The following is a 144,179-nucleotide window of genomic DNA, read 5'->3' as shown; positions in this document are numbered from 1 at the left end:
ATGGCCTCTGTGCCACTCAGAGAGACTCTCCTGAACCCATGGCCTACCTGGCAGCAAGTCAGTATGCCAAGTCCAAAGTTCAAAGGTCAATCCACACAAGCAAATTCCTAGTATGCTTTGAAAAATATATTATTTTTTAAAAGTTATTCCAGCTATTTGTATCCACTATGTCTTATCAAAGATAACAAGTAGATTATGAAAAGAAGCAAATACTGAGTGTGTTATAATAACACAAGTAATAATAGTGGCTAGATGGTGGAGTAGAGTCTACATTTTACAACAAAAAACATATATAAGTGATAGGAGCAAAATCCTCACTTTTTGCAGCCTTATTCTCTTGAACTAATTTTTCCCTTGCTCGGTTTTGATATTGGAAATAAACGGGTTGGTGGGGAAAGTGTCTGATGAACCAAGTGTTGGTTTCATCTCCTCTGTCCATTCATGTTGCATATCCATTTCAAACAACATCTCTGTGATTTGAGAAGGGTGATGCTGAAAGACCGCACCATGCTCAGGTATATTTCAGAATTCCAACGGAAGGCTTGCTTGCGTCTGAAGTCAATGGCAATCTGCAAGATTTCGCTGTTTAGGATTAACACTTGGTTATTGCTCTTGTTCTTCACTCTCTCATCACTTTTCTATCTTTCACTCAGTGGGTGTGAAATTGAAACCCTGACTTACAAGCACATCACTTTCATGTTCAAGATAACTGTGTGTGTGAGCACTGGGTTGCAACCTAAGATTTTCTTGCAATGTTACTCCACACTCTTGCTTGATGATGGGATTAACAATCTAATCCTCTCCTCTCCTTTGCTTGTAAACTTCCCAGACTATAAAGGTTGCTGACACACTTCCCATTTTAGGGGCATGCGAAATGAACAAATGAAAAATCCTTAAAATTACATATGGCGAATTTTGCAGTGTGTAGGGTATTTCAGATGTTGCAGTGAGGATAATAAGATGTTTTCAATAAAATTTTACTCAGAGTAGATTCATTAACATTAATAAATCTAAGTATGCTGATGACACCCAACTCTATCTGTTGATGGACGGCCATCCTGACTCGGCCCCAGACGCGCTGATCAGATGTTTGGAAGCTGTGGCTGGATGGTTACATGGGAGCTGGTTGAAGTTAAATCCTTCAAAGACAGAGGTCCTTTGGCTGTTCCGCCAGGCCTTTGGCCAAGGTACAGTCTGACCCCCTCTCTCTTTCTGTAATTCTCATAGAACTCTAACCCAATGGTTGCCATTAATTTGATTCTGAATTGATTTTAGAATGTTTTTTAATTAATTGACTGTGTGATTTTATGTACACTGTGCTATTTTTACTTGTTGTTAGCTGCTCTGAGCCTGGCTTTGGCCGGAGAGAGGGGGATACAAATAAAAAAAATATTATTATTATTATTATTATTATTATTATTATTATTATTATTATTATTAAGTTGACATTTCTATTAATTTCAGTGGGTGTACTCTGAGTAGGATCTAGTTGGATACAACCCAATAAGTATGACCCCACTTTGTACATTTATTGTATAGTGTCTTACAGTAAGCAATTTATCTGGTTTTTTTCTGATTGTTACAATGAAGCGTGGCCTTAATGGAAGACTATCCTCTATTTGAAGAGCTGTCTATTCCAAGGCTTAAAGGTAAAGAACCATCGGGAACAGACTGAGGAGACACACAAATCCCCAGGTCAGTCTTCTCCAGTATGGTAATATCTATTGTATTTCTGCTTTAGTTACAACAATTATTTCTAAATTTGCGTTTATACATATAAATTAGCAACTTACACAAACCTGTCCTCTTTTGCCTCTTATTTTATTTGCTACCATAGTTGCACCCGTACTCTATTCCTTTACCAAAAATCTCAGAACAGTTGGGTATGTGATACTCAACATGGGGCCATTTGAGGTCTCATTGAGAAGCAAATTGATTTTACTGAGACTGGAAAGATTCACAGCACTATACCAAAGGCACGAGGAAAGATTAAACTGTTGCTCCAGAACAGGTTCCCAGGCAGTTTCTTCACCCCAACTCAACTCAGTATCAGCAGATGATCCGTCCTGTTTCTCCAGGTCACACCATTCTCTCAAAGTAGGAGCACAATGTTAGATAACTGGGTCCCCAAATCAATAAACTATCTGAAGTAAACGTTGGAAGGGAAAGGAGACTGTTAGTTTTGAAACAATTTTTAGAATATGGCAATGCCTGAGGAAAGTCTTTAGTCCATCGTTTCTTTTCAAAAAAGGATTCTTAAAACTGATAATTTGTTTTGTAAAAGGTGTTTGAAGTCCTTGAATTTACCCCTCAGGCATCTTTCTGACTTCTCTCTAAGCTCCTAATAACCTAAAATTAAGCCCTCTCTGTAGCTGCAATTGTTGTGAAACAACATTTGGGAGTTTATAACTTTTGTATTATAGGATTAGATATAGGATTATGAACACATCAAATAGACTTCATATAATTGTGATGCAAATTTATAATCTCCAAAAAACGTGTTCATAAGAGATTTTACAACCTGGACTTAAGCATGGCTGCAAGACAGTTTTTAAGGATGACCATAGAAGAACACTTTAAGATTTTGTTTTCGTATTCCTAAACCATAAATACAAGACCAGTGCTGAAGATTACACTGCATGCCCCATAAGGAATATTGGAGCAATTCAAAGAAAATTAGATGGCCTTAGATCTCACTGAGATATAACTTCAAGTTCAATTTTGACATTTCTACCACCAAGTAAATGCACTCTAATGTTCAAGTCTTCTTGAAGTGTCATGGGCCAGGAGTCAGCTTCACCTGCTGAACTGTAGCCTGAACGGGGAAACGGCAGAGTGACTACACCTGCAGCTGATCAGCTTTCAAAGACACAGAGGAGGAGGCACTGATGAGAACTAGCTGGCTTCAGCCTTTTTAAGCAGAGCTTTCAGGAGCAGTCAGGTGCTGATAACAACACCTGTAGTTCCTGTCCCTACCCTTGCTGCTTGTCCTGACCCCTGACCCAATGATCATTTCATTCCCTGATCCCTGGACTGTCTGACCACATGGATTGCTGTTTGCTTACCCTAGGACTGGACCTGACTTCAGATGCTGCTTCTGCCTCCAGGCAGGTACATCTCAGAGGCTCTTCTGGTTGGCTGGTCTTCCACTCCACTGAGCTCTGTATGCTTTTGCTCAGTGATGAGGCTACAACAGTAAGTGCTGATGTGAATCAACCCACAGAACCCAACTTCCATAGGTATTATCATAGGCCTTGTTGTCTAAATAACTCCAAACAACATATGCACAAGCCTCCCAAATCTCTCTTAGTCTCCAGGGGCAGTTTCTCCACGCACAAGGGTTGCTTCTGGAGAAATGCTCAAACTTTATGCAACAAGTACAGTTGTACCTTGGATCCTGAATGCCTTGGTCCTTGGACGTTTTGGCTTCCAAACCTCACAAACCCGGAAGTGAGTGTTCTGGTTTGCAAACCATTTTTGGAACCCGAACGTCCTACGGGGCTTCTGTGGCTTCCGATTGGCTGCAGGAGCTTCCTGAAGCCAATCGGAAGCCGTGCTTTGGTTTCCGAATGTTTTGGAAGTTGAACAGACCTCTGGAATGGATTCCGTTCAAATTCCAAGGTACATCTGTAATTTAAAAGATTTTCACCCCCAAGGTCTTCAGGGCTGTTTACAGTTTGAGGTAAAACGATTAGAAGATCAACAGAAAAAACAACTATATAAGAATTCTCAATCTAAAACCCATACAATTTAAAGAAATACTACTAGTAGCAATACAGTACTCAGTAATAGCTTGCCGGGGGGCAGGTGGGGGGGAGCATAGTTTTCACATTATGGCCAAAGAATAAAAGGTGCCGAATTAACATTTGTAGGGAGGATGCTTCCCACTGAGATGCCATTTTAGCAAAGGCCACCCGCCTCGCATCTGTATTCTGCAGTACCCAGATATTTATGTGTGGCCTGTGGGCTGCTGTGACCTACCATACAACTGTGAGGCCAGGTGTGAACTGGCTGTTTGCCTTTCAGATAACTTTTTATTTATTAAAAAAAGCCAGTTGAAAAGAAATGAACTTGGGATAGACTAAGATTACTGATAGCAGACATTAATGCCATATAGAACAAATTTAGATAGCCCCTTGCCAGCCCTTCCTTGGGCTGACACTTTGCAAGTTTTATTGATCTAAAGCTTAGCTTATTTAACTTAAAGCCTTGTATTTACATTTCACCAAGGCAAGTTATGAATCACAAGTAATCCTTTTGATCCTGGGGGTTGCCATGGGTCACTAGAATATAATATTCTAGTGAGTTAACTGGCTACAAAGAATAAATTAAATAAACTCCCCTTTAAGAAAGTCTGAACTATGATCAACTCAGTTTCTTTTTGACCAGAAAACATTGTTGTTGGCTCCCCCCCCTTTTTTGTTACTGAAACTGAGGGCTTCTATTATAATTCCTGCTGTTACTATTACAATTTATTACCTACCCTTCATCCTAAGGTCCCAGGGCAGGTTATAACAATTAAAACACAATATTAATATTAAAAGACAACATTAACCAGTTTCAAACAACTTAATTTCAGAAATAAGGTGGACCCTAAAAAATAGACATCTTAAGTGTCAGAAGCTAGGGTTGTAAACATTTAGTTGTTTAGGAAACAGTCAAGGTTGCAAGTTCAAGCCCTGTATGGGACAGTTACATATTTGGGTTGGACTAGATGATCCTCCGAGTCCCTTCCAATCGTATAATAATAATGATAATAATTAATAATAATAATAATACCCCGCCCATCTGGCTGGTTTTCCCCAGCCACTCTGGGTGACTCACACCATATATCAGAACATACTAAATCATCAACCATTTAAAATTTCCTGATACAAGGCTGGCTTCAAATGTATTCTGAAAGTCAAATAGTTGCTTATTTCCTTGATCTGAAGGGAGGGTGTTCAACAGGGAGGGTGCCACTACCGAGAAGGCCCTCTGCCTCGTTCCCTGTAACCTCGCTTTTCTCAGTGAGGGAACCAGCAGAAGACCCTTGGAGGAGGACCTCCAAACAATGGGGGAGCAGATATACTAGGCCGAGGCCATTTCATGACTCTATGATTTACAAGGAGTAGGGAAAGGTAGGTTCAGGTGCTTTGCATTTGCACGAGAATAATACTTAGCATAAACTTGAACCAACACAATGACCCCTGGCATCTTCTTACTCTGTTTCAGTTTTAATTTGATTTAAATTAAATTGTCACCGCTTTTTCCAGAACCGTTTCTATCAGCATCTCCTGGCTTAATCACAAGGAGAGGTTAGATAGCCAAACCAACTGTCAATTGGCTCCTCCTCTCCCAAAACTGTCTCCATCAGATGCCGTTCTAACCAGGTCATCATAACATTCCTGTAACTTTATGAGCATCTGCTTGCTTCCCTCTTCCCTCCTTGTTCCCTTTTCTGTAGTGACTATTAGATTGCAAATGTGCTGGGAGGTCCTGTGCTTTAATTTTTTTGGTAAAGCTCTTAGAAAATACTAGGTGCTTTCTAAATAAATCTAATAATGATGATTATATAATGTCTTTAAAAAAATAAATTTGCCACAGCTTTGCAGCCCCTTGCTCCTTGCAAGAGATCTCTGCTTGCATCATTGGAAAAGAACACAGGTCTTATACGGCTTCCCTTGTGCATTTGGCACAACATAGAAGTCTACTGGGTTCACTGAGCTTTACTAGCTTCCTTCAATATCTTAGATTCAGAACGGCCATCAGAAACATATGATGCGTCCCAGATGTTCAACTCTAGGGGATTACTAAGGAAAGCAAATACAAAGAAAATTCTTTTAAAGGGGCTTTAAGAAGTCTGGACTGTTTTAGGTTGTTAACTTGCTAAGAGCTGAGTAAGGGCCTCTATTCATATATGGATACACATAGAAGCCCTGAGGACATCAACCCATGAACATTGAAAAAGCCCCTCTTTTTGTAGATGGCAGGCTGAACAAGTATCGTTCCAGGCTCTTGGTGGAATGATCACACTAATTCTATAATAAAATATTGAAGCTACTGAAGTTTATGGTTGTTAATTTCATCTGGTTTGTTTTTTCCCATTTGCAAACATTTACGTTCCATAGCGTAACCACATAAATGTAGTATGCAAACCAATTCAATTAAAAGAAAAAACTAGTGATGTCTAGTTAAACAGTCAGATGAGCATGAGCATGATGGTGTGTAAAAGGGAGAAGGAATGTTTTTGGCAATTCCCCCTTCACCCCACAGTCCTATACATCCAGTCTAATGGGCATCTCCAGAGAAGATTTAGGGATACTTGAGGGGCTGCTGGCAGAGAGAGACTGCCAAGCATAGCTGTCAAGTGTCCCTTATTTGGCGGGACAGTCCCTTATCCCAGCGCCATGTCCCGCTGCTGTCCCTTATTGATGAGGCTTCATTTGGCTGCTGGCTGGGCTTTCTGCCTTTGGCTCAGAGGGGCTCAGAATTTGAACATACCTTTGCCCGGAAAATCCCTTATTTTGGCTGCTGATCTCTTATTTTCAAGGCTGCTCGTCCCTTATTTTCAAATCTGTAAATTGACAGCTATGCTGCCAAGTGCCAGGGTGGTCCGGCCATTAGACAAAGTGAGGTGCCCACAACAGGTGGCATGTGTTGGGGGTGGTAGCCCTCTGGATGTTTCTCTGGCCATATGGCAGAGGCTACAATGACATGTCCTTGTCCCTCTTTAAGCAGCCTGCTGTTTCAGTTGTTGCTGAAGACACTCTCACCACAAGTGCTAAGTTAAAGCTGCTATTCTTCTCGGTTGCTCTATGTGGAGTGGGGAGGGGGGGCACCATCTTGTCCTATGTTGAAGGCAATACAATATGTTGGGTCATCCCTGCATTAGAGGCTCAAGAGACCTCAATGGCACAGAACACATTTCACTAGCTTAGGCTGATAATTCAGCCACAAATTTATCTGGAGGTGCATAATTTGCTGCTGTGATCCAGTCTTTGGATTACTGTAACGCACTGTACATGGGCTGCCTTCAAAAACAGCTTAGAAGTTTCAGTTACTGCAAAATAAGAGTGTGAGACTGTGGTTTTCCTCCCAGTTTTGTTAATGTGTTTATTTTGGGTCTGATCTGAATGTGTTTATTTTGGGTCTGATCTGTGCCTAGATGGGAAATTACCTGGGAGCACCAGGTATGGTGCCTTGTCTTTACTTACATAACTTTTATAGCACTTCATACAGGAGTAGGAAACTTTATTTCATATCTCCTTCTGCGCAATGTTCCAAGGGCCATGTGCCCATGGAAGACCAGAAACAAAACAGGATGGAGCAAAGGATGTAAATTTTACCTTTGTACTGTGGGTTAGTTTCTTCTACACACACTCACACCCACCTCTCCATTCTCCATCCAGACATGCAAGAGGCATTATCCGAGTTTAAGGATGCATTCCGACCAAGCAGAAACACTTGGAGTGAGGGTTAGGGTTAGGCTTTGGCTTTATATGAGCAATATCTAAGCAGCTCACACAAGGTGGCACATAACTAAAAACCCCAGTAAACAATGCAGTAAACATGGCGTCCACTCCCATGATCTTTGATGAGAGATCTGTGTGGTTTCCACCCCATAGGGGTTCAAGGCAAAGCACTCCTGCCCTCCCCCTTCCCAATGGTGTATAGTGGGGAAGGTACAGAACTGAACCTCTATATTTACCGGCAGGCCTGTCTTTAGTCCAAGCAGCAGGTACATGAAAACAATTAAACATTTTCTTTAAAACCCTTCTAGCCTATAGAAATACAGTGGTACATCTGGTTACAAACACCTCAGGTTACAAACACTTTGGGCTACAAACTCCACTAACCTGGAAGTAGTACCTCGGGTTAAGAACTTTACCTCAGGATGAGAACAGAAATCGCGTGCCGGCAGTGGGAGGCCCCATTAGCTGTGGTACCTCAGGTTAAGAGCGGTTTCACATTAAGAACAGACCTCCAGAACGAATTAGGTTCGTAACCAGAGGTACCACTCTAATAGTCTTTATCTCCTGAGAGTAGAACACTCTCTCTGTCTGTACGGAAAAGCTGCCAAAGCACAGAAATTATTATAATAGCCCTGCTAAAGAGATGTGCGCCAGTTGTTGAGTAACAAGGAAATTAAAAACTGTGACAAATTCTCCCCATGTTGTCCTGCAGAAGATTCTTTGTGTCAAGCTATACTTTGGCATTCTGGAGGAGTTTGTCTGTCTTGACAGAGGAGGGGATGAGGAGGTCTGAAGTGCACCTGCTGTAATCAGTAGTTTCTTTCCAGGGTTAACATAAGATTAAAATTTGTTTTGCCATACAAACCACTGATGCCGTAAACTGCAGTTAATTCCTCCGTTTGTAGCTTCTACGCAAAGTGGAGGGAATAGCAGCATATGGATAGCATTGATGGGGACATTGTACGAGAAGTGAAGTCCTAGACTTTGGTTTTGAGTTACCCGGGAGGGTTTCATTGCCCATTCTGGACTATTACATGGATGTATATGAGTCAAGATGGGGGAAATAAAAAGTAGAAAATCCCATCAAGATTAATTATTACAAAGGATGCTTGGTGAATAATGGAGAATATAATATTATTGTCATATGATGGTTAATTCATTATTAACATGAGATCATTTAAATCATGGAGATATTTGAGAAAGGGGGGAAAGGGTTAAGGAGCAGCCACCACAGTCGGGATGCAAAGGGCCTGGCTTGATCTACAACAGCTGATGAAATAATCATATGTACTTTCAAAATAAATCTTGGCTTTTGAAGAAGCTGTGGAAAATTGATTTCTCGCAGCTTCTATAGTCTTACAGGAGGATTCCACTGGATAAAAACTGGAAATATTGTTCATCTAGTCGTGCTATTAAGCAAAGTTTCTGTCCAGAAAGATAAATGTATATAAGTTGCAGGCAGCTGGTTGTCCAACATATGCTATTATCTCTCAACCCATTTTTTAAAAATCCCCGTTCAGTGAAATACTGAAAAAGAAATGAGGAGCAACCTAAAAACAAACAGCCCCCAACTTAGATCAGAATCAGGAACAAGGTCAGAATCTTGTGGTAGATATTATAGAAGTGCATGGATCTGTGATGGATGTAACAGTCTTGCTACACTTGATGCAATTTTTGTTTAAGTTTGAACTCAGAATTTGCTCTGGCTGCCTCCATGTTGGTTGTCAGGGAATGATGCTGGGACACAAAAGGGTAGGCAGTGGACAGCTGCAGAGGAGAGGAAGGAAGACATGGGATTGTGCAACTTCCCCCCCACTCCTTTTCCAGAGGAACTTCATGGGTTTTTTTTAATCACTGGTTTGGGATCAGTCTGCCTGGTTCTCACAGTCTCTCTTCTGCTGCCTGGACATTGTAACATTTTGTGAACTGCTCCTGTAGATAATATGTGGCTAAAACTGGAACAAACATCTGAAATCCTCACTGAGACGGACAGCTCAGTCTGGAACCTGATTTTGGGTGTCATGAAAGGACAGCAAATTGTTAGTCACTGAATTGGTCATTATTGTAGTTTTAACGCCAGGAAAGGGCAGAAATCTTGCATGACTTTCTGCATCAGGTGCCAAAATAAGTGAAATTGGACAAAGCAGAAGCCAGCAGTGGGTGGGGGTGGAGCCAAAAATAAGTGGGAGCACCCCTTTCTCTCTTTCTGACACACCATAATCCTTCCCTTCTCCCCCCCTTCTTTTTCTCCAACTAATAGACTGCCAAGGGAGGGACAGATCATAGAAATATAGAATTGTAGAGTTGGAAGGGACCTTGCAGGTCATCTAGGATCACAGGTTGCCTGCCAGTGCTTCTAGTCAAGACTGGATAATTGCTTGAAATTACTAAATGAGTTCTGAAGAATTATTATTGGAGTAATCAATTAGCCTGTGTTTATCAGAAGGCTGGCTGATTGTAACCAAACTTCAGTCACTGGCAGGCTACTAATTCAGAATATGTGTTTGCATGCTAAGAGTCTCACCAACATCTGCCTTCTTCAGTTTTAACGTTTTGCTCTGTCATCATAAAGCTATGCAGCCACGATAACATATTCTTGTTTGGTTTGCACAGAAGTTGATCCTTGCCTTTTACTTACGTTCTGGGATTGCCAAGGCAGCATTATTTAATGACCACGAAACAGCTTTCCTGGGTCATTTTCAATTTTCAAGATTTTTATTACATTGTACAGATGTTCTGTGTTACACTTTGTACGAGTCTCTAAACCTGTGAGAGAACGAGAAAGAGCCTGCTTATTGTTGTCCTCTGCACTGAGTCGTACCATTAACGCATGGCTCAGCTGTAATGTGGATTGTATGATATGCAAAGAATATGACCCAACAGATTTATTGCACAATTGGCAACAATATTGGGCAATGAAGCACCAGCGAAAAAAAACTGTATGTGAGCTGGAAGGAAAAGAGGACAGAGGTTTCCATTGCAAATTCAGTATTGCATAGTCCTTTTGGTTCGTTTGGATACTGTTAAGTGAATTAGGCTGTGGAACATAAATCCTATCTTTCCATCTGTTCTGGTTTACTATATAGCATGAATATGCTCTGTATATATGCATGTATAATCTCCTGTCACCATGAAACATTTTTCATGTGCGGAGCCAGCTTTTGGTGGGTGATCTGCTCTTTGAACCTTTACAGATTTAAAAGACAAGTTTACAGAAAATAGTTTATCTCCATTCCGGCTCCCCCTTCCCCTTGTTCTCTCCCCCTATCCTGCACCCCCTGCCAAGCATACTATTGTTCTTGTAAGGAAACATTTTTTGTTTTTTTTAAAGGCTGTTTTCTGCTAGACAGGAATAAATGAAGTGACAGAGCAGGTGCTGCCCTAATGTTGCATTTACAGAGATGACGTTCTGGCTTTAAGCAGCAGTCCTGCACAACACAGTTAAACACACACATTTCACTGTACATACCAGATTGCAGTCTGGGTAAAAACTCTGTCCACTATTTTTTTGGTGCTTCATCCTACTGTTTTATGACCAGGACTGACCCATGTGATTTGACAAAGCTGTTGGAGCTGGCACTAACACCACGGGCTGGATTTTCAAAGACAAACATGGCATTTAGGAGCCCAGCTCCAACTGAAGGTCAATGGGATTTAGATGCCAGCTGCTGTAGTTGTTGAGTGCTCCCTCAGGAACCTTCCCTAATGATTGTGTCATTTTGGTTTCTCTTTATAACCGGTCTCTGGAATAGTTTCCTTGGCTGTATGTAATCCTCTCAAGAAACAAGATCTCTGCAACTATAATATGTATAGGATCTCAAAGCTCAATGCAATGGGTGGGTGGGGGAAACTGGGGGAGTACACAGTGATGACACTTGGGGGGCATATTTTCAAGCTCTAGTCACCATGCTATGAGTTTAATCCAATGGAAAAAGCTATCATTCTGGGGAAATGGAAGGTTAGGGTGACCCACCTCCATCTCTAGCATGGATATAGTGCTCAGCCTTAAAGGCAAATCAACCTAATGCTCACCTTGGGAACATCCCAAGGAAAAGAAAACAGAAGTTCTATTTTTGTCCCTCTGAAATTTCCATCCAACCATCATGCAACTATAATTGATAGGGCACCTCCCTTTCAGCAGTTTTTCAGGGATTTCTGTGAAAGGGTTGTGTTCATTTTGTGATCCCTGATGGCCTAGGATCACCATATGGAAAACTCTGGAGTGGCTCCATTCTTTTTCCTTCAAGACTTGCAGGGAAGCGGTCAGAATGGCTGTAATGGGTGGGAGCAGGGCTGGATTTAGGTTTGATGAAGCCCTAAGCTACTGAAGATAATGGGCCCTTTATATGTCCAGCTGTCCTTTGTCAACAACAAATTGTCGCTGTTTTTTCTGTTGCATATATGCTACATGGTAATTTATGGACCTAATAGGCATCTAAAGCCATTTGCACATAACAAAAATATGTATTTTATCAAAGTAATTGTTGAACTGAAATACAGTTAAAGTATATTAATTGTGAGATACAATTAAGAAGAAGTATATTAATAGTGAAATAATTAAAGGGGCCTTGGAAAGATATCAAAGGGGCCTTGGAAAGGTATCTTGACAGCTGGTCAGATTGTATCACTAAGGCTCAGGTCGCTAATACTGTGCTATTTAAATGCGTGTTTTAAAAGTTGGCCTTGACAAATTTGACACAATTGGTCACTTCATGGGCTTAACTGAGTGTAACAGTGCCAGTTTGTTTTCTGCCCTTCTGTTGTCATGACCCCGCTTCACAAAGAGGATTCTCAGGCTTCTAAAAATGCCTACTTTCCACGTTGGTTTTGACGTGATGTTAGGCCATTTCAGGTGAAAAATGAAGTGCTTGTTTTGAAAACAAGAAATGCACAGCAGCAAGGGGAGGTAAGCAATTCATACCTTACTTTGCTTATTATAGAGACCCTTACTATGTGGCCTGTGATTGTCTCACCCATATTAAGGGTTTCCATGCTAGCGGACAGAATGAGGGAGGAGCTCATGGTTCATTCGTAATAATGTGCATACTTGGCATGCAGAAAGTCCCAGGTTAACTCTGGCTTCTCCATTAAAGGATCAGTTAGCAGGTGATGGGAAGAATCTCTGCTCAACATGCTGGACAGCCATTGCTAGTCAGAGTTGACAATATTGAGCTAGGTGGATCAAAGCAGTTTTACATTTCTGATTGTCTCAGGAGTGAGAGTGATCTAGGAGCGCCTGACAGTTGTTGTCAATCAGCAGTTTAGTTTGCATGTGGAGGCAGTGGAAATTGAGCTGTTGCAGGAAGTGAATTGTCACCAGCGGGGCAGCTTTGGTGAGGACAGCCCAAAAGGAATGACGGGCTTAGCTCTTTGTGGCTTCTGCTTCAGGGTTGTCTCAAGGTCCTCTGACTTTGGGTTCTTGTCGTGGTATAGATGTGATACTTCTCTGGTGAGAGGAGAGGAGGAAGAGGCCAAGGTGAGAACTGGAAATTTGGTTTTTCAGTGAAGTAAAATTTCCCATCTTTATTATGTCAGTGCTGCTAGTAAGTATAGAGCATACAGTGGTACCTCGGGTTAAGTACTTAATTCGTTCCAGAGGTCCGTTCTTAACCTGAAACTGTTCTTAACCTGAAGCACCACTTTAGTTAATGGGGCCTCTTGCTGCCGCCTCACCACCGGAGCACGATTTCTGTTCTCATCCTGAAGCAAAGTTCTTAACCTGTAGCACTATTTCTGGGTTAGCGGAGTCTGTAACCTGAAGCGTATGTAACCCGAGGTACCACATTTTGACATTTGAAATAGTGTGGCCACTTGTGCATCTTTCTGACTGTCACTTGACACCTATCTTTCTGTCTGTCTATTTATCTCGATGATACATATTTAGAATGTATATATTTTCATTGTTTTTGTGAAATATTTGTTACCCTTCACATGCAGACCACCCTAAGGAGAAATGGTAACCAGAACTGGTGCACTGAAAACCCCCAGAGGCAGCAAAGAAATATGTAACAGACAGTGCTAGGGAGAGGAATGGAAAAGGAAGGGGCCCACATGTTCAGCAGGCTAGATTTTGGAGGCCTGAACTGGACTGCATTGTGTCACCGAGGAGTATGAGGAGTAAAATAATGATGATGATGATTTCATTATTTATATGTCACCCATCTGACTGGGTTGCCCCAACCACTCGGGGGCCTCCCAACAAAATACTAAAAACACAAGAAAACATGTACTTGTGTATCATAAAAAAAAGTAGTAGTATGGGAAAATCCAAGGAAGCCAGGTAGTGAGTGATGAAGACAGAACAGTTTGTTGAATACAGAATAATATCATTTTTGCCTATGCTGTCTCCTACACTGCATTAATGCAACCACATCAAAGAGTGCAAAATAGTCTGACTTGTATTACAGTACAATCCCTTTATAAGGCCAGTATTTGCCTATGATATGCAGAGCATGGAACTTATTTTCTTCTTATACTGTCTTAAAGGACTTAGCGCCCCTTTCCTAGCAGTAATCTTCTATGCCTTTGCTATGTGCCGTGGTCCTCCTAATAAAACAAAATATTCAGACTCACATTTTTACAAGCTTTGGAAAGAACTCCAGACCCCAATGACTTTTTACATCTTTCCCCCCACTACCAAAGCTCTGAAACAGTAGATAACTTGGGAATGCATGGCATGCTTATATGCTTGAAAAAGACTTTGATTTAATTCATCAGTATTTGCAGCAAGGGTCCTTAAACGGTTGTTCACGATAAGGCATGCCTAACTAGTAAACATCTTTGCATACAGATGTATTTCTTTAGGTAAGCGCCACTACTTTGTTGGTTGCAGATTGCAGTCACTGAGGCTAAGTGTCTCATTTCATAGTAACAGAGGGAATGGGCAGGGCCGCCTTACCCATAGGCGCTAGGGGTGCAGGGCACCCAGGCGCCGGACTCTCAGGGGCACCAGGCCGAGAATTCGGGCCTGAGAGTTGAGTCCGGGGAAGGGCCCGCCCATCGGTCAGATCTTTGTAGTGGGCTCTTCTGCTGTGGGCAGCTCTGCACCATGAGTTCGGGGGCGACTGAGCCAGCAAGACGCTGAGGCGGCTGGTCAGCCATCTCTCCTGCATGCCTGGGACTGGGCAACCTGGGGCGGGGGGGGGTGTGTGCCAGGCAGATCTTTGCACCCCGGTGCCACATATGCTTAAGACAGCCCTGGGAATGGGAATATTTTGATTTTATTTGCCAGCCTTTCCATGTCATTGATTTAGTGGGAGAGACATGTGCATGCTTAACTCTAGTTAGACACATAGGAAGGTGCCTTATACCAAGTCAGATCATTGACTGTCTGATCACTGATCTCAGGGGTTTGGACAAAACCCTAGAAAGCTGCTGTCAGTTTTTGTAAACAACACTGAGCTAGATAGACCAATGGTCTAATTCTCTATATGGCAGCTTTGTGTGTTCCTCAGTGAATATTTGCAATTTTGTTGTTGTTGTTGTTGTTGTTTAGTTGTTTAGTCGTGTCCGACTCCTCATGACCCCATGGACCAGAGCACGCCAGGCACTCCTGTCTTCCACTGCCTCCCGCAGTTTGGTCAGACTCATGTTTGTAGCTTCGAGAACACTGTCCAACCATCTCATCCTCTGTCGTCCCCTTCTCCTTGTGCCCTCAATCTATCCCAACAACAGGGTCTTTTCCAGGGAGTCTTCTCTTCTCATGAGGTGGCCAAAGTCTTGGAGCCTTAGCTTCACAATCTGTCCTTCCAGTGAGCACTCAGGGCTGATTTCCTTAAGAATGGATCGGTTTGATCTTCTTGCAGTCCATGGGACTCTCAAGAGTCTCCTCCAGCACCATAATTCAAAAGCATCAATTCTTCGGCGATCAGCCTTCTTTATGGTCCAGCTCTCACTTCCATACATCACTACTGGGAAAACCATGGCTTTAACTATACGGACCTTTGTTGGCAAGGTGATTTGCAATGAGAAAGAACAAAAGGCAGAAGTAAAGCAGGCTGACTGTTTACAGTACTATTACTGAACTCTGATTTGGTTCATCAGTGCTGGGAAGAAGGAGCTAAAATGAACGGTTCACCTGCAATTTTCTTTACCAGAAGGTAGGGCAAGGCCATGAAGGTAGAATGATGAGAAAATAGAAACCAAGGAAATACTATTCATTAAGTACATTTGTATGCCACCCTTCATCCAAAGATCACAGGGTGATTCACAACAGAAAAATGCAGAATAAAAACACAAAATACAAAATAAACCAAACAAACCAATAACCTCCCTCCCACAGATGCATTTTAAAGGCCATAGAATGTTAGATTCAGTACCAGGAGTTTGCAAGGAAAACCAAAAATGGTTTTCTGTCCTACATTACAAGACTATTGTAAAGAATACTGCGATAATGCATGTGGCAGACTTTGAACACTTGAAATGTGCATTATTATTCTTCTTTAAAACCCCAAATCTAAAACCAACTATTTAAAAATAACAACCAGCAGTCTTTCTAAACAGTTTTGAAAAATGAGGAGTAGCACCACATTACTCCACACCTTTTATTAAGCCTACATTTCTATAACTTCTATTATTTTTTGAGTTCTCAACCAAACAGTAGTACAATATTTTAAAAACTGAAATGAAGAGCCATTTGCTGCTCCCTCTATAAATAGCTTCATAGAACCAATTTCCTAGAATAATATTTAAAAGCTAACCTAGCATAGAAAAGACTTGGCTCAGCTGACTATGTGAGAGTTTTGTAAGTCTAACCATTTAATCAAGTGTATGTGATTCTGTTTAAGAAAAGACATTTCAGTGCATTGTGGGGAAATAACAGATGGAGAAACAAAGTTAAAAGCTGGTAGTAGATCATAAAATCTTCCCTTTTGCGCAGCTGAATAGTCTGCATGTGGCTTGCCAGCTCGTATGCTTTTATTGAAAAATGCCTATTGAGTAAAACATAATTCTTACTGCTTTTCACCCTTGAAACAGGAAATAATATACCCATTTAAACTTAATCACAATTTATATTACATGTGCATATTTTTAAACAAGAGCCGAAGATGGAGAGTTTGGTAGCAATAATATTTATGAATTACACTTTTAGTTAGCAAAGGAAAATGTGTGACCTCTTACATTTTGTTTGACATTTGAATTTGGTGTCCAGTATATGTGACACAAGTGATGGATGCTTATTAACAGACTGTATAAACAGGAAATGCTTCTAAGCTGACCATTTATTAACACAGTATGTATTACTATTTGAAAATTTAAGTTTGCTTTATCTTTCCCCGAAGGCTGCAAAGCTGGAATAGAGGGCAGGCTTCCTTTCTCTCGTTTGTTTCAGTGCAGATACTCTTGTGTATTAGACAACTACATCAAAGGAAATATTAATCAGGAATCACTCTGCTGCAATAAAGATGTGTGTCTGTGTGTAAATGCTTCGGCACACACCAGCCAATATTAGCTTGGTGCATCTTCAGTTAATTGTGAATGAGGCCAGCACTCCATGCAAAGTCAGGCAGGAAAAGCATGCAAAAGGGTCAGGACGGAGACCCTTAGGAAAGAGAAGGATATTGTTTTCCCCTCTTAAGTGGGGGGAGGAGTTTGTGTGTTGACAGTCTATCCACCAATACATTGACTTCAGGTGCCATAGTCTATTTATTTAAGGGGCAAACTAGATGTTAACAACTACAGAGAAATGCTTCCTTTGCCATGTAGTAAAAGGAGCATACAGGGGAGAGGTCCTCATCCCTTTCCCCAATGACTGCAAAAAGGAAAGAAGGGGGGGATACCCCAGACATCTCTCTCTCCCCCACACCCAACTCTCTTCTCTCTCACACAAACCTTTTCCGTGTTTTCTTTGAGCAAAAGTCTAGAAATTATTTCAAGCACAACCTTAACTTTTGAAGCTGGCAGGACATCTCAGGAAGGGATGCAGCACTTCATAGATCTTTGCCAAACAACTACCAGTGAATAAGTCATCAGTATCTATGAATACCAAGGACATAGCTAGGCACACAAATTTCAGAACTCAATTAATAGAAAGGTTAGAAACCTGGAAATTGAAAATGGCATATCTTTAATGTTCTGCTTTTCAGAGGGGGGAAAAATCCAATATCTTTATAGCCGCAGGTCGAAGGTTAAATTTAGTTTGTATCAAATTACAAAAATATGCTTCTGGTGAGGTTACATTCTCATGCTCAGAGCTATTCAAACTGTAATGAAAGCAAACATTGAAAGAGATAATCCCATTAAAGATGAACTATTCACTCTAACCTCAAATATTTGGTAACTAAAATAAAACAATTGTATTATAAGAAGGATGAAGTCCAACCCTCAAGGAAAGCAGGAACTAAATACTAGGGCTTGGACTACTCAAAGAAGAAGTTTAAAATCCTGTTTTTCTAAAATAATTCTCAATGGAAGAACAAGCCACTTGATGTTCTGCTACTGTTTGTAACATAATAATTAAAATCACTCGATACAGAATGCTTTGATTTTCTTATACTTAATAACTTGCAGTAAAATCCTAACCATGTCTACATAGAAGTTATTCCCATTGAATTCAGTAGGGCTTACTCCTAGGTAAATGGGGTTTGGATTGCAATCCAGAAAAGACTGAGGCACTGTTGTGGGTTGTTCCCTAGACCAGATGAGTGGGAGATCGCCTGCTCTTGATGGGGTTCCACTTCCTCTGAAGGAACAGGTTCATAGCTTGGGGGTACTGCTGTTGCTTGAGGCTCAGGTGTCCTCAGTGGCCCAGAGTGCCTTCCATAAGCTTTGGCTGGTGGCCCAGCTTACACCCCTATTTGGACAGGAATAGCCTATGTGCTCTGGTAACCTCAAGGTTAGATTACTGCAATGTGTTATACATAGGGCTGCTTCTGAAGATGGTTTGGAAACTTCAGCTGGTGCAGAATTCAGCAGCCAGGCTACTCACGGGGGACGGCGGTTTGAGCATATTACACCAATCCTAGTCCGACTGCACTGGCGCCCAATTAGTTCCTGGCACAATTCAAAGTGCTAGTTTTGACCTATAAAGCCTTAAAAGGCTCAGTACCACAATACCTCAAGAACCGCCTCTCTCCATATGAACCTACCCAGACCCTGAGATTATGCAACACCAGATGGAGCCAGAGAGCAGGAAATTTTTATATGCGATTTTCCATAGGTTTTTTTTAATTCTTTAGTTATAACAACCTGATTTCTGACTTATTTATAGCGCCCCCCCCCCATGTGTAGATCCACCCTAGGTTCCCACAAGGTGTAGTAATGGCCAATAACTTGTTGTTGTTTAGTTGTTTAGTCGTGTCCGACTCTTCATGACCCCATGGATCTGAGCACGCCAGGCACCCTGTCTTCCACTGCCTCCCACAGTTTAGTCAAACTCATGTTCATAGCTTTGAGAACACTGTCCAACCATCTCATCCTCTGTCATCCCCTTCTCCTTGTGCCCTCCATCTTTCCCAACATCAGGGTCTTTTCCAGGGAGTCTTCTCTTCTCATGAGGTGGCCAAAGTACTGGAGCCTCAGCTTCAGGATCTGTCCTTCCAGTGAGCACTCAGGGCTGATTTCCTTCAGAATGGACATGTTTGATCTTCTTGCAGTCCGTGGGACTCTCAAGAGTCTCCTCCAGCACCATAATTCAAAAGCATCAACTCTTCGGCGGTCAGCCTTCTTTATGGTCCAGCTCTCACTTCCGTACATCACTATATTCCGGCCAATAACTTAGATTACTTTAAAAGAGGATTAAAGAAATTAATGGAGAGGAAGGATATCAATGATTACTAGTCATGATGGCTGTGATCTGCAAATGAGTTGCTGGGAATCACAAGTGGGAAGGGTGCAGTTATACTCAGGGTCTGTTTGCAGGCTTCTCATAAGCATCTGTCTGGCTTCTGTGAGAATGGGATGGTGGGCTAGACGGCTTTTGGTCTGATCCAACAAGGTTCTTTTATGTCTTTATGTTCATGTTATCAAAAACCCATACATGGTTCTGTGAAGAAATGTAACCACGTGAACAGGTCCTTTGCAAAGCAAAACACTCTAAAATCTATTAATGCCAAATTGCTCCTATCTTACTCAAAATGGAGCCATGAATGCAGTGGTAGTAACATTGCATTTTGGAACTGGCTGTTAAACTGAAGCATTTGGGAACAGACAGAGATTTTTTTTGGCTCTTCTGTACCTAAAAATAGATTAAGCTGTTCACCCCACCCCAGTCCAAATGAAAGAAAAATCAATTGAGGGTTGAGAATTTATTTTGAATGCCAAGTTTCAGCTGGTATGCCAAGTTTCAGTACTTGCAGCAAATTTTTATGACTGGTTTATAATCCTTTCCCAAACCCTGGTTTATAACAGAAATACCGACACAGTGATAGCCATAGCAGTACTGATGGTGCTGTAATATTTATGATTCCCCGATGCCCACAAGGGTCAATCCTTCAGAAACACAGTTGCTCACTGGTCTCAGAGAAATCTGATAATTTAGTGATCACATGAAGCCTTTTGCTGAGTTCCTAGTGGCGTGAGCAGAAAATCTTGCACTGAGATATAGCAGCAACCCAGCTTTCTTTGAGCGGAGCTACTGTAGGTAATTCAAAGGATTAACCATTTTATGAGATCTGAGTTCAAATTCAGAAGTTATTATTTTTGTGCAACTGTGTTTGCGGAGAGTAGAGCCACTCATTGCAGCAAGTGTCTTCTCAACTGCCAAGGAAGCTGTGCAATGCTATGATGATGTACTTACAAAATAGCTGCTAATCTGTTCAGTTTCACTTTTGTTAGATGCTAAACAATATGTGGAAAGCTTAAACACTTTGCTGAACCAGATTAGTGGTGCTTAGCAGTTGGTGGGATTGAGGATGCCAGCTGTAAATCTGAAAAGTGTGCATACAACAGGGTCTCACAGAAGAGGAACGACTTGCAAAAGGCAAAGAATCAATAGAAAACAACGAGAAAGCCCTAGCTGTAGTGTTGGTTCACATTTGCTTATTCATGCCAAAATCTTAAATCAGTTCGAGTGTATTGTTTAAAAGGAACATTTTCCAAGATCCACTGTCAGCCAGCTAGGCTCTGCAAAGCACTTCTTTTAGTGATGATCAGTAGTCATCATTCGTGTTGCCTTCATCCTCCTTGTTTAAACAACAACAGCCTACGTCCCTTTACTTAACTTCAGTGCATCCTGCCCCCTAATTTTAGCAGATGATATACTGAAGGCACCAGTACCTTGTATATGGACTTGTGCTGTTAGTGTGATCTCCTGGGACTCTCTTTATCAGGCTGTGAGCAAACCTGTCAAAAGAAAGAGAACTGCTTGCAGACGGGGTCATGAAAAGGGATGGTGCAGTATCTCACTTATATGTGTCTCAATGTTTCTTTTGGGAGAAATAAAGAGAGTGAGACAAAATGCTCACTTAAGGCCTAAGTGAGCTTTTTGGCAAGGTGCAAATACCCATGAAGACAAGCTGGCTGCTGCAGCATTTATTAGATCACCTTGATAAAATTCCTGACATCAAGAACTTTCTTCAGTGACTGACTTTTGTCAGAGTAATTGGGACAAAGTAAATGTGACAGAGTGAGGTTCTTTCTTTCTTTTTCTGCTTTCTCTTTCTCTCTCTTTTTGAATACACGTGAGACCTTCGTATTAAGGGCTAAAAGGGGAGAGCATTAAAACCTGGTATCTAAAGCAGTTTGATGTGACCCTGGAGAAAAGAGCTGTTATCACCACTTACAAGTGGAGCGGCCATCGCGATGATGTAAAAGTCGCCGAAAAATGTGTCGCAGAAGTCAAGCAGCAAATGGTTCACACAAACCTCTTATTCTACATCAGTCATTATTAATATGAAGAATAAAATGAAAGGGATTTCAGGAGGTGAAAGTGATGTCCGCAAAAGGGCTGTCTCATCTAACAGATTCTACTAAAGCAAGCAATAGTATGAACATCAACATTATAAAAGTAGATTGCCTTAATGGCACAAAAACAACTAGTTCTGCTCCTTGAGAGATTCCTACCGGAATTTTTCAGGAATATCTGGATTTGCAGATATTGTACCCTTGGCTGCTTTCTATATGCACAGTCACACACCTTTCTGTATCCTCCATCCCGTCAAGCAAGTGGCATTATCAGAGTTCAAATAAACATCGTCAAGCAACAACCTTCAAGAAGGATGCAAAACAGAGCCAGTTAGTGGTTTGGCTGGGGAAGGAGTGTGGCCTGAAAGAGTCCTGAGGGTCAGATAGAGAGGCTTGAAGAGCCCCATTCATTCCCAAGGCCTGAGGTTTCCAGTAGGTAAACTGGAGACTTCCTTCTAGTAAGCAGCCTCCATAAGCAGCCAATCCCTAACAATCTCAAGGCATACCTAGTCAATTTCACTTTCTGTCTGTTATTTCTCATACTCCCCAACATAAAAGTCAGGTCTCCACATTTGTGCAGCAGTTTTCATTAAAAACAAGCAAAACAAAAACAAGCCATGAAGTATTTCAGCATTGGTTTATTCTAATGAGAAAAAAAATATGTATTCAAGTTTGACTAATGGGCACATTTTTTTCAAGATTTGTTTCATGGTTTTTGTAAGTTATTTTCAAGAATGCATTCATTTTTACACACAATTTCTCCTAATATATGCAATATATCCATTTTTGTAAGCACTGTTTGGTTCAAAAACGGCATCACAAAATCCAGATTAGTGCAAATTTCAAAACGTATTTTGGTTGGTGTATTGTCTCAAGAACGGCAAATAAGCTAGTTTCTCATTAGGTTGCCAGCCCGCTGGTGCTTTGTATCAGTTCAGGTCTGTGATATAACTAAGAATTTCAAAATGCAGCAATTTAACTGTAGGAATAACAAAAGGTGAAAAATCTAAAGTTTGGCTTTATGGGGCCACTGACTGAATCTTCACCATCTCGGGGCAAGAGGTGTTCTTTTTAAAATTAAAAACAAGCCAACAACCCTTGGTCCTGGCATTAAAATGAAAACTCAAGAATGATCCACTGAAAAATATTGTTTCCAATGAGCCATTTGCACAGCTTCAGGCAGTCTTCAATCTGTCAAACATTACAGAGGATATTGCTTCTCTCCTGTGTTATGTACATGGATAAGTAATAATCAGTGCTACAGCAGCGGAGAAATGAGAAATAAGGCAATACGCCGTTCCATGGTTTATTGGATTGCAATATGGAATGCTTAATACTTTGTAGGAAGAAAATTCTAGTGCAATTAATATACTGAAAGACTTTATTTCAGATACTAATTTTTTAATAAACCTACTCCTGGAAACTAAACAATTAAAGCAAGCCTGCACTTACTTGCTTTTTAAGTTACTGGATGACGTTTGTTCATTTCCAAACAATGTTGTTTTTGCTACTTTAATCACCCTTAGCTCTCTTGTTCTGGCTTTTCGAATCAGCACTCTTTGCTTGGGGGATGTCTACAGTGAAATCTTTGGCTTAAGGGAGATATGCATTTCTGCATCTCTTCTAGTTTAGAAACTGTCAGTTGAAATATCTAAGATGCTGTAATACTGCCCTACAGCATGACTGTTATTTTAAACCCTGGGGCCAGTATATTAGCTGGCTACCCAAATTATCTCTGGGCACTGGTGCAGATTTCCACAGGCTGTATAAACACACACTCTCCGTTAAATCCTGCCTTGATTAACACCTCACAAAAGTTCAGCGGAGTTGGACAGCATGTCAATAGAGGCTGGAATTTACTCCATGAGAGGCAGACCTATATGCAAAATATTGTCATGTCATACTAATTCCCAGGGTACTCAACACATTATAGAGAAATAAATTAAAATACCATCAATGCAATCCATTTCTATGTTAAATGATCTTAATGATAACATTTAGAATGGATTCATACCATTTTCTTTCTCTGTCAGTCAGAAAACAGAAATTACATATCTTTCTGAGCAGGATAATAAGTCTTGGTCTCTCTCTCATCTATTTTATCTAATCTAATCTAATCTAATCTAATCTAATCCAAACCAATCTATCTATCATCTATATATCACCTATCTATATAATGTTAAATCTATTTGGAAAGTGGTTTGTCTGTCAGCTTGTCTGTTCTCTGTGTTGGGATCCATCTTGAGATATTGTAACCCAATTTGATGTGGTAGTTCCGGAGACTGCGGAATGGGTTTTAGTCTGCATTTAGATACCGCCAGACTGCATTTTGACCTACATGTGGATGCTGTCAGCTGCCACTTTGAATCAAGATAGTGGACTGAACCATTCGAAATTTCACTGCTTTAACCAAATTTGCCAGGAAAGTAACAGGACACTTTGGGCGACAGACAAAAAGACAAACCCATAAATGGATGAAAAGTGCCAGTGGAGTAATGGAAAGAACCACAGAAAGGAAAACTACCTAGCAAAAGATTCTAGCTTGAATTCTACCGGGCACCCAACCATCTTGATTTCTGCCATCCATATTGTCATTGGGGCAGGTGTGATTGGCTGTATTTGGACTGCATTCAAGACAGAGCCTTCTAGGGTCAGATAAGAACATGAAGGGACCATCAGGTCACGGGTGAACATTTAGCAACTTTGGGAAGGTTCAAAGCAACCCTTTGCTGTAATGACAAAGAAATCATAGAAGTGATTTATATTGGTGAAGGGGTCAGAACAATCCATGTTAGGACTTAGAGCAAGTGATAGTCTGGAGCTGATTAAATGCGTGGGACAAGTCACATTAAATATTGTTAGCAGTCATCCCACAGACAGGGTACCTCATGCTCCTCTGAGCAAAATGGGAACTCCATGTGAGATTACACTTAAATGAGATGCCAAAGCATTCTTTATCAATGTTACCAGAGGAGTGTCAATCCCACTCTTTCACCAAGTAAAGGAAAAGGTAGAATAAATCTTTGAAATGGAGATCATTGAAACCATTGATGAGCCAACAAACTGGTGCATTCCAGTGGTTTTCACTGGTAAGCCAAATAGAGGTAAAGACATAGGTGTTGATTTGATGCAACTGAATAGTGTTGAAAGAGAACTGCATCCCATGCCAGTAGTGGAACACATGCTGGAGTAGCTAGGCAAAGCCAAATTGTTTTCTAAATTGGATGCCAGGAGTGAATTCTGGCAGGTTCCATTGACAAATAGCTCAGTTAAGCTAACAACATTAATTAGTCCCTGTAGGTGCTACTGTTTCAAAAGACTGTCCTTTGGTATCACCTCCACTCCTAAATACTTTGAGGCAGAGAGATGGTTCCTGAAAGGTCACTTAATAAAGAGTTAGTTGCCTTGATAAATCTTGCTAATCTCCCAATAAAGGACTCTTAATAGCATGTCAGCCAGCCTTGCCCGTGTTCAGGAATGACGGGAGTTCAGTTGAACAGAATTGTGAGGTCCACAGGTTCACCAGCCCTGCTGTAGAAAGTGTATTCTGGCAGGTAACTAGAATTAGGATTTTGACAAACTAGTGAAATCTATAGCCAGCATGACAAAGATGATGGTAATTGACTGACTGACTGACTGACTGACTGACTGATTGATTGATTGATTGATTGATTGAATGATTGATTGTGCTTTTGACCCTACACTTGAACCTGCCCCAGTTCCATCTTGACTCAACATGTTCTGTCCTGGCTCCACTCCTTCCCTCTCTGGTTAGATGCAGTCTCTGATCTTTCTCAGATGGACAATATATTTCCAATCAAAACTTGGCATCCCTAAACTAGAGTCTGTATTCCATGTATATTGTAGCAGTGCAAATGTATAGTCTGGAGAAAGTATAACATACAGCATGTGTTGACTATGGAAGAATCCAACTCTGAGATGTGTGAACAAATGAGATTTTAAGGCACACAAAATTGCATCTCATTGTTTAAGTTAGATCTCTGGGAACTGGTTTAGTTGAGGCTCCATGCTGATGTCATCAATGCAGGGTCTTCTCCAAGGTACTTATAAGAAAAGTAACACAGATGCCTTCTTGTTTAATAACTTACCCAGAAAAGGGAGGAAACCCTTCTTCATGTTCTTAGTAGTAGCTCTTCTGGGTGAGTTTTTGGCTTCTTACAGTTTTATTGCATTTGCTCAAACTACCTGTACATTAATGAAATGTACACTCTAAGCAAGCGTCTCTGCAGAATTTGCAATCATGGATAGAATTTCACCTGCAGAAATAACAGAAAGGGTCCAACTCAAGTGCGCAAAGTACTGTATTCAGGAGCAGATGAAGGCTAGCAGGTTGTACCGTGGGAATAGACAGCAGCTGGTGCCTGAAATGGTGGTATGGTAATATGCTGAAGAAACCACAAAAAATTCTTCCTAAGGGTATTTAAAGAGCAAACCTCTTGGCCACTGGGCAGAAAAATCTGGGTTCTTCACAAACTGAAACTTCTCTCCATTTTCAGTCCCACAGTCCCAGGCAGATGTTGCTGGAAGCATCATTAGTCAATCTCCAATGAGTCACGTAAGCCAAGGGAAAAAAGTCAGGTTGCCAAAATAGAAAGGGACTGGAAACTTTTGCCAGAAGGAAGGCTGGGAAAGGGGATAATCTGGAGCCTTTGGAGACCTCCCATATAGGAATACATACTGCAGTATATTGAGGAAAGTTAAAGAACCTGTACATTTCCAAAAGTCCTAGGAAAGGGTAGTGACATTAGCCAAATGTGGAGAAGGCTGGAGAGCATGCCTTGATCCAAAGCTCAGCCTACTGAGTTAGGGGTTTGTTCACTTTTTAAAAGTATGTCCCAGGTTCTCACTTCTGGAGGCACATCTGGGAAACCAATTCAACAATCTACCCCAAGATTCTTTGTGCTGTTCTGGAAAAGAGCTTCAATGCTGTGTCTTTCACCTATATTTCAAAATATATTTGTGTAGAAATAAGAACAGCCCTGCTGCATCAGTCCACAGGTGTACTTAGCACAGCAATCTGTTTCAAACTGTGGCCAACCTTTTGCCTGTGGGAATCCCATAAGCAGGACATGAGCGCATACCATGGTTCTCCAGTGACTGATATTCAGAAGTGGGGTGTGTCTCATCTAGTATAAAGCTATCATAGCTAATAGCTGATAATTTTTTTGTCCAAGAATTTGTCTCGTCACAAAGTGATGGCTATCAACAGAACTGTTGAGTTCCATAAACATGTGTATCATCAGTAATGAAGTTCTGTAGTTTCCTCCTTACTTAGTGAGTGTGATCTGTTTCATACAGGGATGTTTCCTTGCTAATAGGATTTCCCCTTTAGCCCTCAGGGAGACACCCTGAACACAATTTCTTATGCGCAGATGGAAAAGGGATTCTTCTTACAGCCTCCATGAAATCACAATGTTGTGTTTTTCATGAAATGTAAAACAAAGTCAACATCCCCTTTGAGCCTCTTATCCATGTTATAATAAAACCAGGCACTTCCCTTGGAAACAGGTTTTAAAATGCTTAAATCCAGTTCAATCCCATTTACTAGAGCAGAGTTGTAACTGAAGGCTAGGCCTTCATGCCTTGAAGTTTAAGTTCCAGATCTTCCAATTTTCTGGATCTTTGAAATCACAGAGAGCTGGTTAGAAATTGATCCCCTCCCATCCTGTTCAGACTGTGTCAGGCTTTGTTTGTCCCTATACCACTATGCTATGTAACTAGTAATGCAATTTCACCTGGTCCGTGAAAACCTAATGCTCAGATGATATGCGATGAGAGCATTGTTGCCTATGAAATTATTTTCTTGCTTCAAATGTTAAGTTAACTTCTGCGGATGTGAGCTCAGCAAACCAGGGTGGGTTGCTCCTAAATTACACGGGATATATAGGTCTGAGTTAGGGGCCACCAACCAACCTTTTCTTCAGACCTGGGAGCATATTTGTAATTTTGAGCCCCACCCCACTGTTCAATACCTCCCCGCCCACATATGTTTTGCTTTTCCAAGTGATCTGGGTAAAAGCCATATCCAACAGAATAAGCAGGTGTCTTGAAAAGCACGTTGAGTTGAAAGAGGAAGGAACATCACTCTTCCCACTTCCTCTATGTATTTCTCAAGGTAGAGAAAGGTAACCACACTCACCACTTCATAACAAGGGGGGGGGGAGGTGCACAGGCTTCAGAGGCTTTGTGGATACTAGGGGAAGATCCCAAGGGTGTCACTGTGCCCATTGGCACTATGTTGGCCACCCCTGTTCTAAATGCTTCTTGGTCTAATGACTGGGAACAATTTCAAGCTTCATTTCCCAGTGGAAATGGATGCCCAGGTCATGGTGCTCAGAAGTATCCATTCCTGCTGGGACACGTGGGATGTGTATTTAAATAGGTTCAGTTCTCCTGTGTTTTTGCTCCCATCAAAGGCCAGGAAAACAAACAGGTTTCTTTGGAGGAGGCTGGGTGGACCTCCGGCTGTGACATGTTCTAGTTGGATCTGATTTGAAAGCTCACACCATAGGAAGAACAACAATTTTGTCTTACGAGATGCTTCCCATTACAGGTCCTGGGAGCTTACTGTCTCTGAAGACTCTGGCAGAGGCCTTAGGACATGCACACCACACAAACAGATCAAAATAGGGGTCCCAGATCTCACACTGAGGCAGAAGAAGCTTTTCCAGACGGTGTAAAAGAAAGGCAAGGCTCTCTGACTAGCGAGCTGTTGGAGGAGCTGTCCAGTCCTACCAATGCGTAGCTACAAATAAAGCATACAGCACAGAGTTAAACTATGGGATTCACTGCCACCAGAGACAGTGATGGCTCCCAACTTGGGTGGAATATAAGGTTATCAGTAGCCAATAGCCATGATGACGGTGTTCTGCCACCACTGTCGGAGGCGGTGTGCTTCTGAATACCTGTTGCTGGAAACCACAGGAGAGAGTGCTGTGGCACACCGGTCCTGCTTGCACAGATACCATAGTTGGCCACTGTGGGGACAGGATGCTGGGCTAGATAGGCCATTGGCCTGATCCGGATGGCTCTTCTTGTGTTCTTAAGATTGAGAAGCGATAATGAGAGAGAGCTCTTCCTGAGATCCTGGAGAGCCGCTGTAGGATAGATAGACAAATATTCTGACAGGTTCGCATTGGAATGCTTGGCCCCTTTCTAGTTTTGATCTGCACTCATCATTAGTTCTGCATCTGCAAGGACATTTCTATCAATACATTACACATTTGTTTATTATCCTTAAAGGTTTCCCTATAAGAATAGTTCACTGGGTTGCTTCTATCTCAGGACCATTGGCCGTGATAGCTGGGGCTGATGGGAGTTGTAGTCTAGCAACACCTGGAAGGCAGCATGTTGGCTATCTCTGATTTACCTTTTCCACTCTGAGGATAAAGTAATCTAGAAACGGGCACCTGGTGGCACCTAGCTTCATTACACAACCCTCCTCATACTGGATATTATTAAATTTAATGCTATCCGTTTTACATAATTCTTCAATAGTTTTAGGATTTGTTGTCATCTCAAATGAAGCTCACTGATGTTTTGCTTTGCTTAACTGGAATGTATATGATGGCAACATAAAGTGCCCAAGAAATTATTGTGATTATATCGTGATCCCCTTTCACATACCCTCATATTGCCACCAGGTTGGCAATTACAGGTAATAGGATACTTGCCACTATCTTTTTGTATGGGATTTTGCATTTACCCTGAGAACCTGGATTACTAGGACTTCCGGGTTAGCGCCTCCGGCAATGGCGGATTTCCTCTGATCGGGAGGAATCCGCTCCGTGGAAATTAGGGTCTGGACCGCCACGGCGAGGCGGAGACCCACCAAAAACCACAGGCGGGAGAAGCCTGTGGATGTGGGATTCGGCTGGCACCTTTTGCACCTCCCCTACTTGCGGGGAAACCCGGTTTCGGGGATCCGGAGCAACGTGGGGTGAGCGACGCGGTGCTTCGAATCGACTGCTTCTTTCACGGAGTGAAGCCGCATTGCTGTTGCTGGAGAGTGCTGACTTTTTCCTGTGGACAATTGGACTCTAAACAACTACCCGTGAGTAGAACGGAAAATTGGATCTCTAAACTTCTTAATTTGGCATCGAAACGGGAAGGCTTCAAACAGGAAGTCCGCCTTCCTCTTTTGTAAATAGATTGAAGCAAAGACGTTGCAAGCTAAAGCCTGGAAAATCTTTTGTAAAGGATTAAATCTCCATCGGTTAAAATTACTAAACCCCCCTTGGAAGCAGGAGAAGGGGGGGCGGAATTCTAGATCGTTTAAGCCTGCAGGAGAGAGAGTGAAGAAAGATAAATCACCACCGTTCCGAACCTGGGAACGGGCTGCCAGTAAGATTGACGTTTTGGGAAAGTTCATTGACTGTGAATAAAACGTATGTTGACAGATAGTTAAATAAGTGAAATATATTGTTTCCATTGTTTCCTTTTGCACTTAAAAAGGAGCAAAAAAAGTAACTGAAAATCGAAACTAACTCTGTCGCTGGATCTGCGTTTAAAAGGATGGATACAAATAGAAATTGTTTCCCCTAGAGGGAGCTTTTGAAACTGTTGCAGGAGAGGAGCTGGGGAATTTTCCAGCTGCAGAGATTAAAGAGCGTGAGAATCAGAGTCTGACCTTGGACAAGAATGTTGACAGAAGAAGCCTTAGTGATTGCATTTTGCAAGACAAGTGCTTTATTGGAACAGCTTCATGAGAAGATGGATGTGATGATTATTAAAATTGACAATTTGGGACAAAAAAATGACTGAGTTGGGACAAAAAGGCAATACCTATAGAGAAATTACTCAGGAATTGACCCAGGAATCTGTTTTGACATGGCAAGCTGTGGAGAAGACGAAGGAGAAAGTTGTTGTTGAACCTCAAGTAATTCAAGTGGAGAGAGCCCCGGCCTCACAGAGGCAATTTGATGAACATAAGCTGTTGCCATTTATGATCGAATCTAGAGAAAGCCAGACTTGGTGGGATGGAGCCCTGCTTGGATTGGAGAAGGAAAGTTGGATAGATCCTCCTATGCAGGGATGTTCTGGCCTTTGGGATCTGGATTTGGGTCAGGGGGAGAGTGGCGCTCTGAAATATCTTTTGGACTTTAGTTCTGACTATGGAGAATGGACTCACCTGTCGAGAAGGAATAAAGACATTGTTAGGTTGGAGTTTCCCCGAGATCTACTCCTCAGTGCCAAAGGAAGGAAATTAAGAACAAGATCAGGAGAAGATAAAGTAAAGTGCATGTATAAATATGAAAAAGATCTGCAGAAGGAACATGGAAGAGAGTTAAGAGCCTCGGACAGAAGGTCACCAGGTTGATGGACTATATGGTATTGATAGAAAGGACTGACAGAATCCGAGACCAGGGAGAAGAGACGGTGGAGGAAGATTGGAAAAAAAGTTTTGAAAAAAATTATTTAGAGAAATGTTGCAAAATTAATGAGTGTTAGAAAAATGTTGGAATGAAATTATATGGCTTTAGTAGAAATGTTATAAGGAGTTAAGTATAAATAAGTTTTAGGGTTGTAATGGTAAGATAAGGTTAAAATAAATTAAGATAATTAAATGACAGAAAACAGTGAAAGATGGAAAGGATTTGCTGAAATAATTAATAACTAGAACACAAAAAGGGAGGTGTGAGGAGGTCGATGAAACAAGTTAATGAAAGATAAAGATATGGAAATAATGGATGTGTTTTTAACTGTTTTTGCTTTTGTTTTTGTTTTGATGTATTGTGTCTTTTGCTTTTTTATATGTATTGTAATGTATTGATTTGTACTGTTTATTTTTTCTCTTTATTTTTTACTTTTTTCTTTAAATCTTAAACTTTTAACAATTTTTTTTTTTAAAAAAAGAGAACCTGGATTACTGAGACATTTGGGTGAGAAAACCCTGCAGTTGTTTTGATGATATGTAATCCCACTGGATTATAGCTTTTCCACTGCCACTGAAATCGCTGCTAATGCAATGAAAACAAAAGCCTTTACACTCACACCATGCTGGGTCACTGCATACCAGGGGATACAGTAGAGGCTTGAAAGACCCAAGTATATCAGATTGCAGAATTTCTTGAGATGGAACTTGATAACCCGGTGAAGGTGAAGATGGGTGGGTGGGGAGGGAGATAGCATGCCGAGAGAGACCACAGCAGACAGTTACTTTTTATCAGGAACATCTCTAGAAGATTGCTCGATTCTACACTTGCTTTGAGATCTAATTTTAGGCACTCATTCATTGTTACTTTAGTTAATTAGAGCAACAGTGCCACACTTCCATCTATTGCTATTTGTCAGATATTCAGGGTATCAGTCTAAACCACTGATAATCAGGAATTAGGAATGAATATCAAGTGAGAGAAGTGAGTTGCCCAGATCAAATCCAAACTCATGCAGACGTCAGCAGAAGCTGTGGTATGAATGTGCCCCCTTTTCTCTCCTGAAAGGTTGTTGCTATTTAAACTTAGTAGTTGCTTGCCGCTTAAAAGTTCTCAATGCAACTTACATTTAAAAAACATGAGCACAAATACATTATGTGTGAAAAGAGAAAGGAAGATTCATATAAAACATTAACATTTTCACACAACATGCACCCCCTGTTTCCTAAGAGCTTACGAAATTTTGGCAGCACTCTAACAACAGAACAGTATAATCTCAGAGCATCAATGATCTGGGGGGAAACGTAAGTGTTCACTTGTTTCCCAAAAGTTGTTGGCGAAGGTGCTAGGCAAACCTTACTGCAGAGAGCATTTCACAGATAGGCAACAACAACTGAAATAGCCCTCTCTCCTGTCCCCATCCTCCAAGCCTCCTTCAGAGCGTGAACCTGCAGAACAGTCTCAAAACAAGAGTCATAAATTACCTCTTTTCCCTGCCAGAGTCCGCAGGTATATAGAGCCTACTCTATATGCCAATGTTATACAGCAGAACAAGAGCAGTGGTAGAAACTTCAAATGAGCATATGGTGTATGCTGTCTGCCTGACAGCAACTATGCTGCCCTTGAAGAAGAAAAAACCTGGAGAAGGGAAAAAATTTCATTTTGACTATTGCCCATTTATCCTTTTTCTCAGTCCACATTGCTAAGCTGCCTCCTTTTAGGGTGTGTCACTACTTTTACTATGATAGCTCACTTTGCAATAAAGTATTTATAGACATCTCTCTGTGTGTGCCCACACTCAAAGACATCTATATGAACGTTGGTTTCTGAGACACATATAGATCATGTTAAAAACCAGAAGTCCATTGTTCAATCAATCAACTTAATCCTACCTCTCCCTGATAACTATGGCTATCACATTTCAGAGTGATTTTACTGGATATTACTGGGATTATGTGGGGTAGCCATTCAGTCTAGACAGGAGTTTCTATTACAGTGAACACAGACAAAAGGGTAATAAGAAATATTAATTCCCATGCATAAACGGCATATCAGAAGATTAATTCTATTCACCAAGATCCACTTTTCCCTCTTTTGACTTATCTCATGTTAGGGCACCGGCTCGTTCTTTTTAACAGATTAGGACATGGAAGGAAGTCGTTTGAAACGCTGCCACTAGGACCTGAGGATGACTTAGTTACTTTCTGATCTGCTGCCAAAATGCAGGGATTTCATATTTCAAGGGGAAACAGCAGAGTTGCAACCATTTAAAAAGGCACCTGCTAGGTTGTGCTCACTTGCCCAACATTCCATATTGTTCCTGAAAAAATCAGGATTAATGTTCATGCTGCTGAAATCTTCAGCAATTGCTATTCTTCCAAGAGCCTGCCAGGTGAGCTTCTGAAGAATACCAGTGCGGCATTCTACAAGGCTGTTTTTACATTTTAAAAAATGACCTAGGCGAAATTCTAGCACACCGTCACCACGTCCATCAATGCTGGTGGACACGTTGTAACAGCATGTGCCTTTCTTTCCAGAACTCTTCTGGTCGGCCATATATTGGTGAGGTAATAACGGGAAGTTCAAAAATTCACAATGAAATGGGATGGGGTTTCATGGCAACTCTAAAGCTTCTTTTCCGCTTTGGATTGATGTTTGAACAAAGATGTGGCTTGAGTCACAGCACAGCCTTGCAATTAACAACTTGCCTGGTTGCCATAGGTGACAAGGAATCGCAAGCAGAATCCAGCATACAGATGCCTTGCTGATGTCACCCTGACTTGCAGAGGCGGGACAAATTGCTCCACACCTCCTCTCTCAGCTCATTTGGTAGAAGGCTTTGTTTTGTTTTGTTTAACTTATCTACATGCTGGCCAAGCAGGAGGCTGCTTCTGCCTGGCATTTGTGGTTGAATGTTTGAAAACCCTTCAAAAAAATTTGTGGGAGATCCTGCATTTGCATAAGAATGCAACATAGATTAGAATTATTTCCCCTGATGTCCCAGTTTCCTAAGCGCAGGATTAGATAGAAAATAGATAAAATATGGGTAGCAGGGAGCATTTGATTATGCATTCCACTCCCCATCTGCATTACTTTTACATAATCAAAACATCCATAATTAAATCCATGGTGGTTGAAATTGTCTTAGGAACTTGCATCAATGAGCTGCCCTCAACTCTCCTCCTCCTCCATTCTATTTTCCAATATGCCACTTGTTTTTTCCTTTACTGCTGCTGAGCTGCATTCAACGTTGTTTTCCTGGCATGATGCCTTGAGTTAGTCTGAGGTGCCACTGCAACTCATCATGTTGTCTTGGCATAGTAGGGATTTTTGCATCTCATCCTCACTACATCTTAATCTGCTGGTCCAGCTGCTCATATTGATTACGTGGCTTACATTGTGTGGCGATATACTAAAATATTTTGCTGCTGAAATTCTTTAGTAAGGGCTACTGCGCTTTTAAAAGAATGTGGAACTGGTTGCCATCACAGATGGCTCCTCCGCCTCGGTCAAGTGATCAGTCTCAGATCTTTCTTTTATTCTTTCACACAACCTCTGTTCCAAAGGTGTCTCACAATAATTCCCTGTAAACTGAGTGTATGGAAAGAAGATCTGAACACCTCACAGTATGAGAACATTTGCTATTCTCTGTAAGTGCTGCCAGGCTTCATAAATGGAACCTCCTTTTCAACTATGAATTACTGTATAAACACGAGAGCAACCCATACATGTAATTTGGGGCAATTTTTTAATAAAAAGTTTCTCTAGCCTATAGTTCCCACCAGTTTAAATGTCTTCTTGGCTTTCTGGTCAAATAAAAAAACAGCCCAGAACAATATTTTTAAGTAGAACCTGAGCTTGGAATTAAAGCAGCTAACTTGGCACTTGGCGCGATGGCTGGGGACTCCGTGGCTTTCACCACCCTTCAGAGAGATTTGACTCAAATGTGTGTGCGTTTCAAGTAAATGAAAAATGAGGCAACAAGGAGGAAAACTTTCACTGAAACTCCATCCAAGTCATACTTTCTGAGAATCACAGCTAACACTTCCTCTGGGTGCCTGAGCTGACACAAAGGGATTTTCCTTCAGGGGGCTGGATTTTCTCAATCCCACTTTTTCGTTTAATTTTAAACCACCCCTATTTTTTTCCCCTTCTCCTCCTCCTCTCAGGATTACTTAACTTCTTTTTTCCCCTTCCTGCTATTTCTCACTTCTGCTTCTGAGCAGAATCAGCCACAGTGCCTTAGCACCTCTGTGCCTGGAACCTATCCCCTTGTTTCCTTCCTTTGCTTTGTTCCCCCTCATTTGGGTGTCAAGATGTGTTGCCTTGAACCATCCTGCCAATTTTCCGGTCAGAATAAGCCCTAGACCGTCTTGTTTCATTTCTCTCTCTGAGTGCTTTCGCACACTTTTAGGGCAAATAGTTGAAATGTTATCACCTACATTTAATGTTACTGTATACATCTTGCTCTGTAATGCAACAACAACAATGCTTTATCATTAGAACATTTTTAAGTGTTCAAAGCACACAAGTTATTTAGCTGTAATCCTTACGACACTGTGAGGCAAGGGTGGACAAGATATGGCCTGAGGCCGTTTGCCTAATTTCATAGAGGTGGCAAGGAGAGAGGAAAATTGGAAGACAGGAGGAGCCTGAAAGAGAGGAGAGAAAAACATGGTGCCACACTCACTTTTGTCTCTGAGCTTGCCTGTCACTAGCATGAGGGGCCCGACAGATTAGACTCAAGGAAATATAGAGCCCCAAAGGAAAATCCTTGCTGTAAATTGGGAGAGGGGAGAAATTTAATTCAGTTTACATTTAAAGGCAAACCTATGTAATTTTCACTTTCTAGAGCAAGACAAGAACTGAAGCACAGCCATCCTGTGCTTCTTCAGCCAAGTAATATGTACAAAAATGCGTCTCCCAGGGAAAACTGTGTATTAAAATGCATATATTACCAACATACTTTTTTTTTTTAATTTGGGAAAATCACTTTGCAGAAAAGAAGGGATTTGGCAAATGTGCATACATAAATGTGGTATTAGACAAATTCACACTAAAATGCTAGTGAATTTTCATGAGGACTTTATATCACAAATTGTTATGGAAATGTGGAGAACTGAACTTATGATTAGAAAAATAAGAAACTGAGGGAAACTGAAATTTACAGATTTGCCCACCCCTAGCTACAAGGCTGTATTATTATTTCTCATATTGAAAATGGAGGAATTGAGACCACTAAGCTAAGAGTTTTCTTTTATTCTCACAGAACCTCTGATCCAAGGTCACCGGGTGCCTTGTCTAGGATGCAAAAATTGAGCTAGGACTGTTGATGCGTAGCTCATCTCCTAACCACGACAGTATTATTATTATTATTATTATTATTATTATTATTATTATTATTATTATTATTATTATTACTATTTTATTACATTTATCAGTTGCTTTCTATTTTTTAAAAAGCTTCAAAGTAACATGAAAGGGTAAAATACAACAAACAGATGTCATATAAAACCAGACAAATGTAAAAGAATGAACAATACAAAAATATATAAAATGTTCACCCAGTAAAATATAAATAAGGATAAATCATTATTCTCTTGGTCTGGAAGGTAGAATTTACTATAATGCTGAGAATTTACTACGATGTTACATGCTTATGCTAGATCAAGGATTGGATCATGTTGAATAACACGGATGTTCTAGATCTTGAGGGCTGGAACAAATCATTATTCTCTTGGTCTGGAGGATAGGACTTGAACCAATGGCTTCAAGCTACAAGAAAGGAGATTCAGACTAAGCATCAGGAAGAACTTTCTGACAGCAAGAGCTGTTCGACTGTGGAACAGACTCCCATGAGAGGTGGTGGACTCTGCTTCTCCGGGAGGTTTTTAAGCACTGTTTGGATGGGCATCTGTCATGGATGCTTTAGTTGACATTCCTGCATTGCAGGGGGTTGGTGAGATGACCTTGGGGGTCCCTTCCAACTCTAGGATTCTGTTATTCTTACCCCCCCCTGCTAAAAGCTGACCACCACTATAGGAGGCAACTGAACTACCAAATGCTTGCATAACCGCCCCCCCCCAAAGTCTTAGCCCAGTACCTAAACATTAACACCAGGATGGCACCAGGCTCATCTCCCTGAGGACAGAATCACCAACCAAAGCAGATAGAAGGCATTCCATGTTGCTACTTGTGCCTCTAGCGTCAGAAGTGGTTCCAGAAGTATCCCCAAGTTTTGCACCTGCTTCTTTAGGGCAGTGAAACCCATTCTAGAAAAGGTGGAGCTCCGTTCCACTACCCCTCCTCTCCTACAGTTCATATGCGGCCTTCAGCATAGTTCCAAGTATCTCACATATACATGCATCCTTTTTGGCAGGGCACTTCGATTTTCCAGATACTCCTTTTCCACAACTATCAACACCTTTTTTAAAAACACACTTAGGGAACCTTAATATTGAAAACAGACTCTAAAGACATTTCTTTCTGGGCAAGTATGACAAGTGAGATAATTTGTCACTGCAGGTTTTTCCCCCTCCTTGTTTACATTTATCTTTTGTTGTTTCAGTCTCTTCTGCAGTGTCTGTTTCTATGTTTATTTCAGTATACAATGTATACTGACCTAACTCTGTTAGTTGCTCTGAAATTGATATATTAGTAAACTGTTGTTCTGAAGCCCTATCCACATTGAGTGTGAATGGTCCAGAAAGATGGTTTACAAATGTTTAAAAGAAATAACAACACAGATGAAACTAACATATCCTATTTCAGTAACCTTTTTCTGGTTCAGTTATTTTGCTTATTGTAACCTACAGAAATAATTGGGGGGGGATGTAATTGTCTGAATCCTTATTTGTACTCCTTCATGTCATGATGTCACTTCTTCTCTTTCAAAGCTCTTGATTAGCTAGACATGAAAATTGAAGCTCTGGCCTAACTTCTTTTTTACTTGTATTAATAAAGTGCAAACCCGTTAGAAGTTCGCTTTCTAGCTTACACAAGTCTATAAAAAAGCTCTGAAACTGGAGGTTATATGGGTATCGGAGAGACAAATGAGCCTTTGCGGATGGATTAGCCACCTAGGTGGTAGAAATCCTAAAATGCTAATTCAGTTAAGAGAAGTCACTCAGCCTTCAGGCCTCCAGCCATAAATAATGCCAAGGTATCTCGATGCCTCCAGTCATGAAGGAGCAGGCTGCTCGGAGGCATTAACAGGTATTATTAATTCCTGGATGCTTGACTCTCTGTGCGGTTAATTTTTCCAAAAGCCTAAGGTCGCAAGTGGTGCTGTTCAATTACGACAATGATCTAATCAAACCTGCTTGCCAAATCATGTCTGAAATAACTATTTTAAAGCAGCAATCAAAATATGGCATTTGAAAATAATTCCTAAGTAAAAACAAAACAAACCCAACCCTTCAGTGCATTATTGTTATCAATTACCATATTTTTCGCCTCATAGGACGCACCAGCCCATAGGACGCACCTAGTTTTTTGGGGGGGAAATAAAGAAAAATTATTTTTCCCCCCTCAGGTGCCGGGCTGGGGCGGGGAAAGCCTGAGCTTTGCGAAGCGTAGAGCTGCGCGAAGTCCAAAGCTTGGGGCGTGCTGAGCTCAGCGCGCCCCAAGCTTCTGGGTGCCGGCAAGCTCTCCGCTAGCCGTGGGAGAGCTGCGTCTCCCACGGCTAGCGGATAGCTTCCTGAAGCCTGGAGAGGGAGAGGGGTCGGTACACACCATCCCCCCCTCACTCTCCAGGCTTCAGCGAAAGCCTGCATTTGCCCCATAGGATGCACACACATTTCCCCTTCATTTTTGGAGGGGAAAAAGTGCGTCCTATAGGGCGAAAAATACAGTAAATAATGAATTATCATGGGTTGTGTCCAGTGGTTTTCATGCACAAGCAAAAGGTAAAGGTAAAGGGACCCCTGGCCATTAGGTCAAGTCGTGGACGACTCTGGGGTTGTGGTGCTCATCTCACTTTACTGGCCGAGGGAGCTGACATTTGTCCGCAGACAGTTTTTCTGGGTCATGTGGTCAGTATGACTAAGCCGCTTCTGGCGAGAGCAGCGCACGGAAACAGCGTTTACCTTTCTGCCAGAGCGGTACCTATTTATCTACTTGCACTTTGATGTGCTTTCGAACTGCTAGGTTGGCAGGAGCAAAATATACTATCCACTAATTGCATTGTTAATGTGATGTGTAATCAGGCTCTAACTTATGCAGTCCCACTTACCCAAATGAGAGTCTTTCTGATATGAGGGATCACAAATTACTAGGCTGACCCCCATGGACAAGGCTGGTTCTAAAGGCTCCAAATCTAGTAGAAGAGCAAGTGGATAGCCTGGCCACTCCAACTTCTGTGTTGGTTGTCATTTTAATCATCACAGGGCAACTGGGCAGGACGTGTGGATGATCTATCTACAACCACACTGTCTGGCATTTTAGCAACCAAAACTCAATGACCACCTAATGGGTGGTGGTACCAACTTCTATACAACAATAGCCTGGGGCACATCAATGCCTCCAGTCATGAAGGTAGTAAGGCAGGATAGAAACACAGAATCATCAAATCATAGAATTAACATGTTGGAAGGGACCCCCATGGTCCTCTAGTCCAATCCCCTGCAATGCAGGAATCTCAACTAGATCATACATGACAGATGGCCATCAAACCTCTGCTTTAAAACCTCCAAGGAAGGAGAGTCTACTACCTCCTGAGAAAGTCTGTTCCGCTGTCAAACAGCTCTTACTGTCATGAAGTTCTTCCTGACGTTTAGTCAGAATCTCCTCTCTTCTGGTAAATATAAGATAGTCTGAAACCATTAATTGAAAATGCTTTATGAGGAACGGCTAAGGGAGCTGGGCATGTTTAGCCTGGAGAAGAGGAGGTTAAGGGGTGATATGATAGCCATGTTCAAATATATAAAAGGATGTCACATAGAGGAGGGAGAAAGGTTGTTTTCTGCTGCTCCAGAGAAGCGGACATGGAGCAATGGATCCAAACTACAAGAAAGAAGATTCCACCTAAACATTAGGAAGAACTTTCTGACAGTAAGAGCTGTTTGACAGTGGAATTTGCTGCCAAGGAGTGTGGTGGAGTCTCCTACTTTGGAGGTCTTTAAGCAGAGGCTTGACAACCATATGTCAGGAGTGCTCTGATGGTGTTTCCTGCTTGGCAGGGGGTTGGACTCGATGGCCCTTGTGGTCTCTTCCAACTCTATGATTCTATGATTCTATTCTATGATTCTATGATGGTGCAAGTTGAAAGATGTGGTTCGTAGTGATGTGGGTTTTCTAGAAAATTTTGAATCGGGTTTTATTTTCCTAGACAGTTTCTTCACTACCTTGAAAAAAAATGGGTCTTGGATTTAGCATTTTATTTATTCAATAGACAAAAATTCCATTTTAAAAGATGACAGGCTCCTTTTGTGTGCCATTGAGAAGTGTTTTCTCAACATTTCATCATCAATAGTTGATTAGGGGTTGGGGAAAATCAATAAAGCGCACCAAAGCGGAGATCCTAAGATCTCTGGGAGGATGTTCCTGGGGCCTTAGAAGCTTGAAGATCTCCCTTCCTGTAGGCAGAGAGAAAAGTTCATGGGCAGAGAGCAGAAGGCCTGAGCCCCGGAGGCTGCTTCTTCTGCCATCAGTGCTCTGAAGGCAGAGAGGGCAAAAAGGAGGCATTCCGGTCGGTGGAGTAAGGAAGGCATGAAAGACTTTGGATCAAATGGGATCAATGCACTTCTTTCTCCTACCAGCTTGGGTGAAAACAGAAGTCAGAAACAAAGGTAAAATGCTTCCCCCCCCCACATGCCACCTGACCAGCACAAATCGGCCTGCCTTCAATTCTCTCTCTCTCTCCCCCACCCCAACAGTAATTAGCAGCGATGATGGTGGCCAGGAGATCAGGTCTGCAGTGCCATCCATCTCCACCAGCCACTCTTGAATCCACCCCAATTCAAGAGCCCCATGAGTTGGGAAAAGTAAAGGGTGGCAGCTCATTTATCTCCCACACCTCATCTAGTTTAGCCTTTGGGAATGAATGAATGAATGAATGACTGACTGAATAAGTATGTATTAGTATTTTCATTTTTAGCCACAATGACAATATCTTGAAAAGCAAAATAAACAAACAAACAAACAAATAAATAAATGAAATAAGTTGTCAGCAATAGTAAATTAAAAGCTTCCCTGTTTCGGGAAGCTTTTAATGTTTGATGTATTATAGTATTTTAATATTCTTTTGGAAGCCGCCCAGAGTGGCTGGGGAAGCCCAGCCAGATGGGCGGGGTATAAATAATAAATTATTATTATTATTATTATTATTATTATTATTATTATTATTATTATTATTATTATTATTATTATTATTATACCCAAATCCACGATGCTACACCCCCCACAGCAACAGACAGCATTTATACTTGTAACAGTTGGCCTAATTTTAGCAACCACTGATAGTTTAAGCCTATGGGTATGAGAAAATAGTATCAGCTTATGGGTAAGAACCTTGAACTGCCACTTAACAGATAAACAAATTCCCTGTGCCCCCCCCCCCCGGACATAGAATGCTTTGGCTTGTTGCAGCAGAAACCATAGTGCTTTTCCGGCTAAAACACCTGTATAGAATCAGGCTATAAGCAATGCCTGCTTGATGCTCAAGCAATTTCTTTAAATCTTCCGAGGAAGACGATTCTACAAATATGCCAGACAATTGTGTTCCATTGTCCAACTGCTTTTATGGTTACAAAACCTTTCCCAATATCTCATCTAAATCAAACTTCCTATACTGTATACCCTTTCGTAATAGCATTGCTTCTTGCTATATGAATGATTTGGAAATATCCCCACCGCCAAAGATAAATTTGGTTGCCATGGTATGTATTTAGAATATAGATTTTAAAAACAAAAACAAAAAAACACCTCTTATGATATTTTGAGCATTTGAAGGCATATAATATACAACCTTGTTAAATAATTTGGTGGGTTTTTTAAGACCTAGCTCCATTTCGTGATCCAAGATATGAGCCAAGGATGGAAAGGAAGGATTTCCCTTGATTGCAGCAAAGGGAGGAAAGAGTTAAGCTCCTCCCCACCCCCCTGCTGAGATCACAGTAATTATCAGCTGATATTATTTGCATTTTGGAAAACCCAGTGAAATGCAAAGGCATAATTAACCTTTTTTGGGTCTAGTTCGCCCCTTACAAAAAGCAGGTTATGCAGGTGCGATTGGGCAGGGGAAGTGAAAGGAGGAGTAAGAAAAAGTATGCTAGAAAAAGGAAAGGAATGAAGAAGAAGGAAAAAAGGGAAAAAGGGAAGGGTTAAGTGAAGGGGGAAGCTTGCCATTGGCTCCTTTTCAGATTCCAAAAATTATGCTGATGAGCCGGATATAGCACAATTTGCAATGAAGAAACGGAATCTGTAATTCACACGGAGATTCTTAAATTAGTATTCTCATCTAGCAATGTATCCCACAACAATATTACAATAGATTTTAACGTATCAGTAACAGAACCATTGCTACAAATGAATGCTATTTAGCCTTGAAGCAAAATGCATACAAAGTTCTGGGTCGTATCATGTTTGTGTTTCGATGGCAAATTAAGTGAAACCAGTAAGCACGTGAATTTCTAGATTGGGTCTCAAGACTCTCCGTGATTAGAAGCAGCAGCTGCAATGTTTGTCTTTCAGTTATGGAAATAATTCCAATATTGTATTCTATATGTTGCATAGATTATATATTTTGTAGAAAACGTAAATTTAAAAAATAATTACCAGGAGAATTACCAGGATCTTTGGGGCAAAAGGTTAAAAGGGTACAGGCAGTAATAATAATAATAATAATAATAATAATAATAATAATAATAATAATAATAATAATAATAATAAAAATAAAAAAAAGGTCAAGGGAGTCTTGGGACCTAACTGCACATTCTGTGAAATGCCTAGCATGCTGTTTTGTCAGGGATATTGTAAATTAGTACAGTGGTACCTCGGGTTAAGAACTTAATTCGTTCTGGAGGTCCGTTCTTAACCTGAATCTGTTCTTAACCTGAGGTACCACTTTAGCTAATGGGGCCTCCAGCTGCCACTGCGCCGCCAGAGCACAATTTCTGTTCTCATCCTGAAGCAAAGTTCTTAATCTGAGGTACTATGTCTGGGTTAGTGGAGTCTGTAACCTGAAGTGTCTGTAACCCGAGGTACCACTGTACAGAGAAAAAGGATTTTCAGTAGGACCACAGTGTTTGAGGAAGGGAGGTTTAACTCTTCCTTCCTCAGCTGTGAACTCACAAAAATTGCTCCTGTTTGAGAATTAAATTTAGGAGGCAAAGATCTCATTGGTGCCAATGGCATCCTTCTGCCCAACCCCTCCCCCAATGGTGATTGCTGTGTGTGTTTGTGCGCGTGTGTCTCTGTGTGTGTTTCATGAGGATCATGACTGGAAGGAGAGAGGTTAAACCTCCTCTACTGTGGTCTTAATTAAAATCAGCCCCCACTCAACATTCAGTATTAACTAAAAATAATAATAAATAGTGATGACACTACACATTTAAGATCACATGTAATTAGGCACTAAAAACGATAATTTGCAACGACTTGCCACAGTTTGCTGAAAGTTTGTCGCACATTGTGTTTCTGTTTGCACCATTTCTCTCAGGCTCCATGGTGTTATTCCTCATCTGTTGCGAGAGAAATGAGCTCACGTCTGGAGGTTCATTAAGAAAAGGGGGCAAATAAACCTTTGGAAGCGAGTGCCAAAGTCAGACACGGCCCGGTCATTTTGTACTTATGGAGCCGTTAGGGGTAATGTTATCACAATATACATTCAGCAGATTTATGGAGGACATGTGCATATGTAGGGCTTAGACAAGCTGCTAGACTGAACAAACATCAAGCAGAGGCGGGAAGGAGGGAGAGCGCAGTTTCATGTGCGCTGGGGAAGACTAATTGCCTGTGGAACAGCTGTGCTGTGCTTGAAACTCAAGATGAACAGTCTGCTCCCCACAGCCGCGCTCTGACAACAAAAGGGCACCACTGAAAAAATCACCTGCTTCCACTCGATCTGGGAGGCTACTTAAGAGGAAGCAAACCAGGAAGAAAGGCAGAGCCTGGCGCTGAAACCTTGACTTAATGTGGCCCTATTTGTAAGGTGCTTAGGAAAGGCAGAGATCACTTGGCCTCAGTCTGCCTTTCTCTGGGAGAAGAATGACACAGAAGCACATCCGAGATGACGATTTACCTAGAAAAGGGGGGGAGCACCCCGCTTTTAGGGTAGTTTTCACCACACAGTCTTCTGAAAGAGCATGTCGAAGCCACGCAGCCTGTTTATACTTCTGAGGACTGCAATCATTCAAACGTCTTCCTTATTAAATAACTGTCACATTTATTGCCTTATAACCTGCACCTCAGCAATTTCCTGCTTTGGTGTCAGAAGCATTCCGTTTCTACTCCATTCCCTCATTTAGTTAATTGAGGCTAAATGGAAGGTGAAATTTGTACATGGACAGGAAAGACATATTTCCTTTCCACGCTACAGAGGATGATGCTTGGATTAAAATATGGCCATTTCAGATCATACTAGCAGGGCCAGCCCTACTATTAGACAAAAGCAAGGAGATGCTGAGGGGCAGGGAAGGGCCATTGATGTGTTGAAGGTTTGCGTATACCACACAGCTTTCCCTAGGCCTTATATGCTGGCCTCAAGGTGTTGTCCCATTGCCAGTGTGGAAATAAGTTTCATCTTCCTGTTCTTTGTCTCAGGCAGCCAAATTCCTTGTGCAGGCCCTGCATGCTAGGCCAATATCAGCCATGTTTTAGAGACAAAATTCAGGAAGCTAGTTGTATTAACTTCTGAGTGTTCTGTTTCTTCCCTGTCCCTGGCATAATGTGGGCCCTCTGCTCTACATATTTTGGTTGCACACTACTGTGTTACATCAAAGGTAGGGTTGCCATATGTCTGGAATTTTCGGGACATAGCCAGGATTCGGCTGTCAGAAACAGTGTCTGGGTGTAAATGGCTACAATGTCTGGGAACCCATGTCAAAAGTGTAGATTTTGGTGAATTTCTATAAAAATGTTCAAATAGCCTAATAAAGCTCAACAACCTTTGTGTCTGGATTTTCACTTTTTGAAATGTTGTTGTTTAGTCGTGTCCGACTCTTCGTGACCCCATGGGCCAGAGCACACCAGGCACTCCTGTCTTCCTGCAGTTTGGTCAAACTCATGTTCATAGCTTCAAGAACACTGCCCAACCATCTCGTCCTCTGTCGTCCCCTTCTCTTTGTCTTTCCCAACATCAGGGTCTTTTCCAGGGAGACTTTTCTTCTCATGAGGTGGCCAAAGTGTTGGAGCCTCAGCTTCGCGATCTGTCCTTCCAGTGAGCACTCAGGGCTGACTTCCTTCAGAATGGATAGGTTTGATCTTCTTGCAGTCCATGGGACTCTCAAGAGTCTCCTCCAGCACCATAATTCAAAAGCATCAATTCTTCGGCGATCAGCCTTCTTTATGGTCCAGCTCTCACTTCCATACATCACTACTGGGAAAACCATAGCTTTAACTATACGGGCCTTTGTCGGCAAGCTGATGTCTCTGCTTTTTAAGATGCTGTCTATTTTTGAAATATGGCAATGCTAATCAAAGGTCATGATCCTTTGGAAGCTTCCATCCAGACACATCCTAAGCTGTCATCTGCAAAGTGGTCCAAAGGAATTTGTTTAGTGTTTCTAGACTCAATCTGTGCTTCTCCATGCCTTTGTGTTTCATTTTGGTATTCCTCACTCTGTTTTCCCTCTGCTTAAATCTGAACTGTTCCATTCTAGAAATGTTGTGAAAGATGCTCTGTGGATTTTTATTTCTTTTTCTTTTCTTTTTCTGTAGAACACAAAACCTGCTCAAATTTATTAAAGTACACTACTTTTAAAAAATTGTTTGCTTTTGGGGGCATTTTATACAATGTCACCTTGTTGAAACAATCCCCTCCTCTGTTTCTTTCTGTATATATATATATATATATAGAGAGAGAGAGAGAGAGAGAGAGAGAGAAAATTAAAATGCATATACTACTCTTTGTCACAAGACCACAGGGAGGTTTTACAATATAGAAAATGATGAAGAACACAACATAAATATATAACATAATATCTAGACAGTTCAAAAACTAAAACAGTTCAATTCAGATAATAAGCAATACATACTAATAGATAACGGCAGTGCTTTTTATCTGGGGGGATGCAGGGGTACGCATACCCCTAACATTTTGTGAATCTTTGTACTTTTGTCCATTTACTGTATTTTCCCTATTTGAACTATAAAATGGTGGTTTTCTTGAGTCAAAATTTATTATTATTATTAGAAAAAAAGCACTGGACAATGGTACTAAGCAGTATATCAAATTACATACAATGTCAACCCAGCAATAAGCTCCACAACTCAAACCTTGTGAAGCACATTACCAACTCATCTAAGGTGCAACTATAAAATATAATTCCACAACAGCCCTCTGAACACTGGAGGAGGGGTAAATCAGAAGCAGCACACCTAAAATTCAGACACAGTGGACAAATGGCATGTCCCAAGGTGCATATCTTTGGACAAAATACCTCTTAAGCCCGCCCACCCCCAAGCAGCTCTCACCTGGGTGCTTTCCTTTCCTCATCTTGCACCCTGAGAGCTCCCTACTTACCTGCGTCTCAGTCGGGAACCTTCCACCAACTCTGCCACTGTGTGTGTCCGTGTGTGTGTGCGCGCACTCCTTTCTGCCTAATGACCCCCTCCCCCAGTTTTGAAATGGCATTGCCTTTTCTGTAATATTACTGTGTTTTTATGTAACCCACTGCAGGATCCTTGGGGGGAAGATTAGGTAGTAAGCACCACAAATTACCTAAACATATTTGGATCTGCAGTACCACAAGCACAACTTGGGCGGGATTCACCTCATGCGTCCTGTCAGTGCAAGCTCTGACTGTGGTGCCCTTGCTGCTTACCAGGATGGGGGGCGAGGTAGAGCAAAAATAAGGTTGAGGCTGTGTATGTGCACCAGCAGGAGCGCTGGATTGGCTTTGCCAGTCTAAAGCTCTTTGCAACATTTAGCCCTAGTCCATTTGGCCCATAGCATCTCTGATTAGATAACACCCTGCCCCTGTACCACCAGCCAGGTAAGTGGAAATGACATCAAGGCTGGTTGACCAGGCCTGCAGTGGTGGCCTTCCCTTCCACTTGCTTTTGTCCCCTGGACAATGTGAAAGCCCAATATATCAGGGTTTAACATCATTTAGGTTACCTCCATGAGTGCAGAAGGCTCCTTGCTGCAAAGAGTCAAACTCCAATTTCATACCCGCCAATAGTTCTCCGATGAAAGTAGGGAGGGTCTGACACTTGGAGGGTCTGAAATTTGTGGACAGCTAATTGTGTGCATGGCGACAGCACTCTCATCTTAGTTCTCCCTGCTTTGTTTCCAGATTGCTGTAATGGCTGAATAGGGCAAATGTTTGCCCAGAAATTACAAGAATGTCCATGGCTGATGAGAACAGCAGCCCTTTATGTGTTAGACAACTTGAGGGATTCAATAGGCTGAAGAAGACCAATTAAGACGTAGCCCTGACGATCGATCCCTGTTTTCATTGCTTGGGCTTTGCTTTGGCGCAAGGAAAACATCAAGAATACATTTATGTGAGTGACCAATGCCACTTTTGGTATATCTCAGCTTGGGAGGGAGACTTCCAAATCAAATGATGTTCAGGCTTGATCTCTGAAACCTTTTGTTATAGAAATTGAATGGTACCTTTTTTGAAACCCCAAACTCTCACATATTACCTACATCACACCCCGAAGCAATGAGTTCTACCATGAGCACTTTTTTTTTTAATCAACAGTTTGTTTTATTTCAAGGAAGTTAACCTCAAGCAATGCACTTGACATACGCTGGCATTTTCTAAACAATGGAACACATTAGACAGTATGATTTTTGCCTCGTTTCCTAAGCGTGGAGAAGAAGGTTTTTATGCCTGCTGAATGCCTCTGGGATGTAACTGAGTAGAAGGCTTGGCATTTCCTTCTCGTGGTGTGAGTGTGCTTGTAGTTAGCGCCTGGTGGAGCTGTCAATGCCTGTTGACAAATATATTACAACAAAGTTAGGTTAAGTGAAAGTTGCTTAACATTAATCCACACCATGCCCAGAATTCTTCTTCTTTTGCATGGGAAGAATGTGCCAGCAGGGATAAGTACAATTTTTGACAACATTCTGAGAACCACCTCAAGGTGGAAATTTGCAAATAGAGCTACTGTAGTAAGTAATGAGAAGCTGCAGGGCTTTCAATTATCCCACCTAGTCTGTCTCTTTGCAACTTGACTGACAGCTAATTATGCTGGTGCCATTTTTTGGCAGTAGAATTTAATCTCCCAGATGGAAAGCAAATCAATCTGCCCATCCACTGCAGCTGAGGCATACTTTGGCTCAACTTTAATTTATTCTCCTAAGCCTAAGAAGCCTAGTTATTTCAAGGTACAGAAATATCAAATTTCCTGCATTAACCAGGCTGGTGCAAAAAAACCCACATGTGGCAGAGTTGGGATTTCATAGGCTACATTCTGAAATGTTGTCACTATTTGTTTGCTATTAGAAAACAGCAAATATCATCTCCCCTTGATTCCTATTTGTGAGATCCGGCCAGGAGCAAAGGCATTTATGAACCGGTTCCTAGTGATAATGGTTAAACATGAGTTGTGGAGGCATTAAGTTGGATTCTATGGAGGAATGAGCTAAATCTCTGAAGAATGGAACACAGAGAGGAACTGGTGGCAATTTTCAAGTCTTTTAGCCAATGTGCACTAGGCTAGTTCCCTGTGGGTTTCAGACCAGGGATGTAAATGCAATCCTTCTACTTACCTGTATCCTTCAGGCCTATCAATTATGCTGCTGCCTTTGAGTTGCAGTTACAACTTTAGGTATTATGGCCTTCTCTCTGCAAAGGACATGTAGAGCAAAGTATAAGGCTAGTTAGCGGTGATCCCAGGCCTGATTCTTGAATGTTGCTAACAGGGCTACAATCCAAAACAATGATCAGCTTAATATTTCAGAAGTAAAGGGTGCTCTGGAGTTTGGGTGTCTGAAAGGGGGCATATACTGTGCCCTTTAGAGATATGATGGTCTGGGGGAAATTGCATCCTTGTGTTATATGGAATTTGTTGTATGAGCCATCCCCACTCAAACAACACAAGATATGCCAATTCAGCATGTAATCAAGATAATGAACTAAGGGTTTATCTTCAGAATGGCCAGATCCCAGAATTCACCCAACTGGAAAATCTAGCATACTTCCCTGAGCTGCCTGATGTTTATCACCTGCAATATTTACTTAATTTATGCCTGTTTCCATCTGGCTTTCCCTTCCTAATGGAAACACTCACATTGGCTAACAACAAGGTGCACCAAAAATAAAACTAATATTAATCTCTTCCAGTAGAAATTAACAAACAACAGCACATCACCAGATTAAAAGCTACATGAAAAACCCCTCCGAGAATCAACTGATAATAACTTGAGCGCTTGCAAAATACAAGTAAAGAAGAAGAAAATCTAAACTCTTGGAGCAGGGAGTACAAAAAAAGGATGTTTGTGTATCAACATCAACTATGCTTCCAGCAGCAGGCAGTGCTGTTGGGTGGCTGCGCTTACCTGACCTCCTGACCATGGGTAGGCAAACTAAATCTGGGGGCCGGATCCAGCCCAATCGCCTTCTAAATCCGGTGCGCGGACAGTCCGGGAATCAGCGTGTTTTTACATGAATAGAATGTCTTTGTAATATTTTATTAAGTTTTATCAATAGAAAAGTTCAGAAAAATACAAAAACAGAAAAATACAAAATTACAAAATACAAAAATACAAACATTAAACACAAAAAAGAAGAAGAAAAAACACATATAAAAGAAAACAAAGCTCCCTCTTTTTTTTGATTTCTCATCTTTAGTTAACTTATTTTCCTGACTTCCTCACGCCTCCCTTTTTTGTATTCCTTTTAAAAATTGGTTCAGCAAATTCATATCCAATTTAGCTTATCTATTATCAATCCCATCTTACATTTTACCTTGTTGCTAGAACCCCTTCAGTTCATTTCAACGTCATCAGCATTCAAAAATTTTACAATGTTTCTGTAAATAAATTTTAAATTTCCTCCAATCTTCTTCCACAAGCTCTTCTCCCTGGTCTCGGATTCTGCCAGTCATCTTTTACACGAGTAGAATGTGTCCTTTTATTTAAAATGCATCTCTGGGTTATTTGTGGGGCATAGGAATTCATTTATTCCCCCCTCCAATATAGTCCACCCCCAAGGTCTAAGGGACAGTAGACCGGCCCCCTGCTGAAAAAGTTTGCTGACCCCTGCTCCTGACTGTTGAGTCACTGCTGCTTATCTTGGAGAGAAGGGAGAAGGGTTTAGGCAGGGAGGTCAGTGTAGTTCAAAGATATTGGCAGAGCCAATCCACTACTCCTGCTAGTATGTTTGCACCACATGGACCTCCTCGCCACCTTGCTCCTCCCCCTCCTGGTAAGCAGCAGCAATTTAGCTGACAGGAGGTCAGGCAAGTACTACTGCCCCACCATGCCATTTGCACAAGATCCTTGGAGAAAAGGCGAGATATAAACGTAGCGGCAACAAAACGGCCCCTCCAAGTATAAACGGTCCACAAGCTTTTTCCTTAAAGGAAATTGAATAAGATGAAGTATCGTAGTTTGATAGAATCCCATGAGCCATACCAAGGGAGCAACGGGATCACAAAAATGAAAGAGGTGCTCCACCAGATTGCTCCACTGTATTCAACACAGGGGGAAGGAGGCCAGTCCACACACCAAATGTTGCTTTGCATTGGGTAGCTGAATTTACTAGCCATGGCAACCACCCAAATATTTGACAGGAGGAGCTCATGCCTTTAAAAGGAGCAGTTCATGTCTCCACAGGTTAGCCGGCCTTACAATGAAAAATATGAAGACAGCTGTTCTTTCTGATAAACCAACCATATTGGATGACTCCAAGTTGTTAGGCCTTTGGAGATAAACCAGATTAAAGGTAAAGCCAAGTAGCAGAGAGGAAGACTTATTATCAGAACCTCTGAGCCAAACACAGGAAGAAATGTTACTAATGAGTTAACTAAAAAGGCATTTTTAAAACATTGTGTTTTCCAAGATTTATTGGTAGGTATCTTAAGTAAGACATTATTCATATCTTATTAATATTGGTAGATATCTTATTTTGCATTTGGAGGCTGCAATTTTCAATGCCTGGACCTTGTTTTATTATAATATATAAGGCTTGAAACAGTGAAATAACATGCAAAAGTCTGCCAATAGTTCCAAAAGCAACATTTAAGATGGCCAGAAAATACACTAGTTACATTTCCCGTCCTTTTTTTATAGGATTGTAGCTTGATACATTGCTATTTATACTCTCTAGTGTATACCTATACAATAAACCATGGAGTATGCACCATAAATAAGTTAAACCTGCTGATGGAGCCTAACATCTGTGTTCTTTGCTGACAGTGTGTAGAAGATGTCATGAAAATTATCCTCCCACATTTCTCCAGTATGAACTTTAGCTAGCACAGGAAAACTAAGGCTAGTAGAAAAATGAGTTGAAACACAACTGTAAAGAATTTCCAGTCATTTGATGCTTGTGCCATTGGCCCCATCAGAGGGTCTCCAGTAGTTTCCTTGGGGTGTGTATATCTAGGATCACCTTTTACCAGAGTTGGTTGGTTTACCAGCTGTGACAATCTCTACTCTTTTAGGTGGGCTATTGCCAGGGCAATCTTATGTGTCCATTCAGCAGTAAGCCTCATTGAGTTATTATTAATAAATTCTTTTATGAATCACTTCCCATGAAGCATCCCAGTGATTTACAATATCATGAAACAATTACACATATAAAAGCAATTAAAACAATGGAATAATAAAACAATTATGAAAACAGTTTAAAGCAACAACAGTAAAGTGGTACCTCGGGTTAAGTACTTAATTTGTTTCGAAGGTCTGTTCTTAACCTGAAACTGTTCTTAACCTGAAGCACCACTTTAGCTAATGGGGCCTCCTGCTGCTGCTACGCCACTGGAGCACGATTTCTGTTCTCATCCTGAAGCAAAGTTCTTAACCCGAGGTAATATTTCTGGGTTAGCGGAGTCTGTAACCTGAAGTGTATGTAACCTGAAGTGTATGTAACCCGAGGTACCACTGTACATACATAAAGTCAATTCAAACCCAAGACAGATACCAACTGGAATAAAGATTTTGGAAGGTTTGAACAAGGAAGGTATTTGGCAAGCACCCCCCAAAAACACATATACAACAACAACCACAATAAACAACAGAGAAGGTGCCTGGCTGATAATGCTACTTCTGTGTCAACATGTGTAGGATTGGACTGCAGTGCCTGGCATTACTGTTTTGATTCTGCCTTTCAGTGCTTGTTTTATTGATTATGGTTTAAATTGATTTGTCATATTGCTTTTAATCATATACTGCTTTTAGTGCATCTGTGCACAAAAGTGACCTATAGTTAATGTGATAACAAATAAAAGAAAGGTTAATATTAAGGTGGTTGATATCTGTCAGTAAAACCCAACAATATTAAAATGAGCAAATCTGTTTTCTGTACTTGCATTAGGCAACATTGTTTAATGCTTGTAAAAAATAATTTGGAATAATAATGATTAGGCAAAACTGATTGGTGCAGGGAAGATTTATTAACCATAGGGATTCCAAATTTCCCAGAGCATTTCATACTTAAGTGATCTTCCTCAGGGGAAATTATTTGACAAATAATAATAATAATAATAATAATAATAATAATAATAAATATTATATTCAGATTGAATTACCCCTCCAGAATCAATAGAGCTATTCAGTAGTTGTAAGAAAAGAAAACATTCCATTCAGGTTTACTGGCCATAGAGAAGTTGCTCTCTCTATATTTGGCTACTACACTGATGTGAACACACAGGAAAATTTGAAAACCAGCTTGCTAATAAATCTTTCCTGCGCCCACTGGTTTTGCACCATTCAAAACACCCATCTTTCCAATCATATGTGCTGGAAATTAGCTTTGTAAAAAGAAACATGAGATGCTCAGTAGCAAATTCTGTGCTTCAACTATGCTTGTGTGCAATCATGGAATATATAGATCTGATTTAAATCATGTCTGTTTTAAGCAGATATACTCTGCTGAAATCTAGAATGTTAACCTCAAAACATCAAATTAGGTTGATGGTCCTTGGTCTATCGTAATCTTCATGGCAACTTTGGTTCAGGAGGTTATCTGTGCTTTGCTTCTAACCCATGGGTAGGCAAACTAAGGTCCGGGGGCCAGATCTAGCCCAGTTGCCTTCTAAATCCGGCCCACAGACAGTCCGGGAATCAGCATGTTTTTACATGAGTAGAATGTGTCCTTTTCTTTAAAATGCATCTCTGGGTTATTTGTGGGGCATAGGAATTCGTTCATTATTTTTTCCAAAATATAGTCCGGCCCTCCACAAGGTCTGAGGGATAGTGGACCAGCCCCCTGCTGAAAAAGTTTGCTGACCCCTGTTCTAACCCATAGTCGCTCTCCACAAGAAGAGTAGCAAAATCTCCACAACTGTATGCCTTTAGTGCTTCTCCTCCATCTTTATAAAAGGACAAGGTTTCTGATGCATGTAGTGATGTATCAGACAAGTGAACCCATGGCAACTAGACACCTATACACTATTATAAGATACAAGAGGTGCCAGCTACCTGCGCTTTCCAGGAACAATTGAAGAGTTTTCTTTGTTTCAACAAGCTTTCCCCACTAAATGACAAAGTCTCCACCAAAATGTTTGTTGTGGGCCCAGTCATAGTGGAGATAGTGGCGGGGTGACAGCACATACAAAAGAGACAGGACAAGAGCTTTGGAATGAAATAAGGCCACAACTTTCATTGATAAGAGATGTCAGATGGATGGATGTAGGCATTGGTTGTGTCTGTTGGTTGATGGATAAAAGGAGTTGACCAAGGTCAGCTCCATCATGAGGAGCTTCAAATGCCCGCAGCCACAGCAACTGTGCCATGGCTCAGAAGCATAGAATCTTAGAGTTGGAATGGGACCAATGGTCATCTAGTCCAACCCCCTGCAATGTAGGAATCTCAGCTAAAGCATCCATGACTGATGGCCTTCCAACCTCTGCTTGAAAACCTCCAATGAGGCTTGTGTGGATGGAACATAGAGGGTACGCATAGAAAAAAAACGCAACATTCCCCCAAGTGTGAAAGGTCAGTTGCAATTCTACTCGTGGCTTAAAATGAAAACATCATTGATTAAGTAGTGCTAGACTAGGAACACCGTTCACTGTAAAAGAGGCACATCTAAGCGCCTTGAATTAAGTTACCGTCAAAGAAAGCAACCTGTAAAAGGAGTGTGTAAGTTGTGGGTGTGTGAACTTTGTCAGCTACTGGATCATTGCTCAGACTCATCATCATCATCATCATGATTAAATTAGTATACCACCAGCATTCACCCAAGTATCACAACATAAAAATGCAAAGTACATAATAAACACAAAATACATAATAAAGCAAAAGCAAAACAAACCAGTAAACCCCCCCCCCCGAGACATTTAAAAGGACATAGAATGTTATCAGTCAAATGCTTGGTTGCAGAAAAACATTTTACATGGTGCTAAAACATACCATACTGGCCTGAATATAAGTCTCACTTTCCCCCCAAATTCTGATCATGAAAAGTTAAAGTGTGGCTTATATTCTCGACCTTATGGTATGCAGCCAGGAGCGTGGGGCAAACAGCACCAGCAGCATGGCAAAGTGGCGCCCGCCCCATCCGTAGTCCCCTGTCCTCTCCCCTAAGGCTGGGAAGGGAGAGAGCGAGGAAGGGGAAAGGCTGCTGGCAACGCAGCGAGGCTCCCCACCCAGTATGCAGCCAGGAGCAGCAAGGAATGGAGCGGCTTATATTTGGGTATTTTTTCTTACCCCTCCCTCCAATTTTAAAGGTGTGGCTTATATTCGGGTACAGCTTATATTTGGGCCAATACGGTATGTAATGAAGGTGATAGGTGAGCCTCCTTGGAAGGGAATTCCACAAACAGGGAGCCACCACAGAAAAGGCCTGTTCTTGTATTGCCACACTCTAGACCTCTCATGGAGGGGGCACCCAAAGCGGGGTCTTAATTGATGATTGCAAGGTCCGGGTCAGTTCACATGGTGAGAAGAGGTCCTTGAGGTATTGCGCTCCTCAGGCGTTTAAGGCTTTATAGACCAAAACCAGCATTTTGAGTTCGGTCTAGAAACTAATTGGCAGCCAAGTACAGTTGGGCTAGGATCGGTGTAAGCCTGTTTGAAAGGGAGTTTGAATATTAGATGCAGTCATAATGTACCATTTCAGGAATGTTTGCGAGTCCTCCTAGATATTTTGGCTGCTTTAGCGTCAGTTATTTTGTATCGTTTCACAGTATATTGTTTTCCTGTTTTACTGGAAGAGCAGGATAGAGGTTATTTCATATAGACAGAGGAAACAAATTTGCAGATTATGAGGCTAGCTGCCCTGAAGGTTGTGACTGCAATAGTAGGGTGTAAGTATAAATTCAATAAATAATCCATCTCTGGCTGGGAATGGTGAGAGCAGTATGTGAGCCCCAATTCAAGTAAGTGCCACAGAACCCACAAGAGGCACTGGGGCATCTTCTGTACAGGTGGGTGTCATTTGCAGTTCAGGATGGTCTGGCCTGGAAATAGGAGAGGCTGCAAAATCTCTGCTGGCAAAATCTCACTGGTTGACTTGGGTTGGACAGACCTGGCTGTCATTTGCTGCTGAAGACTGGGGCGAAGAAACCCTGGAATCTCAGGCTGTGAATAAACTCAGAACAAATGTACTACATACCTCTCTCTCTCTCTCTCTCTCTCTCTCTGTGTGTGTGTGTGTGTGTGTGTGTGTGTGTGTGTGAGAGAGAGAGAGAGAGAGAGAGAACACATGGGTACTTGTGTTTTGGATGGAAATAAGCAGAAACAGTGTCCTAGCATGTGAATACTCTTGACATGATTCCATCAATGGTGTCTCCAAAAAAAAAAAATTACACATCATTTGTGAAGACAGGCAAACTAATACCAGTGTACTGTATTGGAAGAAGCAAAGATCACCAGTGTTGAAGCAATGATTCTTCAACTTCAACTTTGTTGGACTGGTCATGTTGTGTGGATGCCTGATGATCGTCTTCCAAAGCCACTACTCTATTCCAAACTTAAAAATGGAAAGTGTAATGCTGGTGGTCAACAAAAGAGGTTCAAAGACTCTCTCAAGGCAAATCTTTTAAAATGTAGTATAAACACCAACAATTGGGAAACACTTGCCTGTGAGCACTCCAATTGGAGAACAGCCTTTACCAAAGATGTCATGGGCTTTGAAGACACCCGAATTCAGGATGCAAGGGAGAAACGTGCTAAGAGGAAGGCACGCTTGGCAAGCCCTCACCATGATCAACTCCCGCCTGGAAACCTACGTCCCCACTGTGGAAGGACGTGTGGATCCAGAACTGGCCTCAACAGTCACTTACGGACTTACTGTTAAAACTGTGTTTATGGAAGACAATCTTACTCAGCTACGAGTGATCGCCAAAGAAGACTCTTGACATGGTCCACAGGCCAACTTAAAGTGTTTAATGTCTAAAGAGCAGCCCCAGGTACACCAAAGGAGAGTAGCTCAGTAGTAGAGCATCTGCTTTGCATGCAAAAGGTCTGAAACCCTGGAGAGCCCTTGCCTATCATTGCAGACAACACTTAGCTTCAGGGACAAATGCCAGGTTCCTATCCCACTATAAAAAAATAGAAAGGCATATATTTGTCAATTACCTTTTTCAGCATGAGAGATAATGTAAACTATATGTTCTACCCACTATTTGAATTACACTTGCAGAACACTGTGCGGGATGAGAACATTTGCTTTCCATTTGCCGCCTAAAAATGATGCAAGATGGTATGCAGTCATTTCACAATCCTGACATCCAATATCATGGTGTAGTTTCAAATTCTCACACCCACAGCATTTTCCTTGCAAATAACATAGGGCATCTAATTCTCCATTTGTGTTAGGGAGATCACAGATACCATGGCACTTTGAAAAGTGCTGACAAACTAAACTTGGGTGTTTTACAAGGAAAGTTCCAAAGCAATTCTCCAGGTTCTTGCAATCCCTTTACTGACATCTAGTGGCATTTATACAAAATGCACTTTCAGGAATGTATGCAAGCCTAGAAAAATCCTTTTTTTTACTTTTTACACTAACTTTCAGCTAATGTTTAATAATGCAAGTATTGATGGAGCAAAGTCAGTTGGAGTTTGGGATCTGTTTCAAGGAAGTATTCATTAATAAAATCTTCAGCCACACTTTTTGTTTTAATGCAATCTTTCTGTTCAGTAATGCTATGACCAAAGCTAAAATCCATCAAGGAAGAACTTTGCAGGAAGTAATAGGATGAATCTGAGACACTCTGAAAGAAAATTTGTTTCTCAAGGGTTCTTACGTTACGGTTCATGGGAGATATCCTATTGGTGTGCATCCACTTACTTTTATTCCTCTCTTCCCTGTGTCTCCTAATCCACTCTGGAAAATTGGGAGAGCAGATTTGGAGTCTGGGTGGGGACTGGAGGGTGGGCTCCAGAGTAGAATCGGAATAAAAAGAAATGGTCTCACTCCCTCTTCTGCTTCCATCACTGGAGGAACACCAACTGGATAAAACACTGTGAAATGATTTCTACTGCTCTGAGTTTCCAAACCAGGCATTTTTTTAAAAAAAGCAGCAATTGAGCTGATAATATATCTTCTGGAATTAGAAGCAATACATGCGAGCCTCACAAATAGTTTCCAGTAAGTGTCAGATAACAAGTTAAAAAAACAGAAACCAGGATGCAGCTTCACATCATATTTTTATTCTTTACGACTCTGATTACCAGGTGCCGGGGGTGGGAGGGGACAACAGAGCCTTGCTTGAGAGTTTCTGTGATGTAACTGGCTGCTGCTGGAAACGGAGGGTGAATGCTGGACTAGATTAAGGGCATTTGGTTTGATCCTGCAGGTCAGTTATTTCATGCTTACCTGTTCCCTACAGCCAGTTCAACAGCTCTGTTGTAGGTTTCCTAGTAGCATCTGGCTGGCCATTGACTGAGGCAGGATGTTGGGCTAGTCAGGGATGGGTAACCTATGGCCCTCCAGATGTTGTGGGACTCCAACTCCCATCAGCACCAGCCAGGGTGTCCAGTGGTCAGGAAGTCCAACAAACTGTGGAGGGCTACACGTTCTCCATCTCATGATTACACGAACCCCTTTAGGTCCATCAGGGATTTCTTTATGTTCTTAACTCTTAAATTACATTCTGTGGTTGTTCTTGAAGTTTTCCAAAATGCCCAACATTGTACCACACTTTTTGCTAAATTTTGGGTGTGCAAAAACCAAGTTGCCACCGGCTAGCTGCCTGGGTGGCTCCAGCAAAGCTTTCTGTATGTGTAACTGAGGTCAAGGATGCAGCAAGGCAAACATGGAAGCCAGACCTGAAACGAAAATGCCTCACAGCCCAAAAGGAAGTGAATCCTCTTGGAACAAGGGCCATAGAATATTGAAAACTAATGCAGAATAACCCTGTGGATGTTTTTGCACATTTACATAATAAGAGCTAAATCAATTAGTACTTGATTAGTAATTATTTATACTGAAAGACAAGTGCATTGTTTGCTCATTCAAGTTCACAACCGACAGCTGTTGGTGCAAATTTGTCAGAGGCTTGCAACCCATTAACTCAGAACACACCAACGAGAACATTTTAAACATTTTACTAAATCAATTCACACAAATCCCAAATTGCAATTATAATTAAGGGCAACAGGGTTCTTTTCTCATCAGATCCATCATTGGGACAAGACGTAAACACAAATAAGATGTGTAGCATCTTTTCTTCTTCTTTTAAAAAAACGAGAAAGGAACGCCACTTGATAAAAGCACCACAACACAGTTACAAAATAGGGTCTGCCGGTTTCTTCCACGATTAACAGACTATGTACTGCTAACAACTTCTGCATCAATCTTTACTTCATTAAAATAAAACTATAAAATCTCCTAGATTACACTAAATTCAGACAATGCCTGGAATACAGTGCATCAACAGCAGTAATGCCAACTATCAGTGCCAACATAAAAACATTTTAGAAAGTCAAAAAAGCCCTACCTCTATTCCCCTAGATGAGCAAAATTTTAAAATAAGGGTCGCTCTGTCTCACAATGAGGAATAAAGAATTGGAGGGGGAGGGGCAAGGAGGCAGGGACTCTTTGCTTTCACGACTTAGTTGGCATCTAACTTGGCCATTTCTTGCACATAAATCCCTATACTCTCACTGTCAAAGAGCACAAAATAGACGGTCTTGATTGAAGAAGACATTGTTGACACAAAATAGCTGGAAATGGCTTTCAGGATCAGCTGGGCAGCAGTCTGTTTTGGGAAACCATTCCTATTAGGAGAAAATAGGGAGAAAGAAAAAGATAATGTTGCCTCAATAAGCTTGCCGTTTGCAACACCATACTTTCCAAAGAACACTTATTTGCCATATATATTACCAAATTGTAACCAGGCTTCTATAGCAGGATGCCTAGATTGCAAGTTCCAGGGGAAAGTCTGAGGGATAAAAGACATGGGTCTTTTATGGGTTAAGATTCACTGAGTGCCAAACTAGATGAGATGCTATTCATACAATTAGCAAAGACAAAAAATGGGCATTTTGAGGTGCAAGATGCCCCAACAGGGATCAGATCCCTAGTGTGGCAGATTGGTTTGTTTTTTAAATCATTGACATCTCTGGATTCCTCCCCATTAGCATGCTTAATATTTACATTGGTGTATTGATCAGGACCACAGTGGGAGGAGGGAAAGCAAAGGGTTAAAGCTCACAGCGTGGTGCCAGGGTCCTACCATTAATAATAATAATAATAATAATAATAATAATAATAATAATAATTTATTTATTTATACCCCACCCATCTGGCTGGGCTTCCCCAGCTACTCTGGGCGACTTCCAAAAAATATTAAAATACTGTAATACATCAAACATTAAAAGCTTCCTGAAACAGGGCTGCCTTCAGATGTCTTCTAAAAGCCTGGTAGTTGTTCTCTTTGACATCTGGTGGGAGGGCGTTCCACAGGGCGGGCGCCACTACCGAGAAGGCCCTCTGCCTGGTTCCCTGTAACTTGGCTTCTTGCAGTGAGGGAACCGCCAGAAGGCCCTCGGTGCTGGACCTCAGTGTCCGGGTAGAACGATGGGGGTGGAGACGCTCCTTCAGATATACTGCTTCTAATAAGCCACTCATGCAATTGCAAGCTGCACAAATGGCACTGCATCTAGTGTGCCCCACAGAAACTTGCAGAAGTATATACGGTATATATTGTTTATGCAGATGCGATGTTAATTTTAACTCAAGCTTCGTTAGATTACCTCTGAACCATTTCAACCTGTATTTGCATATTCTAGGAGAAAAATGAATTCTTGGTTGTCCTAATAGGGGTATCTCAATAAGGCAGGCTCATGTTACAGTTTTACAGAGGTGCTTCTCATTCGTACAGAGATGTGTGTATGTGGTTATGGGCGAACAGCCATAGTTGTGTCAATGTATGATTGGGATAGGGTATTGCAGGGTTTTGGGGTGGTGGTTTGGGGGAGACAGACACTAAAATGGAAACCAGATATTATTTAATGCTGAAATTTTGCACTAAAAGAAGGTCTGATGTTGAAATCTGAACTACCCATAGTAATTATTTTTTAGTTCTGGTATACAGAACTTTACAACTATTTTTTCCAGAGATCTCTTACACATTTGGTCTAGATAAGTTAGCTCTAGTATATTACAGCATCTGGCAGACTGACTGCTATAAATGGTCTAATCCTCCCACTATCCTGTTGAAAAGGGAATATCGATCTATCTCATGCCCATGTAAACCCATTTTCCAGTCATAAACATGAATGGGGCTGTTTATGAAGGTTTAATGAGGAGTGTCTGCTTGACAGATGCCTGTCCCAGAACGTGTGCTGGCTCAGAGAGAAAATGCTAGCCTTAGAAACTGTTCCTGTTTACAAATAGGTTTGTTACTTCCTAAAACTTGTAAACTGAAATAGCAAGATGGGCATGCCATGCTTTGAAGGAACGCACTTGTCATTGAAAGTGACCTCTCTCATTTAAATATTAAACTTCTCTTCCATCACACACAATGTAGTTCTACTAAACATTGTCTCCTTTTCCTATTGTTTTAAAGTCGAGACCTTCATGCCCCTCTGCACTTGATAGAATTTGGTCAAAACAGCTCTGTGAAGGAGCCAATGACAGGAAGGGCCGTAATTCAATGGGAGAGCATCTGCTTTCTATGTAGATCCCTGGTTCAAACCTTGGCATCTCTAGGTAGGGTTTGGCATGTCCCGACTGAAACCCTAAACAGCTGCATTGCTGAGCTAATGGGCTAATGGTCTGACTCAGTATAAGACAACATCCTACGCTAAGATGAGCCAACCTTTGAAAAGTAGCCTATTCCCTTGAAAAAACACTAGTGTTGGCACCACCCATCAAGCAAACAGTATGCCATTTTTCAGATTGCAGTGCCTCTTCAAATGTGTTTTGTGTAATATTTGCCATCTACTTTCAATATTGTTATTTTGGCTCCTGCCTAAAGTGAAAAAGCTCTTTCAGCCTGCACTTCCAAGACGGACCAGCCAGTCTTGAAAGTGGGCAGGAACAGAGTGTTTGGAAAATGCTTTCACAGTTCTGGAGTGGATGAATGCAAAACTAGCTTTCTTCCACTGCTGCTTACTGGGAGGGAGACTGGAGGGAAGGGAAAGAAGCACTCTCCTGAAAAACCAGCTTTCCCCCAAGCTAGTTATTTTTGATTGCCACTTCTACTATCCCCAACCAGCACAGATAGTGGCCAGGGGTGACGAGAGAGGTATCCCAAAAGATCCAGAGCTCAGCATGTTGTGGAAAGTTGACATCTATCATTCACACATTACTTTTTAACAAGGAGCACGCAGCAAAACATACCTGCCACCTGCCTTCAACTCTGGAAGAAGTCACCAGTAGCAGAGATGGTCCAACAAGTATTTTCCCTCATGGAATCTATCTGGACTCAGGATTCTCAAGACACACGCCCTCCCCAGCCACACCCACATCTCTCACAGTCCCTGCTTTGCACCCATCTTAAATGTTTTTGCCTGGCTAGATTAAGAGGATGGCAGAACATAAAGGTGCATAAAGCCCAAAGCAAAACAAAACCACCCCAAATCTGATAGGGTTTTGTTTGATAGGCCAGCCTTACCTGCCACTTCCAATAGAAGGAAACGCAATTGACTTCAGCTTCTTCTCATCTGCCAGAGCCAAGCAGTTCTTCACTGTCTTCTCCAATAGCTCCTCGCATTTGTCTGCACCCCAACTGGGGCTATTGCAATGGATCACAAACTTAGCAGGCAACCCATGGCCTGCACTGACGACAGCTGGTTGGGGAAAAAAAGTAAGTATGGCTTACTTCAATCTTCTCAATGTTTTGAAAAATGCAAATGTGACTGAACTAGTGAAGTATGTATATAGTTACTACTTTAACCCTTAAATTCCAGTGGACTGAATGGAACTACGTGAATGGCAGTTCTCCATGGTCATCTCCCATCTGAGCACATTGGTTGTGAAACACATGAACTAATTACCTCCCCCAACTTTAAAATTGGGCACAACACAACATCCTCTGTAAGTTCAATTGCTGATAATCAGCCTCCCTCAATCTGGTGCCCTCCCAAGGTTTGGGCCTACAACTCCCATCAGCCCCATCCAATGTTGGATGGGACCAGTGGGAGTTACTGTCCAAAACACCAGTTTGGAAAAAGCTGTTCTAGACAATGTCTAAGTGCCCATGTGTTTCTAATATCTTTAAACCCTGATTCCCACATGTGAGCATAAAATCCTGAATAAATGCACATACTATGGATAGGTTAAAACTATGTACACAGGTATAGGTAAAGGGTCCCCTGACCATTAGGTCCTGTTGTGACCGACTCTGGAGTTGCGGTGCTCATCTTGCTCTATAGGCCGAGGGAGCCAGCATTTGTCCGCAGACAGCTTTCAGGTCATGTGGCCAGCATGACTAAGCTGCTTCTGGCAAACCAGAGCAGCGCACTGAAACACCATTTACCTTCCCGCCGGAGCGGTACCTATTTATCTACTTGTACTTAGACGTGCTTTCGAACTGCTAGGTTGGCAGGAGCAGGGACTGAGCAACAGGAGCTCGCCGCGTCATGGGGATTTGAACCGCTGACCTTCTGATCAGCAAGTCCTAGGCTCTGTGGTTTAACCCAACTCTTCCATAATTAATTTCTGCAAAGGCCAACTGGGAGTCTATGATACACACATAGAGAGAGACATTTCACTCACATTCCCCCCACCCCAATATCTCAGGGATTTAAACTGCACCTCCAGCTGTGTCCAATGGCCCGTTCTTTTTGCGAAGTTCGACCACGGCCTCCAGGAATTCTTTTCCGCCTTTCTTCTCCAAAGTGTTCCCTGCACAAGGATAGAGTTGTGACTATTCCGCATCCAAGAGAGAGCATTCATCACTTCAGGCAATTACATGGCATCATTTCTCTGAGCAAAAAGATTTTGGGGACTGCAAAGTAAGATCTAAACCTTTGGGGACGAGTCCAGAATAACTATTCTCTCCCTCACTTTCTCTCTGTTGTTTTTTTTTTTTTAAGATCACCCTCCCACACATTTTCATCCTGTCTGAAAGTATTTTCTGATGCAATTCTCAATGTCGGCCAGCAGGGCGGTGACATCCCTAGCGCCTTCGTCTGCACCAGGCAACAGACAACGTTCCAGAGAACATGCTCATTCAGTGCCACTCGATCGATGCACCAACTTTTTCCCTTAGAGGGCGAGATCCCCTTTCTGTCACAGATTGCTTTAAAGACAAGTTTGCCATAAGAAGAACTTGAAACTCACCTCATCTTCATCCCTGACCCCAACAGATGGCCCCCGGGAGTGAAACAGTCTTGTGAGTGCAGCGGGCTGCTTTACTTGACAACTGCCCAGCTTGTTGAACCACCTTTAACCAAGAGGAAGAGCCTCAGTAATAAGGAGATTCTCTAGGGAACACATCCCTCTGCTGAATCGCTTAACTGCAGCTAAAGAAGCTTGACAAAAGCTGCTCTTGTGTAGGAAGGGAGCTGCACAATTTCAATTACAGCCCGAGGTTTGCACAAAGGCAGTCCACCACTAAATGGTTTAGATCTTATTTTGCAGCTTTTACTTTAACACAGAAGAAATATAAAGTAGCTCAAAAAAATGTTTTTTTTCCTAATTATAAGCACCCAAACCACAGTGCATTTTGCTTAAAGGTCGTACAAGTAGCAAGGCAAGGAAACAATGACACTGGGTTCTGGATTGAGAAAGATGCTTGGCAAATTGATTCCTGCAGCCTAATTGTAAACATATTTACTTGGGAAGTAAAATGCTTCTTTCAGTGGAACTTTCATGTGCTCAGGGTCACAGGCTGTGGTATGAAGGCTGCAACCCTACACACACTTACTACTGAACTCTGCAAGGCTTACACCCAAGTAAACATGCATAGGATTGGGCTGTTAGTATTAAAAGCCACAATGCTGCCATACTTTGTGAAATGAATTAACTTTAGTCATACAGACAAGGGGACTGCAGTTTCTGATGGAAGTGCACATATTGTATGCTCAGTGAAATACGTTCGGATTTGGGATTGTGCCTCAAAAGAAGACTTCTGCATACGCTACTGAAGATGTGTTATGTTTTGCTTGACAACACAGACTAATCTTAGCAGACTTCTAACAAGGTATTAATTCATTTTATTCTACTTTGTAAAGAATATGGAACGAGTTTCAGCTCAGAGGTTTATGGTATTCTCTTAAGAGATAATTAAAGGTAAAGGGACCCCTGACTGTTAGGTCCAGTCGCGAACGACTCTGGGGTCGTGGCGCTCATCTCGCTTTATTGGCCGAGGGAGCCGGTGTACAGCTTCCGGGTCATGTGGCCAGCATGACTAAGCCTCTTCTGGCGAACCAGAGCAGTGCACGGAAATGCCGTTTACCTTCCCGCCGGAGCGGTACCTATTTACCTACTTGCACTCTGACGTGCTTTCGAACTGTTAGGTTGGCAGGAGCAGGGACCGAGCTATGGGAGCTCACCCCGTCGCGGGGATTCGAACCGCTGACCTTCTGATCGGCAAGTCCTAGGCTCTTTGGTTTAACCCACAGCGCCACCCGTGTCCCTTAATGTATTCATTGTTGTAATCATGAATGGTCCAAAGAACATTCTGAGGGCATTTTTAAACTTCAGGTGACCTCAGCTTGGTTAGTGCCTGGACAGCAGCAGCAGAACTAAATTCTTTGGAGGAAGGAAAGGGTGAAAGTCCAAGTAATTCTTTTAAATATGTTCACATGGGCAAGATGCAGACAACTTCTGCAGCTACTGAAGATGACACCTGTAGCTCACAGCAAGCAAAGGGTGCCAGGTTCAATCCCTGGCACCTCCAAGTAGGGCTGGGAAACATTTGTGTCTGAAACCCTGGACTCCACTGCCAGTCAGGGTAGATTATACTGAGCTTGATGGACCAGTGGTTTAACATAGTATAAAGGAACCTCCTAGCACAAACTTAATGGAAATGTTTCTAGGAATGGTAACCAACAGAGAATTTGTAAAATATACAATTCCAAGGCAAGCAGAAGAGATGAACAACATCCCTTTAGCAAGCATGTTGGGATATATTCCTGTAAAAAGAATACTAAATTGGCCAGAAATGACTGCCCAGTAGACATTGATTCTGTGCAGCTCTTCCCCAAGTGCAAAGTGATTACTAGGAATATATATGTTCACTTCACCTTGAATTACCCTCAAATGGGCAGCTAGACAATTCTAGTAAAGTATGACCTTATTTTGAATGGTTTTGCCTTATAAGAAGGCTCTAATCTAAGTTTCATTAAATGGTTTTTGTCAAGTTTGGGTTTGATTATTGAATATTGCATTTATTGAGCTCCATCTATGGGTTGTTTAAACCAGTGTTTCCCAACCTTGGGCCTCCAGCTGTTTTTGAACTACAATTCCCATCATCCCTGACCACTGGTCTTGCTAGCTAGGGATGATGGGAGTTGTAGTCCAAAAACAGCTGGAGGCCCAAGGTTGGGAAACACTGGACTTTAAACACTGATTAATAGCATTCAGGAGAACAGATATTTGTTCTTCCATTAAATTGCTTGTACCTTTGGCTGTGTGCATACGTATATCAATTATATGTATTAGCATTAGAGATGTAAAAGTCAAATGGCACTGCCACAGTGGTTAAAAGCAGTGCTTTTTCAGGGGATACACAGTACTGGAATCTCTTTGGGGGGGCTTAAAAAGTGTGGCACTTACTGGGACAACGTCAAGGTGAGTACGAGCGCCTGTTTTTCTAGGGGGGGGAAGCACTAGTTGAAAGTATTATAATAAATAATTGGAAATTGGCTACCTTTTAATGATTTATTCAGATCTGCTAACCCTGATAAACATTTTTGTTTATGGTGTTACTTAAAAATGGACAAGGAACATTTAAACTGGAGAGGCATGTCCTACCTGTATTGTACCACTGCTGGTTAGTTGCACTTAAGAAATGGGAATAGTGTATTAACTCTTTACACTACATTAGCTTCGCACCTTGCAGCTAAATGGTTCCTTGCTCATCACAGGCATAAATATATGTGTTACTTCCACAGAATAAAGTCATTATTTCATGCTGACAAAGCAGGCATTGGCAAAATGGTGACTACAGGCTATGCAGAAATTCAAGTCTGCAAAATTGTTGCGATATTCCCCCAAAATATAATGTGGTTAGAAGGCCTTTATGGATAAAAGTTAATCATTTGAAGCTAAGCATGTGTGCACTTCTGTTCTTCCTTCCAGCAGTCAAAGGGAATTAGAAGATTGTGTGCTACTGAATGAAACAACCCAGGTTCCCCACCCACAACTAGAGACTTGACAGGAAGGCATATCTACATTATAGGTTGTCATATTTCAAAAACCAAAATTCCTGACACCCGCAAAGTTGAGTTTTTTGTTTTTTTTAGGAAACCACCAAAAATTGTTGAACTTTTCCTCTTTTTTTTTTAAGAAGGCCACCTAACCCCAAAATAGCGATTTTCAGTTTTTTGGGCTGCTTCTGCTGCTTTTTCCATCACGTTTCCATACACCTGGGTTTTCCATTACGAAATTCCCCCTCACGCCATTTTTACACCTGAAAACCAGGACATGTCAGGAAATTTCCTGATGTACGGCAAGCTAGGTTAACACAAACTTGCAGTTCTTAGAAAAGAAGGGCTTGGCTAGACTAACTAAGTCTCATTTGGATCCCAATGAAATAACAACTAACTATTCGCATTGATTTCAGTGGGAATAGGCGTTACTAACTTAGCCGAGCTACAACCTATTATTTAGGATGCATTTTTGCCTATGCTGTTCCATGTGCAATTTTGTGTAAGCCAGTTAGGATCACATGTCACATGGCCTTTGGAGCGTGTGGGAAGAGAAATATCAGAACTAGGCCCCGGCAGGCTAATGAAAAATTGCAGGGTTTCTAAAGCTGCAAGCTTGCCAGTTAAGTGAGGATGGCTTCCTAAAAAAATGTGTAAAGGTGTACTTTTTGTACCTTCTGAAAAATCAGACATCTACCTAATGAGACAAGAAACAGAAATCTTTTGAGTATTTTGTGGACCCCCTCTACATACCTGTTTTAAAAAGCATGTGGGAAATGTATTGAGTTTAAATGGGCCTTCAAGAATGCTTTAAATTGACTACACCAGTGGAACTGTACACCCCCCCCCCAATAATTATGGGTAGTTGTGATGAATGTGTCTTAAAGATCTTCAATTCTGTTATTAAAAAGGTAAAGGGACCCCTGACCATTAGGTCCAGTCGTGGCCGACTCTGGGGTTGCGACGCTCATCTCGCTTTATTGGCCGAGGGAGCCAGCGTACAGTTTCTGGGTCATGTGGTCAGCATGACTAAGCCGCTTCTGGCGAACCAGAGCAGTGCACTGAAACGCCATTTACCTTCCCGCCAGAGTGGTACCTATTTATCTACTTGCACTGGCATGCTTTCAAACTGCTAGGTTGGCAGGGGCAGGGACCGAGCAACGGGAGCTCACCCCGTTGCGGGGATTCAAACCGCTAACCTTCTGATCGGCAAGTCCTAGGCTCTGTGGTTTAAACCACAGCGCCACCCGCGTCCCTCAATTCTGTTATTAGTGAGAGCCTATTTCCTCCCTCTTCCATAATATTAACCTCAATGTGCTTTGCACAGGAAAACAAAGCCAGTGAGGCGAAGTGATGGTCCAGGTCTTGATTGGACAGACATCTTGCATTTAACCAATTTGGCCCTGACTTTACTCAGTACAGGGCAGGACTGCTGGAAGTGAGAAAAGAATGCCGACCCGCAGGGGGCAAGCTTGTTGCTGCTGATTGGTTCATGCATACACATACAAACTCTGCAGCACCGAACTCTCCATTACCTACTTCACCACCGGTGTAGAAGTCAGAGTTTGTCGGGTGAACGACAGCATCACTGTCGATCGTGGCAATGTCAGCCTGAACAACTTGCAACTACAACAGGTAAACAAATGTGCATCAACCATGTTGGTCAAAGACCCAAAACAGGATCTACATTTCCTCGTTATCCTACCTTTGGGCTTCAAAATGTGTGCCATTAACAATAACAACCAAACCCAAAAAATCTTTGTACAGGTGTATGCGAAGAAAAGGGCGGAATGTAAGGAGGACGCAGAGAAGTATCAAATACATCAACTTTAGCAGCTGACCGACAGGACAAGGACAAGGCAAGCGTTTCAGCATGTGTCAACAGCAGCTACAACTTTCTTGACCCTGCCGAAACCTGTGAAACTGGAATCTTACGGAATGTGGTAACAACATCCAATACCTGGATAATCCAGCCCAACAAAACAACTAGCTTCTCCAGTTTGATGATTATTTTCATTTTTCTGTACACAACTACCTAGACATATTGGGGGTAAGCCATGATCCAGTCGACTTATGCGGGTCTCTTGAAAATATTGAGTTGCTGAATTTTCCCAAAGTCCCCCAATGGGACTAAGGCTACAATCCTATATACACTTACCTGGGCGTAAGCCCCACTGAATTCAATGGGAATTACTTCCAAGTAGACATGTATAGGATTGTGTTATGAAAGTGCTTAACTTTGGTTGGATGGTGCCTGTTGTAAAACATGCCTGAAATTAGAAACGTGTGTGTGTGCTAATTTACAGCCTAAGACCACGTTATTTGAAGTTATGATAAAGTTTATTCATTAATATTTTATAAACAGTTCATCACTTTCACTTTGATAGTTTGTTTAAATTTCAAAGATAAGGAAAAACCACAAAATATTTTAGGTGAAGACTGGTCTAAGTAAAACTTTCTTGTGCCCTCTGTCTACTGATGCACATACTAGCATTGAGAAAAATCACCAGGTTGTCAAAATCAAATTCACTGTTTCATTAAGAAACTATTAAAAACTTGTGGAATCATTAAAAACAGTAGTCTCCTCCTCTGCACACAGCAAAATAAGGCATGTGCCAACTCTGCAGTGTTTCCTGGAGATATATTTATTCACACAGGCCTTTACTGGTCATTGACATCAACTCGTTTTTAAATGTAGTCTGTGCTGTATTTATTGGCATTTTTATTTTTTAAAAAAAGTATTAGTATTTATGTGTTGTTAACTGTCTGGGTTTTTTTTTTTTAAAAAAAAGAACAAAGTGTTGTATACTGACCTAAAAGCAATTAAGGTAAATATAAGCTATTGCACCCTTCCCCAATGTAGTACCCTGCAGATGTTCTGGATTACATGTCTCTGCTTGTTGGGAGTTGTAGTTTAAAACACCTACACCAGGTTAGGGAAGATTGAGCTACTCCACAAAACCACGAGATTATTATTATTAAATGTATGTCCTTTGAACGACAAGACAACTTTCTTTTTGAGCAAAGCATTTTTTAAAAATACAGGTAGTGTCGACAATGTATGATTAAAATAATCTTTGTTTATAACTGAACAAGAAGCTGATTGAATTAAAAGCAGGGAAGGAAGCAGGGGAGCATATTGGTCATTATCTCTCACTATCAGTTTCTATCCCTACCTACTTCAATGAAAAGAATCATCAGAATGGAGAAACTACTTATTTTGATGACGGATATTTAACCATTTTAGCTCTCAAAGAATCCATATACGAAACATCCCCAAAAGAACCAACAGTCACATTCGATTATTATGGAACAATAAGTTAATGAGGTAATAGTCACATATAATAATCCACCCTTTTATGTATTTTGAGGCTTTCAAAACCTTGCATTTATTACATGAGAGTAGTGTGAGCATTCCATAATTTCCATGTGACTGTTAGTTATGGCAGCCCATTCCCCATTTACCTAGATCATCTTTAAGGTCAATGTCAGCATTGGTGGGATTGATAATGGCCTCCACTTCGAAGCCGGCTAAATTACTGATTTCACTGTGAATAAGGTTCAGCTGAAAAGAAAAGCATGAGGTGGGAAATAACGACAGGACAGTTGGGAAATCACAGAGAAGCTGCAGAAAAGTAAGACTTGCAACGCAGGTGGGGGTAGCATCACTGCAAAACAAAGGTGCAGAAATAAATGGCAGGTTAACTGGTAAACAAACAAAATGGAATATGCTTCAAACTCAAGACTCGGACATGACTCTGTACATGGGAAGGAAGCACTTGTGTCAGGTCAGAGTTTTAACTTGACAAGCTTTGATGCCTGATGGGGATGAGCTGGCAAGAGGCTGGGATGTCCGGTCCCTAGCTAGCACCTCTGCTGGCTTCCTAGCAGGCAGTAGTGGATGTTGGGGCACTAGCGCTGACTTCAATTCTGACTGGTCATGTCACGACTGCCTACCAGGAGTTAGAGGGATAAAGCAACAGAGAGGTTGGTGTGGTGCAAACCCGCTGGCAGGACTGCTGGATTCTCTCTGCTGGCGTGTTTGCACCACCCTGGTTTCGCCTCTCCCCCTCTGCCCCCAAATAAGTAGCAGCAACCAACCTGAGCAGTGGCATCCCACCCCACCACCTGCTACTGCAATTACAGGAAGTGACCAGCAATCATTTTACACGACATGTATCTGATCTGCTTACAATGACGTGCAACCAACGGACATTTTGGTTCACTGTTGCATATGGTGGGTAGGGAAGAGAAGGGATGGTTTTGCATGTGTGTGTAATTTCAATAAGGATATACCTTAAGGCTGCAGTGCTTTCTTATCTGGGAATCAAGCCCCCAATGAACCCAGTATGCAATGTGCACGGTAAACTTTCTATAAATGGGTAACCAAAATAGGACAATGTCCCCTTTCTACTTTGCAGGATGCTGCAGGAAACCAAGTATAAGAGCTTTCACATGAGTCACTTTGGTAGGGAAGCCCCCACCAAGTAAAGTGAGGTGGGTGGCTGCTAGGGAGAGGGCCTTGTCAGTGGTGGCACCCCCCAGTTATGGAATGTCCTCCCTACCAGAGTCTTTCCTGGTGCCTTCTTGATGGTATTTTCAGAATATTCTTTCAGGTGAAGCCTTTTTAAAAAAATCTTCCCAGGATTAAATCTTCAAATGGGAATGTTTATGTGGCATAGGCTCCCAATTTTGTACTTTTAAAAATCCCTACCTGATTTGTACCTTACATTCTTTGGAGCAGGGAACCCTTTTGGCTCCATGGGCCAGATCCATATCAGGAACTGCCTTGTGGGCCAAATTTGACACAAAGCCATTGTGAGTCACATGATTGACAGATGGGGAGGGCCACCCACCTGTCAAAGTCCCCTCTTGTATTAGTACTTATTCCAATTTATTTTTTTGTCAATGCGAAGTGAGAAAAATAAAATAGCCGTTTTTCAAATGCAAACAAAATACGAAGTGCCAAAAAGCATTGACATGCTGTGGGGAGCAGCCCAGCCTTCAAAGTGGAAGTAAGGAGTCAATTGAAATGAAGGGACTGGTGCAGATGGAGAATCAGAATACAGGCTTGGGAGTCAGAGATGTGTGTGCAATAATTATTCCTGCAGTTTTCGAATGTAAAATATGTATTTATTCTGAATTGGAATGAATTATGCTGAGGCCTGTTTTTAAACAGAATCTATGGGAATTACTTTATGCACTTATAATAATTTCTATGTTTTCTCATACTCTACTGTTTGAGCCTTGCATTGGCACAACTGGTGTTGGCAGAGAGAGAGCAAAAATCAGACATTGAATAAAGATACTTCATGTTGCTAACTTGTGAGAATTCCCAAGGGACTCAATTTCTTAATATATTCATAAACCAGCCTGTTGTAACCAGAATTAGAACTAAATGTAGTTTTTAATGTGTGGCGGATGAAGCTTGACAAAATACTAAAATAATATTTTCTTCAGTAGAACAAAAAAACACGCAGGTAATAGACATACAAAATATCAACAAATACAAAATGTTAGCATTTCTCAGTGCAAATCCCTAAACCTTCTCCATTTCCAAATGAAAAACATGACTTTGGAGGTTAGATGCACATATAAACATGCCTTCCAAGCTACTTTCTTCACTGGGGAAAGGGACTATTATTCAATATGAAATAATAATTAGCTAGAAGAAAGCGCACCCCTGGTAAGACAGCAAAAGGAACATATCATTTTGTGATTTAGGTAACTGAACATGTAACACCCCACTTTAAAGCATTTTCTCACTGTAACACAGGCATACAATCAAGTTTCTGAAACCTTTCCAGAGTGTTTTGGTTCATGCAATAAGAACGGATCTACACGATATTACAAGGCAATTGCAGAGTTTCCAATTCTGCATTTGCCTCTTAACTTTAAACGCAGGAGGGATAGGCCTTTGTGGAGGAGGCTGGGAAGGGGAGCTGCTTAACCCTTCTCGCACCACTGATTTTTCCTTTCAATCACTATCCAAAAATTTTTCCTCCTCTGGACAGGCATTTCCAGTATTAGGAGTTAGCTCGAATGTGTGTGAAATACTTTGGAGGATGCTTGCAGGAGACTCAGCAGATGGAAGAAGGGTTAAGCGATCTCACTGCAAATGCCTCCAACCCTGCAAAAATCTCTAAATTATCATTAACTGGCAACTATGCTTGGAAAACACATATTGCATGCCAGCTAAATTGTAAGGCATGTTGGAATGAAAGACCGCAAACGTATTTACTGAATTAATTAGTGCAATGCCACCTGGCATTTTTCTCCAAAATTTAATTTACTGGGGCCGTATCAACAGGGCCTTATAGACATAGATGACTATATAGCAAAGCCATTTCTTTTCAGCACAAGTTCACTAAAACAAGTACGCTGTCATGTGCAGATGCTTTTTAAATCACAGAACATGCTGTTGCCTTCAACTAGGAGGCTAAGTGTGCTCCTCTGGTGACCACCTGCATCCAGGGATGTCGGCATCAGTCATTATCACAATTAACCTTTTTAGCTAGGCACATAGCTTTGTTTATTTATTCCTCCCTCTCCTTCGCTAGTCAGTCTTTTCACATCTATCCAAAACTCCACCACCAGAATTCTTTACTTTGCTGATTCCACGATGCCCCTTTTAAAGCTCTCTATAGCATCTGTCCACAATACATTTCTCCTTTTCTTTCCCATTACACCTTTCCCCCCTGTCCTCAACTCCTTCCCCTCTACTACTACCAACCACTCAGGGCTTTCTTGCTGGGCACCATGGAGGGGATTCAATGTAGTGCTAAGGTGAATAGATTTCCATCTTGCCTGGTAGCTCTCCCTTCCCTTCCCCTCACACACTCTTCTGGGGGTTTTCCTGATCCTCCAGAGCAGATTTTGGGAAGGAGCAGGGAAGCCTCATTGCACGAGTGGGAATATTTATGACTCTACCCATTTCCCCTTCCTGCCTCCCTAGCATGGCTCCCTGAACTTTTATGTGTTACCACTTCTTCCTCCCCTTTCATATTGCTACTGAAACCCCATATTTTCTGTGAGGCCTTTGGCTTAACCCCTGAATGTAACTACATTTTTAATTACGTGCAGCTGCATTTGCCCATAGTCATCCATTCCTACCTTCATTTCTCCTTCTCCTTCTCCTGTTTGTTTATATTTAGACAGCAATCTTTTTTGGACTTTCCCTCCCTTTTCTCTCCCTCGCCCCATAACACTTGGTGCTATGTGTACTGTAGAATTAATGAGTGCAATCTTCAAAAATATATATAAAAGATTCCATTGTTTCCAAGAGGATAGTTGGCCAGATGTGTTAATCACAGCAGGTGGGGGAGAATGGGGAAGTTGGGTGTCTGCCAAGCCATTGAAGAGGCAAGGAAGTCCCTCCTAAGTAATACTGTGTGTTGCACCCAACTAACTTCTACACAGAGTAAACCCAATTAAATTGATAAGCCTAAGTGTGCCAGCTTACTAGCTTCAGTGGGTCTGCTCTGGGCAGGACAAGCACTGGATGCAATCCTGTATATCTATTTAGCTATGTACTATTAAAAACTGAACATATTGCACAAACCTACCTTCTGCCCAAGGAATAGGCTTTTTGTAGAAAGGACGGTGAAGCCATCTGTCGGGGTGCCTTCTGTTGTGCTGTCAGCACTTGCTGATTTGCTGACTTCTCCCTGTTTCTTCTCAGTCAAAATCAACCAAGCAATCAGTTAGTAAAATCCACAATTAAACAGGCCAACGCAGCACAACTAATCATATGCTCATGAAGTGCATGCATACTACTCTATTGCAGCTACTCCACAGAGGGGACAAGTTTGCAAAGCCCCCACTGCTAGACTAGACACATGCTAGATGTATTCACAAATTTTAGATACAAATAAAACTTCTCACTGTGTTGGTAATCCATACGCTTTAGTATATGGAATGTGTTTTACCATCCATATAGCAATGCGAGTGGGAATCTGTCTCCGACACATCTCAGCTGAGTGACTCTTGTATAGCTAAAACAATACTCTTGATTGGATTCCTCTAAATGTTTGTTTCTTCCCCAAAGGTATAAGCAACAAAGGATATTTTTATTTGCGTAAATTTCCTTTGCATGAAGAAGGTCCCAGGTTCAGTCCCAGGCAGGGCTGGGAAAAGATTCCTATCTGAAAGAGTGGTGAGCCACTGCCAGTGAAGCTAGATAGCTCAAGAAGGCAACATCTTATGTTTCCATGTAAAGCTGTTGAAGAATTCTGCTTTTGTAATCATGGTATAAAGCAGGAGTGGATAACCTTTTGGGCCCAGTGGGCCAGGTCTTTATATGCTGTCCTGTATGTCAACTCTGGCAGGCCGGTGGAACTACCCACCTCTCAGTCACCTGATGTCATAATGATGTCAGCTGACTGACAAGTGGATTGTCCTGCTCACCAGTCAACATTGGCCTGTCGGGTTGCGGGGGGGGGGGGGGAGGGGAGGGAGAGAGGGAGGGAGAGAGCAACCAAGCAGATTGAACTCCCTGTGCTGACGTGTGTGAAGATCAGTGCTGCTTTCTGCAGGGTTTGGGTGCACCAGCAAGTTCTCTGTGGGAAACTTGCTCGCATACCTGAATGAAGCAGGGCTGACCTCCTCACCCATCAGCTGAGGCGAAGGGAGTTCAAGCCAGACTTCTGCAGCGATCGGCTGCATGAGAAACCAATCCAGCCACATCTCTACCTGCCCTGCCCCTGATATTGCATAAGACGTCAGGTGTGGGGCAGGTAGGCATGGCTTGGAGGAAACAGCTTGGCGGACCAAATGCAGCCTGCAGCCAGAGGTTCCCCATCCCTGTTAGAAAGGGTACATTAGGAAACTAAATGTTCTAGAATCTATAATGTGCTCACCTTCACCTCCACAGAATGACCAAGCGGTATATGGCCCACTGCTCTCTATAGCATGTCGTCTGTAACATTTATAAGGCAGAAGTGGCTTGCCAGGAGGGGAGATAGCGCTACTCTATCAGGTGGGTTGTGGCTGCTTACCAGGAAAGAGAGAGGGAGAGAAGAGGTGCAGGGGAGGTCAGCATGGGGCAAATAGGTCAGTAGGCACATAGGGTTGGCTCCACCAGCACATTTGCATGATGCCAACCTCTCCACCGCCTCTCCCTCCCACCCAGTAAGCAACAGGGACCCACCTGCCACAGCAACTCCACCTCACCTGGCAGGCTGCTTCTGCGACTAGCTAGGGTCGGATCAAGTGTCATCCAGACAGCTAGAAATAATCCATGTTATACACAAGCACTAACTTTGTCTCATGAAGCACAATGAGGTTTGCTTCCAGGTAAACAAACGTAGAACTGGGCTGTAGAAGAAATGGAAGCATACCTTAGACTTTCTTGCGCCTTTCTTGCCGCCCGTTTTCTTTGTTGTGGTTTTCTTCTGTGATGGGGATTTTGCCTTTTTCGCCGGCGGCGGAGTGATGATCGCTTCCAGTTTTCCTTTCGAACCCCGTTTCTTCGCCAACAATTCTGGGTGAATATTTGGTAATACACCGCCACTGGCTATGGTGACGCCTTTCAACAGCTTAAATGGAAACGGAACAAACAGGCAATGCTGAATGGCTTTGAAACGGGGAGAAAGCAGGCGCCAAAGGCAAGGGAAAGGCCCAGATGAAAAACTCAACAGCAGGGAGATTATGTGACAATTTCAACCTGAAGAGTTGCTGATACATTTCCCATTCATGTAAACTACTCCTTATATTCTGAATTACGACTTTGGGTGAAGAAGAGAAAGGAAAGACTCAAAAGCGAAATCTTTTTACCTGATTTAATTCTTCGTCGTTTGCTACAGCCAACAGGATATGTCTAGGTGTGACACGACCCTTCTTGTTGTCCCGTGCGGCATTTCCAGCCAATTCAAGAATTTCCGCTGTCAAGGAAGAGAAGACTTTCTCAATTCAAAACAAAAGAAAAACACCTGGCCTTTGTTTGGTGAATAAGGGGACAAAGTAGCATATAGTTGATTTTCTAGCAGCTGACAAAAGGTATACAGCCACCTGACTCTCCAAGTACCTCGTGGTCACAAACCACAGTATTATTTGCCCGATAGTAGATTGTAATCATAGATACGCAACCCTGGCTCTGTTATTAATCCTCCAGATTTATAAAAAGACCATAGGAATTTATGTACAAAACTTAACCTGTCTCACAACAGGATCAAGACAGCACTTCTTCTTTGCCTTTGCAAGATTTCAGAGGGTTTTCCTGGGTTTTGTCATCATTTTGGGGTCAAAATTTCATGGCCAGGCATGCATTAGAAATTTCCCAGTAGGAATCAATTAAAATTGTCAACTCATTATGCAAACGCTCACCTAACAAACGATTTCCTGAGAATGCATTGGATGGATGTGGAAAACATGGATGTGGAATTGGCCAGCCTATATGACAGCCTATTTATTCTGATGACAAAACTAAAAGATAACAAACCAATATAAGAGAAATTATTTATTGGGAACTAAGGAAAGACCTAATACATAACTGTATTTGTCTGGTGTGTGTTGTTGTTGTTTTTTAATCTATCTTTTGGTCCAGATAATTTTTGCACAATGTTCCAGATTTTCAAACCAGAAGTACTAATGTTTTTTAACCTTACTGAAATACACAAACAACTGTGGATATTTTCATGTTTTAATACATATTCTGTACATCTTGGGTAGTCCGTTTTGCCTAACTATTAGGAGTCTTCCATGCATTCATACATAAAAAATATCAAGTGGCATGAGTGTTATTTAATCATTTATTCTTTAACAGATAAAAACAGATTACATGTGTAACATGCACCCGCTTTGGGGAATATGTAGGGAAGGCAATAATTTCTAGTGAAAAAAAGAAAACCATTAAACTATAGTTTGCATGATATAAAGGATTAGCTTCAGTACATATACTAGCTAAGCTGCCCTTTATAATATTCCTGTGATAAGCCTGTTATGACACTTACTGGAAAACCTTTGACTACAGCAACAGATGTATTTTTATCAATGATATTAAGAATTGTTCAGTGTCATATTTCTAAAAGATGTGGTACTGAGAGAGTATTTTGTTTGTCTAGGTTGATGACTTAACACGATTCCACACACGTGTGGCTAAATTTTTTTTATGACAGACCAACTTTTAATTTAAAAACCTGCAAAGTTAATTCAATATTGAATGTCATTTCTGTAAGGCGCTATTAATGCTCACAGCATCCCTGCGCGTTGAATATTCAGGGTCAAGTCACTTGTCATAATTCCAGACAAGGCAGCGAAATTGTTTTGCTATTATCACCTCCTGCCTGGAATTGTAACACATGAATCAGCCCTAAGGCCATGTATTATAGGAGCTAAACACCTGCAGTGGTACAGATGCTGTAATACCCCAAGGAACCCACTTCTGCTCCTTTTCTCACCTGCGTCCAATAGGACTCTGCTACCGTAAGCCAAGTGGTCTCCAAGATCAAGGAGGAACGAAAACACAATCCTTTATGTTTGATAGCATATTAACAACAGGGCAGATCTTAGGGCTTGGGAGTACCCTGCTAGGTCAGCATGTGCTGATGAGGTCTTGTGTACTAGTTTGTGAATTGATGCACGCCCATCATTCACTGGCTGTAGCTTCAAGTGACAACTTGCCTATGCAAATGGTGAGCAGCAAATCAGCCTTTCAGTTCATTGGCTTGCGCCAACTCAAACACAATATTTTTCAAGAGAGGCAGTTCAAACATTTAACCGTGAGTCATCAAGCACCCTCTTGGGGAGGAAGGAATAATAATTATTCAGCGTTGCTGTAAGGATTTCAATGGGGGAGACCTTGGACCAGTCACTGTCTCTCAGCCTAATGTACAGCGGTACCTCAGGTTACATACGCTTCAGGTTACATACGCTTCAGGTTACAGACTCTGCTAACCCAGAAATAGTGCTTCAGGTTAAGAACTTTGCTTCAGGATGAGAACAGAAATTGGGCTCCAGCGGCGCGGCAGCAGCAGGAGGCCCCATTAGCTAAAGTGGTGCTTCAGGTTAAGAACAGTTTCAGGTTAAGTAAGGACCTCCGGAACGAATTAAGTACTTAACCCGAGGTACCACTGTACCTTACAGCGTTGCTGCAAGGAGAAAATGGAGGGAGGACGGACCATGTACACCCCAAGATCAGGTGCTGAGGGCCTGGGTTTTTACTGGGACAACAGCAAATGGGTGGAGTTTCAATATCTAATACCCCAGTCATGGAGCTGTTAACCCCAGAGGAAAAGCTCTCATGGTGCCAATCGTCTAGTAATATTACAGTACATTTCTTCCTTGGAAGGAGACTTCTCTCCAAGTTCATCTTGAGCACAGCAAGGTGACTGTGGGTAAATAACTTATTCCTGAGCATCCAATCCTATTCCTCTCATATACAGAAAAACTGAAGCTAAACTCAGAAGTTCTTACTCAGGATTCATCATGCCCCCCTCCTCTGGAGGACAGAGCTATAATATAATAAACTATGTGTACAGGTCAGAGATGGAATATCCAGGCATAGAATATTGGTTAATATGGCATCCCTTGCCAGCAAGCCAAATCCACAGTGTGCAGCAAGAAGCACTGATGAGACAGAGTGAGGCCCTGAGGGAACTAAGAGGCTGCAGAAAAGAAATGGAAAAGCAACTCCACCAGCTTTGGGAAGACAGATTGATCTTATCCTGACAACATACATTTGGGACAGCTGAAGTGATGAGCACCTCATCTTCCCTCTGCCTTCTGCTTCAAGCAGGCCCCGCAATATATATAGAGTGTATTTTATTATTAGCAATTCCTCTCACATACTACTCATTGAAATCAATGACCCCAAATTAGTCAAGTACAGTCGTTCCTTGGAATTTGAATGCCTTGCAGGTTGAATGTTTTGGCTCCCAAATGCAAACCTGGACATGACTGTTTCCGGTTTGCAAACGTTCTTTGGAACCCAAACGTCTGTCGTGACTTCCGGGGCTTCTGTTGGCTGCAAGAGCTTCCTGTAGCCAATTGGAAGCTGTGCCTCGGTTTCTGAAACATTTCGAAAGTCAAACGGACTTCTGGAATGGATTCCGTTTGACTTCCAAGGTATGACTGTATGTCAATTTCAGTGGATCTCCTCCAAGTGGGGACAAATACAACCCTCCGTATTTATTATGCACTAGTAACAAATTTGCCTTTTTTACTCTTGACATCTGATACAACTACAGTGGTACCTCAGGTTACATACGCTTCAGGTTACAGACTCCGCTAACCCAGAAATAGTACTTCGGGTTAAGAACTTTGCTTCAGGATGAGAACAGAAATCGTGGTCCGGCGGCGGCAGTGGCCCCATTAGCTAAAGTGGTGCTTCAGGTTAAGAACAGTTTCTGGTTAAGAACGGACCTCCGGAACAAATTAAGTACTTAACCCGAGGTACCACTGTATACAGAGAAGTTATATCATAACCAGAGAGTCTCTGTTAAGTGTTGCTCTTCAATATCTGAAAGGAATATTTTATTTGTCCTTTATCTGTCTCTTTCAGGGGACACCTGTTTTTGAAAAGAATGAAGTTTTTCTCCATGTGCAGGAAGCAATTTTGAAAGCACTGTTTCCTAATGGCCCTTCAGGGAAGTCTACGCACCGCACTTCCTTTTCAGACTCGGGAAGAAAGTGTGGTTTAAGAGGAAGGGTAGAAGCTTGTGAAGAACAGAAAGAAGTAAAATGAGGAGCACAGAGGGAGAAGCATTATGTTCCGCGCACTCAGGCTGCTGTTCTGCATTTATCTTGGAGCAAAACTCATTGAGCTCAATGGGGCTTACATCTCAGTAGGTGTGCACAGGATTGTGTGGTCACGCACACGCTCCATTTTAAGGGTCCTTGAGTAGCACTTTCACAGCTAGCTCGAGGAGTTCTGCCTGGCGTTCTGATTTTAAAAAGCCCTGCCCAATAAATGCCCTTTTTCTGTAATTAAACAAAAGTTGAGCATTCACAGCGGAACTTTTAATGTGCATAAAGGATTTCCAGTGAGATCCCTCATCCACAACAATAAACAAGATAACCTTTTTTTTTTGGAAGCAAATAAACACAATCTAGCAGGGCCTCTTTACGGATGCTTTAAAACAGAAGAGCCAATGTGGTTCCCCTCTAAATGCTGTTAGACCTCCCCTGTCTCTACTCATTGGCCATGCTGGCTGAAGCTGCTGCAAACTGGCCTCTCCTGCTTTAAACCATTTTTACCTAGCATAGATATGAACATAACTGATCAGCTTCACAGAAAACACTTAAAACTATTAAGCGTCCAATGTGAAAATTCTTGAGGAACTATTAAAGGTAATGGGACCGACTCTGGGGTTGTGGCGCTCATCTCGCTTTATTGGCCGAGGGAGCTGGCGTTTGTCCACAGACAGCTTCCGGGTCATGTGGCCAGCATGACTAAGCTGCTTCTGGTGAACCAGAGCAGCACACAGAAATGCCGTTTACTTTCCCACCGGAGCGGTACCTATTTATCTACCTGCACTTTGACATGCTTTCAAACTACCTATTTATCTGCCATCTATCTTGGCAGAAGCTGGGACCGAACAACGGGAGCTACCCCGTCACGGGGATTCGAACTGCTGACCTTCTGATCGGCAAGTCCTAGGCTCTGGTTTAACCCACAGTGCCACCCGTGACCCTTCAGGAACTATTACGCAGGTTTTAATATCATCAAAACTGATTTGGAGCAAATATCATATCCCTCTCATGCACGCACATAGAAATCATTTCAAGTCCAATCTGTTGTGTGTAAAAAGAAGACGTAAGATTCCAAATTTGCTTGATAGCTTCCCCATCCCCAGCATTTTGGACAAGGGAAAAAGTCCATGTAGTTGTCAGGTGTTCAAGACCTGGATTTTTGCTATGCAAATGTGAATATACCTGACAGCTCTGAACTCTAACTTCGTCCAAATGCTGATTAGCTTAATTTTATTTCCTCTTTTGGGGTAAAGATTTCATGTCTTGAGGAAAACCATTTCTCCTATTTCAAAACCTTTTGCTTTCTCCACTTCAGTGAAATGAAGTCATAACGCTCAGAATTTAGTTGCTAACAGCTAACAGATGATATGTTGAGCAACAGCCAGCATTTTCAACAACAACAAAAACTTTCAACATGAGAAAAGGGGTTTCTGAAAAAATGTGTGAAACTGAAACCTTGATCCAAAAGAAATCTGAGAAGCATCTCTGGAAACCAAAGGAGGGACATTGGTATAATCCCATTTAGAAATCCCAGGCAATGCCATTCTGACTCCAGGAGAAGGATTTCATCTATTTTATTTTATTTTGAAAAACAATCACACATTGTTCCATCAATGATTTACTGAATCCAGAACATTCTATTATTCTGAAAAATCTTAACCCAATCAGACTCAATCAACTATGATAGTTAGACTTCCCTACGTTCCTTTTCTTGTACATTCCTTACAATCTTCCTTAATATCCTTGAAAGAGGACCACTTACCATTTCTTTTTCCTATGCACACTCCTCATAAAAACAAATAAATACCAGCCTTAGCCTTACAATTACAGATATTTGAAGAAGTTCAGTTCAGTTTCAGGATATTCATATGTTGGTAAACCTGTTTATCCAGTTAACTCCCCAACTACGTCAAATAACTGAAGGTTTTGTATTTATGCAATGTAATTTACATGGAACTATCAAAGCTGTTTAACAACTAGACCTTTTTGGGGTGTGTGTGTCTCAAAGTCAGCACTGTTCTTCCTCATCATTCATACTCAATCCGCAAACCACCCCACTTTTTTTATAGGAGTCTCAAGCTGTGCTCCTATCAGATGTTTGGAGCGCCAAGTGAATAACTGCAATGCTATAGCCATGCTTGCTCTGAAGTAAATCATACACTGCATTCAATGGGGCTTTCTCTCTTAATAGGTCAGCTTAGGACCGTAGCCTCCATAAGTAATCTAAAGAACACAAGCTACAAGAGCTGAGCAGAAACTGAATTCAAATGGAAGTGCAATCTGCTTTTGGTGCCTGCTAACAGGAAGCCCAAGCCATCTTGATATTTTCATACCGAGCATCCTGTGTTCACTTGCTCTCTGCATATGTGTGTGTATATATAAAATGGTGTTTCCTTTGCCTACCAGTTTACACTTCACTGTTACTCTTAACAGTTTACACATGCTTCTCCCCCTACTTTTAAATGCATTTAAACATGATTAGTCTAAGCACTGCCAGATGTTGCTTGCGTTAATGCAGCGTGTATGGTTTGGCTCGACTGGTTTACAACTCAGGACAAGTCCAGTGCCTTGGATTATGCTCTGATTTTTAGGGACATTTGTTATAAACCTGCATTTACACAAACTGGATGCCCACCATGCCACCCACCCACCCACCCCTTGCATATGAATACAAAGAGAGACAAACTAAAAGGATAACCTGGCATTTAAGAATACAGTGTTGCAGATGGCTCTCCTTTCTTTGTGTTGGAGCTGCTGAAAAAGTTTCCAGGGAGTGCTGTTTGCTTATTAAAATGTACAGTGGTACCTCAAGTTACATACGCTTCAGGTTACATACGCTTCAGGTTACAGACTCTGCTAACCCAGAAATATTAACTCGGGTTAAGAACTTTGCTTCAGGATGAGAACAGAAATCACGCAGCGGCGGTGCGAGGCCCCATTAGCTAAAGTGGTGCTTCAGGTTAAGAACAGTTTCAGGTTAAGAATGGACCTCCAGAACGAATTAAGTACTTAACCCGAGGTACCACTGTATTTTGTGCACATTAACACGTGAAGACAACATTTATGTACGGCACACACCGTCCCCCAACCTAATGCCAACTCTAAGAGACACGTGTTTTAATCTGTGGAGGCCAAATCGGTTCTGATACTGAACAAAAAGTGTCACATCATTTGTTATGTACTGTGAGGGAAGTTAATCTCTATCTCAAACATTCACACCACTGAATCTGTCAACGCTACAGGAAGGACTACCAATTCTGAATTTCCAAGTGCTCAACTGATGCTGGACCATAAAGAAGGCTGAATTGATGCTTTTGAATTATGCTGCTGGAGGAGACTCTTGAGAGTCCCATGGACTGCAAGAAGATCAAACCTCTCCATTCTTAAGGAAATCAGCCCTGAGTGCTCACTGGAAGGACAGACCCTGAAGCTGAGGCTCCAATACGTTGGCCACCTCATGAGAAGAGAAGACCCTGATGTTGGGAAAGATGGAGGGCACAAAAAGAAGGGGACGACAGAGGACGAGATGGTTGGACAGCGTTCTCAAAGCTACCAGCATGAGTTTAACCAAACTGCGGAGGCAGTGGCGTGCTCTGGCCCATGGGGTCACGAAGAGTCGGACACGACTAAACACCACCACCAACTGATGCAAAAGTCCTAAGTGGTTCTTTGCTGGCATCGCTAACACTAGCCAAGACTAGGATAAGAGCACAGGAAGTGACAGGCCATTGGGCCACCTGGCTCAGTACTGTTGCCATTGACTGGTTTCAGGCAAAGGGCCTTCCCATGCCTACCTGGAGATGCTGAAGTGTGACTCTTGACCATCCAAAGCTCTTTGATTTCACAGAAGTAGTTGAGAGGCTATCTGCATCCCAACCACAGCTCCTCGATTTATTTCATAAAATTTATATACTGCTTGATTGTAAAAACAAGCAAGCAAGCAAGCAAACCCCAACATGGTTAATATGACACATTTCTTATTTACATCAAGAGGGAGGGGGACTTTTGCCCATATTAGGTCCATATTTATGTCACAGTCTTAAAAACCTGTGTTGTTAGCAAAGGAGTAAATTCTGTTTTAAAAGTAGTATAATTTACAGTGCAAATTTATACATGCCGACTCTGACGTAAGCCCTACTGAACTTAATGGGACTTGCTCCCAGGTATTCAGCAGAATTTCAGCCTTAATCACAAGGTCTTTTTCTTTCACTGAATTTCTATTTCCAGGGATAAGGTTAAAGATAAACTACAGTATTGCACCACACAGTCTAAATGTATTGATCTGTCTCTATATCTTTTTTGTTGTTTTTCAGTCTTGCTCAACCGGATTTTTCTATTTAGGGTAGGCTACAAATACACACAAATCAATGTGTAATGATATGCAGGAAATGTGCCAAATGTTCCAAAGAATGCTGTCACTGTAATGGATTCTTCATTGTTTAAGAAACTTTTTGCTTCCTTTCCTTACCGTGCAGCCTATAAATAACACTCCGAACTTTGAAATCACATTCTATGAATCAAACTATTTTTATGGCAGATCACTGTGGCTACAGCCGCTGTCCTTTTAAAAAAAGCAGTGTGCACTAAAATATATATATTTTAAGAAACAAACATGATTGTCGTTTGCCTTTAAATTATTACCTTCCTTCTGAAAAGAAAGAAGAGTGGAATGGCACTTCCACATAATGAATTCTGACAGAAAACATGGCAAGCACTTGGGATAACTGGTTAACTGCACTAACTGGATACGTTCTTATTTTTCAGGCACTCAATGGCTTGGGACAGGTTTCCACACAGAAAATGAATCATGATTAAATAGCAAGCAAATGACTTGCTGGAGTATCTGAAACTCCACTCAGGGAATCTGGTGATGTCATAAAGCACGAGAACAAAGCATAAAAGTCACCAGAACACCCAAGAGAGAGTTATGGTCTGGAACTCTAAAAAAAAAAGTGCATGTTTTAAATTTTACAAAATGAATGGATTGGCAATAAAATACAGTGGTGGAAAAATGTTAATGGAGAAAGCAGACATTTCAAGTTTTCGCCCTACCTGACTTTTTCTAACTGTGGAACAATGTAAATCACAGCACCTTTTTTTAGGAGTGGGGTGTTATTGTATATCACCTGCTGTTTTATAAACTTCACTCTTTCCTAATTTGCTGTGGAATTATTTTTTTATGTAGAGCAGTCTATTGACAGAAATTCCCACAAGCTTCATTTCTGTCTACTATTTAAATTTTGCCCATAAGCTTTCTAGTTCTTTTTCTGCATTAAGATAGATGGATAGACAGACAGACAAATAGATAGATAGATAAACTAGGCAGACTGAAAAAAGATAGAAAATGTAGTGCATTCAGATTAAACAAATCTAATTAAACAGAAAAAGAAGATTCAAAACTGCAGTCAGCATAAACCAAATTCAGAACCGCAAGATAGTAAAACACTGCAGCGCAAGAAAATAAATGACTAACCTAGTAGGCCAAAAGCCTCTGGAACAGGAAGGTCTTTGCAATTTATTACAAGGCCAATAACAAATGTGCTAAGAATTCCAGAGTCTGAGTGGTGCCACCACTGAGAAGACCCTCACCCATGTTCCCACAGTTGGTGGGGCACTGGGTTTGGACCTTTCCTGCAGGTATTACTCCATGGACAAGTTCAAAAATTCACAATATTACCACAGAATACCCTACATGTGTTAAACTATGGTTGACTGTACTTGACTTGATAATCCAGACCTTGCTTCAGCTGGGTTTAAACAGCACAAGTTGTCCCAGCCTCAACCAGTCCCCACATTTGAGTTTGTTAGTGCTAGTTTCAGGGTTATCTTCAATATTATGTCTTGTATTGAAATGCCAGAAAACAATGTTTTTGAAATGTGCTTGGGAAAATGGTGACTTGTTCAGCCTAAAAAGAGCTGACAAGAGATTTACGTTACATGACTGAAAAGTAATAAAAGGATCCTCTCTGGAGAGGTCAGATGAAAAGTGAAGATAGGAGAAAACTGTTTATTAGATGACACAATGCCTTATTTTTCTATGTCTGTTTTAATACCAAACAACAGGGAAAACTGCTCCAGATGTTTAGTACAAAAGATTTGTGGAAGTCCTAAGAGATCCTTACGGTCCCTTTGGTTAGGAAGCTATCAAGACAAAAACACTGGGTCTTATTTAGTTCTTATTTAGTACAGCCTCTGGTGTAGCTGCAAGACAGGAGACTCTGCTAAGTGTCTGCAGGGTGTTTTCCCCTTCAGATTAGGAAAATGTATTTAATTATTTATTTAAAATAACTTATATCCAACCCTCTCTCCCTTAGGAGATCAGAGCAGCATTTATAAAAAGCAATTCAATGGTACAAACTTATAAACAAGCAACAAAAAACACTCACATTCACAGTAGGGCTCAAAGCCTGATTAGAAACAGATGTTTTAACTGCCCTCCTAAGTGCAAGCAGTGAAAGAGTGACATGGATCTTCCAGGGGAGGAAGTTTCAGAGGTGAGGAGCCACCACAGAAAAGGCCCTCTCGCGTGCTGTCACCTTTTGAACTTCTCAAGGGCTAGCAAGAAGGGGAAATTATATTATAATGGCCAGTGATATGGGTTACAGCTATGAAACCGCACAGCAAAATATGTCTGTGTGAGACACAGACTGAAGTGTGGACAGGATGAAAGAAGCTTATGCCACAAAGAAGCAATTAAGACTTTTATGTTACGATATAGAAGCAATGCGGCAGCGAGCTGCAGCTAGCTGGAAAGCAAAACATGATGGGAATGTTGGGACTGTTCCGTGGGAACCAGAGGGACAGTCTATTCACTGTGCGAAGCACCGGAACTAGCTCAGAGTGTAATATGAGCTGTACAGGAAGTACAGAACGAGGAGTTATCTCTCTCGGCTGTTGGAGTTTGAAGGGAGCAGACGTGTTTTCTGTAACGCTGCAAGGACAGAAATAAAGACATGTAAATACATTTCTGTCTATCTCTTTCCCCTCCCTGGGGGGGAGCAGGGAGCAGGGAAGAGTGGTGTGTCCTTCTCACGCTGAGAAGGATCGCCGATCGCGACCTAGCCTGTATCCTGCCGGGAAACGCAGACAGGGAGGTCAACCGGAGATCAAGCCGGGTGCCTGGAGAGTGGCCAGTTATCTCCTGATAAGGCTTGATACCAACATTTTAAGGCACCACGGGAACCTATGCTTCTTTTTAATGACTATATCATAACTCTTCTGAAATTTGGAACTTCTCTTTCAGGTCGAGTATGAAAAATGGGTGATTATGAGCAACGAACAAAATAGGCTAGCAATCTCAGAGCCTTGAGTCAAAATGTAAATGTGAATACCCTGAGTGGAATTCAATGGAGTAATTGCACATGGAACAAGGTGAACTTGTGCAGCAAGAGTTTCCCCCCTCTCCTCCAAAACAGATTTAGCATACATGCAGGACGCACAGGGAAAGGAAAGCGTGGAGGGGGGGGGGAGAGTCCCAATCCACTAGCGAACCTTGTTCTGCACATGCTACAACTTAGTTGAATGTCGCCCTTTGGCTTCTGATATTATATTTTCCTTGAATCTGGCAGTGTTCTTATTGCCATTTCGCCTTCCACTACAGATCACTCTGTCCTCTCTACCTCTTCTCTCAACTCTGCCACAATCTCACCAACAACGACAAAGGAGCTCTCTGAGAGCACCCTTGGAGACAAAGGTCACTTCTTTTTTTATGTTCTGTAGCTGCTCCCTATCAGGCAAAAAGCGAGGGTCAGTTCAGAAAAGTCCCATGGGATACTGTGTGATCTTCAGTAATGCCAACAATCCCTTACTTTTTCAGCAGTCAGCACAACTCACAACATACAACAGAAATCTAGGCTCAAACCACACAAAATGAAGAAAAAGGAAAGGCCATGAAGTCAAAACCATACATGGTGCGTGATGAAAGTGGGAGCTGTAAGACAGAAAATTGGAGGATTGCAGACAGTAACCTTTATTATAAGGTCGTGAGCAATAACTTTGGCAGCCTAATCCTCACAGTCACTTTAATGGAGCTTGGATTGGCATCGTCTTTTAAATAAAGGAGAGATGGGCAAAATATCTTATTGTCGTTTGGAATAAACATATTAACTTTTTATCACGATGTATTTTAAATGAATGCAGCCACCAGGGGAAACAGACAAATGCAAATGTCCTTTTTCTGAGTTTTGCTTTTTAGGGGAGGGGGGGAAAGTGTTAGACAGAAAACATAAACAGTAAAAAATATATATCATTTTTAAAACCCACAATAATCTCAGTTCCTTGGAATGGAAGTAATTAAAGGCAGAGAATCATTTTCTTTTCAGCTTTCTTTATAATATCTTCTTTGGGGATAATCTAGCTGGGATTGTAAGTCATGTTTACAAATTCCCAGGGTTCCCACCCTCCACAAAAAAGTCTTCATGCTCTATTGTATTCTTCCCTCGCTCAAGGTTCTTCAGCTCACAGAAGTGTGCAAATCTCTCTCTCTCTAAAATTGGTACCATGTCCTGCTCATTAACATTACTTGTAATACAGCTCAGTTGCTAGTTTAGCTTGGGGGTTTTTATATATTAAAAAACACTCAGTGCAGGCTATTTTATAAAAGGCATGAAGTTTAGAATCTAAATATATAAGTATATCATCTGAGTTACATAGTGGTTACAGTAATAGAAGAGTAGGTGATACTGAGCTAGATGGACAAATACAGGTCAATACAGACAAGCTTAGCAACCTGTTTAAACCATACTGTCGTCGTTCAAGAAATCCATTACTCCTCTCACAAGTAACTTCCTTAAAGTAGTGAATCGCCTAAGTACTGGGAGGTGTGGGCTACACAGGTGGATTTCTAAAGTTTATAAACGACTTCGACTGATGAATTGAGGGAACGCTCATCAAATTTGCAGACAGCACCAAACTGGGAGGGCTGATTGGAGAACTGGGCCCAAACTAACAAAATGAATTCAATTGGGACAAATGTAATAGAGACAAATCTATGATTCTAAGATTGTGCATGTAAAGTCAGTCAGCTTGCTTAGCCCTTAGTTCACTCTGGAAAACTATTTAGATAGATAGATAGATAGATAGATAGATAGATAGATAGATAGATAGTTTAGGGCATTTTTATTATATCCTTAAAGGTAAAGGTAAAGGGACCATTAGGTCCAGTCGTGGCCGACTCTGGGGCTGCGGCGCTCATCTCGCTTTATTGGCCGAGGGAGCAGGCGTACAGCTTCCGGGTCATGTGACCAGCATGACTAAGCCGCTTCTGGCAAACCAGAGCAGCACACGGAAACGCCGTTTACCTTCCCCCCTATTTATCTACTTGCACTTTGACGTGCTTTCGAACTGCTAGGTTGACAGGAGCAGGGACTGAGCAACGGGAGCTCACCCCATTGCGGGGATTTGAACCGCCAACCTTCTGATCGGCAAATCCTAGGCTCTGTGGTTTAAGCCACAGCGCCACCTGCATCCCTATCCTTAAACTTACTTAAATTGCTCAAATAAGCCACAAAGATGAAGGACCATCAGATTTAATCTCTTACCGAATACCTCCCCACCCTGAGAACTTAGGTCTAATGTTTCATTTCTGGATACTTCATCTTGCTGAAATCACTGCCATCTCTTTAGCCTGTTCTCTACCATCCTCTTTTTACAATGGTGCCACTGCTTGTACATAACACCGATTCCTTAAAGCTATTGCTTCCCCCCTCTATTAACACTACACCTGAGGGCTAATTGTAATTCTTAAAGATCCTCGGTTCTGCATGGAAGCACTTCACAGAGTGGGTCTAACATCTGAAAACTGCTCACCAATTATTGGTGCGCCTCCATTGGGTGCATGGCATCTCTTGCCCGCACCAGAGAAATGTTCCTTAGCAGCCTTCACGTGGTGGCTCTAACGTTCAAACAGACTCTTAGACCTCTCTTTGTTCAATAAGAGCACGCCATGTATAGCAGCCCCGGCAAAAGGAGGCCCTGCTGTAGTATATGGAGAGTGAAGGCATCATGTTCTAATTGCATTATTGGCCCCATTTCAAAAAAGCTGCTCCTGCAGCTGTTTTGACTGACGGCTCAGCAGCAAACCAACCCATTGCCCAATTCTTTATTTGCTTGTTTACAAAATTTCTAGACTGCCCTTCCTTGCACATATCAAGACCTCAGGGCGGTTTCCAATATAAAACAATACAATAAAATATTTAAACCAATCATTAATAAAATGCAGTAGCACAGGAACCATCCCCCAAACACACACAAACCCCCCTCCTTTTAGAAAGCATTAACTCATTTCCTCCAAAGGCACAGGAGGAGAGATGTTTTCGCTTGGTGGCAGAAGCCCATCAGGCTGGTCGCTATCCAGGTTTCCAGGGGGAGGGAATTCTACAGTGGGGGTGCCACAAGAGATGTACAGGGATGAGGAACCTCAGGCCTGGAAGCCAAACCCTGCCCTCCATGTCCCTCTTTCTGGCCCCCGAGACTCACCCCAGATACATCCCCTCTCCCCTTATCATCCCTTCTGCATATCCTACTTGAGTAGGGCTGAAATACGTCCTTGAATTCTGCTAACACTTCTTGCTTGCCTGGGCAGAGGACAGAGAGGGCTGTGCACAGACACTAGCCTACCGCACAAAGGGGGAAATCACATTCGTTGCTTTGTTCACTTTTTGCCTCTGGTCCCAGCCACCACTGGCATGCGGTACCTTATTGTTGTGGTTGTAGGTTGTTTTAAACCATTATTAATAAAGGGAATGTGGTCCTTTGGCTGAAGGTCCCCTAGCTCTGCTCTAATGAATGGCTTCAAGCTAATGAAGCTTGCTAGTGGCAAAACACATTATTTTATTATTATTATTAATTTTTATTGGAAATTTTATTTACAACATAACATAACCCCCCCCCCCCAAATACAGAGATCCACCCTCAATAAACGTGAACATACAATGAGCATAACATACAACAATACAAACAACCAAATAAAAGACTTCCTTCATCCTGTATCTGGCTTCCTTATTTACTTCTTATAAACTGGTTCCTTTATGAATAATTATTAAGATTTTTCTAATTATAACTTAAATATCCACAAAGTCTCCTGCAGACATTAACTGCCCTTCCTTGTATTTTAGGTATGTATTTTAGGGCACTGTGAAGTATTCTCTACATTTCCCCCATGCTTTTTGAAACTCTTGTCTAGTGTGCATTATTTTGTGCATTTTACAGAACAGTTAAAAATGGGGGGGGGGGTTTCATACCAGGTTTATACGGTTGCTGTTTTTAAAAAGTTTCCCTCTTGTAGATTACAATGCAAGTGAAATACCCATGTCAGCTCCAGGGCTGTTTTTGCTTGCACCCCATTCCTGGGGCATGCCAGAGGAACAAGGGGACTTTGGAGCCTGCAGGTCTTTTGCCTCTTCTGACATGACGCCAACATGCCCTCCGAACGGCTACCATTTGCCCTCCCTACTATATGCGTCCAATTTAGCATCACGGAAGGCTCAACCAAAAGCCAACTAATCTTACCAGGAACCCATGATAAATGCAATGTAGGGTTTACAGCTGCGAAAGTTATAGTGCAATGCTTCCAAGACACAGAAATCTGAGATGCAGGATCAGTATTTTGGATTTACATTCATTACGAGGTTAATGTTGCTGCAGATAAAAAGTGCCTCAACTCGCTGATTTATCTTCCGCAAATGCTCTCTCGCGTTTGCAACTGATTCCACTGAACTGCCTTGGCTCTTGTCGAGGCAAAACTTACCAGTCAGGTATTCAAGTACAGCTGCCATATAGACTGGAGCACCGACCCCAATCCTGTACTTCGGATGACCTTTCTTAATATAACGGAGCATTCGTCCGACGGGGAATATGACCCCGGCTTTCGCCGAGCGAGAGGTCTTCGTCGACTTTTTCTTCCCACCCCTGCTGGACATTTTCTTTTACGTGGGTCTGGGTCAACAATCTAGAAACTAGAAAAAAAAGGGGGGGAAGGGTAAGGTTACAAATCAAGCCTGAGACAGTTGCTTTCAAATGGCGAACGATACCTCAGCCGTCTCTTAAAATCGGGCCCACAGGCTTTCAACGGCACTGAGTCGCAACGCTGTTATACATCACATGGAAAGCTGCAGTGCTATGTTGAGAGGTAGGGCTTTTAGTGCCTTATCTGTGCCTCTAACACATAAAATTCAAAGAGATTTCTGTGGGCAAGGCTGATCAGACTGTGTGTCAGAGGCCTCTGGCGCTGGGTGCAAAATCCAGCACCCTGAGAATCCCAGCATTCATTTTTTATGGTTGTATCCAGTGGGGTCCCTCTACAGACGGAAAGCTCATTGATCCAGCAGTGGTAGAACAATTTGTTTGTTTGTTAGAAAACAATATAAACACAGGCTTTTTAAAAAAACAAAACATTTCTGTTTACAATTAACAGTTATATACGAATGAGGTTAATAAATCAGAAATGGAAGTTGAGGGAAGTCCAAAAGGGGGGGAGGGAGAGATGTTATGTATAAGTATATTTGTAATGAGAGAAAAGAAAAATAATAAAATTTTAAAAAGAAAACAGTTATGAAGGCTGGGGGAGGAGTGAATATGGATGCTTGCTTATTGAATAGAAGGTATTTTTTAGTATTGCATCTCTCCATTATACCTGACAAAACAAATTTCATTTTTGTAAAAATAAAAAATAAAAAAATTAAATGCTCTGAACAGATGACTTTATATTGCTCAAGGTGTTAAACTTTCTACTCTTTTTTAAAAAAAGCAAATGGTAAATTTACAGTACTAGATACAGTAGCAAATACAAAAATGAAGTCATTGTAAAAACACCAATGACCATACAAAAATAAACTCCAATAATATTTATAAAACATGCCTTGAGTCCTGACACTGTGCCAGCGCTATTCCCAGTCATCACCCGGGTTAGGAGAGCTGCTTGGACAATAATGTTATTTTTTAACAGACTGATGATGCAAACAGAATTGTTCCCAGATTTTGCCTTTCTGTTAATGAGTGGGTTATCTTGTCTGCTGCATTGACAAGTATGTCCAAACTGAACATTCTGAGAAAAGTAACCACCCTGCAAAGATCATATTGTCTGCTGTAGCAACCAGTCCCATATGTGCTGGACTAGTGGTTGTGACAGAAAGACACTTTGCACATGCTCAAAGGCACTCTCGTCCTTATTATCATTTCATGTTCTTGAAAGAAGACTGGCAAACTACCTCCAGCATATAACACCTTGTTTGTGGGATTTGGCCTGGCTGCCAGTTTGCCACTGGGTGTTGGTGTTAGTAGGAGACCTTGAGACCAGGTTACTTGGGAGAACACATTATCCCTTATATAGTCAATAGATTACTGCGGTCATTGGGACAGTTTCTCCTGCACATTCCAAATATCTCAGAAGCCTGCTCTGAAGTAACTGGGAGCAGGGCTTTCAATGTGATGGCCCCCGTTCTATGGAATAGCATCCCTGTTGAGATACGACAGGCACCCGCTGTCTGCATTTTCTGGAAGCAACTGAAGACGTTTTGGTTCTGACAAGCTTTCCCTGGATGAATTGGGTCTTTACCGTGAGTGCCCACTTGTTAGGGTTTTAATCTTGTTTTAAGTGCATCTGTTGTTTTTTGTGTTTTTAACTGATTTTAGTTATTTTATGTGTAAATAGCCTTGAAGTGGTGGTTCAGAAGGTGATGATGATGATGATGATAAAAATAAAATGCCAGGTAAGGCTTAAGGTCTCAAGTGGAGTCAAGAATGCTTGCATACAAAAGTACTGTTTTGTTTGTTTCTCTCTTTGGAAAAAGGAAAGGATTGCAATTAACTGCCTGGGATTTGAAATTGTGGAATTTATCTGCCTACCAATCACAGTCGTTTTCATTCCATTCCCCTGCAGGAGTTTCACAAACTCCAATCTGACAACTTCCTTCCACCAGCATAATTGGACTTGACACCGGAGAATGATGGCCAGCAATCGCATGCTAATTTACTACCATACGCAAACATGTTGCTGATCGTTCTGCCGAGTGTCTGTCATTCTCAAGTTGTGTTTTTGCAAGGGTATGTAGGCATTAAATTAAAATGTTAAAAAGCTCCGCAGAGAGGGGCGGTTTACAAGCTCAGAAACCGTTGCTCTTCTGGGAGCTGGTGGTTTAGAAAACTAGTCCAAATTCCTAAACCTTTGATTTCCTGTAAGTGAAGCCTGTAGTGGCTTTTTCCTTCACCCCTATGGAGATAGACAGTTTTATAAACAATGTTTTATAAGCCAAAGGAAACCCCAACGGTGTGTATTAGCCATAGGAAAACCTCCTCGTGACCCAAAGCTGGCTTGGCACAAAGGGGTGCTTTTTCACAGTATCACCCCCCCCCTTTCTCAAACCAATTCCCCCTTCACCTCCTTGCGATTATTAAATCATCATGTCTAGGTTCTGAATTCTTTCTGCTTGTTCGCTCCATTAGCTATTTGTCCCCACCTTGCTCCATTGCGTTCTCCCTCTCCCTCCCTACTTCCCCCTGCAACACAAACCTATCAATATATGCACCGGGCACCTCCAATGGACTGACTTCCAAATGAAGCGAAGCAAGCCTTACTTTTGACATTTTGCAACTTTTGCTACTATGCGATTTCTGACCTGTGCTAACGTGTCATGAAGGCTTTTAAATACACTTTCAGCTATTACATAAAACCTGTCTAAATTTCAGACCAGGAGTCTTTTGTCGACTAAGAATATAAATTCCAGCATCTATTGATTCCATCCTCCCATACTCTTGTTAACCTCGATTCCTAGACTTCCCAAACAAGGAGATGAAACAAAGAGAAATGTGTATCTTGTAAAAGGCAACCCATACGGAAGTCTACCATTGGACATATCATGTCGGCCCAAGGCAACTGATAGGATTGTGGCTAAACACAGGTTTGCCTCTGTTCAAACTTCCATACCCAGAGTTTTTAGGGTTACTCATCATACACCACAGTCCTAGGCATATCTTCTTAAAAGCCTGCCGCAGAGCTCAACATGGCTTACCTGCAGGTGTGTCTAGGAATGCAACTACAGCTTATTACCACATGTGTTCAAGGTACTTTTAAGGAAAACGTTGTGAAGAAAAATGAAGTAAAGATATAGAAAGCTTTCCCCACTTTCCACTTTTCCATTCCTTAACTTGGAAAAACAACCCAGCAAAACACACTTTTCCTCCATATGGATCTTCGTAGGCCTATAACTAGCAAGTCTCTATTAACCATCTGGCTAATTATGGCTTCTAAGATGGCCCTTAAAAATATGTATAAACCACAAAAACCCTGGAGAGCAGAGCATTCTCAGACACTTCATGTCCAGTTAATGGAACACAAATGGCCAATTAGCTAATAATATTTTACCCTGGAATTTCAATCTGGAGTTTTCAATGCGATTAAAAAAGAAAAAGGTCCTTTATAAATTAAAAATTTAAAAAAATGAAACATTTGCCAGTCAGTGGAATAAGCCACATTGTTACAAACAGTTACAAACAGAGATGTCACAAAGTGTTATCTTTTTATTACTAATATTATTGTTATAATGTTATTTGTTATTCACTCCATGATTCAAAGCATTTAAAGCATTTTACCCCCGTCTTCAGTTAAAAAGGCTACCACAGTGGCTTATGTATGATAGATTAAAAATTAATTATTATAATACAATCCCTGTCCATAGGTGTACAGTCAAAAAGTCACAACACAAATGGAAAAAGAAGTGGGGAGGGAAGATGATGACTGGCAAACTCAGACACCCATGCTCAAAGTTACTGTACATAGTAGATGCTTATAATGAACAGATAAAACAGATCCTGCATTGTTCTTACTAAACCACAGTTTAAACAAACCACAGTTCCCAGAGTTTGAATGTGATATTGATAATAGAAAGGGTGCTTTTGATCTCTGCACGATCACAGAAGAGCAGGAGGGGAGATTGAATCTCAGAGAGAAGAGACTTCCGGTTCCGGACGCGAGCAGTGAGGAAGCGCAGAAAGCTAGCTCGCGGTTTTCTGGGCGCTGTGGAAGACGTGGGGGAGACGCAAGGGCGTAGCGTACCCCGAAACTTCAGGGGGGGAACCCCTGGAGGAGAGGCAACCTGCAGCGCGGACGCGGTCACCCTATCTCCTCTGGGAAGGACAGAGAGAGCAGAAAAAAACGGCGACCGCCGGCGCAAATTGGAAAGTGCCGATTCCACAGCGAAACGCCCGGAGCTTCAACTGCGGATAGCGCTGGAACCCCTCGGAGATAAGAACGGAGTCTTTGGCATATGAAAAGGTTTTTTTTCTCTGACCAAAGTGCTTACTAATTAAGCGAGCAGCTGATGAGAAGCCAGGAGACGTCTAGGTACTTTTTTACTTTTTGTTTGCCTTTCGGGATTTTCCTCAGCAGCGGAGGCAAGATGGCGCAGAAAGAGAGTCGCAGGAGTGAGGAGGTTAGTAAACAGTCTGACTGAGTGAGTTAGACCCGAATTGATAATAAATACGGACCAAAACGATTGTTTTATTCACTTTATTAAACTCTATTGAACTCTATCAAACAAGCATAACGCCAAGTCTGGGACATAGATTGATTAACGCCTTTTAAGCCCTCCGGAGAGGCCCTATTTTGGTTACGTTGCAGAATCTTTCTGACTTTTTTCAACGCTACTCACTTCCCTGTGGATATATATTAAGATAAGTTGGCAAGAACACGACAAGGGAGGTGCGGCAAGGGTCTGGTATCAGATTGGCGACCCGAGATATATTAAAGACCCGAGATATATTAAAGACAACCCATGCAGCGACGCCAACAGCCGATCAGGGCGCTACTGCAGGTTATTGTAAGAAGCTGGCTCTTGGTGGTGGAAGGTACTGTGCTTAACTAACTGAACAGAGCCCTTTTCAGGACTGGGTCTGAGTTTAAAGTGCTTGAAGTTCCTGAAACGCCGGAGGTAAACTAACTAGAACTAATCAGGACTAAACTTTGAATGTTTTGAGTAAGAAGTGGTGCGGGACAACTACGTGCTTAAGAGCCACCCCACCCCTCCCTCTATTCCCCACCCTCTCCCTCCCCCCCAGCCTCCTACTGGGTGTTGGGCGTGACGCAGGTGAGGGTTGGTAAAGGCCTGGGAGAGGACGGAGAGAAGTAAAAGAGAAGGTCAAGACCTGGAAAGGACTAATTGATACTTTTGGACTGATACCCTCCTTACGGTTTTCTTCTTTTCTCTTATACCCGGGGTTTATACGTGTTTATATGTGTTTATGTGTTTATGTGCTTATATGTAGGGGTACACGGTATAGTTAGACCAGATATATTATACGTTATCCCCGGTGGGCGTTCTTTGAGGGGAAAGAGGAAAGGATAGGAGTATAGGGAAAACAGTGAAGAACAGTGAAGAAAGGAGGAGTGCTACAAGTAATGATGGGGAAGGAGGGGAAGGACTTAAAGAAAGTGGGCGGGACCCCAGGGGAAAGAAAGGCATCGCGTCAGGAGGAGATTAAAGACTTAGATAGCTTATGGATTAAAATAAAGGAGGAATTTAAACAAAACGAAACATATATGGAAAATAAGCTAGGAGATATGCAAGACCTGATTGACAAAAAAATAGAGGAAGCAGTAGGAGAGCTCTCATCCAAAATTCAAGACCTGTCAGTTAAATCTAAGATGATTGAGGAGTCCAATAAGAAGCTACAGAAGGAACTGAGGGAACAGAAAAGGGAAACAGGGAGGATGAGAGAGGAGTTGGGTGAACTAAATAAAGCACAGGAGAAGATTTGGGACAACCTTGCTATGGCCGACATGCGACAAAAGCAGCTCCACTTAAAATTTAGAGGTGTGGTTGAAGAAAGAAATGAGGATGTTAGAAAGAAAATGATTAAAGAGTTCTCTAAATGGCTGGGTTTGGAAGAGGTAGAGATAGCTTTAACGATTGATAGTGCATTTAGAATCTCGAGACCACAGCATTTAAAAACCAACAAATTCTTGGGAGACTGCCTGGTGATATTCAATTCCTTAGAAATGAGGAATTTAATTCTAAGGACGAGCTACCGTAACAAACTTAGAATTGAAGGGAGGCCCATTATCATCTACAAAGAGATTCCAATTAGATTATTAAGAAAAAGAGAGGGCTATAGACAAGTGGTGGCTGTTTTAAAGAGAAACGGAATACAATTTAGATGGGAGTTCCCGGAGGGGATTACTTTCTTCTACAAAGACAAGAAATTTAAATTAACGGATATACAAGAAACAGAGAAGTTCCTGAGAAGGTATGAAAAAGAGTTAGGAAGGACAGAATATAGAGTACGAAGTAATGAAGAGGTGAAAGGGAATGGGCGAGAAAGGGAAGAAGAGAGGGAGGGGAGCGTGAAAGACCAAGGAGAGAGGGGGTCAAACTTAGGAGAAGAAGATGAAGAAGCCGCAGTGGGAGAAGGGGCGGTTGAAGAGGAGGGGCTCCTAGGAAACAAAGGCGTCGGTTTTTAATTTGAGTTTTTGATTTGAGGTAAAGTAGTTGTAGAACTAAGACAACACTGGACACTTTAAAACTTTTATCATGGAACGTGAATGGGTTGAATGAGAAAATTAAAAGGAATAAAATTCAGAAAGCTTTGAGAAATAAGAAATACGATGTCATCTGTTTTCAAGAAACCCATATCGCAAAGAGACATAGACACATCTTGGTGAATAAAAATCTGGGAGTAGAATTTGTAAATTCGGATATAAATAAAAAAAAAGGAGTGGTAATCTACGCTAAAGAAAGGTGGGAACCAAGACAAATCTGTAAAGATGAGGAAGGTAGAATATTAGGTATTCAATTAAATTTTCGAGGGGAAAGAATCAATGTAGTGTCGGTATATGCACCAAATACAAAAAGAACTGAGTTCTTTGGAAAACTAGAAAGCATGCTGCTGGAATTGGAACCTTATAAGTTAATTTTATTGGGAGACTGGAATGGGGTCCCAACACCGAGTATAGACAGAAGCGAGAACCAGAGGAACGTAAATAGGGGGAAGCTCCCCAACTCATTTAATGAGTTAGTGGGAAACCTAGACTTAGTTGACATTTGGAGACACCGAAACCCCACCACTAAACAGTTCACTTATTATTCAGAGCCCCATCAGAGCTGGGGTAGGATTGACCAGATTTGGGTGACTAGAGCTATGGTATGGAGAGTTAAGAGATGTGAGATATTACCTAGGACCCTGTCAGATCACTGCCCTCTGATTTTGGAAATTAAAAACGAACTGAAAGGGCAGCTCAGGTGGAGGATGAATGAATATTTATTTGAAAATGAGGAAGTACTGGAGATGGCAAAAAAAACCCTGAGAGAATATTTGGAGATGAACCTGAATAGAGATACTCCAATAGAGTTGGTATGGGATGCCGGTAAGGCTGTCCTAAGGGGCTTTCTAATACAGCAAAATAGCTACAGAAAGAAATTAAGGGAGAAAAAGAAGGATGGCATTCTGGCCCAATTGAGGGACCATGAAAGAAAACTCGCTTTAGATCCGACAGATGAAATGACTAATCAAATGGTGAGGGTGCTGCAGTCCCAATACTCAGCTATTTTGAATCAAGAGGTAGAACAGAAAATTAAATTTACGAGACAGAAATATTTTGAGTCGGCCAATAAAATGGGGAAGTTACTTGCATGGCAGCTCAGAAAAAGAAAGAAACAAAATGTGATCAATAAACTTATTATAGATGAAAGGGTGATAGAGGACCCAGAGGAAATTGAAAATAGGTTTGTTACCTTTTTTGAAAAGCTGTATGAAAAAGGAGAAGAGAGCAGCGTAGAAATAGAGAATTATCTAGACCAAGAAGAAAGGAACTTTTTTACGGAAGAGGACTGTGCACAATTAAACAATGTGGTGTCTGAAAAAGAGGTCCGGGATGCTATTAATAAGATGAAGAACGGGAAGTCCCCTGGTCCGGACGGTTTACCTGCAAAATACTATAAAAAACTGGTAGATTTGTTAGCGCCGGCTTTAACGGAGGTAATAAATAATACTCTTCAAGAAGGGAGGATACCTAGCTCCTGGAAGGAGGCGTATATTACGTTAATCCCCAAGACTGAAAATGAAAAGACAGATATAAAAAACTATAGGCCAATTTCGCTTTTAAACTGTGATTATAAGATCTTTGCAGACATCATGGCATGCAGATTCAAAAAATTATTAAATAAATATATACATAGAGACCAAGTGGGATTTTTACCGGGTAGACAACTGAGAGACAACGTCCGGCATGTATTAGACATCATGGAGTATTTGGAGACAAGACCAGATGTACCAGCGGCCCTTATTTTTGTTGATGCGGAAAAAGCTTTTGACCGCGTATCTTGGGAATTTCTGCTACAAAAACTTGATAAGGTGGGCATAAGGGGTCCTTATTTGAAGGGCATTAGGGCGATTTATACAGAGCAGCAGGCTAGGTTGATCATTAATAATAACTTGACTAAATACTTTCCGATTATGAAAGGCACAAGGCAGGGCTGCCCTCTGTCACCTTTATTGTTTATTTTGGTGTTAGAAACAGTAACAAATAAAATAAGAGCGACCCCAAACATTAAGGGAGTAAGAATTGGAGATAAAGAGTACAAATTAAAAGCCTACGCAGATGATCTGGTTTTCTTTTTTGAGAACCCATTTGAAACCACCAGCAGAGCGATAGAACTTTTGGAAGAGTTCGGTAAATTATCCGGATTCAAGTTAAATAGGGGGAAAACTAAATTATTAATAAAGAATCTGACAGCACAAGAAAGATTACAGCTAGAACAACAGGTGGATATTAAAGTAGCGAATAAGGTGAAATATTTGGGAATTTGGTTGTCCACAAAGAATATTAACTTGGTAGAGGATAATTATGATAAATTGTGGAAGGAAATTAAGAAAGATATGAATACCTGGCGTAGATTGAATTTATCTTGGACTGGGAGGATGGAATCGATTAAGATGTGTATCCTCCCGAGACTGTTATTTCTGTTTCAGAACCTACCAGTTATAAAAGGTACCACCTGCTTTAAAAATTGGCAAAGAACCCTGACCAAATATATTTGGCAAGAGAAGAAACCTAGGGTGAAACTCAAATACTTGATGGATTCCAGGGAAAGAGGGGGCTTTGGTGTACCAAACCTAAGGCTCTACTATGAGGCCGCATGCCTACTTTGGATAAAGGACTGGGCCACCCTGAAAGATGCTGATCTATTAGACCTGGAAGGGTTCGATCTAAGATTTGGGTGGCATGCCTACCTCTGGCAGGGAAAAGACAAAGTCCATAGAGGATTTCATAACCATATAGTTAGAGGACCACTCATGGAAGTCTGGAATAGGAAGAAAAATGCGATTGAACAAAATACCCCCTGGTGGCTTTCACCTGTGGATATCATCAAAATAAAGAAATTAAATATGATAGGTAAAAGATGGACGTATGAGGATTTATTAATTAAATCAGAAGAAGGGTGGAAATTAAGATCACAGGACGAACTGAAAGAGAAAATTAAGGATTGGTTTCACCTACACCAAGTTAGTGCAATATGGAGGGAACATAAGAGAATAGGTATGGGAGAAAATAAATCTAGATTTCAAGTGGAGATTATGGAGAGTAATAGCAAATTACTGTCCAAAATGTATAGGCAATTGCTGGAAAGTGAAAACAAGGAAGTGTTGATTAAAGAGGTAATGATCAAATGGAATAAAGATTTAGGATATGAGATAGGCTATGATAAATGGCAAACATTATGGAAGAAAGGTATGAGATTTACCGTATGTGCTGATTTATGTGAGAATCTGTACAAGATGATGTACCGCTGGTATCTGACCCCGGTAAGATTAGGGAGAATGTATAGAACAGCAGATAACACTTGCTGGAGATGCAAAGATAAGGTGGGGACTTTCTTTCATATTTGGTGGACCTGTGAGGAGGTGAAGGGTTTCTGGGGACAAATTTACGAGGAGTTAAAGAAAATTTTGAAGTATAATTTTCCCAAGAAACCTGAAGCTTTCCTTCTAGGGATGATTGGGGAGGAAATAAAAAAGAAAGATCAGACTTTCTTCCAGTATGCTGCTACCGCGGCGAGAATCTTAATAGCAAAGAAATGGAAATCCTCAGAAACTCCAACAATGAGAGAGTGGCAGGTCAAAGTGTACCAATATCTGGAATTGGCGAGACTTACACAATATATTAGGCGGGATAACTCTATTAAAAAGACAGAAGATTGGTCGAAATTTATAAGTTACCTTGAGACTAACTTGAGAATTAACAACTTAACAGTAGACGATGTTTAACTCCTACGACATGTAAAGATAAACAAAATAACTGCAGAAGATTAATGTAGAATGTTTAATCCAAAGCTGAGGTTAAGGGAAGTCAAATGTGTGTAAGGGTATGATTGGAATTTTCTTCTTTGTAATGTTTTTTTTTCCTACTATTTTTAGATGTATGTGTTTTTAATGTGTTGTGTGTATTGTATGTCTTTATGTTACAACTTTTTCTTTGTATGCGCAAGTATATGTGATTGTAATAAAGTTTATAAAAAAAAAAAAAAAAAGAAGAAGAGCAGGAGGGGAGAGAGAAAGAGACTGTTTGAGGCCAAAGTTTGTGCACACGTGTTCAGGTAGTGGAAAGCCATGGTTTCCAATTACAGGACTTAGTGATTTATGTGGCATGTATTGTTTATTCCAGTTGGCCCTTCTGGTAGATGTAAAGTAAAGGTAAAGGTACCCCTGCCCGTACGGGCCAGTCTTGACAGACTCTAGGGTTGTGCGCCCATCTCACTTAAGAGGCCGGGGGCCAGCGCTGTCCGGAGACACTTCCGGGTCACGTGGCCAGCGTGACAAAGCCGCATCTGGCGAGCCAGCACAGCACACGGAAACGCCGTTTACCTTCCCGCCAGTAAGCGGTCCCTATTTATCTACTTGCACCCGGAGGTGCTTTCGAACTGCTAGGTTGGCAGGCGCTGGGACCGAGCAACGGGAGCGCACCCCGCTGCAGGGATTCGAACCGCCGACCTTTCGATCGGCAAGCCCTAGGCACTGAGGCTTTTACCCACAGCGCCACCCGCGTCCCCTCTGGTAGATGTAGTCACATGTATTTTTTAAGCTGCAGGGACCTTCCTCTCACAAATAGCAGTCCTCCTCTGCTAATTTAATGAGCCAGGAAGGATGGGGTCAAAGGAGCATGTGGTCGGACATATTGTCACCAACACCTTGTCCACATCAGTTGATTGCACGGGATGAAACTGATTCCATAGCACATCCTCAATAGTGGCACTGGGTACTTCAACCAGAGCTGCAACAAAGTGCAAAACCAAGAGCGACTATGTCAACACCCTTTTTTCATCTCACTTTTCCATTGCCCAAGACCTGTCTTCATACCACCAAACCATGGTTCAGCATTCCATCTGAAAAATGGCTATGTAACCAAGGTTCAAACCATCTAATGCCCTTCTAGTATCTGCCAGAACTGATCGTATTTCTTCCAAACTAAAAGAGGGAGGGGAGTTAGACAATTTTCTTGAGCGCTTCTACCCTTCGCAGTCTTCCACTTCTTGAATAGCTAGCACGGTTCTTTGTCAGAGAAGCTACTGGCAGGAACAAGGGAGAGTGAACATACCTTCTCGTTTTTCAGAGAGATGAAATAGAAATGGCCTACAACCAGAGAGCCTATAACTTCTATCAACAGAGTAATCCCTGATGAGAGAGCTCCTCTAACAAGGAGAGGATGCTATGGAATTCAAAGCAACCCAGGGGAATTCCTTTTTGTGATGATAACTATCAAGTGACAATCTGACAAAACTCATGGCATTAACAGCCTGTATCATGAACGTGAAAAACACTGAGTTTTCTTGTCTCTCAAATCTCTTAAGAGCACAGAAACCTGCTTCAGACCCGATCAGATCATCTGTCCATCTAGCCTTGTTGTCACTGACATGCAACAGCTCTCCAGGGTCTCAGGACAAGGTCTCACCCTTCAGCTGCTACCTGATCCCTTTGGCTACATATTTCAAGGATTGCATATAGAATCTTCTACATGCCATGAATGTGCTCTACTACCTAGCTAGGGCTTTTTTTTTTTACTGGGACCATAAGGTTTGGAGGAGGTTTACTGGAGCTTTCACTATTAACCTTTGGATCTCATTTGAAACAACAGAATGGATGGAAACACAAATTTCAACATCGGAGAGTGACATCAAGTTGGTCCTCAGCATACAACTAATCACAATAAATCTTCTACGCAGCGCGTATGGCTGCATCTGCCAATTGCTTCGCCTACTCTTCATTTAATTGTGCATGACTTCCTCTTGAAGAAATAATACGGTGTGTGAGATACAGCTTCCGTGCAGCTTAACAGATCTTCTGCAAATTGGAAGGGTTTCCTCCCCCCCCCATCCCCACCCCACAGAGCTACAAATAGCTCCAATTAGTGTTAAACAATAACTAGGCACCTCCGGTAAGAAAATGAACATGCTTTATGTACGGAGTAAGGTATACAGGCAATTTTCATAAGCAGATTAATCAGCAATCACAGAATTACTGCCTATTGGAGGGATTCGAATGCCTCTCTGTATTTTTATTTCTCCTTCTTTTTAAATCTGGATGAACAACCCAGCTCTATACACAGGCAAGAGCGTTCGGCACAGAGGGGGCCCCAGGACCAGCACAAAGCAACTCTTGGCCTGCTCTGCCTTTTCTGCCGGCTCAGCAGCAGCCACTGGTGTAGGTATTCTGGTGCCTGCAATTTGGCAAAGATGGAGTGAAGAGAAGGGGGCTTCCAGTGGGCCTTAGCAAAGCAAACCACAAGAGGAATGGAAGGTGGTGGAAGCTGAAAGGTTGGAAGCACCCAAGCAGAGCAGCCCTGGTTTTCATTGCTTCATTTGGGATTCTGCTACAGCTGTTGAAGTCACAGTCTTCACAAACAGAGTATCAGACTGCTATGTAGTTAAGGTAGGAACAGAAGCAGCAGCAATCAGACTGTTGGTCCATCTAGCTCAGCCCCATCCACACTGACGGGCAATGGATCTCCAGGGATTCAGACAAGGGTCTCTCACAGCCCCACCTGGAGATGCCAAGGACAGAAGCTGGTACCTTAACACATGCAAAGCAGATGTTCTACCGCTCAGCTACATCCCTCCCCCCCCAAAATTCCTGTAGCATGCTCAGAAGGCTTGTTGTCACTTTCTGGATTGATTGGGGAGGAACACACTCTTACTCATCCGATCTCTGGCCACCAAACCTCACTGCTTACGGAAGGCTGCTGTGGCTGCATGTCCTTCTGGGCCACTCATTTCACACTGGCTAGGCTAGCATCTGACTAACACTTGGCAAGAGGGTCAAGCAAATGCCGAACTGTAAGAGGGTCAAGGTAATGGCAGGCTATTAATAGGCAATCAGATGCTGAGTTGATTTCAGCGGAGCAATTAACATTCATCCTAATAGGTTTGAGGCAGAGGCTTGCCTGGTCCAAGGTAAGCATGCATATGGACAGTAATTGCCTTCATACACAGATGACAGATTTCGCTAGATATGTATAATGGCATCAATGGGGCATTCACACTAGATAATGATCTCCTGGGACTGGATAAATGCCAAGATGAACCAGAGAGGCATTTGGTTTGTTTCCTTTTCCATCACCTTCTCTTCACTGCCAGCAGACAATGTTTTGTTTGCAACCATCAAATACTATTATTTCAGCCTTGCACATTAAAGCTGATTTGCCCCACTCTTCCTTCAAGCGGCCCATAGTGGGAGATATGAGATTATCCCATTTTATCTTCACAAACATGATAAGGGCAATAGCGACTGGTGTATGAGGGCAGAGCTAGGAAGCCATCCTCTCGACACCGAGGTTGCTGCAGCTTACCTGGACAGCAGTGGGGTGTGGAAGTTGCAGAAGTCAAGGCTGTGAAGACACATCGGTGGAAGTGCTGCCTGTGCATCTATGCAGCCCTGACCTCACCAGCTGTACCAACTCAGCACCAACTAGGTAAGCTGCAGCAACACTGGTGTTGGGGGGGGGCAGCTCTGCCTCACCACACCGGCCGCTACTACAAGGCCAGATTCAAGGTTCTTGTCTTAATGCAAGGCCATTGCAACTTGGGTCCAGGATACCTTGAGGACTGCCTGATCACTAGGGTCTTGGGGGGAGTCACTGTTAGTTTTCCCTCATGGCTGAGAGACGTAGCTCGTATCCACCAGGAGCTGTGTGTTCAGTAACATGGGCCCAATTTTGTAGAACTCCATTGCAGCTGAGGTCCAGCGCGATCCCTTCCTTTAGAACTTCTGACACCAACTGAAGAAATCATCATCACCATCATCATCATCCCAGAAAGCATTTTAACTTATTTTTATCTTTGTTGTATTGCTGAGTTACTTGTATACCACTTAGAAACGGTTGTAATTAAGAGCTAAACAGTGGTACCTCGGGATGCGAACGGGATCCGTTCTGGAGGCCCATTCGCATCCTGAACAGAACGTAAGACGCGACACCGCATCTGCGGGTCATGTTTTGCCGCTTCCGAGCATGCACGTGACATCATTTTGAACCTCTGCGCGTGCGCGAGCGGCGAAACCCAGAAGTAACACGCTCCGTTACTTCCGAGTTGCTGTGGAGCGCAAACCGAAAGCGCTCAACCTGAAGTGTATTTATCCCAAGGGATGACTGTATAGCTTGCCGAAATAAATATGCACAATAACAATTGCCTCTCTCATACTGTGTTCCATAGCCCCCTATGCTCCTGTTGGCACTTACCCACCTCTCCATTCCCTGAACTTCCCGAAGGCAGGGACAGAACAGGGATAGCAACACTGGCCCTGCACTATAGTTAAACACAGCTTCGAAAAGGCCTGGCCTGGCTAGCCGGGACTGTAGTAGGCAAATTTTGGATACTGCTCTTTTTCTCCTTCTGCCAGTTTTGGCTTACACCACAGTGCTATTTTATGGAGGCTGCACATGAAGGATATGGGATAGTTAAGGGAACAAACCCTGGACATTCTATCTATTAAAATCAAGAAGACTTCTCCCAACTTGGCATGGAAAACTCAGCATAGAAAATAATCAGTACAAAATGGCTGAGATGCAGTAGATGACCATTCGCTCCCTCGGCAGGCAAATTTCTCCTGTTTGTGGCTACAATTTTAGCCCAAAGGGGCTGTTCAAAGGAAAAGCTCCCACATGTTCAGTAAACGTGTGAAGTGCAAGAGGGACTGCCTCACTAGCCTGACTCACAACACACCCACTGGCGGCCTCACATATAGCATCTGTCCAAGTGCAAAGGACCCCTTTCGGGTGTATGCTGCACATGTAGGTGCCAAAGGGGCATGGGCCACTGGGGGTAGCAGCATCAGGGGCAGGACTAAAAGAGGCTCTTCCTGCATTTACTTAATACTGGAGAGGTTTTCTTGTGAGCAGTCCTACAGCTGACCTTGAATCTGCCATTTTTTGAATCTGTACTGTCAGTGCTTTGCAACAGCTCCTCATGTATTACAGAGCCAGATAAAAGTTCATTTTGGTTCAAAGTTAATATTTGCATGCTTGCTTATACACTGTGCAAAGACGCACAATATACAACGAGGGTGTACATTAATTTCCTGCTTCCATGGCATGTAAATTGCAGCAGGAAGCTTGACTTAAAATTTCTGTGCTTTTTGGTTCAGGAGCAAATTGGCAAGTACCCTTAACTCTTCTATTTGACCAAGGAGTGGAGAACCTGATCTGTATCCACCCTCTTCATATGGGAAGGCTATTCAACCTGAACATGCATAATGTAGCTGCTCTCTCCTATCCTACCCCACTGCGCCCAGTCTCTGTGCTTCCTCTGTTTGCTGTCCCAGTCTGGAGGGATATGAACTTGCCATTACAACTGTACTTTGGCTGCAAATAGCCTGAGGAGGGTAGATTTGTGCTACACAGATCTGTATTCTAGAACCAAAGCATGTTCAATTAAAGTCAGGCTTGGCAACCTCTGGCCTGCATGTCAAATCTGCCTCAACCAGGGCCCCAATTTGTCCCATGATGCCATTTCCATGAAACCACACCTACCAGCATCACACCTGACATGACTAAGTTCCCTCTGGGGAACTGAGGGGAATTCAACTGCACAACCCATCTCTGCAGAAAGCAAGCATGAAGTCACTGCCTATCAGCTGATAGGCAGTGGCTTCGAGTCTGCTGATGAATGGCACTTCAAAACACTACACTGGGCTCTTTGCTAATGTCACTGTGACATCATGTAATTGACAGGTGGGCATCCTGCTCAGCTATCAGATTTGGCCCCCTGAGAGGCCAGGTTCTCCACTCCTCAGTTGAAGAAAAGAGTTAGGGTACCTGGACTTTCCCATTTGCTCATGGACCCAATGATGGGAGTTGTAGTCCAACAATATCTGGAGGACACCCACACCTGCCCAAGTTTCTCCCCCCCCCAAAAAAAATAAAATAAATTGTAATCAGAAGTTATTATGCAACTTGGAAAAAATTCCCATAATGTTGTTATTAAGGTTAGAAGCACTCATGTTTTTTTATAGTTCCGCAGAAGTCTACATCCTCTTTACTTACTATAATGGAGTGCTCCTTTTATTTCCAAGAACTCTCTTTTGTGCAACAGAATTTATTTTATGACATTGGAAGAGTTCCCAAAGTGCACACTATAGTCCTATGACTCCATAAATGTTTGATATATTTTCTAATCAATAGTGCATGCATCATTTTGTGCTCAAGTTACGAACCCCTGAGCTACATTTTTCAGTGTTTAATGTCACTGGTTCAAATTATGTTCTCAGTAACACTGGTGTAAATCTGGAGTAGAATTAGCCCACATGTGTATTAAGCCAAACACAGAGTGGCATATTCAATCTTTACAGATAATATAGAAACTGAGAGCATTGCTATGTTTCCCTTTACTTCCCCTATCCAGCTAAGTTCAGAACAAGAAAACAAACTGAAATCTTAGCAAAATATGTCAAAAGCAATGCAAAAAAGCAAATATGTCACATGTAAATTACACTGAATCCTTGAGTTGAATTAATTCATGTATTGTTTTACTTCAATGATGACTAGCCCCATAAACAATATATGGATACAAGACACCTGCAGTTGAATATAGTATTTGCTTAAATATATCTCCTCCTTTACACTCAGGTGTTCTTTCTCTAATTACAGATTTGCCTTTTGGTTTATTTTTTTTTTTCAGTCCCAGAGAAACAAGAGGGGGAAAGCACATGAACTGGAGCAATCCCTACACACCTGTTGCTAAGTGACAATTGCATAATCCAAGCATGAACACTTGGGTCAGATGAGGAAAATGTGAAATCATGACAGACAACACAATTTGAATATGCTCTGAAACTCAAAGCTCTATAGACAAGGGGATAGACGGAGTCATTTCCGATATAAGCCAAGGTCATAATTTGGCCCCCACATCCACAAGCGTCAAATGACAGTGTATGCCACCCAGCTAGTAAAGTTTAAATATTTATTCGCATTACAGGGAAAGAAACACAGTGAGATCCACAAATTAAATGCTAGCACACAAGAAAAGTGATGCAGCTTGCAAACCTGCATTGTCATACATTTACTCAAAAGCAGTCCTCGAATAAGAGAGTATGCAACAAGGGCCTTGCAACAGAATGAAGTCCACAGGATGAGGTCAGTTTGAGCAGCTTCTATCTCAAAGTGCATTGGGTTTGTTCTTTTTTTGTCATGTATTCTGCTCTTTAAAATACCTATGGGAGGGGGCTGTAGTTCAGTGGTAGAGTACCTGCTTGGCTGGCAAATGTTCCAGTGTTCAATCTCTAGTGAAAAGCCTTGTGCATGGAACCCTGGATAGCTGCTGTCAGTCAGTGTAGGCAACACTGAACTGGGTGGATTGATCACCCATGTTTCTGGCAGCCCTCTGCTGCAGGGAGCAACCACTCCCATGCCACACTTCCAGGACCAGGTCACATTGCAGAAGGCACAACAATCACAGGCTCTGGATAAAATACCCTGCACAGTGCCCCTTCCACTATTTTCTCCCACTTTGTTCTAAGCAGCCTTTCTCTTTTTAGGTGTGTGTGCGTCTTTGGGTTTAGCCCTTCTCCATTTGCAAGCAAGCAACTTTGGGACATGTCATGTGAAAGTGAAACGTACCAAATATGTCCTCTGCAGCTTCCTAGTTATTCAGCTTGCAGTCTCTGTGCATTATCTTCTCGTGCTCAATGACCCGAGGAGAAGGAGAAAAATTGAGGGGAAAGAAAAGGAGGTGGGTGGGTGGCTGGGGCAGGAGTCCAGCCTCGCATGATCTAACAGCCTTGTGCAAACGATCGCGTATTCTTGGAATCCGAGGGCCACAATCGACTCCCGAAATCCGGATTCCCTAGCCCAGAATGAAATCGGAGCAAGAAAGCCCCCACGACACCGCGCAGAGGAGAGTTTTATTTCCTGGTTTCCTTAAGGGCGCAGGGGAGTCTCTCCGCTCTCCTTTTAACCCCCTCGGTTCCGCTCCGGATTCGGATCTGAGGAAATCCCTTTTCGCCTACGTCCCCCCCGATTGCAAAGAATCATGGAATCACAGGAGCCTCGGTCAATAACAATACCAGTAACAACAATAACACCACCAGCAGTAACGCCCTCCTGGAACCTGTCGGGAGCTTCTCAGGATTGCAAGATACGCCCGCACCCAAGGCAGGTGTCTGCCCCAAAGGACCACCTCCAGCTGCTGCAAGTGTTGCAATACGACACAGAGAGAAAGGGAGAAAGGGGGACGATCCGCTCGATCCCAACCCCACCTCCCCAAAGCGAACAGGGCAAGCGGCTGGCAGGGAAATCGCATTGTGCTCAAACAACGAGCGCAGGACAGGGTCCCTGGCAAAGGAAGGGGGCGTCAGTCAATCACTTACAGCGCAGCTCCCAGCAATAGCGGCGGCGGCGGCAGCAGCAATATGTCTCCCTGCGCCTCTCCCTCCCCACTTCGCTCAGCCGCCGTGTAAACTGGAACAAGCCGACTGTAATGTGCATGAAGTCCCACAATGCACAGCGCAGCGCTCGTCACATCCCCTCCTTTAAATCGGCGCCCAGGCCTGCCGCCTGCCACGCCGAGGGGCGCGCGGCGTGAGGGAAGGAGTGCGGCAGGAGAGCCGTCGGCGCCTCCTCCTCCTCCTGCGGTGCCGCTGCCGCTGCCGCCAGCTGAGGAGGACACAGGCGGGGCCTTGCTCCGCAGTCGCGCCCCTGAGACCCCCGCCCCATCCTCGCAGGGAGAAGCCAATGGCGTGGAGTTGGGAGGGACACAGCGAATCCGGCCGTTCTCTTCCTCCGCCGCTTCGACTCCCCGCAGTGGGCGCCCTCGGCTGCGGCGGCGCCTCGGGAGAGCCCCAAGGCGCTAGTCCCTAAGAGGCGGTCGCTGAAGAGCAGCGGATCAGGGCCGGTGTCTAGACCCGGCTTAGTCCTCCCCCTTCGGATAACTGGACGTGCGCGCAGCACCTGCGCCTCGCTCCCCGCCTGTCCGGAGAGAGGCAGCGGGGTCGCCACTCGCTGGTCCAACAAAGTGCGCAAGAAACATCACTTAATATAGTTTTCCCTGCTGGGACCCATAATAAAACACTTGCTGGGTTTAGGCCCAAGGCCCATCTAGTGCAACACCCTGTTCTCATAGTGGCTATAGAAAGCCTGCAAGCATGATATGGGCGTAATAAGCACTTCTGACGCAAAGTACATAGCCATCGTGGCTAGCCAGCCTCTGTGAATTTGTCTAATCTTCTCAAGCTATCCATGTTGGTGTCCTGTGGTAGCAAATTTCATGTTTGTGAGAAGTTCTTTTGTCCACCCTGGATCTTCCAACATTTGGATGACACCCCACGTTCAAGTATCATGGGTACGAGAGAAAAACTTATAATTTTATACACCTAAAATGCCCTGCTTACTCACCTTTTTTTCTAAACATAAAAGCCCCAAACCTTTGCTCACAAGACAGTTGCTCCAGCGCCTTGGTGGTTTGGGTTGCTCTTTTCTGAACCTTTCCCAGCTCTACAATATCCTTTCTGAGATGAGGCAGCCAGAACTACACAGTATTCCAAATGTGATCACACTATAGATTTTTGTAACAGCATTATTCACATTTTTATTTTCATTCCATGTCCTAATAATCCCTAACATGGAATCCAGCTTTCAGACACCAAGTCAAGACGTTTATCGCTAGAACTACAAGTCTTTTTTCCTGGTCAGTTCCAATCCCATTAGCCAATGTGCATCACTTTGCACTTAAATAATATTTCACCCTTTACATGCCAGTTCCCTCACTTTGCAGGGATCCTGTTGGAACTCACAACCACCAACAATCCTGGACGCCCCTAACTTCAGTTTATGGCCAAGAATAGCCGCTTCTGCTTGCTCACCTCCCATCTCCCACTGGGCGTTGGTGAGAGTAGGACCCAGCTAATCCTTGGCACTGTTCATGCTTGCTTACCAGGAAGTGAGAAAATGACTGACTATGGCAAGGAACAGCCATCGCCTGCCCTCTCCCTCTATGCTGTACTGGACACTACCACCTCAGGCCTAATTCCAGGTAAAAACCCCCACCATCCTTCCCAGAGAGAGTGCAAAAGCTGCCACAGCTTTCCCCCTCAATTGCTCGTCACCTGCAGTCTCCCAGTAGGGTAGGTAAGGAAATGGGGCGTACTGCTCACTTGCCTGCAATCTCTGGCCAGCTCAGCAATTGAAAACACTGTCACTGCATAGCAGGGCAGCTTCTTTCTGCACTATCAGAGCAGGAATAAGGACCTCCAAATGCTGGACTCATCCAAGAGCCAGTGTGGTGTAGTGGTTAGAGTGTTGGACTAGGACCAGGGAGAGCAGAGTTCAAATTCTCAGTCAGCCATGAAGCGCACAGGGTGACCTTGAGCCAGTCACCCACTCTCAGACTAACCTACTTCACAGGGTTGTTGTGAAGATCAAATGAGAGGGAGAATTGTGTTCTTCACCCAGAGCTCCTTGGAGGAAAGGTGGGATAAAAATGTAATAAAAGCGAATAGCAATATTTTAAGAAAGAAAACAAGCACATTCAGTACATACTTTTTTAAAAAAAATTAAAGGACAATTCTTTTTTTTTTAAAAAAAAACTAGATTAAAATAAGACACCCACACAAAAAATACAGATAATTAAAAGCCAAAGGGCTGTTGAAAAGGAATGCTTTTGCCTGGTACCTAAAGCTATGCAACAATGGCACTGGGGGAGCCTCCCTGGGAAGAATGTTTCATAAGCAGGAAGCCACCACTGAAAAGGCCCAGCTTTGTGTTGCCACCTTCCAGACCCTGCATGGAGGGAGCACATGAAGATGGGCTTCAGATGATGACTGCAGAGTCCTGGTCAGTTTATATGGGGATAGGCAATCTTTGGGGTAATCTTTGGACTTTATAGGTCAAAATTAGCACTTTGAATTTGGGCTATAGTCTGCCCCTAGTAAGGACAAACTGATTGACTCTCCAGATTAACATAGGAAGCACTTGGTGTAGAAGCGCTTATAGAAATTCTCCTTTTCAGCCAATCATATCTGAAACCATCATCCCACAATAGCTTCTGATCATCCCGCAATAGCTTCCTGTTGTTTTGCTGTGAGTACATTATTCAGTACATCCTACAATTCAAATTAAATCCCGCAGTATTCAGTTCGGACCAGAGGTAGCTTCCAATGCTTCTGCAAAGTGGACTTTGTAGGTTAGTGTGAGGTGAGGTTGGGCTGTTAAGGATCAGTGATTTATTAAAACTGACTAACCTTACTGTAAGCAGCCCAGGACTCCTTAAAGCTGGCACAACATACCACAATTGCTTGTTCTATCAGTTCTGCTTGATTTTGCATCCTGCACCCAGTTCTTTGCAATACCCCACTCATTCTGCTGCATCCCCCTGCATCACAGTGCAGGCCTTTCCTGAAGTTCTCCTCCTCTTCAGGGGGGCTCTTTCAGAAGTTCAGGGTGGGTGGATGAAGGCAGGAGAAGAAGCTGGGAAAGCTCCATTGCATAAGCAGCCTACTGTTCATGTGACATTAGACAGAACAACCTGATAGTAATTTTTTTTGTATTCATGAGAAGTTCGTTGTGATTCATTTGAGGGAGAGAAAGCGTATTGCTGTAAACCTTTGTATGTTTTGTACAATGATGTGCAATTAAAAACAGGAGATAAGCTTAAGGTCACAAATTAGCAATCACTTTGTTATAGAGCAGTGTTTCCCAACCTTTTTTGGGCAAAGGCACACTTGTTTGAGGGAAAAAATCTCGCGGCACACCACCATTACAGCCCCGTGACGTCAGCGCGCAGCGTCACGCCGGGAGGGACGCACGAAAGTGAAAGTTTTCAATTTTTTTCCCTCCCCCTTGCCGGGGAACCTCCAAGCTTTGGGGGTGGGGGGGGAGGCAGCAAAGCGAGGGACTGAGGGACGGCGGCAGCTGAGGCGGCGGCGGCTGTTGTGGTGGCGGCGGCGATAGCGGGCGGAGGAGGGGGCGGCGGTGGGGCCGAGGTGGCCGGCGGCGGCGGGGGAGGCGGCGGCGGGTGGAGCAGGAGGGCGGCCGAGGCCGGTGAGGGAGTAGGGTTGCCCGGGGCTTGAGGAGCCGTCGCCGGGAGTTGCTGCTGCTGTTGTTGCTGCTGCTGCTGCCCGGACATGCCGGCCTCCTCCTCGTCCGCTGTCTCGCGCTCCTCCCTTTTGCACGCGCTGCCCCGCCGCCGCCCCATTGGCTGGGTCCTGTCAGCTGATCCTGTGTTATTTCCTGTGTGTGTGTGTGAGGGGAGAATGGAGAGAGAAACCTCGGCACCACCACCGCGGAGCCGCCCCCGGCTCGACGCGGATCCTCGCTGCCGCCGCCTCTCACCGCCCGACTCGCCCGCCTCCCTCCCACGGCACACCAGCCAACTTCTCACGGCACACTAGTGTGCCGCGGAACACCGGTTGGGAAACACTGTTATAGAGTATTAAAGCAATAGCAGTTCTACAAAGTGGATGGCAATATAATTCTTCAGAAAACTGAAATGATCACAGTGGATGGTACCATTGAAAACAGAAGGGGATCGTGTTCAACTTAGTAATTAACCCATCATCCTGCAGGCACAAATGCTACTAATCAAAAATAGAACACCAGAAATGCAAGCTGTTACTGAAAAATAATGGATTGACTCAGAGCTTTTTTAGAGAAATATTCTGGGGTAGGCGTGGATGGAGATGAACTTGAGGACACTTGAAAATAATGCAAAATGGCTTCTTTAATGCTCATGGTGAATAATTAAACACACATTTAACTAAGTAAATAAATCAATAAATGCAACAAAACATGTATTTTCATAGTAAATTATTGTAATTTAAAGAAACTTGGCATTTAAAATTTAACTAAAAATGTCCGGAACTCCAAAATATTTTTTTGAAAAACAAACAAACAAACAAACAAACTCCTGTTCCACATAAATCTCTGGAACAGACTGCCATTGCCTCATGTCTCTGTTTGAAAGAAAGTGAGCAACAGCAGGCAGGGATCTTCACAGGCTGTGCCAATCCCATTCAGATCTATGTTTAGGCATGCATTAACCGTCTGTAGTGTCTTACTTATTGTTGTAAGCCACCCCAGTCTCTGAACAGTGCAAGATTCCAGGGGTTCCAGACGCTTACCCAGGGTTTGTGTTTCCTTTTGGAAATGAGGCACAGCAGAGACTGTCATGGCTTATTTATATATACAGTGGTACCTTGGTTGTTGAACTCAATCCATTCGAAAACCATTCGAAAACCAATGCATGGCTTCTGATGGGCTGCAGGAGCTTCCTGCACTCAATTGGAAGCCGTGTTGGACGTTCGGCTTCCAAAAAACGTTCGCAAACTAGCACACTCACTTCTGGGTTTGCGGCATTCGGGAGCTATTTGTTCGGGAGCCAAGCTGTTCGAGATCCAAGGTACCACTGTATTTACACCCTTTGCCTATGATGGAGGGGTTTGCAGTATCATCACCCCAAAAGGGTCTTATTTCGCTCATAGCCGCAGCCTTGGATTCAAGTAGAAATTGAACATCTCTTGGTCTCTCTTTGGCTTCCCAGTCTGCATTTTTGCATTCCATTCTACATCACTGTTGCAGCGCTCTCTCGGCTCAGCGCCCAGTGTGGGCAGACCAGTTGCGCTCCCCTAAATCTACCTCTGCTGATTGCCTTGCCAGTTCTTGATTTTAATTTAGTGTCGGATTTCTCTTTGGAAAGAGAAAGAAGTATGGAATTAATATAGTACAGAGCTGTGATCTTGTTTGTTACAGTGATTGCTCTCCAAATTGCATTTATTAGACACAGATTCACACTGAATGTAGTAAGAGCTTTGCTGACCCAGTGGGCATTTGAGAAGACCCTGTGCCTTAGGAACACATCTGGACTCCATCTGCTGCTCCAATACTTACCAATATATATAAAAAACATGCAGGCATACCAGCATTTCCCCATTGTAAGATTATTCTGTTGCAAAAGTTGAATCATGCAGTATTTTTTCCAGGCACAAATATAGTCAGTCAATGTCTGTATTGTGGTTTCCTCCCCTAGACCACTAGGCTACTATTGTTTCAATGACCTAGAGATCTTGGATTTTTTCAGCCATATATTAGACTATTGTTGACTTCCTCAGTTTGGGGGTAATGTTCCCAGTGATTTCTGAATATCCTGGTGATGTGTTTTTAGTCTGTGATCAAGTGAATCACAAACTTCAATGTAGCCGAGTCCCTTAATTGGAAAGTTTCTTTACAAAGAATGGAAAAACTGATTCTAATAAAAATACTTGATAATAAAGTTTGAGTATGTTTCTAGGATCTTTACTCTATGTCACTGGAACCTTGTAGGGATAACAAAATCCTTTATCCAAACCATCTGGCTACCCACACCTTTGAGACGAGGCCCACACTATTGCAATGTGTGAAATTATGTATATTTAATTGGGGGGAATCGCAAAACAAAACTGGAGGTTAGTGTTCTAATGCAAGTGAAGCCATATAAATGTAACCTCTTAAAGCCTATTTCACAGAACTCATTCTATCACAGGAACTGTGTCACTGTGGCAGTTTTCAAGAGGCAAAACCTGTCAAGTGGTTCTGCTTCCCTGCTCAAAAATAGAATTCTGCTGTAGTGTTGCACCCTAATCCATCAGAGATGATCCATGCATGAAAACCAGTTTCTATACATGGATCACTGTGTGAATTGTAATCCTGTGTACAAAGGTGCTTCCCTGGAGGGGGAAATGTAGCATGATTCCTGCCACCAAGTAGCATTGCTAAACTATGACTTAACTGTTTTAGTGGGTGATTTTTAGGAGAGAGGTATCAAATTCTTTGAAAGTAACCAATTTTCAAATGGTACAGTTATTTTCTGTCCATCATGCCCCCGGGAACAATAATGGAGAAAGTACTGCATGGTTTTTTCAATTGTTAAAATCATGTTGGCTTGTAGCTTTGGTCCTTTATACTCAGCTATTGACCGCGTTGAGTGGAACTTCCTTCTTCATTCGCATCAAAATCAGAGTTCTCACTGACTCAATGAACCTATGTTTGGATGGTACCACTTCACATTGCATGGTTACTCCTCCATATAGAAAAAAAATCACCTTACAAAAAGAAAAGTGGATGTCAGGGAGAAAGGTTTTTAGCCTGACCCTTTCCTTAACATGCAGAATTTCTATGTGCAGGGAGTCTTCCATCAAGTTCCAGTTTGAGGTGGTACAAGTCACAGACTTTCTGTCTTGTCATGGCAGAGGCAAGAGCCAGGAAATCAGATCTGAGGGTCTATGCTGGGCCTGAAAGTAAGAACCAAGGAATGTGCAAGAAAGAATCAGGAAGACCTTGTTCCTTAGGAGAGATCCCACCCCAGACAGGAATTCCTTATAGTGCAAGAAGGCCATTGGCAGTATACAGTATAACAAAAAAAGCGGGTTAAGATCTTGGAGAGCTTTAAAGGTAAGGACAAGGAGCTTGTACTAGACTGGGCTCACCAACAGGTGGGAACAGGGGGTGCATACAGCTACCAAGGGCACCAGACTCTGAGCTTTCTTTTTCTTTTTTTAAAGCAAGTTTCTAGCCCTCCTAGAAAGTTGTGAAGCAAAACTTGCAAGTAACTTTCTTAGCAATTTCTCTGATATGAGCCAGCCAGGCTTTTCCTACCTTTTAGCCTATGGACTCAGAGCTTTGATTGATGTAGGAGATGGCTGAAAAACAGGGACAGGGCTGTTAGCCCTGCCCACAACATCGCATGACTCCTCTAGCACCCACCTCCAACATCTGTGCATTGAGCATCGCTATCTGCAGCGAGGAACAGAGGAACATCAAAAACTGTCTTATACTGAGTCTTATACTGGTCCATCAAGCTCAGTATTGTCTACACTGTCTTATCACTTTTCAGACTACTAAGGACATTCCCAACCCTACATTAAGATGCTGGGGACCTTCTGCTCCAACACTGAGCAATAGCCCATCTCCAAAGCACCTCCATATGCATAGCCTTTAATGAGAGCTGGAACCTCAATCATGTATGGTTCCAGTACCCATTAAGGACTACACATGCAGACTACCAAGCTACAGATGCTCAACCTATGAATGTCATAATAGATGTGGGATGGAAGAAAGACAAGCTGTGACCCAGAACTGGTTGTCCTCACAGTTAAGTGGAAGGGCATCATATACATTTTCAAAATAAATCAATGTCTCTAAATCCTTTGATGTTCAAGGGAGCCTGCATTTCTTTGAGAATGAGACTTTATTGGGGTGGAAATTGTGCAGTTAAATGTTTCCACCAGGAGATGGCACTTGTGGAGACTTAAACATACAGTACATTCATCGGATAATGTTATTTTTGTCAAGTTCCCCTTATTCCAAGTCGTTTACAGTGTAATCCTCTACAAGTTTAACTCAGAAGTAAACCCCACTGACTTCAATAGGACATACTCCCAGATAAGATAGTATAGGATTCCTGGTATGTTTCTAAAATGTCAATTAAAAATATGGTGTTGCCTAGTTGAAAAGAAACATTAACATGCCAAACCAGATCATTTTTTGCCTTGAAATTGTGGCATGGCTTGTTATTACCCAGGGTTGCCATATAACTCAAAAAGCTTTGTAATGAACACACATGCAACTTCATTACACAAGTGAGATGTTTTTTACATCAGTGTAAAAGTTGCAGCTTACATTCTGTGTGCGTTAACTTCAGAATTGTTTTTCCAAAACCTGCGTGAACTGCAGTGATGTGGGTACTGCTGGGTATCAGGTTGCAAAAAGATGTCTTCTATCAGGTTGCAAAAATATGTTGTTTTTTTTGTCACCTGTAGTTCGTTTGCTTGCAGATTCCATGAAAATACATAATTCTACCATATTGCGTTTAAATAATACAAAATCATTCCTTTGTAAATGGTGTATCATCTAATCATGTTGTTGAAACAAAATCTGCAAATGGCAGCGTGGAGATGCTACCAAACTGGTATTACTGGGGTCCCCCCACCCCACCCCAAGGATCATCACTAAAACAATACAACATTTAGTATGCTTTCCTTATCTAAAGAAAATACTTTTCTCTTACATGTCATGGGTCATTTCTGATTATCTTGAGTAGAATTTATTTTTAACATAATGCATTGGTAGTGGTAATTGGTTAGAGCGTGGTACTGACGATACCAAAGTGTCAGGTTTGATCCCCTTTTGGGACAGCTGCATATTCCTGCATTTCAGGGGGTTGGACGATGATCCTCAGGGTCATCTTCTATGATTCTACAATCCTAAGGAAAAGCAGGGCTACATATAGTTGTGCTTTGGAAGTTGGTAAATTCAATGTCTTGATTTCCTGCACCACCTAGTGGATGTTAGAATGACCTGATACTTAATCAAGTCATTTCAGCAACTTGAACAGTCCTAAAAGAGCCAGTGATAATAAACAGCGGGTAATAAAACATTCTACCAGTGATGCAGGCATTCCTTGGAAGAGTAGTCAGGCAAAGGAAAGGAGGCCATCAATAACATACATTGGTAACAGTCAATATTGCACCAAGTACATTTTCTAGAGTCAAGACAGGTGGCTTCACAATAGGGTGGCCCGGCACAAAAGAGGACAAGGTTCTTGCACCTTTAATTATTCTGGAAGAGGGGATTTCAGTAGGTGCATCCTATAATGCCATTGTTTGGTGCAGGATGCTGCTAAATTGAAGGCAAACCTGGGTGGCATCCTGGATTGTGTACAAGGGAGAGAAAGCCAGGAAAAGGAAAACAATCTAGGAAAGACTTCACCATTCTTGAGGGAACATGATGGGGGTACCTTTAGTTCTTGTAGGCTCATTAATTTAGGATGAATATAATGAGATTTGACAAATGGACACTTTGCACTTATCGGGTGACCAGAAAGGCATTGCTTGTGAAAATTCTAGTTCACTTATGTTTGTACAGAATAATGTGGTGGATTGGAACCTACGCCTTCCACATGATTTCTGACTGCAATCTTATACAGCAGGGGTGAGAAACCAATCTTCTGTCCATGGCCATATTCCTTCTAGAGAGGAAGGGGAAGTCAGTGGTGGGCAGTGTTGTTCCTCTCCCCCAAAAGGTATTGTTGTACTAGGTCTATAGCCAGCAGGCAATGCTTTAAAAAAGAAAAAAAGGGGTACCGATACTTACCATGAACTTGTTACAGTAAGTGCCACACTTTTAATATTTGGGGGGTGCTTGAGTATCCCCAGGAAAAAACACTGCCAGCAGGAATGAAGGAGAAGGGGACGGCAGAGGACGAGATGGTTGGACAGTGTTCTCGAAGCTACCAGCATGAGTTTGACTAAACTGCAGGAGTCAGTGGAAGACAGGAGTGCCTGGCGTGCTCTGGTCCTTGGGGGTCACGAAGAGTCGAACACGACTAAATGACTAAACAACAACAAGGAGCTATACTGGGTCCAGAAAATCCTGTTGCTCTTCCCCACATCACCCCAACTCTGTGGGCTGCCTGCAGAGGCACATATTGATCTTCCCCCATGTCTGAACTGATTGTTGGCAAAAACGTACCCTGCCTCGCCCCCCACCCCCCACCCCCGATTCCTCCATTTCCATGGTTTCCCCCTCCTCCTCTCCCTCTGGGCTCCCCTACCTCCACTATACCTGAGGGTTGAATCCACAGGACTCAATGGGACTCAATGGGACTTATGTCTATAGCCATGAATAGGATTGCACTGGCAGTTTATCTGACTATTCATAATTTTTGCTAGCACCCTACAGAGTTTCTTCAGAATTCATTCAAGGCTCGAAGAAGCATCGCACGATGACTCGCCTACCGTACTGATCTGTGCATGAATGAAGAGCCTAAAATATTTCTGCTTTCATGACCAGGCAATGCCGAGTGTGAAATATGGGCTGATTTATTCATCACCTTTTCAAAAGGAGGCTGCGACATGAGCCCTGCAGGTGGAAGTTAAAGCAATTACAGTAGTTTTTGGGTTAGGAATTTCCTTGGAGATAATTAACCAAATTATTAGTGAAGAGAGTGACACTGAGCGATTACAACCCTTTGTTTCTCTGCTAATGCTAAGGAAGAACCAGCAGCAAGTATTCTTTTGTTGCTTGGCAACTCACGAAGGCTTTGACATTTGTTTAGATGAATGAGAGAGAAATATTTCTCACCAAGTACCAATTTAGAAGTCAAGTTAATGTACTCCAAATGGACAGTTGATAAAACTCCACCTGGAGAATTCCTTTTCTCTCTTTCTCGCAAAACTCTCTCCATCCTAATTAGAGTAAATAGGCATAAACGAAAGTTTGAATAAAGAAAACAAGGTCTCTTGACCTTTAAAACGGCACTAATTATTTCCAGCCCATTTTACTTGACCTTCCAACCAGATATTCTTTGAGTTCAGAGTCTTTCTTAAAGCATATTCAGTAAGATTCTCTCTGTTGAAGATACCTACTTGTTTCCTTGGGAACACAGTAATTAGGGGGAAAGGCCCTATTATGTAGATTTCCAGATTGTATGTAATAAATATGAGAACCAGTGTGGTGTAAAAATAACTACGAGTGGGGAGACCGAGGCACAAATCGCAATGTAGCCCTTACATTCACAGAATCAGCCACCTTCTCTAAGCCTAAGCCACCTCACACACTGGTTGGGAGGATAAAACAAGGTCTAGTAAATAAATGTGATAACGAGGCTTTCAAGTTATACTATTTTATGTGACAGATAAGCATGGACAGATAAGCATGACAGACAAGCAGATTTTGCTTGTGGGATTCCCATGGGCATCTGGTTGGCCCCTGTGAGAACAGAGTGCTAGAATAGATGGCCCTGAAGGCTCTTCTTATGCACTTATGTCAGAAAATGTCAGCTGATCCTAATAAACTGGGCAAATTTCTATGCACTGCTGCTAGTTGGTGTGTTTGTCTGTACAGTGGTACCTCTGGATGCGAACGGGATCCGTTCCGGAGCCCCGTTCGCATCCAGAAGCGAACGCAACCTGCGGCTGCGCATCTGCACATGTGTGGGTCATGATTCGCCGCTTCCATGCATGCGTGTGACGTCATTTTGAGTGCCTGTGCATGCGCGAGCCATGAAACCCGGAAGTAATGCGTTCCTTTACTTCCGGGTCACCGCGGAGCGTAACCTGAAAATGCTCAACCTGAAGCATATTCAATCCGAGGTATGACTGTATATAAGAGTTCCCCACAGCTGTCTGCATTTTTTAGGTCATGGCTATGCGGAGTCCCATGAGGCGCTCCTGAGCATCAGCATTTAGCACTGGACCAATGAATGTGACCCCCCATCTTTCCCAGTCTGCATGTGTACTGGGATCGCTTCAGTTTTTTTATTGCTTTATCACATTGTTTGCTGCCCCGGGCTCCTTTGGAAGGAAGGGCTGTCTGTACTAATACTAGTTACAGATAGGTAGCCGTGTTGGTCTGCCATAGTCAAAATAAAAAAATTCCTTCCAGTAGCACCTTAAAGACCAACTAAGTTAGTTCTTGGTATGAGCTTTTGTGTGCATGCACACTTCTTCAGATACCAGTATCTGAAGAAGTGTGCATGCACACGAAAGCTCATACCAAGAACTAACTTAGTTGGTCTTTAAGGTGCTACTGGAAGGAATTTTTTTATTTTGTACTAATACTACTCATCCTTATCATCTAAACATCATTCATCCAGGTAATTGAGCCATTGGCCTCCTTCTTGTCTTGGCTGAGATTCAGTTTGCTCACCCACATCCAGTCCATAAGCACACATAAACACTGGTTGCAGGGGAGCCACCACCTCGCCTACATTTGATGATCAAGAGACATAAGACTGGGTATCATCTGCATCCTGCTGATTACATGATTTGGTTTAGCATTATGGGTGGACTGGACATTAGTTGGCCTTTGGTGTCCCCGCCAAACTGATCAGTTCTGTTCTTTACCCAGCAGTCACCCTGGTGTAGAGAATCTGGAATTAGTGCCTGATCTTTTGTTGTGACCTGGGTCAATATCTGCCCTGGTGCTAGGGATGACAAAGGTGGGAGCAATCGTCTTGATTTAAAAACCCCAGATTGGAGCAGTTCAAAACAGAACCAGCTGGCCCTGGGCTTTTAGTGAATCCTGCACCACATTCTCAAGTGCGATAGAGACCTCTTTCTTGTACCCCATTGTTTCCGTTAATGCTGATGATGAGAACATTATGGCTGGCAGCCTTGGTGCCAAATCAACCCAGAGAGCCTCTTGGTAGCCATACAGCCAGCTGAAATATAGGGAGCCTTTGGTTCTCATTTCATTTTTGATCACAAGTACAGAAATGGTGGCCTGGGAACCTGGGAATGGTGTTAATAATTATGGGACTCCAACAAATTGTCTGAAACACAAAGGTGGGTCAGATGAATGGTTTGAATAAAAGTAACTTATAGTGAGCCATCAGGTGGGAATTAAAATTTAATTTAGAAGGTACTATCACTGCCGTGGTGCAGTGGCGATTTATTTGATTGATTGCTGCTTTCTTTCACCTTTGTGAGCCTTTGGTTTTTACTATCTGAGGAAATTAAGGCTGAATTGCAGCAGGAAATTCCTTGTACCCAGGTGTTTCTGGTTATCCAAGAAATAATTCCTCTAGAGAGGGGACACAAGGTTTCTTTTTTTTTTCCTTGGGGGTGGGAATCTAAATGATTGCTTGTTGCTTAGTATCACAAACTGCCATTCTGGCAGCTATTTGAGTTGTTTCTAAGCAGGGATGAGAAACGTTCTGCAGGGCTGAGCAGCGAGTAGAGGAAATGGATCATTTCATTGTTCTGTGGCAAAAGTCCCAATGAAAAAGGTGAAAAGCTCGTTTTATAGCATTGTCTCACTCATTGAACTCAGTCAACAAGTGAGGGATTGGATTCTCTTGGGGTTGGGGGTTTCTCTGCTAAAGTCTGGTGCTTCTGTGCTTTGACTCAATATTAAATTCTCTCTTCACTCAGGGATCCTAAAGAAACAAGCCAAGAGAATGGCAATGTGCTCAACATCTTCCTCTTTTTAAGGTGCTCAAATCAGTGTCAATTCAATGGCAAGAAGGAAGATAACGGAACAAATCATACCCGGCAGATGTTGCTGAACCCATCACTACCTTCAGCCCAGACTGTTGAGCTCTGCTAGCTGGAGCTGATGGGAACTGGAGTGCAACAACATCTGGAGGTTGAGGAAAACTGTGCATCAAACAAGCGATCGTGACAGCTGTGAGCCATATATGAAATGCAAATGCTACAGAATACTATGGTCATGATAAAATGGGATAAATTGCTGTTGTTTCAAGACATTACAAGGCAGAAGTTAGACACTCTTCGACATATTTTAACACATACACAAATACAGTGGAAAATTGGTGCATGTTGATTGAAGGACTGGAAGAGAGGCTTTGCTGCCCCAGAGCCTCCTGCATCAATAGTGGTGTGTGGGTGGAAATCAAGGTGTCCTAACACTGGCATCACTATTTCTTACTTGGATAGGGCAGCGGTGAATTCAGGGCCGCATGGATGCCCTGTTGGGAGAATGATTGTCAATCTAGCACTCCTGTCTTCTGGATATTGCCGGACTGCAATGTCCATCATACCTTTCAATTATTTGCGCTAGCTAAGTCTGGTGACAACTGGAGTCCTAAAACATTTTTGGGTGCCATGTTCTCCATTCCTTGTAACTTGCTGTGTCTTCCAAAACAGACCCTTTCTCAGCTTCCCTGCTGCTATATTTTACTAGGATGTAATCTTCCTGTATTACACCTTATGGTTAATGGGCAACCCAGTGTATCTGTCTCAAAATGTTCACGCATGCAACATCCACAACTGCAAACTAAAGTGATACATAGCCCAGGAAAGGTTCTAGTGCAAGGTCGACTAGCCTGTGCCGCACTAGTTGTTGCTGAACTACAACTCTCATCATCCCTGGGCTCTGCTGGCTGGGGCTGATGGGAGTTGAAGTTTAACAACTTCTGGTGAGCCACAGGTTAGCCACTCCTGCTTCAGAGGTTGGTTGAGTGACTCAATGAAAAAAAATGACTCTAGGCATTCTGATATAGAACAGGTTCTTTCAAAAGAAAAATGTGCACCTATACATTATATTCTTCTGAAGGCTATACTTTGAATTTCTTTCAGGAATCATCAAAAGAAGTAAAACTCTTTTAAGGCTACCATTTTGTTGGAGGTCTTCAGAAGACTGTTTCTGGCTTCAAGTACTGCTTGGATTCCAGCTGAGTGGAAGTTCTGAATTTCCATGGGCCTCCAATAGCCACAGATCTAGTGTTACAAAACACAAAAGGAGTTATTTTTGTCCTGAAATTATTGTGAAAATAAAAGTAAAAACAGCAAAAGGTGCCATCGTTTTCAATGAGGGCTGCAGTTGTGAAACGAAAATGCAACTGCCTGCAAAACCAATTAATAGAGGAGGATAACTTAACATCGGTGCCATGTGGGAATGTATAGACAAGGCACTTGAGTGCATATAAGCAGATTCTGCCAGCCATGTGGAAATACTTTCATCATTAACCAACAAAGGTGATGGCTGTCATACATTATGGAGGGTGCCTAGTTTAGTCTTTAAAATACCTGCCATGGTAAGAAATATTAGGGGATTTTGGAATACTTACCGCGGGACTACAGTGCAGCAATTTCCATGCATAGTTAAAGAAGATGGGGCAGGTTAAATGGGTGCTGGAATGGAGAGATATTAGTAAATGGATTGATCCTTTACTGTTACCCACAAAAAGAGCCCGTCTGTACTTCACAGTGTCTGCCTGTAAGAAATCAAGTTCCATGTGCTACAAATTGCCATTAAGATGAATGGTGGAGCCTGTAAGTTGGCCCTCTAACCATGATGATATATGAGCAGCCAATTTGTCTCTTCAGAAAAAGAGAGAGAGAGCACCTGTATTATTGTTTGTTCCTGCTGAATTCAGCAAAGATTTTGTTAGATCAAACTCTGGACTTGCAAGTTGGAGCAACTACAAAATCACTCACAGGTGGGACTAGTCTTCTCCTGGCTCTGTTATATAGCAGCCACCTAGCTCTCTTTTTCACCTCCTTGGTTGCTTTATGACTTGCTAGATCTACTCCCTTTAATGTTCAAACATGTATACAGGTAAAGCTACTTTAATATACTAATTTGCCTATTTATCCATAACGGCAATTGCCACAAAAGTCTTCCCTCATCTAAAATGAGGGCATTTTTTTAAAAAATAGCAGACCTTTAAAAAAGTTACATATATTGGTTTGAGGTTTAACTCAAAACAAATGGTGATGGTGAAGAATTGAGAGCAAAAGACTGCTTCATTTAGCTATAAGATGTATTTAAAACTAGGAAACTGAAATATTGTAAAGCTGCACAAAGATTGACCTATAGTTTGCTACATTCCTTATACTGTTATGAGTTTGTGAGTGCTAGACACCCTTAATTCCTGGGTCCAGTAGAATTTAATCAATGCTTGGTGTGTTAAGACCGGATGACAAATCTCTCTGTGTTAAGGTAGACCCATGTGTATTAAGCTGTGTGCTAAACACTTTTAATCCCCTGGAATAAGCAAGTGTCAAAAGCTAACAGCGTGGATGTAATCATGTAGTTTATTTATTGAATGTATTTTCCACCCTTCCTCTTAAAGGAATCCGAGACAGCAAAAGCACAAGCAGTAGGATATCTAAAAACATCTAAAGAACAATTTCAGTTGTTTTGATAAGCTGATCTTCATGCAGACCTTTGGCTCATCTATCTCAGTATTGTCTGCTATGATTGGTTTCAGGCATCAGGCCTGTTACCTGAGACCCAAACTGAGGTTATTCCTGGAATTAGGTAAATAGTAGTCACAGAGTTATGGATTGGTTGGACCCAGAGCAGACCTATAGCATGGAGGAAGAGAAGCTTTAACCTTTAGCTGTCACACAGTCTGAATTCTACTTGGCCCCTGCTTGGTGTAGCTCAGGTATAGGCAAACTCGGCCCTCCAGATGTTTTGGGACTACAACTCCCATCACCCCTAGCTAACAGGACCAGTGGTCAGGGATGATGGGAGTTGTAGTCCCAAAACATCTGGAGGGCCAAGTTTGCCTATGCTTGGTATAAATGGTTTTGTAGAAAGAAAGAAAGAAAGAAAGAAAGAAAGAAAGAAAGAAAGAAAGAAGCAGGCACACTGAATGCATTTCACATCACACCTGCTTATAGCAAGAGTAGGAACTTGTGGTTCTTCAATTGTTGTTACATGACGTGGAAACTGGAACCCATCAATATCTGGAGGGCCACAGATTCACCACCCTTGGTTAGAGCAAGGGAGGTTGTGGGAAAATGATTGCTTGTACATGAGAGCATGAGCAAAGTTCTTATTGTTGCAGGGTGATTTCATAGCTAGAAGCATCCTTGGAGCATGAACAGCGCGTGAACAGCTCGTGCTGTCCTATATGATTGGCTAACGTAGCATGGCCTGATGCTCGCATAGTCTAGTGCGAATGTCCTTATCTGCTGGCTAGAACAAATTGCTTGGCTTGTATTTTGTATCTTTCTGATTTCACACAATAAAAGCTGTGCTGCATTAGCCCTAGGAGCAGCCATATTTCGGAACCTATCATGGTGTGAGACTGATTTTCCTTTGGATGCCGAGCTGCAACTCGACAGGAGGTAACTTGGTGCAGAGCAGGGGACATCAGTCCCAGCCAACACAGCCAATGGGCAGAGGTGATGGGAGTTGTGGTCTGGCAACATCTAGAGGGTACCACATTGGCTTCCCCCGACTTACAGGAACCTAGGGCTTAAGAGGCTCTAAATCTCATGCCCAAACATGACATTCTTAAGCTGCCGCAGGCCCCCCTGTGCCTTATGAAAAAAGGCGCTAATTCAATAGGAATCCTCCTCTGGCAATATATAACCGAGTTATTTACTCCAATATTTGGAGAGTATAATGGCCGAAGCTACAACCACGATACATAAGTTATTAATGTGAACCAGATAGGCATCCTTCAAAGGAAGGAATAAGGAAGGGGGAAAATGCTTAAAGTCCTTCATGTCTGTTTCCAATGTTCCCGGAAAGTATTGCTTGTTTTTAATGACTGCTGCAAGGGAAAGAAGAGGAAGGTATTAAAGGAAGGTAAGTTACGGCCGCTAGATGAAGAGTACAAAAGTGTAAAGATGTCCTGCTCTATTTTAACATGCAGTACACACATTGTATCTGGATTTACTTATTTCATTTGCTTTCAGCCGGGAGGTTTAGGTGGAGAGGGATTCAGAAGAAAAGAGCTGCAATTGGGCAAAGTCGCAACTCCTGGTGTGGGAATGTAACTCACACCTGGGGCTGAGATCTGTGCTGAGTGTTCCAGTTTGATAAAGCACATTGGCAGAACTGCCAGCACAGTAACCCCGTCCTGCCTGATCTGCTAATCATTATTTGCAGATTGTGGGGTGTCCTGTGGGCTTGTGCCATCCCTTCTCTTTCACATGTGGGTCCAATCCTGATCCACACCATGGAGAAGGGGCCATGGCTTAATGGTATAGCAACACATACTATGCATGAGAAGGGTCCAGGTTCAATAACCCTGGCATCCCTACATAAGGCTGGAAGAGACCCCCTACCTCTGAAATCCTGGCATTAACCCTGAAGTTAAGTTATTTTGTTTTAAGGGGGGGAGGGACAGGTCTGTCTGGGAGTGGGCCCCAGACAACAGAATGGCTGGGGCACGTCCCACTGGGGGGGGGGATGCATTGAGATGCCTTCTGGCGGTTCCCTCACTGCGAACAGTGAAGCTACAGAGAACCAGGCCAAAGGGCCTTCTCAGCAGTGGTGCCCTCCCTGTGGATCACCCTCCTATCAGATGTCAAGGAGATAAATAGCTACACAACTATTAGAAGACACCTGAAGGCAGCCCCATGTCGGGAAGTTTTGAATGTTTGAAGTTTTATTTATGTTTTTATGTGTTGGAAGCCCCCCAGAGTGCCTGGGGCAACTCAGTCAGATGGGTGGGGTACAAACAAACAAATAATAAGCATTTGTATTAAACCATGGTTATTTCAACCCAATTTGGAAACCCACCTCTACTCCCCTCCCTGCCCAACACATTATTTAAATAGCAGAGAGGAAGAATAATTCTAATCCTAAACAGTGAAATTACTCACAAACTCTGGTCTCCTGAGTGATATGTGTGTGTGTGGATAGATGAAGTTGTCCGAGAGTGTGTGAGGGGGGTGTTTGTGTGTGCACTGTTGCTACCTTTTCCAGTTTCCACAAGTGCAACACTCCCTGCTACTCTTGGGATCAGAAGCATTGCGGAGACAAGACTTTGCTGGCTTGTGAAAAGTTAATGCAGCCTGTATAAAGAACCAATGATCCACATTCATGAGGTACTCATTTGTACAAGATTTACTGCCAGCAATTATGAACCTTATAGTCTTATTGCCTACCAAGTCGGATTATATTTCATTGAAACGAGCCTCATCTCCACTGCAACCAATAGTTAAAATACCTAGTGACTTGTCAGTCCTGCTTCTTTAGCTCTAATGAGTTAGCTGTGGACATGAATCAGTAGAGGTTAGACGAGTGCAGCTCACTTGAACCTACTGAAGAGGTGCTGCGTAGCTCAGAAGGGATCTAGTTAATGATTCACATATAAATTGGTCAGTGGGGCTGAGGTTCTTGGTTACAGCAGGATCGAGAATGGGACACATGAATAGTTTTGTGTTCTAAAGTGCCATGAACCGAATCCTTTCAGGACATGATTGTGGACATAGCTCGATTTTAGAGAGTTAGCTGAAGGCTTTTTCTTAGGCTGATATACTGAAGTAGCAAGGTGCTGATTCACATCCAAAACCAATAATAATGTATTGAAACTTGCACAAATGACTGAAGACAACACTGTTTGAAGACAACACTGGATTATTCCAAAAGTGGCAGCTAGGTTATTTATTAGTTTGAAACATGTGTTATCCATTTTTTATTCCATCAGCACTCCCAGATCAACATACCTACACAATTTAAAAATATAGCACCTAGGATAAAGCATATTAATTACAATCTCGACAGCCAATAACAATAACTGTTGAAGTGCTAGGCAAAAACGTTCCTCTTCAACCAGATCTCTGGCTGATTGACATCCAATGCCCTTTAAAATATGTTGTGGGAGGGGGGATTATTGGTTTGTTCTTGTTCTTATTCTTATTATGTCTTTTGTGTTTTTTATATTGTAATTTTAGGTTGTGAACTGCCCTGAAATCTATGGATTAAGGACAGTATTAACAATATTAACAACAACAACTACTACTATGGATTAAGGACAGTATACAAATATTAACAACAACAACTACTACTACTACAACCTGTCATTGTTGAAGGAGCGTCTCCACCCCCATCGTTCTGCCCAGACACTGAGGTCCAGCTCCGAGGGCCTTCTGGCGGTTCCCTCACTGTGAGAAGTGAGATTACAGGGAACCAGGCAGAGGGCCTTCTCAGTAGTGGCGCCCGCCCATCAGATATCAAGGAAATAAACAACTACCTGACTTCAGAAGACATCTGAAGGCAGCTCTGTTTAGGGAAGTTTTTAATGTCTGATGTTTTATCGTGTTTTTAATATACTGTTGGGAGCCGCCCAGAGTGGAAACCCAGCCAGATGGGTGGGGTATTATTACTATTATTACTATTATTAATTATTATTAATTCATGTATGGTCTACCCCTTAAGGCCTAGGGTGCATTTTGAAAATGTATGGCTAGATGGAGCCCCAAATGAACATTTATGCCTGTGCATCCAGTAGCCAAACTTAAAGAGATTTGCGAAGCAAGCCAACAAACAAGACACTCCCTGAAACACAAGCAATTCCTCCACCTGTGAAAATTGCCCAGAAGACTGAGAACTTGATTCAATAGTGAAGTTTGATACTGCTGAAATCTAGATTGCACCTCAAAATTGAAGACACTAGCTCAAAACTGGCTATAAAGCCTGTAACCTTCCTTTGAATGATATGCAGTTTCCAGTTCCACATGGATTTTTCTTTTCCGGGGGATATCTTACTGAAAGGAAACATAAACAAATAGTAGAGGGCCCTGGTGTTTTGCTGATGGTCATGGCCCTTGATGCGGCCATGCCATAGTTCATGCTGCCCTCCCATGGCTATGCAGGGGGTTATGTGAAAGGTTAAAGTCAGGGTGTCTTTCAAACAAATTTCAGAATTTAATTAACTCTGCCCCATGTTTGCAGCCCTGTGATTTCTCTTACCATTAACATGAACTCACATGCGGATTAAAGGGAAATAAAACTTACAATTTGAGTTCAATTCAAAACTGATTGGAAACATGGATTGCCTTTCCTTGACCTGGCAGTGAAAGAGGGAAATTATTATGGCTCTTTAGTGACTTTGTAAGCTCCTTATTGCCTTGGCTGATTTAATCTCGCTGAGAGAAAATGTGATCTGGGGGAATACTCTGTTCCCATTTCAGTTATATTTTACATAGCCTGCTTTTCATACTGAACAAGCGTCGTGCCATTTTGGAGTATTCCAATAAGTTGGAATATTTTAGAATGCTGCTGGCATTTAATACAACTAATAATACATGTCTTCAATTAATATTATAAGTATCTTATGAATTATAATAGAGAGAAGAAACCTCAAGACTCTATGGGCATCATTTAGACAGAAACAAGGCAGCAAGAAATTCTGGGGAGGGGCTCCCCTGGTGAGTGAAAGGGCTACATATGGCCATAATTACTAGTCAATTGTGTAAAAGTTTCATATAGGGTCCAACACATGGAAGCAGAATATGAGATCCTCCAGAATGGAGCCAACCAATGGTATTTTTATTTACATTAACAGCCTCTTGATTTATCCCTCAGTAGCTGGAAATTATTTCAGTGATGGGCATTCATCCAATATCCGCAGTACTCCCAATCCTATATGTTAATGATTTATTGCCATTCAGTAAAGTCTAGCGAAGCTAAATGTAGGTATTTTCTGTAACAGATACCTATATATCTCATTGACTATGGATATTACAGACCATGGTACAGCCGCCCCCCCCCCCGACAAATTGTCTGGGTTAGGACTTGGAGGAATGGAGTTATGATGGCTCTGGTCTTTCCTGGAATGGTAGCAATGGAAGACTTTTCATTCATCTTTTGGCCATTGATCTACAGGGTCCCAGAGATCACTGTTCCTCATGATATTCAACATCTATATAAAACTGCAGAGGTAAGTCAGCTGGAGGTTGGGTGTGAAGTATCACCAATCGGTGAAAGTCACTCAGCTCTACTTCCCTGTTCCATTGGTTGTTCCAGTGGGGCTACTGAATAAATGGTATCAAAGTTGGCTGAGTGACTTTATAAAAAGGAATTTCCAAAAGGGGAGAAATCACTTCTGGAATTGTCATCAAAGGTGGGGGGAAGATACATTTAGTAGTTTGAACATAATCTTATTTCTGCTGTAATAATTTATGCTGATTGGCAGCAGATAAGGGAGGCAGACAGAATGTAACTGAAGCTGAGTGCTTGACTCAAGAATGGCATGTGTCTTCTTCCATGATTTATATTAGTTTATGTTATCGCTTGGATGGAGAGGAGACAAGAAAATTCCACATAAGGCTCTGAACTATAAGCCTTGAGGGGCTTAGAGCTGTGTTTGTACCAAGCAGTCTATTCATTCAGCCACAGTCACTCTTAGTTAATGACTTTTTCCTGTTATCATGTTGAAGGAAGAGGCTGGAAAGAAGACGCTTGATACGCTTGGCTAGGAAAGGTAATGTTGCTATTAGCCAAGAGTGTCTCTCTATTAACCTTATGACCAACCATTGTGTGGTTTCAGACTGTCAGCCTTGGCTGTGCACATTCTTCAGATACTCTTTGTCAGAGGTGTTGCTGGTTCTAAACCATAAAGTGGCATGTTTCTAGTCTGGACCATTTTGCCTTGGTTCCCTTTCATGAAATGGTAAGAATAACGCTTATGTTACTTAGGAATTAACCCACACCTGTAAGTTATTATTTGGGGATTTGTGACAATCTGTTGTTCACAGTAGCATAGCATGGGTTGCGAGTGCCCGGGGCTGTGAGATGGGTGGGGTGGGAAGGAGGGAAGTGGACAGAGTACACATGTGTATTCAATTGTCTACTTGAATCCACATCACCCAGGAAGACTGCAGCCAGAGAGATAAGAAGAGTCATTCCATTGCCTGGACAGGTAACATCCTGGTTTGCATGGAGAAGCCATTTTCAATGGATCCCAGCGTTGGAGACAAGCAGCTGTATTGAGACAGCACCGGATGTTGAAATTTTGCGGCCTTAACCATTTTGAGCCCAGGGCAACCATCCCTTTGCCCCCTGACATGCTACACCACTGGTTTTTCAGAGTCGGCCAGCAGAGGAAACAGATGTTCATACCTTTCCCATTATAATTAATTGTCATCAGGGCAAAATCTGAAGACACCTGACTCAGCAGTGACTCTGAAGTGAAGCAGATCTGACTCTGATCATGGCTGGATGGATGTCCATCGCCAAGCAGGGAGGGTCCTACGTGTGCCCATCAGATGCTCCATGAATTCCAGTGTGATGCTGGTGGAAAGATAACTAGAACAAGCACTAATTGCTTACTGCTTTAACTGGAGAACATTTTGCTTTCAATGAACCAGTTTAGGCACTAGAAAAGGACATTTTGGAGGATGGCAAATAAACTGATAAATTTAAACATGTGTAAGCTAAATGGGTGCTCTGTTGTGGGAGATTGGTAAATTCCTTGCATCATCACTCCTCATTTTATAATACACCATAGAAGAGCACCATGGATCATGTCCCTAACACTGCTGTTTTCTGAAATTCTACGCTTGGCCTTCAATTGCTCTGTGCTACTGGTCTTGTTGGACGCGGGTGGCACTGTGGGTAAAACCTCAGCGCCTAGGGCTTGCCGATCGCATGGTCAGTGGTTCGAATCCCCGCAGCGGGGTGAGCTCCCGTCTTTCGGTCCCAGCTCCTGCCCACCTAGCAGTTCGAAAGCACCCCTAAGTGCAAGTAGATAAATAGGTACCGCTTTATAGCGGGAAGGTAAACGGCGTTTCCGTGTGCTGCGCTGGTGCTGGTGACCCGGCAGTGTCTCTGGACAGCGCTGGCCCCCGGCCTCTTAAGTGAGATGGGCGCACAACCCTAGAGTCGGACACGACTGGCCCGTATGGGCAGGGGTACCTTTACCTTTACCTTTACCTTACTGGTCTTGTTATCCTCAACCCACCATCACAGGCCCTGCTCTTCAAGTGTGGCTTTTCTGGCATGAGCAGACTGGGTTTTGCAAAGCTAGTGAGTTACGGGTGCTTGATAACTGAATTCAGTGTAGGAATGGCCCTTCAAAATGCTTCCAAGCATAGATTATATATCCAGATTTGCAATTTCTCCATTATACTGCTAACTAAGTGCACATTTTCTATGACTGATTGCTTTTTAAAGCACATTTTGGCTGTCTTATCTGCAGAGCAATGAATTCTTTTGCCTGCGAAACATCCATTATCGCTTTCATAGCACACTGTCATTTTAATAAATCTTCTTCATAAAAGAAACTATAAATTCTGTAATCACCACAATTGTGTCGACGCTCACAGCACTGAAGCTGGAACAGAACTATTCTAATCTTCACTTTATTTTACATTCTCACTGTATGTTTTATTCCTCTGTACCAGCAATGGGGAACCCAGAGACCTACAGTTGTTGAACTACCACTCCTATCATTTCCGACCATTAGCTATGCTAGCTGGGGGGGGGGGGGTGGATGAATCTGCCCGTTTTCTCTCAGTCTCTCCAATCATGAGTTCAGTTCACCAAATTTCTGTATCAGTTTGCTATTTTTCTTTTTAATAAAAGGTTCTCACAAAAATTAACCACCAGTGGTCATTTCTTCTAAAGTGCATATTTTTGTATGCATGATTGCCTCACATAATGCATTTTGGGGGTGTAATTTTCACAGATGCATGAATTTTCTCAACACTTGCCCTCACTATATGCATTCTTGCAGCAGTTGCTGGAGAACCCAGCATAGTCCAGCATAGCTCAGTCGGTAGAGCACAAGACTCTCGATCTCAGGGTTGTGGGTTTGAGCCCCACATTGGGAAAAATATTCCTGCATTGCAGGGGGCTGGACTGGATGATCCTTGTGGTCCCTTCCAACTCTACAATTCTATGAACCCCGGGACAAAATTTGGAGGAGTGTAACTGTTGAAGGATCTCTGCCTTTAGGTTTGTGAATTGTTTTGAGAATTGCAAGTTAGGTGGGTTTGTATTCAAATGCCAATGCAACCCAATGGCTCTCCCATCCCTGGGGGTTGGAATCAAGAGGCATTGGGAAGGCCTGCAGCTTCCCCATCCCCTTGCTGCCCGGGTCCTTTCCACGTCTCCAACATCCCAATCCTAGGGAAAATGAAAACATCGTTATTCCCTTCTCCTCTTTTTACTCTTCACTTCCCAGAGACCTTGAAGCCTGCCAGCAGTAGTAATCCTAAGCCACTTTGTCAGCTCTCTGCCAGTTCCTCTCCCCTTTTTCTCACCTATTGTTTTACACTCTTTCTGTTCCTGCTGACCCCGCTAATCAAAAGTTAATTATTCCCACTGGCAAAATCAGCAATCAAAATTCCTCCATCCCATGGTGTGACGGAAAGGCCAGCTGTTGCACTGTGTGTAATACTAATACTAAAGCCAAGCAATGCTACTGCTGGACCTGTCACCGTTAAATCACAAGGCAGGGTAGGCTGCTGTCAATGAAATATTCCGCTTTGTTTACAGAGAGCAGGACAGTATTGTTAGATTCTGTGTTAGTTCAGGCGAGGAAGGAAACGGCTGGGAATGACCTAATGCAGAAGGCGACAAATTTTGCACATCACAGCTGACACATTGCTGTGGAAGGCACGTAAAACGGTTCACTTAAAACCATTGTGCGGTCATTTTTGTTCCCAGAGTCAAAGGGCAAGAACTTCGAGCAATAGTTTGTTGTGCTCAAATCTCAATTAAATTATATTATTTTTTATCAAGTACTGTATTGGACTGCCTTTGTTATCTATGCTGCCTCCTATCCCAGGATGCTGTGGAATGGCTGCTCTTCATGCATACAGTTCTTTTTGCAATATCCACATGACATCATCGGCATCAAAATGCCGTTCTATTATTTCCCTCATTTAATCAAGATTTACCCTTTCCAGGGACAATCCGGAGTTAAAAAATCCTGTGGCCAGCAACCCATATGTTAAGTTGTGGGTAGGCATAGCAGATGACACAGTGATTCTTCCAAAGCAGCTCTTTATTTGTAAGCTGGAACAGAACTGACTGTGGAGCTCAGTCAGCCTGCTTATATAGAGCTCCAGAACAATGTAACTGTTGCCATTTTCTAAAACTATCCAATCACTGAATGTCACTTTCGATCCTTCATTTGCATAACTATCTACAGTATCCCCCTGCTGGCCCAGGGTGAGAACTTCAGTACATAACACCATATATAGTATCTGAATGACTTTTTAAAACAGAGGTGAGGAACTTTTGTTCAGGCTGTGGGACACATTCCCATCTTGGCAACCATGTCTGTGTCAGAGACAAAACTGGGCAGAGCAGTTATGGTACATTTTACCTTTGTACAGGAGACTAGTTTCTACACACACATACCCCTTATCTGTCTTCTATCCTGTCAACCAAGAAGCATTACAGTGGTACCTTAGGTTACAGACGCTTCAGGTTACAGACTCCGCTAACCTGGAAGTAGTACCACGGGTTAAGAACTTTGCTTCAGGATGAGAACAGAAATCGTGCGGCAGTGGCGCGGTGGCAGTGGGAGGCCCCATTAGCTAAAGTGGTACCTCAGGTTAAGAACAGTTTCAGCTTAAGAATGGACCTCCAGAACGAATTAAGTTCTTAACCCGAAGTACCACTGTATCAGTGTTCAAGGCCACTTCCAACTAGCTTCAGGAAGCCATTTTAATTTCCTCCCAATGCCTTCAAGCAATACTGTCTTGGGTTATCCGGGGTATTAGGAGAAATTAAAACGACTGCTTGCTACTGCAGCCAGCAGCCCATCCATATCAGAAGGGCCCACTAGAGTAGGGTTGGCTTAATACATTTTGGCACCTGAGGTGAACCACAAAATGGCGCCCCTTCCCCACCATGGAAGAAGGGTTGAGTGAAGATCTGCATCAGGAACAAGCGGGATAATAAAGATCAACATTGGGATCTGCTCTTGCTGTGGATCCCACCACCTGAAGTGGTCACCTCACCTTGCCGCATGAGTGGGCCGACTCTGCACCAGAAGGCAGATTACCAGTGCTCCCACCCCCAGCCTAGAGCCAGCCTTGTAGATTGGGTATAGGAAGGAGGGTTAGAATAGTTCGTGAACCTGTCAGTCTCATTGTGCGAATGGATCTCATTCTGTACACACATATTTCACTTAGTGCTCCACTGAATTCCATCCATTGTTTTAATTTTGTTAAATATACAATTGTTTTTAAATTGTTCTCATGTATGCAAATATTTTAGTTGTTTTGACATATGCAGTTGTTCTGTGTATGCCTCATGGGAAGGGGCTCATAAATGAAATAAACAAGAATAATACATGGAATGCATCGCTTTATAAAGTCATATTCATCTCTGAAAAATGGACCTAACCCTTTCAGGAGTTTGGCAAAGCACAGGAGCATAGTCCTTAGTTTTGTAATTACACTCCAGCCAGTTTGCAGGAAGACTTGTACACTGAGGTGGTAGCAAGGAAAATGTGCTTTCAGTAAAGGACCCCTCCTTTCATGGCAATTTGGGAATTTGTTTTTATTTCATTCTCCTCTACAATCCATAAACAATATTGTTTTCATTTAATTCTGGGAACATAATGAGTTGTTATAGGCTAGTTTCCTGTTCAATGTAATATCTTTACTAGACGCTGGGTTTATTTCACAAGCTAGTTATAAATTTACCTCAGCCTCATCTGTTCCACCTGGGGACCAATCAATATGAGGAAATGTTCATGGAGAGGTTTGAATCCTTTGTGTTCACTGAAATTCAGAGGCATGATGGGGGGCATTTATTCTCAGCGTTCTGAATAAGGTTTGAGAAGTTCCTAACTGAATACCAGGAACTGTGCATAATATACTATCCCTGGGTATACTATACCTCCTGCAGATGTGCAAAGAACCTGCTAAAGGGTTTGGCATGATGCCCCAATACAGGAAAATGCATCTGCCAGGACCACCTCTGATCTCTTATAGGCTCTTATATGAATGAATCTGTTATACTAATGCAGAGGAAGAAAGATGAAACCATCCTGTGGGAGCTTCCACACGTTTGATGCAGCTCATGGGGGCAACTCTTCCAGTCTGTCTGGGTCCTCTTTTTAATTTGTCCCAAAGCCAAAATCACCAACTTAACTAAGTAAGTATTTCTAAGATAAACACCTAATAGGCTTTGACTGTTTAAAGGAAGAAAGGATACTTCTTGAACACAATGGGGAGGGTGGTAGATAGCAAAAAATAAACTTATTTCTGGAATCAAATCTTAGGGCTTGGGTCAAAACTCCCCTGGGATTAATTTTCCAGTAACCTTGTTCACACATCATGGTAAGCTATGAATTTTGACTTACTGTGTACAAGTGAAATTGTGCTTGTTTTGCTTCTCTATACCCATGTTGTATGGAAAGGGATGAAGAATAGTGAGGGGGACCATAGAAATGTAGAGTTGGAAGGGACCACGAGGATAATCTAGCCCATCCCCTTACAATGTAGGAATCTTTTGCCCAACGTGGGGCTCAAACCACGACCCTGTGCTTAGGAGTCCCATTCCCTACCATCTGAGCTATCCACAGGACTAACTTCTCATATTGATTCCAAATAATCAGCCATACATAGGCTATGGGTCTTTAATATGCTGCTTATACAGCTGATACCACACTGATGTGGTGTGGTGTAGTGGTTAAGAGTGGTAGACTCGTAATCTGGGGAACCGGGTTTGCGTCCCCGCTCCTCCACATGCAGCTGCTGGGTGACCTTGGGCCAGTCACACTTCTCTGAAGTCTCTCAGCCCCACTCACCTCACAGAGTGTTTGTTGTGGGGGAGGAAGGGAAAGGAGAATGTTAGCCGCTTTGAGACTCCTTAGGGTAGTGAAAGGCGGGATATCAAATCCAAACTCTTCTTCTACTATGTTATTGCCGCTTCCAGGCAACCAAACTGCCTGGATTTGTCTACCCACCCCACAAGCACATCTCAGTACACACAAATGAGACAGTATGTTCAAGGGCCCAGAACAATTCTACAGGAATGTTATTTTTGTATTGGCTGGTTGTACTTTGAAATGGTGCTTGATCCAAGCATATTTCCTGTGGCATGGTGTCACTCCGCATCTGTGTTTGGCTAGCAGTAAACAAGAATGGCATTGTTTGATTCTGAGTTGGAATCTGAGTGTGAAGTGACATTTCAGGGAGCTTAAGGTTTTTTCCCTCGCTGTCTTGCCTGAAGCTGTTTTCCCTCAGCTATTGATATCCTAGCTGGCTTTCAAGTGCATGAGTGAATTTCCCCACCAGCTGTCACAGGTTTGTCCTAATGCTATCCTAGCAAAAGTCTATTAATCTGAGGAGCTCCAATGACACACCCGACGACTGGAGATAACAAGAACCACAGGTTTCTCACTGAATGTGTGTCCCAGACAGTGCTTTTTCTGGGGGGATGCAGGGGTACGCATACCCCTAAACATTTTGTGAATCTACGTTTGGCCTCATTGAGGGGCAGTATTTCAATATGAGTAGGAAATGAGAGTACCCCTAAACATTTTTTTTAGAAAAAAAAACCACTGGTCCTAGATATGAAATCTGGATAATAATCCTGCATATGGTCCATGTTTCCCAAAGACACATCCCCATCTCTCTCATGAAGAACATAAGAAGAGGCTGCTGGATCAGGCCAATGGCCTATCTAGTCCAGCATCCTGTTCTCACAGTGGCCACCCAGATACCTGTGGAAAGGCCACAAGCAGGACCTGAGGGCAAGAGCACTCTTTCCTCTTGTGGTTTCCAGCAACTGGCATTCAGAAACATTACTGCCTCCAACCATGTGGGCAGAGCAGAGCCTTCATGGCTTGTAGCTGTTAATAGCCATCTCCTCCATTAATTTGTCTGATCTTTTAAAGCCATCTAGGTTGGTGGCCATGACTTCCTCCTGTGCAAGCGAGTTCCATGGTTGAACTATATACCACATGAAAAGCTGCTTTCTTTTATCTGTTCTGTAACTTCCAGCATTCAGCTTCATTGGATGTTCATGGCTTCTAGTATGATGAGAGAGGGATAAAAACCTTTCTCCACCCACTTGTCCCAGGCTGAGAAGTGCCATCAGCTGTGTTTGGCAGTGGCTAAAGGTTCTATTAGCAGGGCCCTCTGTGAGGGCCTCTTATGCATCCTCAAGAGCTTCCCTCTATTTATGTGTGAAAGATTGGAGGCCATGGGTTATGTCCAACTAAGTTCTACGCAGAGTAGGCTCACTGAAATTAATGGACCTAAGTTAGCCATCCCTATTAATGTCAGTGGGTGCCCTTTCAAGCAAGGTAGCTATCAGGGCTGGAGGCAGACGCAGGTCAGCACGCAATAAGTAGTTTGTCAGCAAAGTTAACTCCTTAGTCAAGGAAATGGCATACAACTCAGCAACTCTTCCTAGCAGGACTTGCCCCTATAGAGCAGTTGCCAGGACTGAGGGTTTCCCCTCCCTCTGCACTGCTCTAAATCTGTTGTCCAAGCTCAAACTATGCCTGAACACCTCTGGTCACTGTTCTGCTCTGCTCATTATCCTGCGTATTCTTGGAGACCAGTGGGGAGGGGAGCTTGTTGCAGTAGGAGAGGGAGACTCCCAGGCGCCTTCAGCAGTCCCCTGATCCGCCTCAGAATCTGAACTGCTCCCTGCTGCCAGCTCCCCTTGCTCACCAACTCCTGTTGCCCCTTCAACACCTGACACTTCCTCTCCCCAATCTTCTCCCTCTGACCGCTCCTCTGTGTCCCACCACCAATCCCCTGGCTCTGAGCCTCCCTCCTCTGGGGTTTCCCTTGGTGGGTTTCCCAGCTGGTGCCACCCACCACTCCTCTTCATCCTTGACAGTTGATGCACTGCTCTCCTCTCTATGAAATCACAAAGCTGGAAGGATTAAGAAAGCCGTCACTTCCATTCCTATTCTACCACTGCCTCCTCCACCACAGGTGTGTGCTGCCACTGCCGTGGGCACCCCTGCCACTGTTGCAGGTAGGATACCCACAGTGGGGAGGGCACACCAGCTGAGGCAGGGGTGCGGCATGCCCATGACAGCAGTAGCAGCTTAAGTGACAAAACATGCCAGGCTGGCCCTGCTTGGAACTCCCCATAGGCCACACCACTCTCTAGCCCTGCTTGTGTTTACACTTGGTTGGGAATTGCCCTTGAACTCTGAGAACGCCTCTTGCTTGTCTGGATGGAGGACATACCATGGTGTGTGAGGAGTGTGTGTGGAAACTAGCCTAGCATACAAATTTGCATTTGTTGCTCCACTGTTGCATCCAACTTCCTAAAGGTTGCCCAAAAGGGAATGTAGATCTTGGGCTGAAAAAGGTCCCCAAACTAACTTACAGGTTTTCCCTCCGATGTGCGTGTGTTTTTTGGGGACACTTATAGTATAATACATAGGCTACTAGCTGTAGACAACACTTCATGCACCACAGCAATCATCCCACAATAAATATTTTAGGTACAAGAAGACTGTTTCCACCGCACAGTGGTACCTCAGGTTACATACGCTTCAGGTTACAGACTCCGCTAACCCAGAAATATTACCTCGGGTTAAGAACTTTGCTTCAGGATGAGAACAGAAATCGTGCTCCGGCAGCACAGCGGCAACAGGAGGCTCCATTAGCTAAAGTGGTACCTCAGGTTAAGAACAGTTTCAGGTTAAGAACGGACCTCCGGAATGAATTAAGTGCTTAACCTGAGGTACCACTGTATTCCTTTTCTTTCAGGCCTGCATTTATAGAGGAGATCTGGAGAGATACAGCAGGTGCCCATAAGAATCCAAGGTGTGTGCTGCTCAGTACAATCGGACAGTTTCAAAAGGCCATATTTTCAACACCCTGGAGGGAATGTGTTGGAAATACAAAAAGGCAGCCAGAGAGATCTTAAGGGCCAGCAATTAGTACTGCCTTTCGACCTCTTCAACTCTGTTATCAAAAGGGTCATCCCTGCAAGCAGTTGCTATTAAAGGGGTGGAGCAGGGACAGGAAAGAGCACGACCTTGTCCATTAAAGCTGGCACATGTCATAAGATCAATGAGAGATCCTGAATAGCTTCAGTTGTCAGCCTGTCAGCTTGTTGATGTTACCATTAGGATGAAATGCTGGCATAAAGCGACTGAGTGGGAGTAGAGAAGAGGTGGAGATACAGAAAATATTATGAGGCACCACCTGCATTCTTTGGGTTTAGACATTATCAGCCTGCTGCAGTTGAGGCAATATTTTATGAAGAGTGTGAAAATCTTAGAAGATTGTGCAATGTCCTGTGAGAATTGTCATCCAAGGGAAAGCTGAATCACCATACATATCTATGTCGCCCCCCCCCCCACTGCCACTCAAACTCATTTAAGAAATACATGTTTAATTATAAAAAACCCTCCTACTTCTCCCAGAAACTGAGTGTTTATTCACATCTTATTAAAGCCATAGACCTTTGCACTTACTACAAACAGATATGATGAGATCATCTGAAATGAGATAGTGTGAAAAGACACTTTCATTTTGGTAGATAAATCTATAGGTCAAAATCAGAATGGGCAAAGAAGGAGGCGAGAGGAACAGAGAAGGATGATGTGACCAAAGACTTCAGAGTAAGCTTAGGAGTCTGGAATAAGAGACAAGGTCCTCTTGTGGATCATGAACTGGTCAAGTAATAATAAGCAGAAAGTAGGAATGAAGGGGCAATTCTCCCACTAGAGGGGTGGTGAGTCCCTCAAGGATCAGTATTGAGGTCTATGCTTTTTGACCTAGAGTTACGAGTGAGCTGTGAGGTGGCCAGGTTTGCTGATGAGACCTCATGGTTCAGGTTAGTTAAAACAAAAGGGGATTGTGAAGAGCTCCAAAAGGATATCTCCAAATTGAGTGAGTGGGGGGTAAAATGACAAAGGCAATTCAGTGTAAACAAATGTACATTGGGTCAATAAATAAAAAAATAATTCACATACCTGCTCATGGGGTCTGAACTGGTGTTGTCTGACCAGGAACTAGACATTGGGGTCATAGTGGATAACTCAATGAAGATGTTAATTCAGTGTGCAGCAGCCATGAAAAAGGCAAATTGCACGCTAGGGATAATCAGGAAAGGGATTGAAAGTAAAACTGCTGATATAATAA

The 144,179-nt window shown here is 42.5% G+C and overlaps 1 protein-coding gene and 1 long non-coding RNA gene across 4 annotated transcripts; one reads left to right on the top strand and one right to left on the bottom strand.

The window, feature by feature from the left end:
* Positions 1-58,510: 58,510 nt before the first annotated feature.
* On the bottom strand, positions 58,511-111,513 carry MACROH2A1 (macroH2A.1 histone). 3 transcript variants are annotated; one of them, XM_081185640.1, is made up of 9 exons: positions 111,273-111,513; positions 92,179-92,386; positions 76,518-76,624; positions 76,082-76,279; positions 74,309-74,416; positions 70,209-70,308; positions 63,184-63,273; positions 62,042-62,216; positions 58,511-59,198 (listed from the first exon to the last, which is right to left on the bottom strand). In XM_081185640.1, exons 2-9 carry the CDS (start codon positions 92,348-92,350, stop codon positions 59,033-59,035), a joined length of 1,116 nt encoding a protein of 371 aa, XP_081041766.1. In that variant the 5' UTR covers positions 92,351-92,386; positions 111,273-111,513; the 3' UTR covers positions 58,511-59,032. The 3 variants fall into 3 exon arrangements, with proteins under 3 accessions (XP_081041766.1, XP_081041768.1, XP_081041767.1); XM_081185642.1 differs by lacking the exon at positions 70,209-70,308 and adding an exon at positions 68,279-68,369; XM_081185641.1 differs by lacking the exon at positions 111,273-111,513 and adding an exon at positions 110,524-110,767.
* Positions 75,253-80,681, top strand: LOC308582514. The gene is made up of 2 exons (XR_014005723.1): positions 75,253-75,478; positions 80,242-80,681. It is a non-coding gene; the product is annotated as an uncharacterized lncRNA (long non-coding RNA).
* Positions 111,514-144,179: the final 32,666 nt, after the last annotated feature.

This window comes from Podarcis bocagei (genome assembly GCF_964188305.1).
Source record: "Podarcis bocagei genome assembly, chromosome: 2".
Taxonomy (NCBI): domain Eukaryota; kingdom Metazoa; phylum Chordata; class Lepidosauria; order Squamata; family Lacertidae; genus Podarcis; species Podarcis bocagei.
This window is presented reverse-complemented; position numbering and strand designations above follow the sequence as displayed.

Bases quoted from the DNA above. Each gene is read 5' to 3' on its own strand.
- MACROH2A1 (XM_081185640.1), bottom strand. From the start codon at position 92,350: ATGTCCAGCAGGGGTGGGAAGAAAAAGTCGACGAAGACCTCTCGCTCG. The intron at 76,280-76,517 runs GTAAAAAGATTT...TTTCCATTTAAG, and splicing joins ACGACGAAGAATTAAATCAG to CTGTTGAAAGGCGTCACCAT. The intron at 74,417-76,081 runs GTATGCTTCCAT...TTGACTGAGAAG, and splicing joins AAGGCGCAAGAAAGTCTAAG to AAACAGGGAGAAGTCAGCAA.